Below are 144,179 nucleotides of genomic sequence, written 5' to 3' on the forward strand. Positions count from 1 at the left end.
GACAGCAGAAACCCCCCAAATGTGACACCATTTTGGAAACTACACCCCTTCAGGAATGTAACAAGCGATACAGTGAGTACTTACACCTCACAGGTTTTTTGAACAGTGGGCCGTAAAAGTGAAAAATTAGATTTTTTGCACTATATTGATAGTGTTACCCCAAATGTTTCATTTTCACATGGGTAATAGGGCAAAAGGCCCCTAAAATTTGTATTGCAATTTCGTCTGAGAAAGAAAATTCTCCACAGATGGATGTAAAGTGCTCTGCGGGCACACTGCAATGCTCAGAATAGAAGGAATGCCATTGGGCTTTTGGAGTGAAAAGTTTGTTGGAATTTAAGTCGGGGGCCATGTGTATTTACAAAGCCCCCATTGTGCAAGAACAGCAGTAACCCCACACACCCCTCTAGGAATGTAACAAGGGTTATAGTGAGTACTTACACCGCACGTTTTTTGAACAGTGGGCTATAAAAGTGAAAGAATTGATTTTTAACACTGAATTGCTGAGATTAACCCAAAAATGTTTGCTTCACAAGTAGTGAGAGAAAAAAAAACTTCACAACATTTGTAGCCCTATTACTCCAGAATTAAGAAATACCCCCATATAAGGTGGAAAAGCACTATGCGGGTGCAAAATGTTCTGACAAAATCTAAAAAAAAAAAAAACCCTGGCAAGTGACCACAATTTTTAAACTACACCCCTCAAGGAAGGAAGGAAGGTGTGTACAGTGAGTACTTACACCTCACAGGTTTTTTTGAACTGTGGGCCATAAATTGAAAAATTAGATTTTCTTTTTTTACACTAAAATGCTGGCATTACCCAATTTTTTACATTTTCACAAGGGGTAATGGGAGAAATTGGGTTGCAAATTTTGGAGGGATTTTTCTCCTTACTATGGAAATACATCCACATATGGGGTAACGTGCTGGACGGGCACACAACAAGGCTCAGAAGTCATAGATGGCTGTTTGCATTTGAGGACTATGGCATATCAGCAGCTGACGGTTACATACATTCAGAGGAAAATACAAAAATGAAACATTTGCAAAAATTTGGAAGACAATGTACTCTGGACTGGTACATTGGAGTCAAATTCTGGGGAATTAAAATCAGGGGAAAGGATTTTTTTTTCTGGGATCGTCCCTTCTTTCCAGAGTGGGGGACCTCACCTGGAAAGTGTTGGCCGGGGACAATCTGGGGAACCGGAGTTCCAGAGGTGCTTTGACCCGCTCCTTGGCGGTCACCAAAAATGTGGACCTTTAGAACTTCCTCTTGAAACTCCAGATAAAGGAAAGAAGGTGGAAGTGGGAAGTGGTGTCACTTCCACCTTCTTTCTTTTATCTGCATGTTACACCGATGCTTTCGGTGTGGGAGGCCGCAGCAGCTCAACCTTTGTTTTGATGTGCCTCTGTAAGTGTTGTGCCTGAAATTCCACAACCTGTCTAGATGAGCACGTTTCCACCCTCCAAGAATTTTCCATTTTATGCTTGGTGATCCCACACAAGGAAGCGTGTTTTGTCTATTTCTCCTTCTTGAAACTCCAGGAATGTCTCTGTGTTGCCAGCATGCTGGGACAGTACGAAAGAGTTATACATGGCAACCTGCACCATGTAGACCGCAACTTTTTTGTACCATGCCAGTGTTTTGTGCATGGCATTATATGGCTTGAGGACTTGATCAGAAAGATCAACTCCACCCATATACCGGTTGTAGTTCATAATACAATCGGGCTTGAGGACCGGTACCTGGCACATAGACAGGGGTTCTGTCGTTCCCATGAATTGTGGACAGCATAAGGACATCCCTCTTGTCCTTATACCGTACCAGCAACATGTTTTCATGGGAAAGGGCACGGGACTCACCCCGGGGGATAGGAGTCTGCAGAAGATAGGAAGGAAGGCCTCTTTGATTCTTCCGGACTGTCCCACTAGCGAGCCTGGATCTGGCGGCGAGGGATGTGAAGAGAGGGATACTAGTGTACAAGTTATCCACATAAAGGTGGTAACCTTTATCTAGCAATGGGTGCAAAGGCCCCCCAAAATTTTTACCGCTAACACCCAGAGTGGGGGGACATTTTGGGGGTTCAAAACGGGAATCTTGTCCGTCATACACTATAAACTTGCAAGTGTTCCCTGAGGTACTCTCACAAAGTTTATACATCTTCCTGCCATACCGCGCTCACTTGGTTTGGATGTATTGCCCGAAGCTGAATCCCCCCTTAAAGCTGATGAGAGACTCATCAATAGTGACCTCCCTCCCAGGGACATAGGCCTCCCAAAATTTGGCATCGATGTGATTGATAACCAGCCTGATTTTATACAGGCGGTCATACGCGGGATCAGTTCGGGGGGGGGGGGGGGGACATGCAGCATTATCAGCATAATGCAAACATTTCCGAATGGCCTTGAACCGGGGACAGGTTATGGCCATACTGCAGAGCGGGGTTTAGTAGAGGACGTCCCCACTCCATTACTGCCTGACCTTTGTTTTTTTAACTATGCCCATATGCAGCACAAGGCATATGTGCTGCACTGATTGGGAACCAGCCACCGGGCCTAGATAAAAAGGAGCCCGGGTTTGCGGTGACAAACTGTTGGGCGTACAGGTTCGTCTGGTCAACCACCAGATTGACAAAGTTGGCACTGAAAAAAAACTATAATAGTCCATTTCAGTGAACCTGATGATGTCAATCTTGATTCCTGAGTCGCCAACAAACTGGGGAACCATGGACTTGTGGTCCGCTGGCAGAGACCAGACAAGTTCACCGGTACCAGGCACCAGTAAACTTGGCTAGGGGGCTTGATTAGTATGAGGGCCAGGGGGACTCATACCAGCATGGAGAGCAGGGTCAGGAGCAGAGGATGATTGCGGCCTCACATGGCGGCATCTCCGACATCTTGGTAGCTCATCATCAGAAGATGATGAGGATGCGGAAGAAATAAGGAATTTGGGGTCTTCCTCGTCCTCTGTGGCGCTTTCAGTTTCGGAGGCAAGTATGGCATATGCCTCCTCCGCTGAAAACGCCCTGCGGGCCATTTCCCTACTCTGTTGGGGATGGGGGTGTGTGCATGTGTGTGGGGAAAAATGTATTTGTGTATGTGCTGTGTCTGGTGTGTTGCGAGGCTACCTCCCTAACTCGCCCTAACCCACCCTAACCTAACTAAACCCGCCCTAACAGAAAAAATATAAACTAAAAAGGGAAAAAACTTCTAGCGCAAAAAAAAAAGTCCTGCGCCCAAAAAAGTGTTTACCTAATCAGTGGTGTGTGCACTGATTAGCGCTTGGTGGCGTCAGGGAACGCAAAAGTAAGTGGGGGGTCCGGCCACTCAGCCCAGAACAGTGGCTGGTGGCACGTACAGACCCCCACACAAAATACTCGAAAAATAAAATAAAAAACTCTTAACCATGAAAAAATGCACCCGCCTGAACAAAAAAATAAATAAAAAAATAATGCTGATCAGTGATAAATAATCAGTAATAAATAATAATAAATCACTAACAGCGGTGTGGCAGGCCGCACACAGATGTACGGTCCGTCCACACAGCCCAGACCTGCTGCTGGTGGCACAGACCCCCTATAGGTGCAAAACAATAGAAAAAGCAGCTATAACCCGAAAAGGCGCCTGCACCACAAAAAAAAAAAAAAAACGCTGATCAGTATTACGGGACTGATCAGCGGCGGATGGGCTTTAGCTAATGGTGGCGGACCGCTCTTTTATAGCTAAGAGGGCCCGGACACATGTTTATCAATAAAAATAAAAAAAAGGTCTGCGCCCAAAAAGAAAAACACTGGCGCAGACCGCAGCAACCCAGTAGGGCCGGGGTTAAGCAGCAAAAGGTTCTGTGGACCCGTGGACACCTACAGTATGGTACACTAAAAAAACACAAAAAAAAAAAAACACTAAAAAAAAAAAAAAAAAGCAACATGCTCCTGCTCGCCTCCTTCCTCCTCACTTCGACCGCTCAATCACAGCTGTTCGGGGGACGGGGGATGGGGGGGGGGAGGGTGGCCCCACCCGGCGAGTGGCAGGGAACGGAATCGCAGCAATCGCTGGTTTGAATTGATCGGCGATTTGCGGCGATCACCTATATGGGAGGTCCTCAGGACCCCCCTCGGCAATGTGCCGGGATGCCTGCTGAATCATTTGAGCAGGCATCCCGGTCCGGTCCCCGCCCAGCGAGCAGTGGGGACCGGAAATGTTTAGGGTGTACAGGTTTGCCCTGAGTCCTTAAGAATTGGGGATGCAGGGCTTATGCATACGTCCTGAATCCCCAAGAGGTTAAGGCCACTAATGTAATAGTATCCTTGTAACCACTATCATTTACAGTGAGTAATATTTTCCTTTTCATCCTTAATACCTTACATTGTGGTATTACTTGGTCATTATATGATTATTTTATAAGTATTATACATGTGTATTTACATTATGGGCCACATTATTTGGAGATGGAACTAAAGAAAAATATATGGATAAGGGGAAAAATGCTGCCTTATTTTGCACACCACATAATATTATATATTGTAGAACAGGACCCTTGTCAGCACAGGAATGCTCGGACCTGACACCCATAATGTGGTGGTGCACCATCTTGTCAGGTGTTAGGTCTGAGCATTCCTAGATGAACAGTTTCCTGGAAAGTGGATTGGTTGTCCTGGGCCAGTTGAATGGCCCCCAAGGTCTCCCGATCTGACCCCCTTAGACTTTTATCTTTGGGGTCATCTGAAGGCAATTGTCTATGCTGTGAAGATACGAGATGTGCAGCACCTGAAACTACGGATACTGGAAGCCTGTGCTAGCACTTCTCCTGCGGTGTTGCTATCAGTGTGTGAAGAGTGGGAGAAGAGAGTTGCATTGACAATCCAACACAATGGGCAGCACATTGAACACATTTTATAAGTGGTCATAAACTTGTAAATAACTCATGAAAGAATAAAGTTACGTTAAAACCAAGCACATCATTGTTTTTCTTGTGAAATTCCTGATAAGTTTGATGTGTCACATGACCCTCTTCCTATTGAAAAAAAAAGTTGGATTCAAAATGGCTGACTTCAAAATGGCCACCATGGTCACCACCCATCTTGAAAAGTTTCCCCCCCTCACATATACTAATGTGCCGCAAACAGGAAGTTAATATCACCAACCATTCCCATTTTATTAAGGTGTATCCATATAAATGGCCTACACTGTATTTAGCCTTATCCAGTCATGTTGTCACAATTCACCATCTAATGTTGCCTTTGCACAATGGCTTCTCCAGCTTTCAAATTGTAAGGAGGCAGACTGGGGGCCAGGAAAAAAGTAGGGAGACGGCAATTTTAACAACGCTTCATGAAGGATCCACGTGGAAAAAAACTGAAATGTCACTTATTTTCTTAGAAGTTTTCAAAGCTGTCACCGCATGCTGTTTGGCTGTTTGAGTAATTGTTGTGGCTTCTGCACCAAAAACCATGCAGTCTATGTGAACGTGCCTTTAAAGGGTTTGTCCAATAATATTAAGATAACCCGTATCCACAGTATAGGGAATAACAAGCATATAGGTTGGAGTCTCACTGCTGGAACCCCTGCCAACCCTGAGGATGTAGAGACAGTTGTCCCTGGAGTGAACAGTGTGTACCACACCTTCACTGCCACGCCCACTCACATAGACTTGCATTGAGGGGCGTGGTCGACCCCCCAGTGCACACAGCACTCAGAACGCTAGCCAGTGGAGTACCCCTTTAATGAGGAGGGAATATCGCTTAAAACTGCTGCTTTAGCCTATAAAACAAACTGTGAACCTCCAGATGTTGCAAAAATAAAATTCCCAGCATGCCCGGACAGCCAACAGCTGTACAGGCATGCTTGGAGTTGAAGTTTTGCAACTCCCAGCATGTCTAATTTCCCTGTCCCACACACAATAAGATAGTCCACCAGCACTACATAGGCCCTGCACAGGCTCTGCAGACCATTTAAGTGACTACATACAGTTACATCAGGCGACTCGCAGGTGACGTCTTTTCTAACCGATCTTTTGTCTTCTTCACCTGGCCCAGACCGTCATGACAATTCCTTCCAGATACAACTCGTCTCCACATGAGGAGGGAATATCGCTTAAAACTGCTGCCTTAGCCTATAAAGCAAACTGTGGACCTCCAGATGTTGCAAAAATTAAATTACAAGCATGCCCGGACAGCCAACAACTGTCACAAACGGTATCTCCACTATTCCAATGACTAGGCAGTGAAAGGAGAGTCAACAACCAAGTTATGGTTTAACGGAGGCTTTACTGAGTTAAGACAGGCGTTATTATCTTCACAGCTAGGCCAGAATCCAAGAGAGGTGGCCAGGAACACAGAAGGACCTCACAGCTTGCTGGGACCAATTAGACTTGTAATAGACTTTAGATAATTGACTTGAGGATTGACTAGACTGTAGATAGTAGTGACAGGAGACATAGACTTGACTTACTGTAATCACTGTAGGTACTGGACACTAGGTACTGGACCAGGTACTGGCCACTAGCACTGAGATCTCTGGTGTTTGCTGGTCTCAGTAAAGTGATGGAAGAAGAGAGCGAATTGTAATGGCCGCCCCCTTATATACCGGGGGGCTGAGCCAAAGCCCATTGGTCAAGCTGTGGGACATGTGTTAAGCTAATGCCCTCTGGGTAGCATGTGATAACATAAACATAACATGTGACACTTCACAGGTCCTTTAGAAAACCTCTCACAGGTACTTTATACTAACTATACATTAATACACTGACTACAATACTATTACAATAAATTACAGTACACTAACAGCAGGGGAGACACTACAAGAGAGCCCCAGGTCACTGAGGGACTCAACCTGACAGGCCCTAAGTGTAGTGCAGGACCATGTCCTGAACTGGGACATCACACACAGAACCTGCCAGACAAACATTTTAGGCTCTTTTATAGCACCTATAGCACTCCAAACAGCAATAATTACCCCCTTTAGTGTTGCACACAGTACAGTGGGTAGGTATGTGGGTTGTGGAAAAGTAGGTAGGTCCCCCACAATAAGTTCCCTGAGTAGGTAGGTGCCATCTGTAGATAGCTGCCCCCTGTAGGCAGTAACATCTCGCTATAGGTAGGGGGTTACTTCCTGTAGGTAGCTCTATCTGTAGATAGTAGCCCCATGTATATAGATGCAGTCCTTAGTATATAGTAGCAGCAGCCCCCCATTTAGGCAGTAGGCAGCAGCAGCCTCTATTAGGAAGTAGTTGTAGCAGTCCCATTTAGGTGTTAATAATAATAATAGTAGTAGTAGTAGTAGTAGCCTCCTTTAGGTATCCATAGCCTTCTTTAGGTATTCATAGTAGCCCTCTTTTGGTATTCAAGGTAGCCCCCTTTAGGTATTCATAGTACCCCCATTTAGGTAGGAATAGTAGCCCCCTTTAGGTAGGAATAGTAGCCTCTTTAGGTAGGAATAGTAGCCTCGTAGCCCCCTTTAGGTAGTAATAGTAGCCTAGTAGCCCCCTTTAGGTAGGAATAGTAACTCCCTTTAGGTATGAATAGTAGCCCCTTTCAGGTAGCAATAGCAGCCTAGTAGTCCCCTTTAGGTAGGAATAGTAGCTTAGTAGCCCCCTTAAGGTAGGAATAGTAGCTTAGTAGTCCCCTTTAGGTAGAAATATTAGCCTAGTAGTCCCCTTTAGGTAGGGATAGTAGCTTAATAGAATAAATTTATACATTTATTTTAAAAAAAAATCAAAACATATGCACCTGGCTCCAGCCTGGCGTTTCCTCTCTTCTTCTCTTCCCCTCCGGTCTGAGCTCCGACGCATGATGACGTCGCTCATGTGCCGAGGCACAGAGTGCAGAGGAAGGATGCTTGTGGCCTCTTGTTGGCTGCCTGCAAATTGCGGGTGGCCACAAGAGTGATTGACAGGGCGGGGAGCCAATGGCTCTTCGCTCTGTCAATCAGACGAGCGCCAGATTTAACTATAGGAGCGTCTGTAAGATGCTCTTATAGTTAAATAAGTCCTGGACCAGCCGGTTGGCCTTGCGCTCGGCACTGTCCCCGGTCAAAAGCCTGATGGATAGTCTGGCACCAATTTCAGTTGGGGGGGCACATGGGGGACCCAGCTTGATGTAGGGGGGGCGTGGCTCCCTCTAGCTCCTCCTTGATCACAACACTACCTTTGCATGCTCTTGCTGCAACTTAAAGGGCCATTGTGCACTTCTAATGTGACAGGTTGTAAGGACTGGGCAGAGGTAGTGACATCACTCAGGGGGTGGGGCTTGAGCTCAAAGACTAGATCCAGCCAAGCTTCCTGACACAGCAGAAGATGATGTATTGACTTGGAGATATGAAGGAGCGGAGAAGCTGAGAAGCTGGAGACAAAACTACACTTAAAGGGGTACTCCGCCCCCAGACATCTTATCCCCCTATGCAAAGGATAGGGGATAAGATGTCAGATCGCCGGGACCCCCTGGATCTACCATGCAGCACCCACCTGTAGCGGCTTCCGGAACCGCTGGAGGTCCTCAGGCTGAGTCCATCTCGACCACCGGGACGGAAGATCGTGATTTCATGACTCCGCCCTGAGTGACGTCACACCCCACCCCTCAATGCAAGTCTATGGGAGGGGGCGTGACAGATGTCATTACAAATTAGAATTGGTGGTGCAAAAAATAAGCCATCATATGGATTTTTAGGTGCAAAATTGAAAGGGTTATGATTTTTAAAAGGTAAAGGGTTATTTACATTTTAAAAAGTAAAGAGGAAAAACAAAAGTGCAAAAATTAAAAAACCCTACGTCCTTAAGGGGTTAAAGGAAAGTTCCATCTTTTAATAAAACATTTCAATTAATATGTAAGTAACCAAATAAATAACTTTAAATATTTTGTTTCACAATTTGGTTCTGATTTCATGTTGTGTTCTCTTTGTTATCTAACTGATATGCTTTTTTATTCTTGCTCCACAGGTTTAGCTCCATTCTACACTTGACCTGTCACCTAAGAGTATAGTTCTAACTGTGTAACTGTATCTGAGCTCCCACAGTGCACTGCTACCTGGAAACATGAATCTAGCTGAGTTCTTAATTTTTTTTCTTTTTTTTCTTTATTAATTTTTTAACATACAATAAATAAACAATATAAATCCTTACACATTCATAATGGCCCCTCCTTATTTCTGGGAGGTTCTCATTATCCCAAAGTGGGGTACACCATATACTGCTCCGTATCTCTGTTATTTACTTCATATTTTCCCACACCTTCCCTAACAGCTCCCTCACTGTATTTCCATCTTTGCTATCCCTCTTTAACCTCTTAAGGACATAGGACGTTCTCTAACATCCCCACTACCTGGGCTTTAATGCCCAAGGACGTTAGAGAACGTCCTGTTGTATTTCCGGTCTCTGCCGCTCGCCGGGCAGAGATCGGAAGCGGATGCCTGCTGAAATGCTTCAGCAGGCATCCAGGGCAAACGCCGAGGGGGGCCATGTAGGCCCCCCATGTCGGCGATCGCCGCAAATCACAAGGGAAATCGCCCTTGCGATCTGCGGCGATACCGGGCTGATCTGGTCTCTGGGACCCGACCGCCCGGTAGTTTTGCATGATCCCGGCTGTCACAGACAGCCAGGAACATGCTGAAGGCTAGGAGCGAGGTGGCAAGCCTTCCTCGTAAAGCGACATGCATTGCTGTAATGGGACCCTGTATGCTACATCTCCCAGCATGCCCAGCCAACCCTTGGCATCTGAGCATGCTGGGAGTTGCAGTTTTGCAACATCTGGAGGTCCACAGTTTGGAGACCACTGTGCCCTTCCAGATGTTGCAAAACTACACATCCTCAGCATGCCCTTACTGTCCAGGCATGCTGGGAGTTGTAGTTCTGTAACATCTGGCCCTTCAGATGTTGCAGAACTACAACTCCCAGCATGCCTGGACAGTTTTGGCATACTATGAGTTGTAGTTTTGCAGCATCTGGAAGGGCACAGATTGGGAACCACTGTATTAGTGGTCTGCAAACTGTAGTCCTCCAGATGTTGCAAAACTACAACTCCAAGCATGCTGGGAGTTGTAGTTCGGTAACATCTGGCTCTAAAGATGTTGCCGAACTACTACTTCCAGCATGCCTGAGGATGTTTGGGAGTTGTGGTTTTGCAACAACTAAAGGCACACTGGTTGGGAAACATTGTCTGTTTCCTAACTCAGTGTTTTCCCAACCCGTGTGCCTCCAGCTGTTGCAAAACTATAACTACCAGCATGCACTGATAGACTGTGCATGCTGGGAGTTGTAGTTTTGCAACAGCTGGAGGTCCCCCCCCCCCCCTGTGAATGTATAGGATACATTAACATGGGCAGGGGCTTACAGTGAGTATCAGGCTGCAAGTTTGCGATGCAGCAAATTTTGCGCTGCAGCTCAAACTCGTAGCGGGAAACTCGCTGTAATTGCCCGCCCGTGTGACTGTAACCTAAAAACACTACACTACACTACACTAACACAAAATAAAAAACACTACATATACACATACCCCTACACAGCCCCCCTCCCATCCCCAATAATAATGAAAAACGTCTGGTACGCCACTGTTTCCAAAATGGAGCCTCCAGCTGTTGCAAAACAACAACTCCCAGTATTGCCGGACAGCCGTTGACTGTCCAAGCATGCTGGGAGTTTTGCAACAGCTGGAGGCACCCTGTTTGGGAATCACTGGCGTAGAATACCCCTATGTCCACCCCTATGCAAATCCCTAATTCAGGCCTCAAATGCACCTGGCGCTCTCACTTTGGAGCCCTGTCGAATTTCAAGGCAACAGTTTAGGGTCACATATGGGGTATCACCGTACTCGGGAGAAATTGTGTTACAAATTTTGGGGGGCTTTTTCTCCTTTCACCCCTTATGAAAAGGTGAAGTTGGGGTCTACAACAGCATGTTAGTGTAAAAAAATAAATTTTTTTCACTAACACGCTGGTGTTGCCCTATACTGTTCATTTTGACAAGAGGTAAAAGGGAAAAAAGCCCCCCAAAATTTGTATTGCAACTTCTCCCGACTACAGAGATACCACATATGTGGGTGCAAAGTGCTCTGGGGGCGCACAACAAGGCCCAGAAGGGAGAGTGCACCATGTACATTTGAGGTGATTTGCACAGGGGTGGCTGATTGTTACAGCGGTTTTGTCAAACGCAAAAAAAAAAAAAAAAAAAACACATGTGACCCCATTTTGGAAACTACACCCCTCACGGAATGTAATGAGGGGTGCAGTGAGAATTTACACCCCACTGGTGTCTGACAGATCTTTGGAACAGTGGGCTGTGCAAATTAAAAATGTTGTACAGCCCACTGTTCCAAAGATCTGACAGACACCAGTGGGGGGGGGGGGGGGGGGGGGGGTGAATGCTCACTGTACCCCTTGTTACGTTCCTCAAGAGGTCTAGTTTCCAAAATGGTATGCCATGTGGGGGTTATTTTGCTGTCCTGGCACCATAGGGGCTTCCTAAATGCAACATGCCCCCCGAGCAAAATTTGCTCTCCAAAAGCCAAATATGACTCCTTCTTTTCTGATCATTGTAGTTTGCCCCTAGTGCACTTAAGGTCCACTTATGGGGTACCTTCATACTCAGAAGAGATGGGGTTACAAATTTTGGGGGGTCTTTTCTGCTATTAACCCTTGCAAAAATGTGAAATTTGGGGGGAAACAGACATTTTAGTGAAAAAAAATATATATTTTTTTTACATAGGAAAAGTCGTGAAACACCTGTGGGGTATTAAGGTTCACTTTACCCCTTGTTACGTTCCCCAAGGGGTCTAGTTTCCAAAATGGTATGCCATGTGGGGATTTTTTGGTGTTCTGGTACCATAGGGGCTTCCTAAATGCAACATGCCACCCAAAAATCATTTCAGAAAAACGTACTCTCCAAAATCCCCTTGTCGCTCCTTCGCTTTTGAGCCCTCTACTGCGCCCGCCGAACACTTTACATAGACATATGAGGTATGTGCTTACTCGAGAGAAATTGGGCTACAAATATAAGTATACATTTTCTCCTTATACCCCTTGTAAAAATAAAAAAAATTGGGTCTACAAGAACATGCGAGTTTAAAAAATGAAGATTGTGAATTTTCTCCTTCACTTTGCTGCTAATTCTGTGAAACACCTAAAGGGTTAAAGCGCTGACTGAATGTCATTTTGAATACTTTGGGGGGTGCAGTTTTTATAATGGGGTCATTTGTGGGTTATTTCTAATATGAAGACCCTTCAAATCCACTTCAGACCTGAACTGGTCCCTGAAAAATAATGAGTTGGAAAATTTTGTGAAAAATTGGAAAATTGCTGCTGAACTTTGAAGCCCTCTGGTGTCTTCCAAAAGTAAAATCATGTCAATTTTTTGATGCAAACATAAATTAGACATATTGTATATGTGAATAAAAATGTTTTTTATTTTGAATATCCATTTTCCTTACAAGCAGAGAGCTTCAAAGTTAGAAAAATGCAAAATTTTCTATTTTTTCATCAAATTTTGGAATTTTTCACTAAGAAACGATGCAAGTATCAACAAAATTTTACCAATAACATAAAGTAGAATATGTCACGAAAAAATATTCTCGGAATCAGAATGATAGGTAAAAGCATCCCAGAGTTATTAATGTTTAAAGTGACAGTGATCAGATGTTCAAAAAACGCTCCGATCCTAAGGTGTAAAATGGCCTGGTCCTTAAGGGGTTAACCTACCACTCTCCAATAATTCCCATATTGAGCCGCTCTTCAGAAAGCTGTTAATGAATGCTGTTCTTGAATAACAAGTGTTAGTTGTGCTGCTATAAAGTAATGAAAAAAATTTGGAATGCCCAACCCCCCTTTTTCTAGAGGGAGATACAGGTACTGGGATTTCACCCTAACCCTTTTCTGACCCCAAATGAGGCCAGCTGAGTTCTTAATTTATGTTTATGTTAAAAGTTAGTAAAGCGATCAATATACACTGATAGAGATAAGCAAACCTCCTGGATTTGCTGCAATTTGGATTTGATGGACAGTGGTGAAGATAGAGTTGGTGTCCCCGGTGGCTGTAGAAATGGTGTCATCCCCTGCAAGTATTTTTTTTCTTCTCCCAAATAACACAGAGTGAGCATCGGCTGTGTTAAAGGTTTGTGGATTCTTATGCATGTTTGCTTAGTATACTTATGGGGCTGTACAGAAAATCTATACACACAAACAGATAGTATATACACATACAGAAACAGTCAGTATTAATCACAACCCTTAAAGCGTACCAGTCATAGTGCAAAAAAAAAGAAAAAAAGTGATATGTGCATATGATTTTTATGTGTCTCGGACCTATATATCCAGAGATATTAGCATTTATCTGCAGGTGAGTTACTTTTTCATTGTGCAGGCTGGAGGGGGCGTGTCAGTCTGTCTCCCTCACAGGAGCAAGCCTGGGCAGGCAGCCAATCAGTACTCTCTACTCTGTAACCCTTCCCTCTCTGGTTTTATGCTGTGTCATGTGTAAGAGGAAGATACTTGGAGCTTGCCTGCAGTAATCAGAAGACATTATGGTGAATTCATAACAGGATAAAATGTATAAATATAAGAATAGATCTTTATAAAATTTATGCAAGGATTGTTTTAGATAAAAGTACAGCATTTTTATGGATACATGTTCTATCTGATTTATCTTCTCCTAGTAAAGCTGGATGCTAATCAGCATAGCTGTCACTATGTATGTCATTCATCTTGAATGTCTGTCTTTGTCATTCAGGAGTCCGAGAAAGCATTGACTATTTCAGCATGCTGGGAGTTGTAGTTTAGTAGCAACTGAAGCTGCAATATTTGTAAATAACTGTGTTAGAGCAGTGTTGTCTCCAGCTGTTTTAAAACTACAGCTCCCAGCATGTCCACACATCCTTTATCTGTAGTTTTGCATACACAATAGAAATCTCCTATACTGGATACCGGTATGCTTTACGGCCGGTATCCAGTATGCTGTAAAATCTAGACTAGTCTGTCTGGCTAAAAGACAGGTGACCCCTAGTGGTGGCTATTTTGAGCTTGAATTTCAGGTGAAAATTAAAAAAAATTTTAACAGGTGTATATTGTGAAATGTCATATTATAATGAGTCCTGCAATATATGAAATGTTTTTAACTATGTCAGTGCCTCTTTAAGGGAAAACCTCCTAAGGGGAAGCCCTTACTAAAGACCACCTACCCACTACAATATATATTTTATTCAACTCCTTGGAGTTGCTAAGACTTATAATAAAGCATCATTAAAACCACAGTGATGCTCTAGTTTTTTAGTAGTTCCGGGATTTGCTTCTCTTACTAGTCAGTCCCTTACCTTACTTGTCACTGTAGAGAATTATTTGACTATGTCTAATTATACAATTAGTATAGCACATGTATGGCTTCCTCCACAGTTTTACTATTAAACCACACTAGTATCTAGAGCATCTTCCGCAAGTTAAAATCACTGTATAGCCTCCCCAATGTTTCGGCGATGTAGGCCTCATGTCTTTGACAGCAGTCTCTGCTTCTCTACATAGTTTGCATGGTGCTCTATGCTAAAGTGCCATGGAAACTAAATGCTCAGCAGCAAGACATATACTGTATGCCTTGCTGCTCAGTGAACATTCTCTGAGCAGGTGCAAAGCACTTGACCCTGTAAGTGTAAGGAGTGTAAGCATCATGCTATTACCTCCTTTGGGCCAGGCAGTAGAAAGTAATGCCAAAGAGCTTACTGTATAAGAGAAGGCATGATTGTTTTTGATAGAAGTCCCTGCTTCTTTTCGTAGTTTGTCTGGTACTCTATGAAAGAGTGCCATGGATACTACATAGTGAAAATTCAATGGATCAAAGCAGCCAGCCCAGCAGATGTAGACACATTTGAGCTAAGCAACCAGTAGGGATGAGCGAATCAAATCTGAGGAATCCGTATTCGTTATGAATTTCATGAAAAATTCGATTTGCAACAAATGCGAATATCACCACGATTCAATCGCACAAATCGCTTTATTAAACTCCAGTTAGTGCGGTTCAGGCTCCAGGGCATCTAAAATGGCAGATCCACATGTGGGGACATGGAGCAACGAATCCTGGGAAGGCGGAACAATTGTCGGCGGGATGACCCTGAATCACATGCAGCATATCAGCAGCCAGCCCTGTGATGTCACAGCTCTATATAATCGGCAGCCATCTTGCGGCCAGTCACATCAGTGTTCTATTACAGAGAGAGGGACAGACAGTAGTGTGTGTTGCACAGAAAAGCATTTTTACAGCAGCGATTCACCTCCCAGTCACATCAGTATTCTATTGCAGAGGGAGGGACAGAGAAAAGTGTGTTGCACAAAAAGGATTTTTAGAGCAGATATTAACCTCAAGCCCAAATCCAGCCTAGAGAGTGCAATTTTAGGTGTAGTACACAGCGACTATGTGCTGCAGCACTGGTGTCTACAACAACTGAAAAGCTAATAGTAGCATGCCAGTTAGGGTGAGCAGAGCACTAAAAGCGTATTGTCCTCTATTAAACCCTTAAGGACTCAGGGTTTTTCAGTTTTTGCACTTTCGTTTTTTCCTCCTTACCTTTTAAAAATCATAACCCTTTAAATTTTCCACCTAAAAATCCATATTATGGTTTATTTTTTGCGTCACCAATTCTACTTTGCAGTGACATTAGTCATTTTACACAAAAAATTCACGGTGAAACGGAAAAAAAAAATCATTGTGCGACAAAATCGAAGAAAAAACACCATTTTGTAACTTTTGGGGGCTTCCGTTTCTACGCACTGCATATTTCGGTAAAAATGACACCTTATCATTATTCTGTAGGTCCATACGGTTAAAATGATACCCTACTTATATAGGTTTGATTTTGTCGTACTTCTGGAAAAAAATCATGACTACATGCAGGAAAATTTATACGTTTAAAAATGTCATCTTCTGACCCCTATAACTTTTTTATTTTTCTACGTACAGGGCGGTATGGGTACTAATTTTTTGCGCCGTGATCTGAAGTTTTTATCGGTATGATTTTTGTTTTAATCGGACTTTTTGATCACTTTTTATTCATTTTTTAATGGTATAAAAAGTAAGGTTTAATTAATGATATATTTTTATAGCTCGAACATTTACGCACGCGGCGATACCACATATGTTTATTTATTTTTTCTATTTACACTGTTTTATTTTTTTTTATGGGAAAAGGGGGGTGATTCAAACTTTTATTAGGGAAGGGTTAAATGACCTTTCTTAACACTTTTTTTTTACTTTTTTTTTTGCAGTGTTATAGGTCCCATAGTCCCATAGTTGCAAAACTACAACTCCCAGCATGCCAACACAGCAAACAGCTGTCAAGGCATGGTGGGAGTTGTAGTTTTGCAAAATCTGGAGGGCGACAGTTTAGAGACCACTCACAGACTCCTGGACACGCGGCGTCATACTCACCTCCACCGCCGCCGTGATCACAGCCTCCGCCGGGTAAGTGACCGCCGCTGCCGCCGCCGCTACTACACGGTTCCCCCCGCTGTGCCCGGACACCGATGGGTGGGCATAGCGGGGGGAACCGAACTTTAATCCCCCCGCCCCCAGTCTGCTATTGGTCGGCCGCTCCGCCGATCAATAGCAGGGATAGGAGGGGTGGCAACCCTGCCACCTCACTCCTATCTCAAGTTTGCTGTCTTAGCATGCTGAGATTTGTAGTTTTGCAACATCTGGAGGGCCACAGTTTAGAGACCACTGTCAGTGATCTCCAGCCTGAACCCCTCTAAATCTTGCAAAACTACAACTCCTAGCATTCAGGAACAGCAAATGGCTCGGCATGCTGGGAGTTGTACTTGCGTGCCTCCAGTTGTTGCATGACTATTTCTCCCAGCATTCCCTTTGGCAATCAGTACATGCTGAGAGTTGTAGTTCTGCAACAGCTGGAGGCACACTGGTTGGGAAATACCGAGTTAGGTAATAGGTTCTATTACCTAACTCAGTATTTTCCAACCAGTGTGCCTCCAGCTGTTGCAAAACTACAACTCCCAGCATGCACGTTCTGTCAGTGCATGCTGGGAGTTGTAGTTTTGCCCCCTCCCATGTGAATGTACAGGTTACATTCACACTGGCGGCGGATTACAGTGAGTTCCCTGCTTCAAGATTGAGCTGCAGCAGCCGCAGCTCAAACTCCTAGCGGGAGACTCCGTGTAATCCGCCGTCAGTGTGAATGTAACCTAAAAACACTACACTAACACAAAATAAAGAGTAAAACACTACATATACACACGTACACTGCCCCCCCCCACCACCACCCCTTCCCCCCCAATAAAAATGAAAAACGTATCCTACAGCAGTGTTTCCAAAACGGAGCCTCCAGCTGTTGCAAAACAAAAACTCCCAGCATTTCCAGACAGCCAATGACTGTCCAAGCATGCTGGGAGTTTAGCAACAGCTGGAGGCACCCTGTTTGAGAATCACTGGTGTAGAATACCCCTATGTCCACCCCTATGCAAATCCCTAATTTAGGCCTCAAATGCGCATGGCGCTCTCACTTTGGAGCCCTGTCGTATTTCAAGGCAACAGTTTAGGGCCACATATGGGGTATCGCCGTACTCGGGAGAAATTGCCTAACAAATTTTGGGGGGCTTTTTCTCCTTTTACCCCTTATGAAAAGGTAAAGTTGGGGTCTACACCAGCATGTTAGTGTAAAAAAAAACATTTTTGTACACTAACATACTGGTGTTGCCCCATACTTTAAAATTTCACAAGCGGTAAAAGAAAAAAAGCCTCCAAAATTTGTAACGCAATTTCTCCTGAGGACGGAGATACCCCATATGTGGGCGCAAAGTGTTCTGGGGACGCACAACAAGGCTCAGAAGGGAGAGTGCACCATGTAAATTTGAGGTCTAAATTGGTGATTTGCACAGGGGTGGCTGATTTTACAGCGGTTCTGACATAAGTGCAAAACAATAAATACCCACATGTGACCCCATTTTGGAAACTACACCCCTCACGGAATGTAACAAGGGGTACAGTGAGCATTTACACCCCACAGGTGTCTGACAGATCTTTTAAACAGGGGTCTGTGAAAATGAAAAATAACATTTTTAATTTGCACAGCCCACTGTTCCAAAGATCCGTCAAATGCCAGTGGGGTGTAAGTTCTCCCTGCACCCCTTATTACCTTCCGTGAGGGGTGTAGTTTTAAAAATGGGGTCACATGTGGGGGGGGGGTCCACTGTTCTGGCACCACGGGGGGGCTTTGGAAATGCACATGGCCAAATTCTCTCTCCAAAAGCTCAATGATGCTCCTTCTCTTCTGAGCATTGTAGTTCGCCCCCAGTGCACTTCACGTCCACTTGTTGGGTATTTCCATACTCAGAAGAGATGGGGTTACAAATTTTGGGGGGTATTTTCTGCTATTATCCCTTGTAAAAATGTAAAATTTGGGGGAAAACAAGCATTTTAGTGTAAAAATATATATATTTTTTTACATATGCAAAAGTCGTGAAACACCTGTGGGGTATTAAGGTTCACTTTACCCCTTGTTACGTTCCCCAAGGGGTCTAGTTTCCAAAATGGTATGCCATGTGTTTTTTTTTTTCTGTCCTGGCACCATAGGTGCTTCCTAAATGCGGCATGCCTCCAGAGCAAAATTTGCTTCCAAAAAGCCAAATGTGACTCCTTCTCTTCTGAGACCTGTAGTGCGCCAGCAGAGCACTTTTCATCCCCATATTGGGCGTTTTCTGAATCGGGAGAAATTGGGCTTCAAATTTTGGGGGGTATTTTCTGCTATTACATTTTTTAAAAATGTAAAATTTTTACTAAACCAAGCATTTTTGGTAAAAAAAAATTTTTTTTTTTTACATATGCAAAAGTCGTGAAACACCTGTGGGGTATTAAGGTTCACTTTATCCCTTGTTACGTTCCTCAAGGAGTCTAGTTTCCAAAATGGTATGCCATGTCGTTTTTTTTTGCTGTCCTGGCACCATAGGGGCTTCCTAAATGCGACATGCCCCCCGAGCAAAATTTGCTCTCAAAAAGCCAAATATGACTCCTTCTCTTCTGAGCATTGTAGTTCGCCCGTAATGCACTTCATGTCAACTTATGGGGTACCTCCATACTCAGAAGAGATGGGGTTACAAATTTTGGGGGGTATTTTCTGCTATTAACCCTTGCAAAAATGTGAAATTTGGGGGGAAACACACATTTTAGTGAAATTTTTTTTTTTTTTTTACATATGCAAAAGTCATGAAACACCTGTGGGGTATTAAGGCTCACTTAATTCCTTGTTACGTTCCTCAAGGGGTCTAGTTTCCAAAATGGTATGCCATTTTTTTTTTTGCTGTTTTGGCACCATAGGGGCTTCCTAAATGCAACATGCCCCCAAAAAACCATTTCAGAAAAACGTACTCTCCAAAATCCCCTTGTCGCTCCTTCGCTTCTGAGCCCTCTACTGCGCCCGCCGAACAATTTACATAGACATATGAGGTATGTGCTTACTCGAGAGAAATTGGGCTACAAATTCAAGTATAAATTTTATCCTTTTACCCCTTGTAAAAATAAAAAAATTGGGTCTACAAGAACATACAAGTGTAAAAAATGAAGATTTTGAATTTTCTCCTTCACTTTGCTGCTTTTCCTGTGAAACACCTAAAGGGTTAAAACACTTACTGAATGTCATTTTGAATACTTTGGGGGGTGCAGTTTTTGTAATGGGGTCATTTATGGGGTATTTCTAATATGAAGACCCTTCAAATCCACTTCAAACCTGAACTGGTCCCTGAAAAATAGCGAGTTTGAAAATTTTGTGAAAATTGTAAAATTGCTGCTGAATTTTGAAGCCCTCTGGTGTCTTCCAAAAGTAAAAACACGTCAATTTTATGATGAAAATATAAAGTAGACATATTGTATATGTGAATCCAAAAAAAATAAATATTTGGAATATCCATTTTCCTTACAAACAGAGAGCTTCAAAGTTAGAAAAATGCTAAATTTTCAATTTTTTCATCAAATTTTGGGATTTTTCACCAAGAAAGGATGCAAGTTACCACAAAAATTTACCACTATGTTAAAGTAGAATATGTCACAAAAAAACAATCTCGGAATCAGATAGATAAGTAAAAGCATTCCAGAGTTATTAATGTTTAAAGTGACAGTGGTCAGATGTGCAAAAAAGGGCTGCGTCCTAGAGGTGAAAATGGGCTGTGTCCTTAAGGGGTTAAGTAACCTTTGCGTACATCTAAGTGGTGTACCATTTTGTTCCTGTTAAAGTCTTAAAGTCTTTTGTTCCTGTTAAAGTCTTACTGTGAAAGGCCAGCCAAAAGTACACACCCGCTGGTGTTGTAGACAAATACTGTTTTAAGCTTAGTGGAGCGTATTTTACTCCCCTCATATACGCACTAAGTATGTCAGGCAGAGAAGTGCCAGGACATGCACAGAGGAGTGGCAGAAGCCTAAATTAATCAGGAAGAGGTTGCAGCAGACTAGGGGTGAGTGGCAGCAGGAGTCGCAGTGAGAGGCCTGAGCTCCCGGTATCAGCTAGCGGTCGTGTCTCGACCAGCAACCCACCTGCTGTCATCGATTAATTAACACAGTCATCCACTTCATCACAAGAGACATCTGACACACCCAGTCAACAGTTCCTCAGACACAACCCTCAGTTGGCATGGCCGGGAGCAGTCCCTGTCCTCCCATTGCCTCTGTCCTATGCTGTTCCTTCCCCCGCAGAAGTATCTTATGCTGTGGGTTCACCTCCACTCTTTTGTGAGGATGATCTACATGAGGACAGTCAGCAACCACTGCCTAGCCAAGAAGTGGAGGAGATATCCGCTGCTTTCTCCACTAGGCGGGCACGTAGTGATGAGGAGAGGAGAGTGGAAGGTGGTGTTGCGAACGTCCAGGCTCCTGAAGCAGACACTGTTGAGGAACTTGAAGAGGACATCAGTGACGTGCAGACACAATTCGATAGTGATGAAGCTGATTGCACTTGGGAGCCAGGTGCAGAAGGGGCTTCATCATCATCAGGAGAAGAGGGTTTCAGGTTGCCCGTGAGGCAGCAGCTGAGCCTGCAAGGTGGTAGCATGGTTGCCAGTCAGCATGGTGGCAGAAGTGGAAAGTCTGGAGCCAAACGTGCCCGGGGGAGACCACCTGCTTCACGGCAGCCTTCCTTCCAGTAACAGTCAATCAGTGCGGACTTTTGGTGGGAGAATCAGCTACTCGGCGGTGTTGCAGCTTTTCTTCAAACATCCAGAGGATGTTAACATTGCCACATGCAAGAGGTGTCGGCAGAAGGTGAAGCGTGGCCAGGGTCCCAATGTTAGAACCACGGCCCTGCGTCAACATATGCAGCGTCACCATAAAGCGGCCTGGGAGAACCGTGGCTCTGATGTGGTGGTCCAGACTGCTGCATCACCTAGTGGCACGCCACTCCCTGTTTCAGCCAGCCAAGGCTCCTCCACCTCAGCCGAAGGGAGCTGTGTGTCATACCGATCTTCTGTCGCTCCAGATGCTCCTGCTCCTCCAACTTCGAGTCAGTCATTCCGCCAGCAATCTATCGGGGAAGCCATGTCCAAGAGACAACAGTATGTGCCCACTCATCCAACGACGCAGAAGCTGAATGTGTTCCTGTCCAAGTTGCTGGTGCTGCAGTCCCTCCCTTTTCAAGTGGTGAACTCTGCAACTTTCAGAGAACTGATGGCTTGTGCCGAGCCGAGGTGAAGAGTCCCAAGCCGTCATTTCTTTGTGAAGAAGACAGTACCAGCCCTGCACAATTTTGTGGAACAGAAGGTGGGCCAGTCCTTGAATCTGTCGGTGTGTAACAAAGTGCACAGCAGCGCTGACGTGTGGAGCTGTAACTACAGTCAAGGACAATACATGTCCTTTATGGCCCACTGGGTGAATGTGGTTCCTGCAAAAAACAAATAACGTAGCACACCACTTGCGGTGAATAAGGATATTGGGATGAACAACATCATTCCACTTCTCCATTTCCTACAACACGTGTTGGAAACAATGGCTGGTCAGGGCACTGGAGACATGGCGCCTACATCTCAGGGCCCTTTGGGGGCTGAACTGAAGGAGGGGGGGGAGGGGCACAGTGGAGCACAGTTTAGGTTTCACGAGATGGGTGGTTTTTCTAGTCATCTAATAGGAGAGGAGGAGAAGGAACAGGCAGAGGAGCTAGAGGGTTATGAGGAAGGCGAGAGAGAGGACCCAGAAACACCGTGGCAGTATGCAGTGGAGATGGAGGCAGGGAGTCCCTCTGAGTCACTTGCACAAATGGCACGATGCATGCTCACTTGCTTGCGTAGTGACCCCTGAAATGTCACCATTCGGCAGCGGGATGACTTCTGGCTCTCCACCTCCCACTGAGAGGGAGATCAAACTGACCTACTACAGAGAGATCCTATGTAGTCAGTTGGCCGATGCCTTTCTGCGCCATTGTCCATCCTCTCGCAGGTCTGACTCGGGGGGCTCTCTGCGCTCACCTTCCACTGCCATTGCTGCTGGGGAGGGGTGGCAGGAGCAGTACCAGCTCAATCAGCAGCAGCCTGAGTCTTCAGTCGCTGATGGGTAGCTTTCTTCACCCACATATTGATGCAACTCATCAGCAGCAGATAGACCTGGAGCAGGACTTGAACCAGCAGGTGGTGGCATACCTTAACATGACCATGCCAACACACCTTGAAGATCTGCTGGACTTCTGAGCAGCCAAACTTGATTTGTGGCCGCAACTAGCAGAGTTTGCCCTGGAAATGCTGCCCTGCCCGACCAGTAGTGTGCCATCAGAGCAGGTGTTTAGTGCGGCGGGGGTCATAGTAACCCCAAGGAGAACTCGTCTGTTCACGAAAAATGTGGAGAGACTGACCTTTGTGAAGATGAATCAGGCATGGATAAGCCAGGATTTCGACCCACCTATGCCTCATGCATGAGTAGATTGACCATGGTGCCACACCAACACTTCACAAATATAAATAGTGCAAAACATATTTAAGGTGCTGCTCCCCAGTTACAGACATTCCTCTGCATCAGACCACAAGTAAGTATTGAGGATATGCATTAGCTAAAACTTAACGTTTCTTAGGATAAAATATATGCACCACAATGTTTTTTTAAAATCAAACAAAAGGAAAGGTGTGAAAAAAACACCATGTGCCACCTACACCACCAAGTATTGATGTGATGCAAAGACATCTAAAATGTGGAAGGGAACAACATATGGTCCATTGTAACCGGTGGGTTAAAAACTTTTCTTGTAAGGCCCTACTTTGGCATTATTAATTCCCTTATTGGCAAGTGTTACTCACCCTAAAAAGGGTGGCCCCACACAGGAACCTCTCCCTATTTCCACCTACAAACACTGCCATTTCACATGGTTTTTAGGTGGAAATAGGGAGTGGGGCCACCCTTTTTAGAACGAGTAACACTTGCCAAGAAGAGAATTAATAATGCGAGAGTAGGGCCTTACAGGGGAATGTTTTTACCCCCACCGGTTACAATGAACCATAAGTTGTTCCCTTCCACCTTTTAGAGGTCTTTGCATCACATCAGTACTTGGTGGTGTAGGTGGCACATGGTGTTTTTTTGCACACCTTTCCTTTTGTTTGATTACATTTAAAAAAATACTTACTTGTGCACACTAACACTTTTACAAAAGAGACCATTTTCTTCTGCCTACCTGCCTCAGCTACTGTTCTGATCCTGCCACCTGCCTGATGCCACACATCTGTTGCCAAGTTGTCCTTTTTTTACCCACCTTCGTCACCGGGTACTGGTATTGCCACCCACTATATCAGCGGGTCACTTTCAGGACTACTGATGCTGCTGATGCCACCTTCAGGCTGTCTCTTACTGCCACCATATGTTCTCCTCATGCTGCTGCCACCTCCAGACTGTCTCATTCTGCAGTTATATGGTCTCCTCATGCTTCCGCCACCTCCAGGCTGTGTCATTTAGCCACTATATGGTCTCCTCATGCTGCCGCCAACTTCAGGCTGTGTCATTCAGCCACTATATGGTCTGCTCTTGCTGCCGCCACCTCCAAGCTGTGTCACTGTACCGCCATGTGGTCTCATCATGCTGCTGGCACATTAATTAAAACTTTTTAGGTTCATCTATTTAAAATCTTCAATTTAAATGTTAATAAATATCTTTAATCTTTTCAATTGTGAGGCCCTATGGTCTTGTCAGGCTGTTGCGACCTCCAGGCCGGGTCATTTAGCCACTATATGGTCTCCTCATGCTGCCGCCACCTCCACGCTGTGTCATTAAGCCACTATATAGTCTCCTCATGCTTCCGCCACCTCCATGCTGTGTCATTCAGCCACTATATGGTCTCCTCATGCTGCTGCCAACTACAGGCTGTGTCATTTATCCACTCTATGGTCTCCTCATATGTGTCATTCCTCATGTCATTCAGCTACTATATGGTGTCCTCATGCTGCCGCCAACTCCAGGCTGTGTCTTTCAGCCACTATATGGTCTCCTCATGCTTCTGCCAACTCCAGGCTTTGTCATTCAGCCACTATATGGTCTCCTCATGCTGCTGCCAACTCCAGGCTGTGTCATTCAGCCACTATTTGGTTTGCTCTTGCTGCCGCCAACTCCAGGCTGTGTCATTTAGCCACTATATGGTCTTCTCATGCTGACGCTAACTACAGGATGTGTCAATGTACCGCCATGTGGTGTCCTCATGCTACTGGCACATTAAATAAAACTTTTTAGATTCATTAATTTGAAAACTTCAATTTAAATGTTAAAAAATATCTTTCATTTTTTTACATTTTGAGGCCATATGGTCTTGTCAGGCTGTTGCCACCTCCAGGCTGGTTTATTCAGCCACTATATGTTCTCTTTATGCTGCCGCCACCTCCACGCTGTGTCATTCAGCCACTATATGGTCTCCTCATACTGATGCCACCTCCAGGCTCTGTCATTGTGCCGCTATGCGACAGTGATTCTAATAGCGACGCCTCTAATCTGCATGTCATACTGAATAACAGTATTATTTCACTAACCCAGCAAGGCAAAGTGTTCTACACCCCTATTGAGGCTTTCTATAGGCCAGAAATAGCCATTTTTAATACAGATTCACCATAGCCATTTTTATTATAAATTCCGACTGAACAGAATTTTTTTAGAACATTCGGGGAATCGTCCGAATCAAATTTTTCAAAATTTGCTAATCTCCAGCAGCCAGGTATACAGTGCATGCCTCACTACTCAAGAAGTACACTTCTGTCTTTGACAAGAGTTTCGGCTCTTGTACTTGAGTTGACTGACACAAATCACCCAAAAAAATTGGATTTAGTTATTTCTTTTTTTTCTTTTTTATAAAATTCGATCTGAATTCGATTCAATTCAAAATGATTTTCTAATTAATAGTTGTTGAATGGTAAAGCAATTGTTTTACATACACATGACCCCTTGATTTGAATGAACACTGTGAAAAGCTTAATTTTGCAGGTGATGAAACTACATTGATTCATTTAAACCTTTCTTTTTTTCCAGCTCATCAGGCTCCAGAAAGTTAAACAGATTTGTCAATTGCTTCTATTTAAAAATCTTAATCCCCCCAGTGCTTATCAGATGCTGTATAATACAGAGGAAGTTGAGTTGTTCTTTTCAGTCTGACCACAGTACTCTCTGCTGACACCTCTTTCTGTGTCAGGAACTGTCCAGAGTACAAGAAAATCTCCAAAGCAAACCTCTACTGCTCTGGACAGTTTCAGAGAGCACTGTGGTCAGACAGAAAGGAAATTAAAAAAAGGAAGGATTTAGATGTTTAAATAGAATTAATCTACAAATCTGTTTCACTTTCTGACACCAGTTGATTTGGAAAAAAATATTCCACTGGAGTACCACTTTAAGCTTAACATCTTGCAGGTGAATGAGTATTTTGCTTTGATTCTACACTTTGAACATGGCAACACAGGCAAGAGTTTTCATAAAGCCTATGGGATGAAAAGAAGGGTTGTCCAGCACTCGATATGCAAGTAAAAATCAATGCTTGCTTTATTGATAATATTCGGACAGGGATAAAAAAAAACAGAGATAACGACTGACGCGTTTCGCACCTAGGTGCTTAATCGTAGAGTCTACAATTAAGCACCTAGGTGCGAAACGCGTCAGACGTTATCTCTGTTTTTTGATCCCTGTCCAAAGATTATCAATAAAGCAAACATTGATTTTTACCTGCATATCCCGAGTGCTGGACAACCCTTCTTTTCTTCTAATTGTGCATCTAGCCGAGGGCGGGACCGGCATGTCATTGCACAGGTGATGCAGTGAGATTCGGAGGAGGTGAGCAGTGTATGCCTACATAAGCCTGTGGGATGCTATTAAAATGTTCTAAACACATAGGACCTTTCTTTATGCCTGTGTATAGAAGACACTTTGACATTCATCATTTAAGACTTGTATGCCATAGTCCAAGTTGTCTACAGTATACAAAGGGAAAAGCAAAAATCCTGCACTGTTCACATGACAAGGATATTCTGTTATGCAATCTATGTCCTTACCTTAAATGAGTACACTGTCCACTAAATGAATATATGGTTGTTTGTTCTTCATGCCTGGTGTTAGAATATACTAGATATAAAATTCTTATGTCTTTGTGTGCTGAACATTATTATACGTTATATCAACATTTTTAGTAGCTCTTAATCTGGAAACATGACTTAATTTTAAGAAGAAAACATTCCAAGACACTATTTAAGCAATTGTTAGCTGATCACTCAATTGTATATCTTCTCTGAATTTCACAGTGAGTAGATATGTTAGGGTTCATTGAGTAGATTTGAATAATTACTAATTATTACTAATAATTATCTACCATTACTTACTTCCTCCTAGCTAAGTTTCAGATTGATGCACAGAAGAAAGCACATGATGACAGATCATCGAAAGCCTCCACATAGATTATATCCTCTCACTTGTGGTTGTTTCTAAAAACCCACTAAACTGCAGAGTCATTACAGATTTGTAAAATATATTTAATAAACTATACATTTTGCTGTTCAGAAAAGTCAATTCTAAACTGAATAAGTTATCTTGGGGTATTCTGAGCTAACTGAAAAGGGTTGCCTGATAGACCTCATTTATTGTCTCACCATGCTGGCCAACTTGCACTAAAGTCAACTGACAACCATACATTTCAATGACAATTGTAAACTTCTTCATTTTCCCTGATTTGGTAACTTCAACATGCTTTAAAGGGGTACTCCAATGCTCAGCGTTTGGAACAAAATGTTCCGAACACTTAGAGCCAGCGTTGGGAGTTTGTGACGTCATAGCCACGCCCATCACGACGTCACGCTCCACCCCCTCAATGCAAGTCTATGGGAGGGGGCGTGACAGCTGTCACGCCCCCACCCATAGACTTTCATTGAGGGGGTGGGGCATGGCATCATGAGCAGGCAGGCCGATGATGCCACAAGCTCCCCGTGCCGGCTCTAAGCATTCAGAACATTTTGTTCCAAAACTGAGCAGAGAAATACCCCTTTAAGGGCCCCTATGGTCTATTAAGTACCTACACTAAATCCTACCAAGAAAGTTCCTAAATCCTACCAAGAAACTTTTTGGGTAATGTCATGTGGCTCATGTTACAGGTCTCTGTGGCTTTCAACTATCAAGACAGAAAGACATTACTATGAAAACAGTGGCCCTCATTTACTATTCTAAACCCGACTTGTTTTGTTGGGTTTTTTTTGGCGCATCTTTGTCTGCGACATGTCGCAGACATCGTGCGCCAGTCTACGACACGATGCGACATTTTTTCCCAACGGACCCGATGTGGATTCTCCCAAACCCGAAAAAGGGATGTAACCTGACATTTCTGAGCTTTCCCACGTATTTATAAAGGTTTCCAACCCGAATTTGTTGAATTGTTGTGGATTTTTTCCCGACAACTCAGAGGAGTTGGAAACCAAAACCAACAAAACCCACGTGCGACAAACAGGATGCGACATAATAATAAATACCAGGGGAAAAAAGCAGTCGGGTAAGAAAGCAACATAGACTTACAACCCGATTTTCTAAGTAAATGAGGGCCAGTCACTTCCTTCTAATGTAGAGAATAGAGTGCTATCATTAGATGGCCTTCTCTGTTCCATGCTTCCATGCTTTGATCATAGATATCAATGCACGTCTTGAAACATAAACATGTGAGTGGGTTTACATCTATCTTCCACGTTAGAGAACTGATTGGCACCCCTGCAATAGGTATGCAAGAGGTTTGTTTACCCACCAGGTTTTTATTTGTGCTGTATTGTTTGCGGTAAAATGAAAGATGTCATTACAAAGTACAATTAGTCACACACAAAACAAGTCCTCATATGGGTCTGTGGTGGAAAAATAAAAGAGTAATGTCTCATAAAATGCGAGGAGTAAAAAAGAAAATGCTAAAAAGTAAACTTGTTGTGTCCTAAGGGCAGTATGCTGTGCCCTTCAGGGGTTAATAAATATGTCCATTGTCAAAGTATTTTTTTGTAATAAACACTGTCTATGCAGCCTAACAAGAAAGTACAATGTAAAATTACCAAAAAAAAGCACACAAGGGCATTGTAGAAATAGGATTTTCTGCCCACTTGTTTAGCGTAGGTGACCACAGGCCACAATGGAAAGGATATGACAACAGCCCTACATAAATGTCACACATCATTCGTGATATATTCACCGTGTCAGGAAACTATTTTTAATTTAACATTATATGTTTATATTTATCCATATTTATGGTGAACATTCTACCCAGAGGGGAAACATGCTACCAGAGATGGGTACATCAGAGCGTGTTGTGTAGTGTCTGGCATTTTGTTGCAGTAGGTGGATGGAAACACTGATCTCATTTACATTTTACGCCTTTCAATTAAATGTTTCAATAGTTGCTCCACAGTTTCAACAAAATGTATATGAAGGATTTCATGTTCATTTCTAAAAATGGCTTAGTAGCAATAGATCACTGTATAAAACGGATGTGCAGTCCATACATTTTTCTACAGTTCTAGAGTATTTATGCTGCACATTTGTTATAAAACAGATACTCCGGAGAGCTGAACTTATCAGACACTTAACTCCATGGGCTAGGAGACGAGTGTCTGACTACGAGGGGTCAGACCGCTGGGACTATCCTTGGTACATTCCAACCTCCAACTTCTAGGATGAGCGCAAGTGACAACCTGCTCAACCAATCATTGGCTGCTTTGATGTCAAGCCTCAGTCAGTGATTGGCTAAGAGGTCCATCACTTGTGCACATCCAGTAAGGTGGGGGCCAGAGCACTCAGAAGACGGGCAAGTAGCTGACACCCCATTGATTATTCTGTATCCTGTGGATAGGAGATAAGTGTCTGATAAGTTCAGTTCCCCAGAGCACATCTTTAATATAAGTTTCATAATGTTAGGCTGATTGATTGTAGTATATTCAGAAGATGCATATGAGATTGATAGAAAGTCTTTAGTGGTGGAAATCATATATAACATTTTGTATGATGGTGTTTTGAGCTGCAGAAGTTCTAAAGAAGATGGGTTTTCTGTTGCTTCAAGTATAGAATAGAATAACCCTTTAAAGTGGTACTCCAGATGAATAAAAATGTTTTCAAATCAACTGGTGTCAGAAAGTTACACAGATTTGAAAATTACTTCTATTTAAAACTTATCATCTGCTGCATGCTCCACAGGAAGTTGTGTAGTTCTTTCCAGTCTGACTACAGTGCTCTCTGCTGCCACCTCTGTCCATGTCAGGAACTGTTTAGAGCAACAGATGTTTAGATGTTTTTTCATGCAGCTTTCTCTGACCTGTTTTCCCTTATTGAAGTCTTCAGAGAAAGGGGCTTGGGTAGGCTAAAGACTGTGCTAGAAAGACAAAGCTCATTTCTGCTTTATATGAAGAGTCTATAAGATTGCATTCGCTACAAGGTTAAATCCTTTTTTTTTATAACAATATTCAATTCATGAATTCTATTAAGAGATTTCTATAGCTTAAGTATATTCTACATATTATGTTCTGCTCATTTGTTCACTGTGTGGGTCACCAGTGCACACCGTGGAAAGGATGTGACAGCCCATATACATTTTCGACACTGCAGAGGAAATAAGAGAGGAAAAAACTATTACTTACACAATGTAAATATACTTATAGAGAGGTCAAAATAATCACAATGTCATATCAAACAACAAGAAAACTGTTGTACTCTAATCAGAGTGATAAGCTGGGAGTACTCCCCGTGAGCAACCATAAAGGATGCCATGTGGTTCCCTGGAACAGGGGCTCAGTGGAGGTTTTACAGCAGGGAATTAAGAAATATGTTAAAGAAAATGGTTGGTAATTCTGGGGAGTCTGAGTGAAGCACACAAACACAGTGGTAATGAAAGAGGAGGACAAAAAATTGTTGTAAAGGTGGATATTGCCTTTAAAGGGGTACGCCCCCTCCCGTAGGCTTGCATTGAGGGGCGGAGCGTGATGTCACACGGGGCGGGGACGTGACGTCACACGCCGCCGGCCCTGAGGTCGATCGTAATCAGTCCCGGAGCGAACACACTCCGGGGACTGATTACAAACGGCTGCCGCGTGCACGATCCTTTGGATAGGGGATAAGATGTGAAGCACCGGAGAACCCCTTTAACTAACTATCTATCCTGCTATTCTGTCTTCAACCAAGGTGTTTAGGGCAGTTGCTATGCAACTGTTTCACAGCTTGTCTGTTGCATTGGATCAGCCATTTTGAATGCCAGTCTTGGATTGCTAGAATTGACTTCCTATTGGATAGTCTCTCTTTAAAAATCCATGGCCTTTACAGTTCTGTTCTGATTATAGCATAGGATTTGAGAGTGTGAACCAAGTATGCCCTGAATCGTTTTAGTCCTTGATCTAATCTAGTTCCTAGTTCTTCAGTTTGTTCTTAGTTTTGCTTTTTTTTTATATTTTGAGATTGCAGCTTTTTCTTTGTTCTGTTGTAAGGTTCTGTCTTCAGTCTTCAGCTCAACCTTACTTTGTTTTTGGGTCCTTGTGCCTGTTTGTTGCTTTTATTATGGAGAATTAGTGGAGGCCTTCCATAGGGACATTGCAGGCAGCATGGCTTAGTATATAAGGTGTCAGTTTAGTGTTCAGGGAAAGATTAGGGCGAGCTATTTGGGGGTCAGTCCTTGTATTTTACCATTTGTCAGCTATTCTATTTCTGAATATCATTATTATCATTCATCATCTCTTCTCTCATCTCCGGATACAATCATCTATTGATAAGGTCTTTCAACTATGATCGCCGCGTCTAAAGGGGTATTCCAGGAAAAAACTTTTTTTTTATATATCAACTGGCTCCAGAAAGTTAAACAGATTTGTAAATTACTTCTATTAAAAAATCTTAATCCTTTCAATAATTATCAGCTGCTGAAGTTGAGTTGCTGTTTTCTGTCTGGCAACAGTGCTCTCTGCTGACATCTCTGCTTGTCTCGGGAACTGCACAGAGTAGAAGAGGTTTGCTATGGGGATTTGCTTCTAAACTGGGCGGTTCCCGAGACACGTGTCATCAGAGAGCACTTAGACAGAAAAGAACAACTCAACTTCAGCAGCTCGATAAATACGGTGTATATATAGATGTTTTTCTTACTATTGCCTGCTTGTCTTACTATTCAGATCTAATAGGTCCTAGGAGTATCTAAGTATGGAAGCCACAACAGATGGCCCGTTTTACAGCTCTGAACTGTAACTTGCCTAATCATCTTGAAATTAATGAAGCATATAAACAATAAAGAATTACAATATTTTATATTTATGTCATATTTTCTCTTGTGTTGAGTGCATACACAAATCAAGGTGACGGTAGTGCCTGTTTCCATGCCCTTTGTTCACAAGAAATAACGTAACATTCACAAAAGAACACTTCCTGGAATGATGGTGAGCGAAAGGCCCATTGCAGCATTGCTGGCTCCTAGCTGAGCTGTCTTGGCTGATTTCTTCAGTAACTGACATAAAATTGTTTCTCATGATGACTCTATGTAATGGATTCCTGTTACACACATATGTTGGTAATAAGGAGATGTTATTACTCCATTGTTACTTATGAGGATGTTGGATGGTGTACAGATCTGCATGACGGAGTACAGACATGACTTATCTGTCCTGGGAACAATCAAACATAATTCTTAACATATGAATATTCAATGACATTTCTTGTTCACCGTTCATTTATACTCTCTTCAAATCGTTCCATGGAGCTTCCCAGGAGGGTCCAAAGCTATTTTTATTTGATTAATACAAAAAGATACAAAAAGTATCTTGGACCTCCCACCTCTAATCTTTGACTTTAGAACAAATTTCCTATGGAAACAATGTATAATGAGTTGAGTTCCTATGCTCAATAAATGTGGAACTCTTCTTAGGCATACTATAGGATCCAAGTGGCACTATCATGGTTTAGCAAAGATGTATGAAAACATTTGCCAAAGAATAGCCTAAATAAGATAACTAGTAGTTCCCTTGGTAGTTAAAAGATTGTACAGTGGTCCCTCAACATACGATGATAATCCGTTCCAAATGAACCATCGTTTGTTGAAACCATCGTATGTTGAGGGATCCGTGCAATGTAAAGTATAGGACAGTGGTCTTCAACCTGCGGACCTCCAGATGTTGCAAAGCTACAACACCCAGCATGCCCGGACAGCCAACGGCTGTCCGGGCATGCTGGGAGTTGTAGTTTTGCAACATCTGGAGGTCTGCAGGTTGAATACCACTGGTATAGGAAGTTGTACTCACCTGTCCCCGCCGCTCCGGACCGTCACCGCTGCCCTGGATGTCGCCCTCCATCGCTATCGCCGCATCCCCAGGTGTCCCCGACACTCCGGCAAGGCCTCTGCTTCCCCTGGCATCCTCGCTCTTCGTCGCCGCCATCATGTCGCTACGCACGCCACTCCTATTGGATGACGGGACGGCGTGCGCAGCGACGTGATGACGACGATGGAGAGCACCGACGAAGCAGGGGATCCCGAAGAGGACGCGCCGGAGCCCCGAGGACAGGTAAGTGATCGTCAGCATCGTATGTTGATGCTGCCTTCAACATGTGATGGCCTCTGAGAGGCCATCGTATGTTGAAATGATCGTATGTCGCGGCCATGTATTTAACCTTGTAGTCTATTGAAAAATAAATATTTTTACAAATAGTTATAAATACTGTTCTTGCATCCTTTCAGAGTTATGGGTTTTATCTCTTTCCCTTGCTGACAGCAATTGTCTAGGTTACTGTCCACTAGTCCTGCTCTCTTTAACAGTGGTCAGAGTGATGTCATTCACCCTCCCGGCTGCTATGAGTGCAGGAAAGTGAATCTGTATGCTTACTTTACTAAGTCTTGCAGCTATGATACCTTTAAATGGCTAACAAAAATAAATCAAATGTTGTTACATGGTCCTGAATATTATATCAGAGCTTATGTCCCGAGCCTGTGTAAGGAAGGTAAGTGCTAGTTAGGAGATTGAAGTAAAGTGAGTCAGTGTAACAGTTTGTTTATGTATCTTATTGTATGTTTGTAAGTGTTTGTGTGTATGTATATATGTATGCGACCAACCTACTCATCACAAAGCCAAACAAAGAAGCTGTACTGAGCCTGCAACAGCACAGCAAGGCAAAGAGACAGTTAAGAACACCCCCTCTAGGGCAGGGTCAGACATATGCACAGCGAATTTCACACTGTGCAAAATTGGCTGCACAGCGGGAAAAATGCTGTATATTCTCCTATGAGCAGACACACAGGGCTACCTTGTGGCAGTCCTGTGTGTGCAGCAGGGGCGGATCCAGAGTCTACTCTCGGGAGGGGCACTATTAGAGTATTTTGTGTTGGCAGACAGAAAATAAGATTACGGAACTTACAATATTATTAAATGTATCATGCAGTCCTAACCTTGTTTAAGACTCTTATGCCGTGCTCACATGTCAGAATAATAATCAAATATACCAATTGCCACAGAATGGGAAAGTGCTAAAGAAGTTTTTACCATTTAAAACTACAGCTCCCAGTATGACCTAAGCAGTGGTAAGGGGATGCTGGGAGTTGTTGTTTTACCCATCATAACTGCAGAACTTCTTCAGTGACTACAGCTCTGATGGGAAATAGTGAGGAGAATATACGATGATATCAGTGACTAAAGGTGACGTCTTCTCTATAGTGAGGAGAATACACGATGATATCAGTGATTACAGGTGAAGTCTTCTCTATAGTGAGGAGAATACATGATGATATCAGTGACCACAGGTGACGTCTTCTCTATAGTGAGGAGAATACACGATGATATCAGTGACTACAGGTGACGTCTTCTCTATAGTGAGGAGAATATACTATAATATCAGTGATTACAGGTGACGTCTTCTCTATAGTGAAGAGAATTACAGGTGACGTCTTCTTTATAGTGAGGAGAATACACAACAATATCAGTGATTACAGGTGACGTCTTCTCTATAGTGAGGAGTAGACATGTTGATATCAGTGATTACAGGTGACGTCTTCTCTATAGTGAGGAGAATACACGATGATATCAGGGATTACAGGTGACGTCTTCTCTATAGTCTTTCCTTATCTAATTCAGATGTACATACCTCCAGGATTTGTTCCAGCTAAATCTTCTCTCTGCAGAACTTGATGCCCAAATGGCTCCTCACTATGTCATCACATCACAAAACAATAATTATTATAATACTGCCAAACACTGTATTCTTTGAATATAATACTGGCACACACCCTCTGAATATAATTCTGACACACTGTACCCCCTGAATATACAACACACTGTACCCTCTGAATATAATACCGTCATACACTGTACCCTCTAAATATAATACTATCACACACTGTACCCTCTAAATATAATACTATCATACACTGTACCCATTGAATCTAATACTACCACACACTGTGCCCTCTAAATCTAATACTACCACACACTGCATTCTCTGAATATAACTTGCTGCGCAGTGCACCCTCTGAGTAACATACCGTAATGTATTGTGGCCCCTAAAAAATGTACGACCCTCATATATAATGCCCCCATCATGTGTCCCGCACATATAATACCCCCTGTGGTGTGCCCCTCACATATAATGCCCCCTGTGCTGTGCCCCTCACATATAATGCCCCCATCAGGCGTCCCGCACATATAATGCCCCCTGTGGTGTATCCCTCACATATAATGCCCCCTGTGCTGTTCCCCTCACACATATAATGCCCCCATCATGCGCCCCTCACATATAATGCCCCATCATGCGCCCCTCACATATAATGCCCCCTATGCTGTGCCCTTCAGGAGGCATTATATGTGAGTGGGACAGCACAGGGGGCATTATATGTTTGGGGCACATGACAGGAGCATTATATGTGAGGGGCACAGCACAGGGGGCATTATATGTGAGGGGCGCATGATGGGGGCATTATATGTGAAGGGCACAGCACAGGGGGCATTATATATGAGGGGCTCATGATAGGGGCATTATATGTGAGGGGCAAAGAATGGGGGCATTATATGTGAAGGGCACAGCACAGGGGGCATTATATGTGAGGGGCACATGACAAGAGCATTATATGTGAGGGGCACAGCACAGAGGGCATTATATGTGAGGGGCGCATGATGGGGCATTATGTGAGGGGCACAGCACAGGGGGCAATATATGTGAGGGGCACAGCACAGGGGGCATTATATGTGTGGGGCACAGCACAGGGGGGCATTATATGATATAATGCCCCCTGTGCTGTGCCCCTCACATATAACCTCACATATAAGGCCCCCTGTGCTGTGCCACACATATAAATTATATGTGTGCGGCACAGCACAGGGGGCATTATATGTGAGGGGCACAGCACAGGGGGTATTATATGTGTGGGGCACAGAACAGGGGGCATCATATAATGCCCCCCTGTTCTGTGCCCCACACATATAATGCCCCCTGTGCTGTGCCCCTCACATATAATGCCCCCTGTGCTGTGCCACACATATATTATTATATAATCATATAATGCCCCCCTGTCCTGTGCCCCTCACATATAATGCCCCCTGTGCTGGGCCCCTCACATATAATGCCCCCTGTGCTGTACCACACATATAATTTATATGTGTGGCACAGCACAGGGGGCATTTTATGTTAGGGGCACAGCACAGGGGGCATTATATGTGAGGGGTGCATGATGGGGGCATTATATATGAGGGGCGCATGATGGGGCATTATATGTGAGGGGCACAGCACAGGGGGCATTATATGTGTGGGGCACAGCACAGGGGGCAATATATGTGAGGGGCACAGCACAGGGGGCAATATATGTGAGGGGCACAGGGGGCATTATATGTGTGGGGCACAGAACAGGGGGGCATTATATGATATAATGCCCCCTGTTCTGTGCCCCACACATATAATGCCCCCTGTGCTGTGCCACACATATAAATTATATGTGTGGGGGACAGCACAGGGGGCATTATATGTGAAGGGCACAGCACAGGGGGCATTATATGTGTGGGGCATAGAACAGGGGGCATCATATAATGCCCCCCTGTCCTGTGCCCCTCACATATAATGCACCCTGTGCTGTGCCCCTCACATATAATGACCCCTGTGCTGTGCCACACATATAATTTATATGTGTGGCACAGCACAGGGGGCATTATATGTGAGGGGCACAGCACAGGGGGCATTATATGTGAGGGGCACAGCACAGGGGGCATTATATGTGAGGGGCACCGTTGCCACGTTGCCCCCCCCCCCTGGATCCACCACTGGTGTGCAGTGAGGTTTGGAGGCGGGTCCAAACCTAACTGCACAAACAGAACTGCCGCGGGTAGTCCTGTGTGCCTGCTCATAGAAGAATATGCAGCATATTTCTCGCTGTGCAGCAAATTTTGCGCAGCATGAAATAGGCTGCGTATATGCAATGTGTGACCCTTCACTTAGAGTTAATTCACACATACAGTATCCTGTGTACATTTGATGCTTAGGATTTGAAGCAGTAGATTTTATTCTGCAGATTATAATGTAAACTAAATGACTGAACACAGCTTCAAATCTGCGGCCTCATATACCACGCATCAAATATGCGCAGCATACTGTATCTGTGAATAAACCCTTAAGGTAGGGTCAAATGTACAGTATTCACAGCGTATTTTGCTGCAAATTTTCTGCTTAGGATTTTCCTACCCATTGAAGTCATTTAGAATTGTCATGACTGTCGCAGCACAATAAATTAATGACATCAAACAAGCTTTGCTGTTTTGCCCATATAAAGAATTATGGAATTTAAAGTTAAAGGGGTGTTTCTGTATCCCCCAAAAATTCATACAATGCTGGGGCTGTTAAAAAAAGAAAGAAAAAGAAAAAACACAATACTTACTCCTGGTCCCACATAGCTCAGGCTGAAGCTCCCGTTGAGGCTCCTTCTGGACCTGCCTGCTCAGCAAAATACTAGCCAAAATGAGACACCACTGCAGCCAGTGATTGGTTGGGCATGCAGGTCCTGCTCTGACATCTTTGAAACAGGCAGAAGAGACACTGTGAGGGACCGAAAGGAGTCACAGCAGGATTTCTTGCAAGACTTACAGGGGACCAGAGGTAGGTTAGTACAGCTTTTTTTCTGCAGCTCCAGCCTTATATGAAGTTTTTGAGGACACCAGAAAACTTTTTTAACAAAAATCCCACATAGTTGCATTGACCAAAAAATTAAAACACAACAGATAGAGCTACAATAAGGCATATATTGCTGGTTATGTCCTAAATGCCAAATTTGTTCCAGTTGTTTAGAAGTTAAACTGTACTGTGTTGTAACAGCATGGTCACTAAAAGTAATTCAATTAGAATGTGCTTAACTTCCCTGAAATCCCCTTGAGGAGTCCGTGGGGGTTTTTGCTCTGAGGTGATATTATTTTCTCTGTTAGAGAAGTAGATTTTACTAGATTGTTTAGTCCACATAATCAATGAATATTGGTAAAAAAATTCTGCTACTGAAAATCTGTTCCATATATGTACATGTGGATTTCACATGAATTTACGCGTGAGTGGGTCAGTCACTTAAATATGTGCAATTTATCTGCCCAGTGTGCCACTCTATGGTACTTATTTTCTTTGCATAGTCAAGTCCATATCACATTTTTATTATATAACTTTATTAAAAAATGGCACAGGCAGATCAGAGAGGGATCGAGAATGGTACAGGGGGATCAAAGGGGGGGGGGGATTTATATGACCAAGTGTGTATTGGGGGGAATTAAAATGGCACAGGGGGGATCAGAGGGGGGATTGGGAATTGAGGTGGCCATTATGATTCCCCTGTGCCATTTTAATTACCCCCCCACCCCCGCCCAGAGGTATTTCATTGTCACCCCCCCATGTGCCATTTTATTTACCAGCCACCTCTGAAGTGCTGTGTTCCAACACAAAAGGCTAGGTGGCCGATGTTCCCCCACAATTGCAACAGATGTTCCCTTACAATTGGGTTAGATGGCAGATGTTCCCCCACAATTGGATTAGGCAGCAGATGTTCCCTTACAATTGGGTTAGGTGGCAGACGTTCCCTCACATTAGGAGGCAGATGTTCCCCCACATTAGGCGGCAGATGTTCCCCCACATTAGGTAGGCAGATGTTCCCCCACATTAGGAGGCAGATGTTCCTCCAAAATAGGTTAGGCAGCAGATGTTCCCCCACATTAGGAGGGAGATGTTACCCCACATTAGGAGGTAGCTGTTCCCTCACATTAGTAAGCAGATGTTGCCCCCACATTAAGTTGGCAGACATTCCCCACATTAGGTGGCAGATATTCCCCCTCATTAGGCGGCAGATGTTCCACCACCCCCATTAGGAGGCAGCTGTTCCCCCACATTATGCAGCAGATGTTCCCCCACATTAGGTGGCAGCTGTCCCCCCACATTAGGTGGCAGATGTTCCCCCACATTAGGCAGCAGCTGTTCCCCCACATTAGGAGGCAGATGTTCCCCCACATTAGGAGGCAGATGTTTCCCCACATCAGATAAGCAGATGTTCCCCTCATTAGGCCACAGATGTTCCACCCCCCCATTAGGAGGCAGCTGTTCCCCCACATTAGGCAGATGTTCCCCCACATTAGGCAGCAGCTGCCCCCCCACATTAGGTGGCAGATGCTCCCCCACATTAGGCAGCAGCAGTTCCCCCTCATTAGGATGCAGATGTTCCCCCACATCAGGTAGGCAGATGTTCCCCCACATTAGGTGGCAGCTGTTCCCCCACATTAGGTAAGCAGATGTTCCCCCACATTAGCTAGGCACCCCCACCGACCCCCCCGGCCCACCCCACATACCTCCTGCCAATCTTCTTTCTTCTTCCCCGTCGGCTTCTTTCCTCTTCCTTTGCGCTCCGGCATCTGATGACGTCACACATGCGCCGGAGTGCAGAGGAAGTTCCGGCCTCTCGTGAGTGATTGACAGGGAGAGTCAATCACTCACCTGATGTATGCAGAAGCAGGAACTGGCTGTACCCCCCTGACGGCAGCCCCCTGGCGGCAGCTGGTGGCTTCGCAGCAGCATGAGAGTGCCGCCCGTAAAAAGTGTCGCCTGGGACCATGGCCCCATCGGGACCCATGGTAGGGCCTGCCCCGGTCCCACCCCCAACCCTGGGTCTAATAGCCTGAACTAATACTATAAATTGAACTAATGCCATCATAGGTCCTTGAGGCTAGAACTCCACTGAGTTTTTGTTGTGGCACCTTTTGTAGGGTACAAAACACCAGACAAAAATTAATGAAAAACTGCCACTGATTTTCCCGGCGTTTGGTATTTTTTTCTGGCGTTTTTTCCTTTGTGTGGAAATTGCATTTTTGGCCCCTTTGGCAGTTTTTCTGCAGGAATTTTTTTTTGAATTTTGTAGGGTACCAAAAAAAAAAAAATGAATAGATGATGCAGTAGGGATTGGGAGAATTTTTAGGAAACAAATGTTGTTATTTTTTAAACAACATTTTTTTTTTTTTTTGAATCAGGAAATGATTAATGCGAGAGGGCATGGATGTAAAACTGTAGCCGGCAATATTAAAAAGTCAAAGGGGTCCAAGTGATTTTAAAACTGAAATATTTTTTTCTATTTTTTTAGTTACATTTTTTATTAATAATATATTTCCTGCCTCTTAATATTTTGCTTTCTAAACAATACAGTGTAATATCCTTTCTACACTATATGTCCGTACATTATTGAGGTACTACTACTACTCCTAGCATGGAACAGAGTCCGTTCAAAGTTGGAAGCAGTAGTACCTGCATTAAAGGACAGATGACACAAGGTCTCACTCTCGAGACACATTGCCATCGGAAGTTATAATCCAGAGAAGAAGGCAGCACCTTCCGCATCCTTGTACTGTACTGTACTCTGGCTGGCCAGTGATGTGAACAGAACTTCACATAGCTGATCTTTATTTTCCATTGAGAGTTGTGATTGGCCGGCACTGTCTGGCCAATCACACATCTCAGCGGCACACAATTCATCAGTTTCAAAATCAGAGTACCTGTCATGATCTTGTTGAATTTTATAATCCTCCCAGTTCACTGCCCCCATCATGATAAACAGCTCTCTGCCTTTATTTTTGCTATTGTTTTGTTTTCTACCTTGATATTGCTCTGTATTTTCTGCTCAGTCTCAGACTCAGATTTACAGATTGGGAAGGGGCATAACCCAACAGGCGTAACATCATGTGAATCCATACAGGGGAGAACTTCCTCCCTCACTCTGCTACACACAGCCCAGAGCATTTCAGTGTGTGAGATGAGCTATGATTGGCTAAGGCTTCACATACCCCCTCAGCATTTCCTGATTTGGGACTTTTTCCTGGCCAGCAGGAGTCCAAGGTCTGTGCATGAGATGGGGGGGGGGGGGGTATGTGCTCTGGACAAGTAGGGAGACACCTAGTGGCAGCTTATTTAAACACAAATAAAACATAGAAAACATCTTTTTTTTTATTTTATTTTTTTAACTAAGTACATTAGAAAGACTTTTTATTTACTATAAGGAGTGCAATAGCAAAAATTTGTTTTAATGAGTGTCCCATTTAAAGAAAATCCCCTGGTAGACTTCTGTCTTAGTCCTGGCTGATGGTGCTTGGGGGTAACTGGTAACAGCAATGGCTCACAATTCCTTTTACAGAAGATCACTCTTAACAATTCCAAGGCATAATTTTTACACTCAGGTTCAGGCAGGCTTAGGTAAGGCTAGAGCAGGGTTTGTCCAGTGTGTGTGTGTTTCTTCCTTAGGATTGCAGAGCTGCTTCTCTCTTTTAATCTAACACTTCATAATAGTCTGGATTCTCTTCAGTGCAGGTTCTGATTGTGTTTTAGTCCTTTGTTTTTCACTTATAGCAGAGCTCAGAGTCAGGAGGGTCATATGTGATTGTCTTACAGTGTAATTCAAAAGGCAGGAAAACTCATCTGCTTGTCTCACTTATGCATGATCGCTTGTTACTAGTATAACTTGTACTGCAATTTGGTGCTTTAACTGCTGTAAAGTTCTTGGCTGGATAGCCATGTTGCATTAGGCCTAACCAGAAGCCGACTTAAGTCCTAGGATAAAGCTATGGGGTACACCTGACCCTCACAGGATTAGATATCCCTTGCTTCTAACCTCCTGCAAACAAATTTAGGACTTTCCAGACAGTTTCCTGTACTTTCTCTTCCTCTCAATAGAGAAGCTGGATAAGGGTAAACATGCCTCCTATTCTGGTGGGTTTCTACAATGTGTGTGTTAACTCTTTCACAGCTTTCAGACTTGCTTGTTACGTTCTCTAGCTAAATCACAGTATCATTAAACAGATTGCAAACAACACAAAACCATGCAGATGTTAAAGGAACATACAACCGCACGGATCCCCATTTGGACACTGCACGGGCTATCAGGAATAGGAGGATAACAGTGATATCTGTGATGGGTAATGTATTAATAGAATGGTCTATAGCAGTGGTAATTTTGTTGACTAATTGTATTTTGTCATAGTTTAAGTCAACAACACTTTTTCAGTGGCGGTAAACTGGATTAAAAAGAGGTATTACCTTTTATTACCAATTCCGTAGATACCCGTTGTATTCTCCTGCATTGCTAATAGCCAGTTTTGCATAATTGAAGCAGGACCCCGCATGCTGGGTATGCTGCGTACTGATTCTATTGCACAAAGCCGGCTATTTGAAATGGATGCTGTAACAAATTTACCTGAGCTGGCCTTAGCTGTGGTGCCAGCGCTGAATCCTTCAAGCAGCAGGGCATTTAAAGGGGCGTTTGTTTTGCTCAGACACCCATGATTGTGATTCTTCCCATCACTAGCAATCTCTGTCGGTGCCGGTGTTCCTGCCCTGACTTTTGCCTTTCACATGACCTCAAACATGACCTCTGCCTGCTGATTTGTATCTGACCCTAATTTCCTGGCTTGACCCTTGATGGTTCTGTGTTCTGATTCTGACTTTGTACTGCGCTGTCCTCATAATTTTGACCCTCTGGTTTGTCTTTGTTTTCTCTTCTGGTTATTCTGATTTGGTTCATGTCCTGTCTGTATGTTACTGACCTGGCTACTTTCACCCTCCTTATTATGCCCCCTGCATTTGGGGTTGGGGAGAAAATAGGCCTGCACTGTTCCCAATCTATTGTGACAGATACAGTTTAATTTTACAATGCAGAAAGTCTGCTTTGTTAGTTATTAGCAAATATTTTCATGTTAGGATAATACAATGAGAATTAGGGTTTTCCAGAGATGGTTTCGGTGGTTAACTACATTTTTAAATAATTTAAAAACAAAAGTAGAATTTCGTTGGTGATTCCCCTACAGTAGATACTTCTTTAAAATATGAGATCACTAGGAATATGAATACACAATATGCATCAAAAAGATTTCAATGATCAGGGTGCACAAAGCAAAGCAGGTAAAAATAGTCCCACTCAAGAATGAAAAGCAACATAATCCAATATGGCTGCCTGTCTCTTATCATTTATTTTCTTTGCAACTAAAGCCTTTTCTAAAACTATGCTTTGCTTAAAACTATTCAGTCTAGACTGAAGGCTTCAAGAAGGTCCTATTACCCCTGCAGCTTCTTACTTAAAGGGGTGCTCCAGGGAATTTAAGAAAAATAAAAATGCCCCAAAGTTACCACAATACCTGTTCTGTGTTCCCTGTAGTGCTCCATGTGGTTTTGCCAGCTCATGTGGCCCCTGTTGTCTCCTGAATATTCTTTTTTCTTGCTTGCAGCCCAGACTACAACTCCCAGCAGTCAGTGCGGCTCTGTGTAATGGCTGCAAGCCAATTGCTCTTGCTATTTGTGTGCATGATGTGTTGTTGTACACACACTGTACATGTCTTTTCTTTCAAACTATCCTCCCCCCCCCCCCTCCCAGCAATAAATCATGATATTCTCTGAATGGCAGCAGACAGTGATAAGATCTACAGCAGTAAAAGAGCAGCATTATGTGCTGAGGAGACTGGACTGCCAGTAAAATCCTCATACAGGGAGAGGGAAGGGGGAGGGGCAGGGGCGGATCCAGAGTCGAGTCTCGGGAGGGGCCCTATTAGAGTATTTTGTGTTGGCGGACAGAAAATAAGATGTTGCTTACGGAACTTACAATATTATTAAATGTATCATACAGTCCTAACCTTGTTTAAGACTCTTAGGCCGTGCTCATATGTCAGAATAATAATCAAATATACCAATTGCCACAGAATGGGAAAGTGCTAAAGAGGTTTTTACCATTTTAAAACTACAGCTTCCAGTATGACCTAAGCAGTGGTAAGGGGATGCTGGGAGTTGTTGTTTCACCCATCATTACTGCAGAACTTACAAGTGACTCCAGCTCTGATAGGACACAGTAAGGAGAATACAGAATGATATCAGTGACTACAGGTGACGTCTTCTCTATAGTCTGTCCTTATCTAATTCAGATGTACATACCGCCAGGACTTGTTCCAGCTAAATTTTCTCTCAGCAGAACTTGACGCCCAGATGGTTTCTATGTCAGCGGTTTCTGATCCTCTATATGAAAACAATAATTATTATAATACTGCCAAACACTGTATTGTTCTAATACAATACCGCCACACACCCTCTGAATATAATTCTGACACACTGTACCTCCTGAATATTCAACACACTGTACCCTCTGAATATAATACCGCCACACACCATACCCTCTGAATATAATACTGGCACACACCCTCTGAATATAATTCTGACACACGGTACCTCCTGAATATACAACACACTGTACCCTCTGAATATAATACCGCCACACACCATACCCTCTGAATATAATGCTACCACACACTGTGCCCTCTAAATATAATGCTATAACACACTGTGCTCTCTGAATATACTACCACACACTGTGCCCTCTAAATTTAATACTACCAAACACTGCACTCTCTGAATATAATACTATCACACACTGCACTCTCTGAATATAATACTACCACACACCGTACCCTCTGTATATAATACTATCACACACTGCACCCTCTGAATAGAATACTACCACACACTGTGCTCTCTAAATTTAATACTACCACACACTGCACTCTCTGAATATAACTTGCTGTGCACCCTCTGAATAAAATACCCAAATGTTTTGTGGGCCATAAAAAATGTACCACCCAAGAAATTCCTCATAATATACACTATACTTCTGAAATACAAAACACTCTGTGCCTTCACATATAGTAATAATGCCCCATCGTGTGCCCCTACATATAATAATTATGACCCGTCCTGTTCCCCCCACATAATAATAATGCCCTGTGCCCCTAACATATATTGCCCCCTGTGCTGTGCCCTTCACATATAATGCCCCTGTTCTTTGCCCCTCACATATAATGCCCCCATCATGCGCCCCTCATATATAATGCCCCCATCATGTGCCCCTCACATATAATGCCCGTGCTGTGCCCTTCACATATAATGCCCCCGTTTTTTGCCCCTCACATATAATGCCCCCATCATGCGCCCCTCACATATAATGCCCCGTGCTGTGCCCTTCACATAAAATGCCCCCGTTTTTTGCCCTTCACATACAATACCCCCATCATGCGCCCCTCACATATAATGCCCCCTGTGCTGTGCCCCTCACATATAATGCCCCCTGTGCTGTGCCCCTCACATATAATGCCCCCATCCTGTCCCCTCAGGGGGCATTATATGTGAGGGGCACAGCACAGGGGGCATTTTATGTTTGGGGCACATGACAGGAGCATTATTTGTGAGGGGCACAGCACAGTGGGCATTATATGTGAGGGGCGCATGACGGGGGCATTATATGTGAAGGGCACATGATGGGGGCATTATATATGAGGGGCGCATGAGGGGGGCATTATATATGAGTGGTGCATGATGGGGGCATTATATGTGATGGGCACAGCACAGTGGGCATTATATGTGAGGGGCACAGCACAGGGGACATTATATGTGTGGGGCAAAGCACGGGGCATTATATGTTTGGGGCACAGCACAGGTGGCATTATATGTGTGGAGCACAGCACAGGGGGCATTATATGAAATAATGCCTTCTGAGCTGTGCTCCTCACATATAATGCCCCCAGTCCAGCCCCACAGGGGGGCATTATACGTAAGGGGCACAATATATGTGAGGAGCACAGCACAGGGGGGCATTATATGTGAGGGACACATGACAGGGATCAGTGCTCTTAACATATAATGCCCCCTGTCATAGGCCGCTCACATTAATTTCTCCTTTCCTGTGCCACATAATTGCCACCTGACCCCAGTGTCATATAGTTGACTCTTTTAAACAGAAAAAAAAATGTGCACTTAGATTTTGTTCCCCCGCCGAAAATCTTCTTCTTACTTGCAGCGTCACACAGGCAGCTCAGTGTGCACTGCAGACGAGCCGAGCGACGAGCCGCGGGGACGGGATCTTCCGGCGCCGGCGCGATAATGTGATGTCATCGCGCCGGCCTGTCAGCACTTGGTCCCTGCAGCCGCGCCGAGCCGGCAAAAAAGTAAATAAACAGTGTGAGGGAGCGGGAGCTGACAGCTCCCGCTCCACTATGCTATTTTAGTAGTATTATACGGGGGGCAGAAATCTCGAAATTGCCCCGTTGCATGCCCCCCCCCCCCCCCCCCGGATCCGCCACTGGGGAGGGGAGATGTGGCTGTGAAGCCAGAAATCATGTTGTGTTTGTCTTCCAGGAGGGTGGGGGCTAGTCTCATTGAGGGGTTTGCAAAAAGACAAGGAGGATCTGATAATTACATCTTTCTCTCACTCCCTGCATGTAAGTGACAGCTGAAAGAGGAAAACTGCTCTATATAGCTAATGAATGATATTTAGACAAATACATAGGTTGGTGAGGGGGAAAAGATGGGCTACGGGTTTAGTTCCCCAGAGTACCCCTTTAAGCTGCAGTGTTTTCTTGTTTGCAAAAGAACTGTAAAGAATTGCTTAATCATAACTCACTGACACTATAATCCTCTAGTGCAGTGCCCATGAGCCCATTGTCTTCACCCTCCTACAATAGGCAGTAGTGGTCATCCTCGATAGGTAAATATCAGGTATGAATATATCCCCTTGACCTGATTCCAAATAAGGGTCATGTATAGATGGATGATAACAATGACTAGGCAGTTAAAGGCGGTTGTTGGAATATTTTTATTTTGCTATTGTCCCTACCTGCCTAAAAAAAATTAGAAACATTTCCACTTGCCTTTCGATGCTCCCTTGTACCTCTGGTATTGGGGCGCCTGTCTGTGGTCAGTGACTCCGCCTTCCCCCAAGCTGCAGAGCATAGCATCTTCAGCTGGGAAAGTCCAAAAAGAGAAATTTCTGGTGGATGCACTATGAAAAGATCCTTATTAGGAAAGTGGGTGCAAGTCCCAAGGCTTGACAAAGGCAGATAAATCCAAATAGAAAGCAAGACGGCACTCCAGTATTGGTGTCCAAACGTGGGTAGTAGTTTATTGATCTCGATACATACAGAAACAGATGCGACGTTTCGACCTAACAACAAGGTCTTAATCAAGCAACCAGAGCTACAAGGGAACTGTCATGACCGGCTGGGGGGACAGGGAGAGTGAGCCCTAAGCTGTCCCTATACACTCTCCCTGCCTACTTGCCCATCCACCCTAAACATTGGATCGACAATCGAGCTGGGTCCCTCTCTGCGCTAAAGTGCAGTGGATGTAAAAACAAATAATAATATACATAATCGGTCACAGGCCAGAAGCAGAATGGGAAAACAAACAGACAAACAGATATACCAGACAGAAAATAAACTCACAAACAGGGCAGAATATAGTATATTAAACAGTTCATAAACCGGAATCCAGATAAACAGCAGAAATGATAAAATGAACTAGACTAGGTATGCAACAAGTATACAGCAGAATCCAAGGGAAGGAGCTTGGCCAGAAATTACGTTGGACGCTGGCTTGCTTGCGCTCTCGCCTGCTCCCACGAGACCCAGCTGTTCTGAACCGGATCCATCTCCCTTCCTCAGCCCCCATGATAACTCGTCGCTTGGAGCCGTTCAGAGTTCCCAGAAGACCCTGCTGCGATCCCGCTCTGACTACTCGCGAGACCCTGCCATGAACCTGTCGCTTCGAGTTCCCCAGAGCTGTATTGCTGCAACTGCCCGAAATGCTAGGGGGAGAAGTGCATCCGATTTTTGAGAGTGTTCTGACTGCGGCGGGAGCCATGACAGCCTCCTGGAAGCCCTGTTACCTAGAGAGAAGTCATGCAAGTGAGAGTGTATCCTTTACGGAAGCAGGAGCAGGTACAAGGGGTAGCATATCTGATATCAGGGAGGAAGCCTTGGTCTGGTGTGTGCCCCCACATATGGAATAATGTATTTCTGAATATAGTACTGTAGATGCCCATCAGTTTACTGTTGGAACTCTTGGAGCGAGAAATACTACTGCTTACTAGAAGCAGGGGAGCATTACGGGATGGCAGCGGTGGCAGCTAAAAGAAGGGCTAAAGCCCTGGCTAAAGCACTTGCCATTCAGGAGGTTGAAATGGCTGAAGAAGCATGTGGGGGCCAGCAGGAGGGGAATGATGAAGCCCTGAATGGAAGTCTAGAGTGCTCTGCAGTATCCGGGCAGCAATATGGGGCATCTATGTCTTTTACCTTAGACACAGGAAACACAAGTGATCTTGAAATAAACCAACAGTTGGCTGCTCACCCTGAGGTGCAGATAGAGTCCAATAATTCTGCACAGTTAACAGTTAATCGCTTGAACCTATAAGCTACATAGCGGGTGGAGATAATATTCTGAATGCCTCAGTAAATAATGGTGCTTCTAGACTTGCAGATATGGCAAATGTAAAGAGGGACTCGACAACCAGCACTATGTGGGACCAGGAACCTACTCTAAGGGATATTTTTTCTGCTACAACTGGCTTATCTACTCAAGTAAGTCACTTCCAACAAGATATATCTCTGTTGCGAAATGACTTTCAAAAAATTTACGAGAGTGTTGCAAGCAGAACAGCAGCTAAATTTGACTGAGGATAAATTGACAGAGTGTATTAAACAGATTTTCAAAACTACTAAGGAGAGTGAAAAAGACAATATTGAAAACCGCTTAAGGCGGAATAATATCAGTTTTTTTGGATTCCTGGAGAAAGGCCCCAATGTTGCCGAGTTTATCCAAAAAATGGATTATTACCCAGTTTGGCCAAGAATTCTTGTCAACTGTTTTCGCTATAGAACGGTTACACCGGGTCCCATCAAAACCATTTCCACTGGGCTGCCCTCTGCGGCCGATCCTAGCCAGGGTATTGCATTACAGGGATAAGGAGGCAATTATTTGTAAAACCCGGGAATATCGAGAATTACAATTTAATGGGTCTCGCATATCACTATTCTTAGACTATTTTATAGAGGTCAAAAAGCTTAGAACTGAGTTTAAGGATGTCAAAAAGATACTTCGGCAGTTATCCCTAATATATGCTATGCTCTATCCTGCCTGATTAAGAATAATGGTGTTTGCGTCTACATATTTTTTTGACAATGCAGAGGAAGCCAGTGAGTTGCTGGATCAGTGGCGTAGCTATAGAGGTCTCAGCCTTCGCTAGGGAGGCCATAATTTTTTCCTGAAGCGGACAATACCTGGGCAGGGACAGCGCAGCTGCACCTTTACGTCCCCCTATGCACCCCTGCCGACGTGTCAGAGAGTATAGAGAAGGAGGGGCAGAGCACGCAAGAATGCTGTCCAGGAAGTCCTGTCACTTCCTCTTCTATTGCATTGTGTGCAGCGCAGCCTTGTGAAGATTCCTGAAAGCGCTACCACGGCCCGCCCGTCGCACCCACCCTGTATGATTACAATTATTGACATTAAACCCCATTGCACAATGTAAATGTACGGCGCTCTAGTGTGTCATTTCATGCGCAGCGCCGTACATTTACCGTGCCACTATGGAGTGAGCGCAGCAGGAGCTGCGCTCACTTCATAGCAGATGAGTTTTAGAGGTGACTCGCTGATGTCTGCCATTAACCCTATAGATGGTGTGATCAATATGGCTGCTGGAGGTCCCTTACCAGCCGCCGGCATCTAGTATAGCCTATCTACCTGTACAGCTAGGCTGTACAAGACGATCGCAGATAGTACTGATCAGGCTATGGTATTACATAGTACTGAACAGTACTATGCTTCCATGTTAGAGTATAAGAGTTCCCTATGGGGACTTAAAAGTAAATATAACATAAATTGTAAAAAAAAAAAATTTATAATAACACCCCCCTTTCCCCAATAAAAATATAAATCCCCTCTTTTCCCATTTAAATAAAAAAAAAATAACTATTTGGTATCCAGTGGCATAGGGTTGCAGTTGCGACCGGGCCCTTTAGCCTGGTCGCAACTGCCTTAGGGTACATTCACACGAGCGAATCCCCAACGTATTTAATGCTGTGGATATGCCGCTGAAGGACCGCAGCATGGTGCCTTTACATGTGCCTGCTCAGAGCGGCAATACGCCGATATGAGCAGACACACTGAAGCGATGTGAGAGTTGCCACGCATGCACTGTGTACTCGCACACATCGCAGCTGCTCCCCCTGCTCCATGAGCTAGGCTGATGTGCGAGTATACTGCTCATGAGCACGGCGACTTGCACATTGCAGTGTGTCTGCTCTTAGCGGTGGATTGCTGCGCCGAGCAGGCACATGGAAAGGTACCATGCAGCGGTCCTTCCACAGCGGATCCGCAGCGTAAAATACGCTGTGGACCCGCTCGTGTGAACGTACCCTTAGGACGCTAAAGAACGGCGTAAAAACTGAATCCCCAGCCACTGGCAGGGGATTCGGATCAGAGGTGCCCCCCCAAGAAGGTAAAATGAGTGGCGATGCGTACCATGTATGCATCGCCACTCAGTACTGAACATTAGCAGGGAACATGAATCCCTGCTCCTGTACTTTACACAGGCGGTTGCTCTGCTTACCTAGCGCATTGCAATGATGTCATCACGCAAAGCATGGAGACGTCCAGAGGAGGTCCTGGTGTTATCCTTGGAGCAGAGGTAAGGTGTGTGGGATTTTTTATTTAAGGAGGGGAAGAGAGATAGATAGAGAGAGGATTGAGGGATTGCCTGCTTGTCTACACTATATATATCTACCTGCCCTTCCTCATATAGTCTATGGTCTATATACCGGGCTGTCTACAGTACATACTTACCTGCCCCATATACCTGCCTGTCTACAGTATATACATACCTGCCCTATATACCTACCTGCACTATATATATCTACCCTATATACCTACCTACTTGCCTACACTATGTACCTGCCTACCTTTCTGCCTACCTTTCTGCACTAACTACCAGGCAGCCATTACCTACCTACCGGATGGCATTACCTACTCATCAGGAAGGATTACCTAATATCTATTCCCTACCTATCTATTTGGATCATCTACCTAATGAGGGAGGGGGATTACCTATCTACCTCACTACTGTGGAAGGGCTTATCTACCTTCCTACTGGGGGATTCCCCTTCCTACTTACTGGGGGCATCTAATTTATTGGGGAAAATGATTTACCCAGTTTCACTCAATTCCACTAACCTCCCCCCAACACACTAACCTACTCCTTTATGCTATGCAGGGCACCAAGGGATGCATTATTTGGGGCACTGAGCCTAACATGTTTTTCTTGCAGATCCTGTGGTGCGAAGTCATGGTTGGAAGAAGTCTTCATGGTGGTCTGAGCAAGACAAAAAAAAATAGAACCACTCCACAAAGACAAAGAGGCCCCCATTTGAGTCCCTGTATGTACAGTCATGGCTGTAGATGTTAGCACCCCTGAAATATTTTAAGAAAATGAAGTATTTCTCACAGAAAAGGATTGCAGTAACACATGTTTTGCTTAACACATGGTTATTCCCTTTGTGTGTAATGGAACTAAAAAAAATAATGTCACACCAAACTTCAAAAATGGGCTGGACAAAATTATTGCCACCCTTTCAAAATTGTGGAAAAACAAGATTGTTTCAAGCATTTGATGCTCCTTTGAACTCACATGGGGAAAGTAACAGGTTTGGGCAATATAAAAATCACACCTGAAAGCAGATAAAAAGGAGAAAAGTTCACTTAGTCTTTGCATTGTCTATCTGTGTGTGCCACACTAAGCATGGACAACAGAAAGAGGAGAAGAGAACTGTCTGAGGACTTGAGAACCACAATAGTGGAAAAATATCAACAATCTTAAAGTTACAAGTCAATCTCCAGAGATCTTGATGTTCCTTTGTCCACAGTGCACAACATTATCAAGAAGTTTGCAACCAAAGACACTGTAACTAATCTCCCTGGGCGTGGACGGAAGAGAAAAATTGCTAAAAGGTGTCAACGCAGGATAGTCTGGATGGTGGATAAGCCAAACAATGGTGGATAAGCCAAACAAGTTCCAAAGATATTCAAGCTGTCCTGCAGGCTCAGGGAGCATCAGTGTCAGTGCGAACTATCAACTATCGACATTTAAATTAAATGAAGCACTATGGTAGAAGACCCTGGAGGACCCCACTGCTGACACAGAGATATAAAAAAGCAAGACAACATTTTGCCAAAATGAACTTGAGTAAGCCAAAATCATTCTGGGAAAACATCTTGTGGACAGATGAGACCAAGATAGAGCTTTTTGAAAAAACACGATTCTACTGTTTACCGAAAACGGAATGAGGCCTACGAAGAAAAGAACAAAGTACCTACAGTGAAGTATGGTGGAGGTTCAATGATGATTTGGGGTTGTTTTGCCTCTGGCACTGAGTGCCCTGAATGTGTGCAAGGCATCATGAAATCTGAGGATTACCAACAGATTTTAGGTCGCACTGTACAGCCCAGTGTCAGAAATTTGGGTTTGCCTCCGAGATCTTGGGTCTTCCAGCAGGACAATGACCCCAAACATACTTCAAAAAGCACCCAGAAATGAAATGAAACAAAGCGCTGGAGAGTTCTGAAGTGGCCAGCAATGAGTCCAGATCTAAATCCCATTGAACACCTGTGGAGAGATCTTAAAATTGCTGTTGGGAAAAGGGGCCCTTCCAATAAGCAAGTTTGCAAATGAAGAGTGGTCCAACATTCCGGCTGAGAGGTCTAAGAAGCTTATTGATGGTTACAGGAAGCGACTGATTTCAGTTATCTTTTTCAAAGGGTATGCAACCAAATATTATGTTAATGGAGTATTCCAGTGGAAAACTTTTTTTTTAATCAACTGGTGCCAGAAAGTTAAACAGATTTGTAAATTACTTCTATTAAAAAATCTTAATCCTTCCAGTACATATTAGCTGCTGAATACCACAGAGGAAATTCTTTAAATTTTGGAACAAAGTGCTTAATGCTGACATCATGACCCCAGTGCTCTCTGCTGACATCTCTGTCCATTTTAGGAACTGTCCAGAGCAGCATTCATGGGGATTTTCTCCTACTCTGGACAGTTCTTAAAATGGACAGCGGTGTCATTAGAGAGCACTGTGGTCATGATGTCAGCAGAGAGCTCTGTGTTCCAAAAAGAAAATAATTTCCTCTGTAGTATTCAGCAGCTAATAAGTACTGGAAGGATTCATATTTTTAATAGAAGTAATTTACAAATCTGTTTAACTTTTTGGCCCCAGTTGATTAAAAAAGAAAAAGTTTTCCACCGGAGTACCCCTTTAATGGTGCCATTAATGGTATGTGTATAGTAGTTTTATTCAGTATCAGTATGGTAGTATTATCCCGTCACTATATGGTGGCCATAATGTGGTGGAATTATTTGTATAGCAGTGATATTGGTCTCTGTATAGTGGTCTTTATTTAATAACAGTATTATGGTATTAGTCACTGCAGTACTAATATGTCATCCTGGTGTGGCAGTATTATGTGCGCCCTTGGTGAGCGATGATGCACACACTGTATACGTCACCATTCTCTTACTTTCATAGGCTGGGGGAAGGCACAATGTTCTGCCTTGCCCCAGATGCTTCCAATCTACGCTACATCAGTGATTGGGGGCACCAAAAACACTGCAGAGTAGACGCCACTTGTGAGTCACTGATCAGTGCTGCAGTTGCTGATATCTTTGTGTGGCCAATGTCGGGGAAGAGGGTCGTTCTTGGTCAGAGGAGTGGGTCGTCTGGACATGGGGGGCCCAGGGAAATTTTTTGCATTGGGGCCCTATGGTTTCTAGCTACGCCCCTGGGCTGGACATTAATGTAAATCGTATTTCCCCTAATATGTCTTGATTATGCTTTTTGAAGAGATGGAGAGGTGATGAGAGGGTAAAGGAAAAATAGGGAAGGATAATAGGATAAAGGGGTACCCTATTATCCTTCCCTATTTTTCCTTTACCCTCTCATCAGCTTTCCATCTCTTCAAAAAGCATAATCAAGACATATGAGGACAAATACGATTTTTCTGGGTTGAACATATTAAAACAAATTTTTTTTCTGATTAAAGAATTTTATAAATGTTAACTCTGTAAGTTTGACATTAATAAGTATATTAGATGGGAGCAGGAGAGGCAGGTAATGGGTCAACTAACTAGGTACCTGTGTAATTAGTTTTTCTTTTCTTAGGGTCATGTAGTTCAAAAGATACCTTCCATTCTCCCTTATGAGAGTTCACGGTTAGGGGTGGACGGGTGAGTTAAGGTGAGATTTTGGAGAATAACAAGTTGTGGTCAGTAGGAATGAGTGAATCGAATCTGACAAATTCATTACGAATTTCAGGAAAAATTTGATTCGTAACGAATGCGAATATCACCACGATTGGATCACGCGAATCATTTCATTAAACTCCAATTGGTGTTGTCCAGGCTCCAGGGGCCGGGCATCTAAAATGGCAGATCCACATGTGAGGACATGGGGTAAGGAATTCTGGGAAGGCGGGAAGGCAAGGCGGGTAGGCGGGATGATCCTGAATCACATGCAGCATGCAGCCTATCAGCAGCCAGCCACCCCTATGATGTTACAGCCCTATATATTCCACAGCCATCTTGCGGCCAGTCACATCAGTTTTCTATTACAGGGAGAGAGAGGGATAGGCAGCAGTGTGTGTTGCACAGAAAAGCATTTTTACAGCAGCAATTCACCTCCCAGTCACATCAGCGTTCTATTGCAGAGAGGGACAGAGAGCAGTGTGTTGCACAGAAAAGCTTTTTTACAGCAGCGATTCACCTCAAGCCCAAATCCAGCCTAGAAGCACTGATAGGGAAGGGAGTGAGATTGAGAGAGCACAATTTTGGGTGAAGTACACAGCGACTGTGTGCTGCAGCAATGGTGTGTACAACAACTGAAAAACAAATAGTAGCCAGCCAGTTAGGATGAGCAGAGCACTAAAAGCATATTGTCCTCTATTAAGTGTAACCTGTGCGTACATCTAAGTGGTGTACCATTTTGTTCCTGTTAAAGTCTTAAGGGCCTAGATGCTGTGAAAGGCCAGACAAAAGTACACACCTGCTGGTGTTGTAGACAAAAACTGTTTTCGGCGTAGTGCAGCGCATTGTCCTCCCCTCATATACGCACTAATTATGTCAGGCAGAGAAGTGCCAGTATGTGCACAGAGGAGTAGCAGAGGCTAAACTCATCAGGCAGAGGTCGCAGCAGACTAGGGACCAGTGGCAGCAGGAGTTGCAGCGAGAGGCCTGTGCTCCCGGTATCAGCTAGCGGTCGTGTCTCGACCAGCAACCCATCTGCCATCATCAATTGGTTAACATGGTCATCCACTTCATCATAAGTGACATCTGACACCCCCAGTCAACAGTCTGTGGGCTCCTCAGACATAACCCTCAGTTGGCATGGCCCAGGAGCAGTCCCTGTCCTCCCATTGCCTCTGTCCTATGCTGTTCAAAGCCCTCCCCCACCCCTGACAGAAGTATCTTATGCTGTGGGTTCAGCTCCACTATTTAGTGAGGACGAGCTACTAGAGGACAGTCAGCAGCTACTGCCCAGCCAAGAAGTGAAGGAGACATCCGCCGCTAGGTGGGCAAGTAGTGATGAGGAGAGTGGCATGGGAGGTGGTGTTGCGAGGGTTCAGGCTCCTAAAGCAGAAACTGTTGAGGAACCCGAGGAGGAGATCAGTGACATGCAGACACAACTCGATGATGATGAAGCCGATCGCACTTGGGAGCCGAATGCAGAAGGGGCTTCATCATAATCAGGAGAAGAGAGTTGCAGGTTGCCCGTGAGGTAGCAGCTGAGCCAGCAAAGTGGTAGCATGGTTGGCAGTCAGCATGGTGGCAGAAGTGGAAAGTCTGTAGCCAAACATGCCCGGGGTAGACCATCTGCTTCATGGCAGCCTACCTTCCCGGGAGGTAGTGGAAAAGGGGTTCCTGGAGTTGGTGGCAGTAGCAGTCAATCAGTGCAGACTGTTGGTGGGAAAATCAGCTACTCGGCGGTGTGGCAGTTTTTCATCAAGCTGCGCCACCATAAAGCGGCCTTGGAGAACCGTTGCTCTGATGTGGTGGTCCAGTCAGCTGTATCACCCAGTGGCATGCCGCTCCCTGTTTCAGCCAGCCAAGGCTCCACCACCTCAGCCGAAGGGAGCTGTGTGTCATACCGATCTTCTGTCACTCCAGATGCTCCTGCTCCTCCTTCTTTGAGTCAGTCATACTGCCAGCAATCCATCGGCGAAGCCATGTCCAAGAGACAACAGTATGCGCCCACTCATCCAATGGCGAATAAACTGAATGTGCTCCTGTCCACGTTGCTGTTGCTGCAGTCCCTCCCTTTTCACGTGGTGCACTCTGCACCTTTCAGAGAACTAATGGCTTGTGATGAGCCAAGGTGAAGAGTCCCAAGCCGTAATTTCTTAGCAAAAAAGGCAGTACCAGTCCTGCACAATTTTGTGGAAAAGAAGGTGGGCCAGTCCTTGAGCCTGTCAGTGTGTGCCAAAGTGCATGGCAGCGCCGACATGTGGAGCTGGAACTACGGTCAGGGACAATACATGTCCTTTACAGCCCACTGGGTGAATGTGGTTCCTGCACAGCCACAACAGCAACTTGGACCAACGGCCTCCGCATCTACTCTCTCAGGCCATTGGTCCTGTGATAGTGTTCGACTCTGCCTCCTCATCCTCCACCCTGTCCTCAGCCTCCGCTGCACAGACAAGTCTCAGTGCCCCTCCAGCATACCATGTGTTCAGGGCACAGCGGTGTCACGCTGTTCTTCACATGGTTTGCCTTGGCTAACAAAGTCACACAGGGGAGTAACATATATAGTTCATAAGGTTGAAAAAAGAACAGAGATCATCAAGTTCAACCTATATCCCTAATGAGTCCCCACTGAGTTGAGCCAGAGGAAGGCAAAAAACCCTCATACTAGAGGTAACAATTCCTTCCAACTCCATATATGGCAGTCAGAATAAATCCCTGGATCAATGTTCTGTCCCTATAAATCTTGTATACATAACCAGCGATGTTGTTATTCTCTAAAAATGCATCTAGACCCCTTTTGAATTATTTTACAGAGTTCCCCATGACCACGTCCTCTGGCAGAGAGTTCCATAGTCTCACTGCTTTTACAGTAAAGAACCCTGTCTGTGCTGGTGTCCAAACCAGGAAATGTAGAGGATGCCCCCTTGTTATAGATACAGTCCTGGGTATAAATAGATCATGGGAGAGATCTCTGTACGGTTCCCTGATATATTTATACATATTTATTAGGTCACCCCTAAGCCTTCTTTTTTTCTAAACTAAATAACCCTAATTCTGATAATCTTTCTTTGTACTGTAGCCCTCGCATTCCCCATATTACCCTGGTTGCCCGTCTTTGAACCCTCTCAAGCTCCACTATATCTTTCTTGTACACTGGTGCACAGTACTGTACACAGTATTTTATGTGTGGTCTGACTAGTGATTTGTACAGCGGTAGAATTATTTCCTTGTCGTGGGCATCTATGCCCCAATTGATGCACCCCATGATTTTATTTGCCTTGGCAGCAGCTGCTCGACACTGGTCACTACAGCTAAATTTACTGTTAACTAAGACCCCTAAGTCCTTTTCTACATCAGTCATCCCAAGTGTTCTCCCATTTAATACATAATCCCAGCCTGGATTTTTCCTACCCATGTGTATTACCTTACATTTATCAGTGTTGACCCTCATCTGCCACTTCCCAGCCCAAACCTCCAACCTATCCAGATCCATTTGTAATATTGCACTGTCCTCTATAGTGTTTACCGCTTTACAGAGTTTAGTATCATCTGTAAAGATTGTTACTAGAGATGAGTGAACTTTTCAAAAAGTTCGATTCCGCCGATTATCCAAATATTGTTCAAAAAGTTAGTTTCAGGTTGAATAAATTTGCAAAGAAACTGTTCTAAAAATGGCTATTTCTGGCCTACAGAGAGCCCAATAGGGGTGTAGAACACTTTGCCTTACTGTAATACGCATAGGGAGTGTGCTGGGTTAGTGAAATCATACTGTTATTCATTATGACATGCAGATTACAGGCATTGCCATTAGAATCACTGCTTCAAAGCATCTATGTGGCAGCAGGGAGAGCATAAGGTGTTAAAATTGAAGAGGATGAAGAGATCTTTTATGTCATATTTAATGTAATTTCATGTGAAAATTAAATGAAAATTACCCATTCTCGTGAACATCGAGCTGGCCGTCCTCCACCAGGCAAGATACCACCTGTTCCAAACCCTGCCTTTCAGTTCCCCCCTGATTATGAAAGTACGAATGTTTCATTTAATCAGTTATGGTTCATTGCTATTGCTCCAACATGTTTCATTGGATTCTTGTGATAATTCCACAGGTAATATGACGTTGACAGCCAAAGGGCCTCAGTCTTGAAAAAATTAAGATTAAAAGATGAATGTTGAAATCTCTATTGAAGATGTACATTAGCTAGTGCTACCATCCAAAAATTTAAGGCCCAAGCTCAGCAGCATACGTAAGCCAAGTAGTTCCTGAAAGACACAGCCAGGAAAAGGCATCAGCAGTACACAAGAGGATTTCATTACCCCTAAGATTAAAAGATCAATGTTGAAATCTCAATTAAGCATGTATGTAAGCTAGTGCTAAACATCCAAAAATTTAAGGCCCGAGCCCAGAAGCATCATTAAGCCAAGTAGTTCCTGAAACACACAGTCAGGAGCAGGCATCAGCAGTACACCAGAGGGTTTTATAAACCATAAGATTGAAAGATCAATGTGGAAATTTCCATTAAGCATGTATTTAGCTAGTGATAAACATACAACAATTTAAGGCCCAAGCCCAGACGCATCAGTAAGTCAAGTAGTTCCTGAAAGACACAGGAGCAGTCAGGAGCAATGTTGAAATTTCTATTAAGCATGTATTTAGCTGGTGCTAAACATCCAAAAATGTAAGGCCCAAGCCCAGAAGCATCAATAAGCCAAGTAGTTCCTGAAACACACAGTCAGGAGCAGGCATCAGCAGTACACCAGAGGGTTTAATAACCCCTAAGATTGAAAGATCAATGTTGAAATTTCTATTAAGCATGCATTTAGCTCGTGCTAAACATCCAAAAATGTAAGGCCCAAGCCCAGAAGCATCAATAAGCCAAGTAGTTCCTGAAACACACAGTCAGGAGCAGGCATCAGCAGTACACCCAAGGGTTTCATAACCCCTTACATTGAAAGATCAATGTTGAAATTTCTATTAAGCATGTATTTAGCTCGTGCTAAACATCCAAAAATGTAAGGCCCAAGCCCAGAAGCATCAATAAGCCAAGTAGTTACTGAAACACACAGTCAGGAGCAGGCATCAGCAGTACACCCAAGGGTTTCATAACCCCTTACATTGAAAGATCAATGTTGAAATTTCTATTAAGCATGTATTTAGCTCGTGCTAAACATCCAAAAATGTAAGGTCCAAGCCCAGAAGCATCAATAAGCCAAGTAGTTCCTGAAACACACAGTCAGGAGCAGGCATCAGCAGTACACCAGAGGGTTTCATAACCCCTAAGATTGAAAGATCAATGTGGAAATTTCTATTAAGCATGCATTTAGCTAGTGCTAACATCCAAAAATTTAAGGCCCAAGCCCAGAAGCATCAGTAAGCCAAGAAATTCCTAAAAGACACAGGAGCAGGCATCAGCAGTACCCAAGAGGGTTTCATAACCCCTTACATTGAAAGATCAAGCTTGAAATCTCAATTAAGCATTTATGTTAGCTAGTGCAACCATAACATATTTGGAGTTAATATCCCAGTCCCAGCAGCATCAGAAAACGATATATTGGCTGAATGACACAGCTTGGAGGTGGGGAAAGCACATATAGTGTCTGAATGGTACAGCCTGAAGGTGGCTGAAGTATGAGGAGATCATATAGTGGCTGAATGACACAGCGTGGAGGTGTTGGGAGCATGAGGAGACCATATAGTGGCCAAATGGCACAGCCAGGAGTTGGCAGCAGCATGAGTAGACACTAGGCCTTCACAATCCCTAAGAGTAAAAGATGAATTCAGAAATGTAAACTGAAGATTTTGGGTAGCTAGTGCTACCATAACAAAATTTTTATTCCCAGACCCAGGCCGAGCAGCAGTATCAGTAAACCATATATTGCCTGAATGACACAGCCTGGAGTTGGCAGAAGCATGAGGAGACCATTGAAATGTATGATTTTTAAATAGAAATTTAAGATTTTGAAATTTAAATTAAGAATTTTGAAATTGAACTTTTAACTCCCAAGTTTTAGTGTGGGTATAAAGGACCAGATCTAACAAGGAGTCACATGTCATATGGCAGCGCAATGACAGAGCCTGGAGGTGGCATCAATAGGAGGAGACCATATAGTGGCTGAATGGCACAGCCTGGAGTTGGCTGAAGCATGAGGAGACCATATAGTGTCTGAATGGCACAGCCTGGAGTTGGTGGCAGATAAGGAGACAATAGGGCTTCACAATCTCTAAGAATAATAGATTAATTTAGAAATTTCCATTGAAGATGTATGGTACCTAGTGCTACCATAAACATATATAGGTAATGTTCTAGGCCCAGCAGCATCACTAAATCACTAAACCATGCAGTTGCTGAATGACACAGACAGGAGCAGGCAGCAACATGAGTACACAAGAGGGGTTTACAACACCTAACATTAAAAGATGAATGTTGAAATCTCTGTTGAAGATGCATGTTAGCTAGGGCTACCATCCAAAAATGTAAGGCTCAAGCCCAGCAGCATTTCTAAACCATGTAGTTGCTGAATGACACAGACAGGAGCAGTCAGCAGCAGGAGTGCACAAGAGGGTTTCATTACCCCTAAGACTGAAAGATCAATGTTGAAATCTCAATTAAGCATGTATGTAAGCTAGTGTTAACATCCAAAGAAATTTAGGCACAGGCCCAGCAGCATTACTAAACCATATAGTTGTTGAAACACACAGCCTAGATCAGGCAGCAGCAGAAGTGAACAAAAGGGCTTAATAATCCCTAACATTAAAAGGTGAATATTGAAATCTCTATAGAAGGTGTATGTTAGCTAGTGCTAACATAAAAAGAAGTTAGAACAGGCCCAGCAGCATCAGTAAGCCAAGTAGTTCCTGAAACACACAGCCTGGATCAGGAAGCAGGATGCAAACTAAGAGGGCTTCACAAACCCTAACATTAAAAGATCAATGTTGAAATCTTTATTGAGCATGTATGTTTGCTATTGCTACCATAAAAAAATATAGGTAATATCCAAGACAGTCCCAGCAGCATCCGAAAACAATATATTGGCTGAATGAGGTGGGGAAAGCATAAGAAGCCCATATAGTGGCTGAATGGCACAGCCTGGAGGTGGCATCAGGGTCCTGAAAGTGACCCTAATGCAAGGAACTTCTGAAACTGGGGACCAGCACCTTAATTATGTTTTGCAGTATCCATGGCAGCACAATGAGAGAGCCTGGAGGTGGTAGGATCAGCATGAAGAGACCATAGAGCAGCACAATTATAGAGCCTGGAGGTGGCAGCATCAGCATGAGGAGACCATAGAGCAGCACAATTAGAGAGCCTGGAGGTGGCAGCATCAGCATGAGGAGACCATATGGTGGCACAATGACAGAACGTAGTAGCGGTAGCATCAGCATGAGGAGACCATATGGTGGAACAATGAGAGAGCATGGAGGTGGTAGCATTAGCATGAAGAGACCATAGAACAGCACCATGAGAGAGCCTGGCGGTGACAGCATCAGCATGAGAAGACCATAGAGCAGCACAATGAGAGAGCCTGGAGGTGGCAGCATCAACATGAGCAGACCATATGGCGACACAATGACAGAGCCTGGAGGTGGTAGCATCAGCATGAGGAGACCATATGGTGGAACAATGACCGAGCGTGGAGGTGGTAGCATTAGCATGAGGAGACCATAGAGCAGCAGAATGAGAGAGGTGGCAGCATCAGCATGAGGAGACTATATTGCAGCACAATGACAGAGCCTGAAGGTGGTGAAAATAGCATGAGGAGACCAAAGAGCAGCACAATGACAGAGCCTGGAGGCGGCAGCAGCAGCATGAGGGCCATGCCAACTTAGGGTTGAGTGTGATGAACCCACCAACTGATGACTGGGGGTGTCGGATGTCACTTGAGATGAAGTGGATGACAGAGTGAATCGATCAATAACGGCTGCTGGGTTGCTGGTCACGACACGACTGCTAGCTGACACGTCGCAGACCTCTCGCTGGGACTCCAGCCCTACTCTGCTGTGACCTCTGCCTGCACCTGATGAATTTAGGTCTCTGCCACTCCTCTGTGCACGTCCTGGCAATACTCTTCCTGACATACTTATTGCGTATATGAGGGGAGTACAATACACTTCACTATGCTTAAAACAGTATTTGTCTAGAACAGCAGCAGGTGAGTACTATTATCTGTCCTTTCACAGTATCTAAGCCCTTGACAGATTAACAAGTACAAAATAGTACACTACTTAGATGTAGGTATGCGGTATGCACTGCTTAAAAACTCTGTATTTTTGTAAAACATCAGCCGGTGAGTACTTTAGCTTGGACTTTCACAGTATGTAGGCTCTTGACAGATTAACAGGTACAAAATGGTACAATACTTAGATGTACCTATGCGGTATGCACTTATGAGGGCAGAAAAATGCGCTACAATTCACCTAAAAACTCTGTATTTTTTTTAAAGACCAGCAGGTGATTAGTTTTGACTGTCCTTTCACATTATGTAGGCCCTTGACAGATTAACAGGTACACTACTTTGATGTACGTAAGTGGTATGCACTGACGAGAGCAGAAAAATTCTCTACAGTACACTTAAAAAAGTATTTTCATAAAACAACAGCCAGTGATTACTTTTCCCTGGCCTTTCACTGTATTTAGGCTTGTTACAGATTAACAGGTACAAAAAAGTGCACTACTTAGATGTAGGTATGTGGTATGCACATTTGAGGGCAAAAAAATGCGCTACAGTACACTTGGAAAACGTATTTTCATAAAACAACAGCCAGTGAGTACTTTTGCCTGGACTTTCCCAGTATCTAGACTTGTTACAGATTTACAGATACAAAATAGTAGACTGCTTTGATGTAGGTATGTGGTATGCACGTATGAGGGCAGAAAAATGCACTACAGTCTGAAAAAAACATATTTTTGCACAACAGCAGCAGTACACAACAGTGCAGCACCACAAAAAAAATGTGTCTTAAACCCAAAATTGCACTCTGTCACAGAGTATTAAGAATGGTGTGAACTGCTGATTATTATACTGTCTACAGAATAGTAAAAACAGCAGATGATTTCTTGTGAAAAATCATTCCTGCCTCCTGTGATACGGTTCATGAAGTTAAGGCAGCTTGTTGATATGTATGAGGCAACGAAAAGCTTTCTGTCCCTCTCTGATAAAATGCTGGCGTAAAAATCCTTTTCAGTGAGAACAAGCACTGCTCTCTGTCCACAACGCTGATGTGACGAGCACTTGGAAGTAGAACGCTGTGCTATGAACAATTCAGCGTGTCTGTGTAACACACAGAGACATGCAGTCCGTCCTATCCCTCTGAAGTATATGGCATGAAATGGACATCCGCAAAATGGCTGCCGATTATATAGGGCTGTGACATCACAGGAGTGACTGAATGCTGATATGCTGCATCCTGCGTGTGATTCAGGGTCATCCCGCCTACCTCCCTTCCCGCCTTGCCTTCCCGCCTTCCCAGCATCCCCTGCCCCATGTACTGACATGTGGATCCGCCATTTTAGGTGTGCTGGAGCCTGGGACGCTGTAAAATGGAGTTTAACGAAGCGATAGAATCGTGGCGATATTCGCATTCGTTGCAAATCGAATATTTCCTGAAATTTGTAATGAATTTGGGTTCGTCTGCTTCGATTCGTTCATCTCTAATTGCTACTTTACTATTCAACCCCTCTACAAGGTCATTAATGAATACAGGGTGGGACATTCCTAGAAGTTTCCTGGAAAGTGGATTGATCATTGTGGGCCAGTTGAATGGCACCCAAGGCTTTGTAAATAACTCATGAAAGAATAAAGTTACGTTAAAACCAGCACATCATTGTTTTTTTTGTGAAATTCCCAATAAGTTTGATGTGTCACATTCTATTGAAAAAACTAAAGTTGGATTGAAAATGGCCGACTTGAAAATGGCCGCCATGGTCACCACCCATCTTGAAAAGTTTCCCCCCTCACATATACTAATGTGCCACAAATGGTCCACCCTGTATATATTAAATAGAACTGGACCCAAGACTGACCCCTGTGGTACCCCACTAGTAACAGTCACCCAATCAGAATAAGTACCATTAATAACCACCCTCTGTTTCCTATCACTGATCCAGTTACTTACCCACTTACACACATTCTCCCCCAGCCCCATCCTTCTCATTTTATGTACCAACTTTTTATGTGGCACTGTATCAAATGCTTTGGAAAAATCCAGATATACGACATCCAGCGATTCCCTCTGGTTCAGTCTGGAGCTCACCTCCTCATAAAAGCTGATCAGGTTAGTTTGACGGGACCGATCCCTCATAAAGCCATGCTGACATTGAGTCATACATTTATTTTTATCAAGATACTCCAAAATAGCATCCCTTAGGAAATCCTTAAATAATTTACATACAACCGAGGTTAAACTAACAGGTCTATAATTCCCAGGGTCACCTTTTGACCCCTTTTTAAATTTTGGCACCACATTTGCCATGCGCCAGTCCTGGGGAACAGTCCGTCACTATAGAGTCCTTGAATATAAAAAATAGGGGTCTGTCTATTACATTATATATATATATATATATATATATATATATCAACTGGTTCCAGAAAGTTAAACAGATTAGTAAATTACTTTAATTAAAAAATCTTAATCCTTTCAGTACTTATGAGCTGCTGAAATTGAGTTGTTCTTTTCTGTCTAAGTGCTCTCTGATGACACCTGTCTCAGGAACTGTCCAGGGTAGAAGTAAATCCCCATAGCAAACCTCTTCTACTCTGTGCAGTTCACGAGACATGCAGAGGTGTCAGCAGAGAGCACTGCTGCCAGACAGAAAAGAACTCAACTTCAACAGCTGAAAATTATTGTAAGGATTAAGATTTTTTAATAGAAGTAATTTACAAATCAGTTTAACTTTCTGGAGCCAGTTGATATATATACAAAAAAGTATTTTTCTGGAATACCCCTTTAACCTCTTAAGAACGAAGGACGGACCGGTACATCCTGAGTCCTTTCCCTTTCTATAACGCGGGGCCACGACGTAGTGGGTTGGGCCCGGCCATTGGCTGGGACCCGTGGCTAATAGCGCGCGTCAATGATCGCGGTGCCGCACACTATTAACCCATTAGACGTGGTGTTCAAATTTGAACGTCACATCTAAAGTGAAAGTAAATCACTGCCGGTTAGCTCAGGGGGCTGTTCGGGATGTTCGTGGCGAAATAGTGGCATCCCGAACAGCTCTGGGACATGAGGAGGGTCTCCTACCTTGCCTCCTGGTGTCCGATCACCGAATGACTGCTCAGTGCCTGAGATCCTGGCATGAGCAGTCAAGCAGCAGAATCATTAATCACTGGTTTCCTATGAGAAAGCAGTGATCAATGTAAAAGATCAGTGTGTGCAGTGTTATAGGTCCCTATGGGAGCTATAACATTGCAAAAAAAAAAGTGGAAAAAAAGTGAAAGATCATCTAACCCCTTCCCTCATAAAAGTTTGAATCACCTCCCTTTTCCCATTAAAAAAAAAAAACAAGTGTAAATAAAAATAAACACATGTGGTATCGCAGCGTGCGGAAATATCCTAATTATAAAAATATATCGTTGGAGTACGCGCAAAAAAATTCCAAAGTCCAAAATAGTGTATTTTTGGTCACTTTTTACATCATGAAAAAATGAATAAAAAGCGACCAAAAAGTCCGATCAATGCAAAACCGCTAAAAGCCTTCATACTGCCCCATATGCGGAAAAATAAAAAAGTTATAGGGGTCAGAAGATGACAATTTTAAATGTATAAATTTTCCTGCATGTAGTTATGATTTTTTTCATAAGTACGACAAAATCAAACCTATAAAAGTAGGGTATCATTTTAATCGTATGGACCTACAGAATAAAGAGTGTGCCATTTTTACCGAAAAATGGACGGCATAGAAACAGAAGCCCCCAAAAGTTCCAAAATTTTGGTGCAAAATTGAAAGAGTTATGAATTTTTAAAAGCAAGGAGGAAAAAATGAAAGTGCAAAAGCGGAAAAAACCCTGGTCCTTAAGGGGTTAATTCCTTTAGAACACGGGGATGATCTGGACATGGGCCATCTGGACCTGGTGATTTGTCTGTTTTGATTTTTTGTAGGAGGCACTGTACTTCTTCATGGGTTAGACAGGTGACCTGTACTGGGGAGTTTACCTTATCTTGCTGTATTTCTCCTGGCATTTCATTTTCCTCTGTGAATACAGTGGAGAAGAATTTGTTTAATATATTTGTTTTTTTCTGATCCCCGTTTATAATTTCTTCTTTATAGTTTTTTAAAGGGCCAACACTTTCATTTTTAACCTTTTTGCTATTTATATAGTTAAAGAACATTTTGGGGTTAGTTTTACTCTCTTTGGCAATGAGTCTTTCTGTCTCTATTTTTGCTTTTTAATGCTTCTTCACTGTCGACCTGTTTTAGTAGTTTAAATGCTTTATTTTTGTAATTTATTGCTCCCTTAACATTTTTATTCATCCATAATGGGAGGAACTGCTAAAAGCCATTCATCAAGAAATAGAATCATGGCTTACTCCACGAAAACTGGAAATGGGAACTTTGGTGACCGACAACAGGAAGAAGATCTTGTCAGCGCCATGACTAGGAAACCTGAGACATGCGCCCTGCATGGCACACGTGTTCAATCTGGTTGTCAAGTGGTTCCTGAAGTGTTCCCCCATCTGCAAGATATCCTAAGAATGGGAAGGAAACTTTGCATTCACTTCAGCCACTCGTATTTCGCAAAGCACACCCTCCTTGAGCTGCAGCGTCAGACTGGCATCAACCAACATAGTCGCCAGGATTACAAGATGAACAACGTCATTCCACTGCTTCATCTACTACAACACTTGTTGGAAACAATGGCTGGTCATCTCACAGCCACATGAGCCCTGTGGGGGCTGAACTGCAGGATTAGGAGGGGGAGGCGCACAGTGCAGCACAGCTTAGGTTTTGCGAGATGGGCAGTTTTTCTAGTCATCTGACAGGAGAGGAGGAGCAGGAGCAGCTTGAGGAGCTAGAGGGTTAAGAGGAAGGCAAGACAGAGGACCCAGACACACCGTAGCAGTAGGCAGTGGAGATGGAGGCAGGGAGTCCCTCCGAGTCACTTGCACAAATGGCATGATGCATGCTCACTTGCGTAGTGACCGCCGAATTGTCACCATTCAGCAGGGGGACGACTTCTGGCTCTCCACCTTATTGGACCATCGCTACCGTCACTAAATTACGTACTACATAGACATCCCACGTAGTCAGTCAGCCGATGCCTATCTGTGCCATCGTCCATGCTTTCGCAGGTCTGACTCGGGGGGGGGGGGGGGCCTCTGCGCTCATCTTCCACTGCCATGGCGGCTGGGAAGGGGTGGCGTGGCAGGAGCAGTACCAGCTCAATCAACAGCATCCTGAGTCTACAGTAACTGATGAGTAGCTTTCTTCACCTGCATAGTGAAGCAAATCATCAGCAGCAGGTAGACCTGGAGCAGGTCCTGAACCAGCAGATGATGGCATACCTTGACATGACCATGCCAACACACCTTGAAGATCTGCTGGACTTATGGGCAGCCAAACTTGAATTGTGGCTGCAGTTAGCAGAGTTTGCCCTGGAAAAGCTGTCCTGCCCAGCCAGTAGTGTGCCATCAAAGCGGGTTTTTAGTGCGGCGAAGGTCATAGTAACCCCAAGGAGAACTCGCCGTCCACAAAAAATTTGGAGGGACTGACATTTGTGAAGATGAATAAGGCATGGATAAGCCAGGATTTCCTCCCACCAATGCCTAATGCATTAGAGTAGATTGACCATGGTGCCACACCAACACTTCTCAAATATGGATAGTGCTAAACATATTTAAGGTGCTGCTCCCCAGTAACAGACATTCCTCGGCATCAGACCACAAGTAAGTATTGAGGATATGCATTAGCTAAAACTTTACTTTTCTTAGGATAAAATATATGTACCCAAAATTTCTTTTAAATCTAACAAAAGAAAGGTGTGCAAAAAACACCATGTGCCACCTACACCACCAAATATTGATGTGATGCAAAGACCTCTAAAAGGTGGAAGGGAGTAACGTATGGTCCATTGTTACCGGCCAGGGTAAAAATTTCCCCTGTAAGGCCCCACTCTCACATTATTAATTACTAAAAAGGGTGGCCCCACACAGGAACCTCTTCCTATTTCCTCCCACAAACACTGCCATTTCCGATGGTTTTTAGGTGGAAATAGAGAGTTTCCTGTGTAGGGCTGCCCTTTTTAGGGTGCGTAACACTTGCCAAGGAGGGAATTAATGGGGCGAGAGTAGGGCCTTACAGGGGAAGTTTTTACCCCCAATATAACCTACACTCTTCCACTGAAATGTTAAACCAATAGAAATGGCAACAAAAACCACCTATGGTACTACTCCTACAATTGTCACCATGAAATAATCACCAATAATACAAAATTCATGAAAAAATTAGTATAAACTTTTATTAGATAAACAATTACAAACTTATGGACAGACAACCCCACCCCTAAAAAACATATACCCCAGAATAGCACTAGTGACCTGGTCCTGATTGTCAAGATGGTAAATATAAGGAACACTGCATTAGTTATGTTAATGAATCCCTCTGATTATCAGTACGGTAGTGTATACCTCAGTACAAAATCACCGCTAATACAAAAATGATAAATATCCATAAAACACTACCTGTAGTAGGCATGTTCCCACAGGCCATCCAGGGACACAGTGCACCCTCAACGGACATCGTTTCGTGGGTCTCCCCACTTCGTCAGGAGATTCATCAGGAGAAGTGTTTACCCCCACCTGCTACAATGGACAATATGTTGTTCTTTTCCACCTTTTCAAGGAAAGTGTTACTTGTCTTAAAAAGGGCAGCCCCACACAGGAACCAATCCCTATTTCCACCTAAAAACCCTGGGAAATGGCAGTGTTTGTAGGTGGAAATAGGGAGAGCTTCCTGTGTGGGGCTGCCCATTTTAGGGTGAGTAACACTTGCCAAGAAGGGAATTAATAATGTGAGAGTAAGGCCTTACAGGGAAAGTTTTTACCCCCACCAGTTACAATGGACCATACGTTGTTCTGTTCCACCTGTTAGAGGTCTTTGCATCACATCAATACTTGGTGGTGTAGGTTGCACATTATGTTTTTTTGCACACCTTTCTTTTTGTTTTATTTAAAAAAATTTGGGGTCCATATATTTTATCCTAAGCATATTATTAAAAATTAAGTTTTACGTAATGCATATCCTCAATACTTATTTGTTCACACTAACACTTTTACAAAAGAGACCATTTTCTTTTGCTCACCTGCCTCAGCTACTATTCTGATCCTGCACCCGCCTGATGCCACACATCTCATGCCAAGTTCTCCTTTTATCACGCACCTTTGTCACCGGGTACTGGTATTGCCACCCACCGCACCAGTCTGTCACCAGGTCATTTTCAGGACTCCTGATGCTGCTGCTGCCACCTCCAGGCTGTGTCATTCAGCCACTATATGTTCTCCTCATGCTGCCGCCACCTCCAGGCTGTGTCATCCAGCCACCATATGTTCTCCTCATTCTGCCGCAAACTCCAGGCTGTGTCATTCAGCCACTATGTGGTCTCCTCATACTGCCGCCAACTCCAGGCTATGTTATTCAGCCACTATATGTTCTCCTCATGCTGCCGCAAACTCCAGGCTATGTTATTCAGCCACTATATGTTCTCCTCATGCTGCCGCAAACTCCAGGCATGTCCGCCTCTGAAACTGCTCAGTGTGAACCGGTCTCGGGGAAGACCCATTCACACTGATGTTAAAGTTCACCGTGTGTAATTCCAAACCGCGGGAATTACGTAGTTTGAACGTACCTTTAAGGTTTAAATATTATGTATTGGCATTTTTACCTATTTGGTTATTGATGAATCACTTGTTTAGGTATATTCATACTATGACATTTATTGACTTTATATACTTTTTAAATATTTGTTTCAGTGTCCACTCGCTTCATTTCTTCTGGTTCTTTGCATCACTTTCTTGAAATAGTTTTTAAGGTATCCATTAAATGAATAATAAAGGATTTACATTCTCTATTCTATTCTTGACCCTATTACTTGTCCAGCATGACGTTATGCTGAATTTTAGCAATGGATTTTTACTGGTGGAACAGACATCTGTCAACAAAATAAACATGTTTCTTCTATGGGAAAAATTCTGCAGCAGAATTCCACAGTAGTAAATAAGACCTGTATGTCTATTAAAAATCAGTTGCGTTTGCTTTTTCCTGGCCAGAACCAGAATTTTCTGCAGCAGAATGTCCATAGCAAGGATGTGTCCACACAGTGTAATGTCCCTGTGGAATTCTCCTGGAATATTCCGCATGGACATTTCACTGCAGCATAGTCACATTGATTTCAATGGGATTCTGCTGCACTGTGCACACAATGGTATTTCTGCAGCAGATGTTTCTGCTGGGAAATACCGATTACACCATCTACAAAAAGAATAGACATATCTATTCTTTTTGTGGATTTTGCTTGGAAATGCATGGCCGTCTGTGAGACAGCGCATTTGCAAACAGTCCTAGTGCCTGATGAATTCTTCTAATGTGCGGAATGTCTGCACCTGTTTTCCGTGTGGACATTCTGCACATTTTACGTGAGCATGGCCCCAGTTCATCTGAAAACATTTGTTTCCCACTGGAGTATCCCTTTAAGGTGGGCCTTACTATGCTGCAGTGGTTCCCAACCTTTTTAAGCTCAAGGCACCCCTTGGGGAAAAATTTTTTTGCGGAGCAGCCCTACCAAATAACTTTTGACGCACAACAAAAAATTGCTAAAAGGAAGCAATACACAACACCTATACATCTGTTATGTGCATTACAATGCTGCTATATGCAAGACTCACTGATGATGTCTTCTCTGATCGGAGTTGTTCACTTTTACCTTTTCTTCTCCATCTGGCCCTGGTCATCACGACAGTTTCTTACAGCCACAACTTTTTACCGCAGAACCTGCAAAACAAACATATACTAGGCTCCACACTTTTCCAGCATCATCCTCCCCTTTTCCCCACAAATGTCTCCAGCCCCAACCCCCCCCCCCCCCACATACACAAATGCCTCCAGCCTCTCCCACAAACACACAGACAATGCCTCTAGCCTCACACACACGCAGACAATGCCACCAGCCCCTCAAAGCCTTCAACCTCTCTCCCACACACGCAATACCTCCAGCCTGCCCACGAATGCCTCCAACCTCTCTCTCACACACACACACACAATGTCAACAGCATCACGCCAAATGCTTCCAACCTCTCTTCCACAAACACACACAATACTTCCAGCCCCCCTAAAATGCCTCCAGTATCTCTGTCTCTCTCACTCTCTCACACACACACAATGCCTCCAGCCTCTTCCACACACACAGACAATGCCTCCAGCCTCAAACAACCACACAATGCCTTCAGCATCCCCCTAAATGCCTCCAACCTCTCTCCCACACACACAATACCTCCAGCATCCCCCCAAATGCCTCCAACCTCTCTCTCCCACACACAAAATACCTCCAGCCTCCCTCCAAATGCCTCCAACTTCTATCCCACACACACAATGCCTTCAGCAGTGGCGTAGCTATAGAGGTCGCAAGGGTCGCAACTGCGACCGGGCCTCACGGCCAGGGGGGCCCGCTGTGGAGATGTGTGTAAGGGAAGGGTGGGGGGCTGCGGAGATCTGTGTGAGGAGACCGAGTCACCGAGGAGGGGGTTGGCAGGGGAGATGTGTGTGAGGAGATAGGGGACAGGGGAAGGAGAAGGTGAGCTGTGGAGATGTGTAAGGGAAGGGTGGGGGGCTGCGGCAATCTGTGTGAGGAGACCGAGGAGAGGGGGTGGAAGGGGAGATGTGGGTGAGGAGATAGGGGACGGGGTGGAGGGGATGAGGGACAGCACGGCTTGGAACATTCCTGGACAGTCCATTAATATTGAGGATTCTTAACATTTTACAGTAAAGTGAAATTTTACATACAAATATATTGTACAGGACATTGTTGCTGCAAACCAGAGGACAGTGTAAGCTGAGATACTAGCTGGGGGAAAGCACCTGAGGTGTAGCTGGAACCAGTGGATCCACATCCCTGTAGCTCAGTGGTCTTCATCCTGCGAACCTCCAGATGTTGCAAAACTACTGTCCGGGCATGCTGGGAGTTGTAGTTTTGCAACATCTGGAGGTCTGCAGTTTGGAGATTACTGCTGTAGCTCATGGTTCTGTATAAGTACAAGGTTCTGCATAAGGACTTTGCAGAACAATTTTATGTTCTCATGGGCCAGCACAGAGAATCCTCATTTATTACATGGAGGCACAGTCTCTTAATAATCTCTCTCTGAGGCCGAGCAGAAAGACGACTTTGGCCCTTACCTCATCTATGCTGCGCTCCTGTGTTTTCCTAACAGGGTGCCTACAGCTGTTTCACAATTACAACTCTCAGCATGCCCTGACAGCTATTGGCTGTGAGGGCATCCTGGGAGTTGTAGTTGAGAAACTAGAGGCAGAATCTTAGGAAAACACTTAGGGCATAATAATAGTTTAGCATAATAATAGTTTAGCATACCATTTGGCCACAGAATCATCTGAACAACCCCCCCCCCCTTGATAAATCCTGTTTGGTAGATTTTATTCATTTTCCCCAAGTAAAATTAGACCTCAGATTAGACTTACCCGTACAGGACATGTACAGTCCCGGAGCATCAGCGTGGCAATAAATAAACAGTTCATATGTAGTACCCAATAGGGCAATCACTCACAGATCCATGGATATTCCATTTCTGTTTCTTTTATTTCTTTAAAACCTAGTATAATAAACTTTCTTAAATAGTAGATACAGACACGGCATGCTGCAGTCTTTGCCTCTGACTCTCCCAGCCATGTACGTAATGGCATTTTGGGAGTGGAACCCCCTAGTTATGCATGACTAAGGGGGTCCACCCCCCGAAACACCGTTACGTCCATGGCTGGGAGAGTCAGAGGCAAAGACTGCAGCATGCCGTGTCTGTATCTACTATTTAAGAAAGTTTGTTATACTAGGTTTTAAAGAAATAAAAGAAACAGAAATGGAATATCCATGGATCTGTGAGTGATTGCCCTATTGGGTACTACATATGAAATGTTTATTTTTGTGCTACTTCCCCACATATTTACATTTGAACATTGATGCCTTTGAAGAGTTAAGGGAAGCTCCAAAAACGGATTGAAAGTCTATGCTAGAAGTTGCAGGTTGTCCTGATTGTTGTCATATGCACTTATATTCAGAAGGTGCAGTGTGTGGCAGTATTATAATCAGGGGTACAGTGTGTGGCAGTATTATATTCAGGGTACAGTGTGGGGCAGTATTATATTCAGGGGTACAGTGTGTGGCAGTATTATAATCAGGGGTACAGTGTGTGGCAGTATTATATTCAGGGGGTACAGTATGTGGCAGTATTATATTCAGGGTACAGTGTGTGGCAGTATTATATTCAGGGTACAGTGTGTGCCAGTATTATATTCAGGGGTACAGTGTGTGCCAGTATTATATTCAGGGGGTACAGTATGTGGCAGTATTATATTCAGGGTACAGTGTGTGGCAGTATTATATTCAAAAGTTACAGTGTGTGGCAGTATTACTTTTAGGGAACACAGTATGGCAGAGTTATATTCAGAAGGTACAGTATTTGGCAGAATTATTATAATTATTATCTTTATATAAAGGATGAGGATCGGCTGACAAAGTGAGGAGCCAATGATGTCCGGGTGTCAGACTCTGCAGAGGACGATGTAGCTGGAAGAAGACCTGGTGCCTCGACCAACAGAGAAGATGTCACTCAGGTCAGTGATATCATTGTGTATTCTCCTGACTGTCCCATCAGCTCTAGTCACTTGTAAGTTCTGTGGGGATGATAGTTGACACTCTACCCCAATCAATGGCTCTCCAGCTGTTGCAAAACTACAACTTCCATAATTCCTGAGGCTCTCCCGACATGATGGGAGTTGTAGCTTTGCAACAGCTGGAGAACCACTTGAACCAAGGTGATTGGTGGAGGTCCCAGCAGTTGGACTCCCACCAAAAAAATGGACTGCTTATTCTAAAATGCCTGGGCCTGTTTTTGTCTAAGCCCAACCCTGGGGTGGGGGCCCAGGGCAATTTTTCGCTCCGGGGCCCTGTGGTTTCAAGCTACGCCCCTAGCCTTCAGCATCCCCTAAATATCTCCAACCATTCTCCAACACACACAAAATACCTCCAGCCTCCCTCCAAATGCCTCCAACCTCTATCCCACAGACACAATACCTCCAGTATCCCCACAAATGCCTCCAACCTTTCTCTCTCTCACTCTCTCTCTCTCTCACACACACACAATGCCTCAATGCCTCCAGCCTCTCTCACACACACAAATACCTCCAACCTCTTCTAAATGCCTCCAGCCTCTCCCACACACACAGGCAATGCCTCCAGCCACACACAATGCCCCCAGCATCCCCGCAAATGCCTTCAACCTCTCCCCCGCACACAATACCTCCAGCATCCCCCCAAATGTCTCCAGCCCCTCTCCCACACACACACATACCTGCAATCTCTTTCAAATGCCTCCAGCCTTTTACCCACCCCTATTGCCTCCAGACTTCCATCCACCCACCACTATTGCCTCCATACTCCCCTATTGCCTTCAGACTTCCAGCCACCCACTACTATTGCCTCTAGCCATCCAACCACGCACACCTTTTGCCTTCAGCCTCCCACCCATTCGCTTCAGCCACCGACCCACATTGCTTTCAGCCACTCACATTGCCTCCCACCCACCCACATTGCCTACCACGTTTCTTCCAGCCACCCACATTGCTTCCTGCCTCCCAGAACTATTGCCCTCATTCACACCCCCCCTGCCACTGCTTCCATTCACCCCCATCCACGGCTTTCATTCAACTTCCATTCACCCCTGCTTCCATTCAGCTCCCACCCACCCCTGCCACTGCTTGCATTCACCCCCCATCCACTCCTGCCACTGCTTACATTCACCCCATCCACTCCTGCCACTGCTTACATTCACCCACCAGCTATCCACCCACCCACCCCTGCTTCCATTCACCTCCAACCAACGCTACTGCTTCCATCCACCCCTGCCACTGCTTACATTCACCCCCTCCACGCCTGCCACTGCTTACATTCACCCCCCCCATCCACTCCTGTCACTGCTTCCATTCACCCACCCCTGCTACTGCTTCCATTCACCTCCCATAAACACACCCACCACTGCCACTGCCTCCATTCACCCCCCAGGCACCCACCCCTGCTTTCATTTTCCACCACAGCCACCGCTGCTTCCATGCCACCCATCCCTGCTTCCATTCACCCCCAAGAAACCCACCCACCCCTGCCACTGCTTATATTCTACTCCCACCCACACCTGCCACTACTTCTTCACCCTCACCCACCCCTGCCACTGCTTCCATTCACCCCCACCCACCCCTGCCACTGCTTCCATTCACCCCAATCCCTGCCACTGCTTCCATTCACTCCCCAGCCCCCCCTGCTTCCATTCACCCACCCTAACCACTGCTTCCATTCAACTCCCACCCACCTCTGCCACTGCTTAAACCCTCCATCCAGTTACCCATCCCTGCTTCTATTCACCCCCACCCCCGCTATTGCTTCAATTCACCCTCCACCCCCTGCTACTGCTTCTATTAACCCCCAACCCCCCTTGCTACTGCTTTCATTCACCCCCCTGCTACTGCTTCCATTCACCCCCTGCTACTGCTTCCATTAACCCCCCCCCCGCTACTGCTACCATTCAACCCCAGTCACTGCTTCCATTCACCCACCCCTGCCACTGTTTGCATTCAACCACCTACCTCTGCTTCCATTCATCCCCCCACCCACATGTGCTTCAATTTATCCTCTTACCCACCTCTGCTTTCATTCACCCCACTTTTGCTTCCATTCACCCCCAACCCACCCTGCTTCCATTCACCCCCCCACCCACCCTGCTTCTATTCACACCCCCCACCCACCCTGCTTCCATTCACCCCACCCCCACCCACCCTGCTTCCATTCACCCCACCCCCACCCACCCTGCTTCCATTCACCCCCCCACACCCTGCTTCCATTCATGCTTCCATTCACCCCCCCCACGCTGCTTCCATTCACCCCCCCCACGCTGCTTCCATTCACCCCCCCACGCTGCCTCCATTCACCCCCCCCACACACCCCTCTTCCATTCACCCCCCACCCACCCCTCTTCCATTCACCCCCCCACGCTGCTTACATTCACCCCCCCCCCACGCTGCCTCCATTCACCCCCCCACCCACCCCTCTTCCATTCTCCCCCCCCACCCACCCCTCTTCCATTCACCCCCCCCCCCCACCCACCCCTCTTCCATTCAGCCCCCCCACCCACCCCTCTTCCATTCACCCCCCCACCCACCCTGCTTCCATTCACCCCCCCACCCACCCTGCTTCCATTCACCCCCCCACCCACCCTGCTTCCATTCACCCCCCACCCTGCTTCCATTCACCCCCCCCACCCCTACTTCCATTCAACCCCCCAACTCTGCACCCATTCACCCCTTACCCCCTTTTCCATTCACTCCCCACCCTGCCCCCTGCCCCCTGCTCCTGCCTCCATTTATCATCCATGAACGCCCGCTATTTCCATTGAATCTCTCCAACACCAGTATTACCTGTGAGCGGTCAGCTCTCTGAAGATATGCACCCTGCATTGAAGGCTGCCGCCACTTCTTCATTTCCCTGGGAAGTGTCCAACGTCATCGCTGCAGTGACATGGACGCTTCCCATCCAGCATCTGTATACCAGGTCTTCTCTGGCGGAAGCGTTCAGAATTTAATTCTGACGCTTCCGCCAAGGAGGGAAATTCTATTTTATTTTCATTTTGCCCACCGGAGTCTGCGGCACCCTGGTTGGGAGTCACCAGTTTCGGGGCACCCCGGTTGGGAATCACTGTTCTAAGGGCATGTCCACACTGTTGAAACACTTCTGAAATTTAACTTGTGTCGATTTGTAAAATTCTGCATGGAATTGGAGCTGGATTGGTGCGGAATTGGGGCTATGTTCACACGGGATAAAATGTGCAGAATGTCCGCACAGAAAACATGTGCAGACATTCCACTCATTTGAAGAATCCAGCATATTAGGAAATAGCATAAAAAAAATATCTATTGGTTGTCTATTATTCTATTAATAATGTGCTCCTAAAGTTTTAAAATGTACTAGTGTGTATTTTTGTATTTGTATAGGTCTAGGCTTTATTAACAATTGATTATGCAATAGACTCAGCACGTGGTACAGCAGCTTTCTCTGCACATGCAAACGCTGACCTCACCGGACCAACCTCTTTCAAGTCTGAAATCATCAGTGGAATTTCCAGTTCCCAGTGAAGATGTTTACTTTCCTATCCCAGCTTATTGCCTAATGTATAAATCTACTAGACATTGTATCACACACATTTGGAATCTCCAGAGTTGGAATGTTTTGTCTTTTCAATTGAAATATTGTCCCACACATTGAGTCCATTGTACCTATGGAGCAAGCACACAGAGTATGGAACCAGACTGGCTCAAAATAACTTTTAATTTCTTTTATGTTTCCTCTTTTGTTTCCAGCACAATAATTATCAGCTCAGAGTACAGAATTTATTAGTTATCTAAAATAAACATTGAAGTTTTATGATTTATGAATGCATCTTTTTTTTAAGTTGATCCTATGTTTCATTATCTTTAGTTAAAAGAATGCTTTTGAATGCATTATAACAGGCTTGTATGTCCATCACATATGGCAGTGTTTCACAGCCTCCAGCTGTTGCAATTCTACAACTCCCATCATGCTCAGACAGCAAAAGACTATTCGGGCATGCTGGGAGTTGTAGTTTTGCACCCTGGTTGGGAAACACTGCCATGTGGGGATGCTTACTAGATCCGGGTGCTCTATTCTTTTCAAGAAATTCCTGAGATTTCGTCCTTCTCCGTGTTCTTTGTTAAATAAATTCCCACTATTGAACACCTATTTTCTTTTTTTTAACTATATAGGTCCAAATCTCTGTTTTAATTATGTTTTCTTATGTTTTTGCATACACCAGTGTATATGATTAGCAATAGCCACTGACATACACTGTGGAAATTTACACTAATAGCATAGGGCACCACACAAACTGCAAAGGGGAGCAGTAAGTATCAATAGTGAGCTCCTGTACAGTAATTGGCAATACCCTATGGCATTGGCAAAAGGAGGCAAGTCCTGATGCCAGGCATCACCACTTATACTCCTATACTATCTGCACCCTTCCCCTTTAACCAATCTGTACCTGGGGGGGACAGAGGTGATAAGAGCCAGAGGAGGCCACCACTGGGTTTCTAACCACCTAAATGCAATTATTGTTATTGACCACGGCACATAGAGTGTCAAACAGCTGGGCCAATGTGTATTCAGCAAGCTCCCACTCCACACCACCTTTCCCACATCATGACAAACGTGTACATGGAAAGGGTTAAACAGGATGTCCAAGATTAGAAAAAAAAAACAGTGCCACATTTGACTAGAGGATGGACATGATACTGCACCTTAACCCCATTCACTTCAATTGAGCTGACCTAGAATGGCAGGCACAACCCATGGGCATGTGTGGCACTGTTTCTAGAACAAAGACATATAACATATAACCTAATAAAGCCCCTTTACCTAGACAAAAAAAAAATGCAAATGTGGTGGCGGGTGAGGGTAATGTGCAGTTAACCTTTTCGTGATGCCAGGGCGTAGTTAACCTATACACCACCCAAGGTTGAGCCAGCTTCTCCTGGGCCAGGCATGGGGCAATTAGCACTCCTATGCAATGTTATGGAAAAATGTACTTTACTAAGGCAGTATAGATGATAAAATCCATTACAGCTCAGATTGGTATAAAGATAGGTGCAGGGTGAACCTTGGAAGCCTATCAGCTTGCTGGGACTTATAGTTGATTGTGCTGTATATGACTGACTTGCTGTATGGCAACCCACGCTTGACTTTAGTGACTTGTATGACTGATTTGACTGACTTGACTGACTTGAATTGAATTAAATTTCCAGGATTTTAGTGCTTTCCGCTAGGCTTGACATTCACCTGGGTAATGGCGTTATTCTTTAGCAGATGCATGGTTGCAGGATTAGACTTGAGGCCTCCTCAGAACACCTCACAGACTCACTTCAGACTGTACTTCAGCGTTAACTGGACTCTGAACTCCTACCACACTTTATGAGGGGAAGATTTAGAGCATTCCAATTGGGCAGAGATGTCACATGGTTCACCTCATACACACACCCCTAAAAACAGGGTTTCTAGGCTTTAGCAGGCTTAAAGCAACAGTTACACAGAAAATGATTATAAATTAACCATAGCATAACAATAGTTATTAGTTATAGAGTCCTGAGTAGTGTGAGCCCAAGACAGACACTGAAGGCAACATTTGCCACACAGGATGGGCAGTAAGCCATATTCTGTACTGGGTCACCACACAAATCCAAAATATTGCAAAAAAAGACAATAAAAATAACAAAACAAAAAACAACAACACTTAAATCAGATCCAATTCATGATGTTCATACTTATGTCATGCACTCTCAATCAGCAACATTGCACATATAACAGTTCCAGCCATAGTGCTTTAAAGCGGTACTCTGTTGCTAGACATATTGGGGGAGATTTATCAAAACCTGTGTAGAGGAAGAGTGGGGCAGTTGCCCATAGCAACCAATCAGATTGCTTCTTTCATTTTTCAAAGGCATCTTTAAAAATGAAAGAAGCGAGCTGATTTGTTGCTATGGGCAACTGCACCACTCTTCCTCTACACAGGTTTTGATAAATCTCCCCCATTATCCTTACTTATCTTCTGGTTTATGGAACCAATAGTGGTTGATGTAATCTGTGTTATGTGCTTTATCAAATGTATCTAAGATTATTGTGGTGTTTATTCACCATATTGGATTTATCTACTTTGTTCTTTTTTTCTATCATTTATGTTTAGTGGTACCCCTCGTTTTATGGGCTCGTATTAAAAGTTATATTTTAAATAATTCTATTTTTCTGTGATTAGACATATTATCCCCTATCCAAAGAATAGGGGATAAGATGTCTGAACGCAGGGGTCCGACCGCTCAGACCCCCGTGATTTCTGTGCAGACCTCCATTATGTTCAGAACGCTGGGTTTGGGTGGCCGTGGAACATAGCGTAAGGGTACAATCACACATACCACACATAGGAATAATATAGCAAACACATGAACAATGCACACCAGCTCTCACCCTCACTAATGTTCCTCTTGCACCGATAGCTTGGTGTCCCGGCCACTAATCCACATGCATATTATTTCTAAAAGGAATTATTTGGCAAAAGGAAACTTCAGTAAAACTTCAGTTCATTGAACCTCTTAAAAAACATGTAGATCTGTGGACATAAGAACTATTATCCGACACGTTTTGGTCAATGCAGAACCTTTACGCTAGGTTTCCAGACAGATTTTTTCTGGATTTTTTTTGTAAAACTACCACTGCAGTTTTTGAGCTAAAGTCAGAAGTGGATCCAGTTGGAAGGAGAAGTATGAGTTATTCCTTTATATTTCCCATTCCGTTTTAATGGCTTTAGCTCAAAAACAGCAGCGGCAGTTTTACAAAAAATATCAGAAAACATCTGTGTGGAAACCTAGCCTTCCAAAAGCATTTTTTAAATTAAAAAAGCAATTTGATTGGTTGCTATGGGCAACATAGAATTCCAACAACCATAACATTTTTATTTTATCATTGGCATAGGCATTTGAGGACTTGCCTTTTTTTAAATGGCATTATTAGGGCCCGTGTCATTTATTGACTCATTTTTTTTAGTTCCATTTTGAGTACATAAATGATTTATTTATTGACTTTTATTAAAAATTTTGGAGGCATGCTTTTTAATTGTTGCTTCAGTCATTACAATTGCAGAGGTACTAAATATTTTTATAAGTTAGCCAATTTTTCTAAATAACCTTGGTACATCTGTTTAAAAAAAAAAAAAAAAAACACCCCGATGAACCAAACCAACCGGAGATTGCCAATGCAATGCTTTAGCTCTCATAGATCTGCATTGAGGGGGCGTGTTAGCTGCCAATTTATGTGGTGGTAGAAAACACCCCATTTAGGAGAGCCCCCTCCCCTGTTTTTCAACACGTAAACATACAAAGAAGCATGTCAATGGAACAGGCACAATAACAGATCTAAAATAACAAGCAGAAGCGAGAGAGCTCCTCCATCACAAAAACACACAATTTGGGGTATCCGTACCTCAAAATGGCAACATAGGTACATAGGTCACATTAATTGACTAAGGCACTCCGGTATCTAGTTAGACATGGGGTGGACTGAATAAGAGGCAGGAATATATGCAGTACTGAAAAACAGGTACAGGTAAAAAAAAAAAGAATAGACAGAATGCAGGAGAAGGGAGAAGAAAGGATAAGAAGATTATGTACTTCAGTTGTTCTCTACTACACAGTACACTGCCTTATAGATTGGATGAAATGGCGTTTAAGCCTTCATGCGTTTTCTAGGAATTGTTTGTACAGTTCTTACTATGGAATATCTGATTTTGTTTGTATATGTGCTCTCTGGATGGCAAAGTGCTGTTGCATGTGTTGATAATAAATTATTATTATCCAACAAAGGCCTATTTATTTCCATTCTACCTTTGTTAACTAGTGGAATATAAAAAAAAAAAAAAAAAAAAAAGTCCTGCTCCATTATAAATCCATGCACAAAAGGGGTGTAAGAGCAAATCCACATGTTGCATAACTTAATATTAGGTGTGGTAACATGAAGGATCAAAAGATAAGTCAGAGTTGGAAATTCCACTGATAAATTTAGATTTCAATGAAGCTGCAGGAAGAAACATAGATGACCAAAGGAATAACTAGCTAAGCTTAATGTGACTGGAAGAACAATCTTTATGATTGAAAGAGACTGCAGGGTATATAGGAGTGCACTGCGAAAGGGCCTGAAGACATGGAATGTATGGTGAAAACTCATGCAGGATGTCATTCTACATCACACTACAATGTGCGGAAACATGGGATAGGAAACCATAAAAGTCTTGAAAGTAGTATGACCCAACTAGGATCAAAAACAGCACCAAAAGTGTAATATATGCTTCATGTTCCTCTTTTCTATATGTGTCTATCTATATATCTATCTATCTTTATCCTTGCAGATGAAAATCATAAAATGTTGCAGTATCTTGTAATACCTTTTTTATTGGACTAACAGCATTTTGTAGAGAAGATTTCCGTATTCCTCCCTTTATCAAGTCCAAAGCAAATCTAAGCTCACAAGCAGAAGACACAGGTTACATCTCACAAATATGCAGGGGTTAAGACAATAGAGGTGGAGAATTTACACTAAGATGGGCCATATCTTTATCCTTAAATTTTAAGCACCAATATTTGTAATCCCTAGGCTATGCTTTCTGTCTAACTATATATACAAAGAAAAGACAGTACTCCAAATCACTTCCAAAACAATTGGGGCTTTAGGAGGAATTTATCAATGGTGGGGAAGGCAAATAATTGTTCTACATCTTTAAAGGGGTACTCTGCCCCTAGACATCTTACCCCTATCCAAAGGAGAGGGGATAAGATATCAGATCGCAGGGGTCCCGCCGCTGGGAACCCATGTGACCTCTCCTGCAGCACCCTGTGTCATCTGCTGCACAGAGCGAACTTCACTCTGTGCCTGATGACTGGCGATACAGGGACCGGAGTATTGTGATGTCACTGCCCCTCCCCTTCCTGATGTAATGCCCCGCCCCCTCAATACAAGTCTATGGGAGTGGGCATGACGGCCACCACACCCCCTTCCATAGACTTGCATTGAGGGGGTGGGGCGTGAAGTCCTGAGGGGGCGGGCCGTGACTTCACAATACTCCGGCCCCTGTATCACCCGTCATCCGGCATGAAGCGAGATTCGCTTCGTGCAGCAGATGACATGGGGTGCTAGAGGAGAGATCCCTTTGGATAAGGGAAAAGATGTCTAGGGGCATAGTAACCCCTTTAATTTGTGTGGTGGTAATGTATATGTGCAACACATTTATTACATGGGGGCATACAATCTGAAAACATAGTACACATTTTTTTGAAATTCTTCTTCAGTACAACACTTTTTAAACATGCTGTCCACAGCCTGTTTTGTAGGCCAGGTCTGGATTGGTGTACCTTTGCAAAAAAATTAGGGCTTTGTGACAAATTGCACATCATGAATTCATGACCAATGCAAAAAGTTCAGCAGACTACAGAATGGCTACACAATTTTAGAAAAAGCTTTTACAGCAAAAGTAACAATGAAACGTCTCTAAACAGCAACTGAGACAAATCGTGCGATAAATCAACACCACAAAATCAGGGGGAAACCAATGATAAATTCCCCTTTCTAATCTCAAATGTACAACATCCCACCCAGTGCCTAAAGAAGCCTACAATATAGAGAGCTCAGACATCACACATTTGAGAAATAACATTCTTTTCACCTATTTTGAGTTGCTGCTTATAACATTTTATGCACCAAGCTTTTTAAAGGGGTACTCCCACCCTAGACATCTTATCCCCTATCCAAAGGATAGGGGATAATATATCTGACTGCGGGGGTCCCACCGCTTGGGACCCCCTCAATGTTGCATGTGGCACCCACCTGTTTCTTGTCCGTAAGCGCTGGAGGGTCTCGGTCGCGACCACTGGAATGGAAGTCCGTGATGTCAGGACTCCGCCCCTGTGTGACATCACGCCCCGTCCCCTCAATGCAAGTCTATGGGAGGGGGCGTGACGGCAGACATCTCCTTTGGATAGGGGATTAGATGTCTAGGGTGGGAGTACCCCTTTAAACTCTGGAGTCTACAATCCTTGAAAATGCCATAGACACATCTTCTACTAATACTCAAAAATCTTTGCTTACTAGCACCAACAAAGTCAAGGTCACTCATATTGAAATATATATTTTTTTTACTTTTACCATCAACTGTGCCTTTTGATACTAATTCCATAAAGTGGTACTCTGTTGGAAAACTATTTTTTACAAACAGATTTGTGAATTACTTTATTACTTTTTACTTTATCAGCTGCTGCATTCTACAGAGGATGTTGCATTGTTCTTTTCTGTCTGACCAGAGTGCTCTCTGCTGACACCCCTGTCCATGTGAGGAACTGTCCAGAGTAGGAGCAAATCCCCATAGCAAACCTATCCTGCTCAAGACAGTTCTCAACATGCACAGAGGTGTCAGCATAGAGCACTGTGGTCAGACAGAAAGGATATTCAAAAAGAAAAGAACTTCCTCTGGAGCATACAGCAGCTGATAAATACTAAGATTAATATTTTAAAATAGAAATAATTTACAATTCTGTTTAACTTTCTGGCACCAGTTGATTTGAAGAAAACAAAATAATAAAAACAAACAAAAAAAAAAAAGTTTTCCACCGGAGTGCGCAGATATCTCACATCACTTGCAGAAAATATCCTCTAAAAAGAATCAGTGTGAAATGAATGAATGTGACATGTTGAGATCTGTACTGCAGCAGGTGAAAAATAATGTAATGTGCAAGTATGTCAGTCACAGAGTGCTTTATATGACTATAAAATCTATGTATTATAACCGTAAGCATAATAAATTATCACTGTCAGATTTGCATGCTGTTCATGATTTAAAAAAAAGTTTTGTTTTGCATACGTCACTGCAATCCTTTCTTGGCAGTGGAAAATGAGCTGGGATTTCCCTGAAGTGGGCTGATGCTGATAGGCGGCAGGAAGTAGGAGGTCTATAAATACTGCACAGCAGACGTGTGAGAGCACAATACTCAGAATGAACTGCAGCGTGCAGGCACAACTTCCAGAGTCAGGCTCAGTCCTACTTCAGCCAATATGGGACTTTGTCAGATCGAAAGAACATCTGGTTAGTTCACCTCTCTATCCAGTTATTTTCTCGTTCACAGTCTACATGTTCTTCTGTCTTCCCTACCTAGCACTGGATGCTCTGTGCCACCAAATACCTGCTTTGAAGAAATACCAAGTACAGCCAAAGTCCAGACCTACCTTGGCTATGGTGCTTTACTGCCTGGCACACACCGTGTACAGCCATTTGGTATATATATGTCCACTGTCTGTTGCTTACTGGTACTGGAGACCCGTGTGTTTTCCAGCTGTGGCACCAGACTTTCACCGATTTATACTGGACATCATTGCCTGTCTACTTCTATTTGACTTCCAGTATTTTGCTTGGCATCTGCTGCATCACAAGATTCCCTGGCTGTATAAGACATTTCACAAGATGCATCATAAGTACACTGCTACTTTTGTGTTGGCTACACAATATTCCAGTGCGTGGGAGATGCTGTCTCTTGGATTCTTTGCAAATGTCAGTCCCATCTTGCTGAATTGCCATCCAATGACTGAAATGGCCATCTTCATCATCCATATCTACCTGTCTGTCGAAGATCATTGTGGCTATGACTTGCCATGGTCTACACACAGGTTAATACCATTCGGCATATGTGGTGGACCAAGTCATCATGATCTCCACCATGAAAAGTTTGTGTCCAATTATGCTCCTTATTTCACCCACTGGGACAAGTTGTTTAATACACTAGCACAGAAGAAAACTAAGAAGCCTTAAAAAATATGCAACTACCGCCAAGACTGAACAAATGGTCAGAACTTGACCCTCACCTGCATTTCAGGACTAAGTGAGTAGATGCATCATAAGCTCTATCTGTGATTGTGTCTTCAGTGATGAATTGTCAGCAAGTGGTGCAAGAACAATGCCATGTACTATCTCCCTGCTTCTTGGCCATCAAGAACCATGAACAGTATGATGAACGTCACTTTCATCACATGTACTTGCATCATACTTTACATTACCTGTGCAACAAAGAACTGTGAATAGAGGAAAAAAGAGTTTTAGTCATAACCTGAGTATTTATTTATTTATAGTACGTTGATGTGCAGTTTAATGCATAAATTCATTGTACAATTATTTATTATATAATTATAAATATTTATAAATATTATATGTATGTAAGATGTGTTATAGATCTTTTTTTATAACTGTAAAGTAAAAATGATGATACTAATTCTATAAAGCTATTAGTTTGGTTTACTATAACCACATAGTAAGAACATTGGGTTAAAGAATGTGCTTACGACGGGAAAAAGTAGGTGTTAATAGACTGTGCACGTGTCATAATGACTGAATATGCAATCGTAGAGAACTGAATTTGTTCATTGCTGCTTTTTATTGCATCGTAACAGCTGACAAAACCACAGGATGACATTGAAAAAAGAGCAGTGTAAAATGGCAAACTCTACTCTGCTACAGTACATCTGTTTATAATGAAAGCTAAAGAGGGTTATTCTATTTATTGATGTAAAGGCTCTGGAAAGTGTTAACAGAAGGATATTAGGAAAGTGTTATTAAAAGAATATTGGGAAAGTGTTTTTAGAAGGATACTAGTAAAGTGTTAAGAAACTGGTGAAATATATTTGAATACGATACATTGAAAGAAAAAGAAGGTTTCTGCAACATGAATAATAATTTGCTGGAAAAATTATTTTCTTGAATGGGAAAAATGTGTAGATTCATTGATGACAATTTGCACTGAACACAGCTGGCTGTGTTATCTTTTATAAATATTTTGTAATAGTGTTGTAAATTATAAATGTTTTTTTTTATTACAACGTATACATGTTATATATTTGTACAATTATGGATCAAAAATTATTAAACACATTTTTTTTTTAAATGAATATTATTGTCTTTACTATTTGGCTGGATGCACTGTCCACAGTGTTCGGGCATGTGAATGTATAAAATAGATGATACATTAAAGTGTAGCACAAGCAGGGCTCAGTATACTAAGGACAAGCAGGGCTCTGTACACTGAGGACAAGCAGGGCTCTGTACACTGAGGACAAGCAGGGCTCTGTATGTACACTGAGGACAAGCAGGGCTCTGTACACTGAGGAGAAGCAGGGCTCTGTACACTGAGGACAAGGAGGGCTCTGTACACTGAGGACAAGCAGGGCTCTGTGCACTGAGGACAAGCAGGGCTCTGTATGTACACTAAGGACAAGCAGGGCTCTGTACACTGAGGATAAGCAGGGCTCTGTACACTGAGAACAAGCAGGGCTCTGTGCACTGAGGACAAGCAGGGCTCTGTACACTGAGGACAAGCAGGGCTCTGTACACTGAGGACAAGCAGGGCTCTGTACACTGAGGACAAGCATGGCTCTGTATGTACACTGAGGACAAGCAGGGCTCGGTACACTGAGGACAAGCGGGACTCTGTACAATGAGGACAAGCAGGGCTTTGCGCACTGAGGACAAGCAGGGCTCTGTATGTACACTGAGGACAAGCAGGGCTCTGTACACTGAGGACAAGCAGGGCTCTGTACACTAAGGACAAAAAGGGCTCTGTACACTGAGGACAAGCAGGGCTCTGTGCACTCAGGACAAGCAGGGCTCTGTACACTGAGGACAAGCAGGGCTCTGTACACTGAGGACAAGCAGGGTTCTGTGCAGTGAGGACAAGCAGAGTTCTGTATGTACACTGAGGACAAGCAGGGCTCTATACACTGAGGACAAGCAGGGTTCTGTACACTGAGGACAAGCAGGGCTCTGTACACTGATGACAAGCAGGGCTCTGTGCAGTGAGGACAAGCAGGGCTCTGTATGTACACTGAGGACAAGCAGGGCTCTGTACACTGAGGACAAGCAGGGCTCTGTACACTGAGGACAAAAATGGCTCTGTACACTGAGGACAAGCAGGGCTCTGTGCACTCAGGACAAGCAGGGCTCTGTGCACTGAGAACAAGCAGGGCTCTGTATACTAAGGACAAGCAGGGCTCTGTGAACTGAGGACAAGCAGGGCTCTGTACACTGACAAGCAGGGCTCTGTATACTAAGGACAAGCAGGGCTCTGTGCACTGAGGACAAGAAGGGCTCTGTATACTAAGGACAAACAGGGCTCTGTATACAAAGGGCAAGCAGGGCTCTGTGCACTGAGGACAAGCTATGCTCTGTGCACTGAGGATAAGCAGTGCTCTGTATACTAAGGACAAGCAGGGCTGTATACTAAGGACAAGCAGGGCTCCGCACTAAGGACAAGTAGGGCTCTGTATACTTAGGACAAGCAGGGTTCTTTGCACTGAGGACAAGCAGGGCTCTGTGCAGTGAGACTCTGTGACATGCTCCCAGCTCACACAGCAGGATGATTGACAAGCGAGGAGCCTGCACAGAGCCCTGCTTGTCCTACCCACACCTCCTGCATTCGGTCCCCTCACAGGCAATTGCTGAAGTGACCGTCTGCAAATCAATAAGCTGGGTGGGCACTTGTGACACAGTACAGGCTATGAAGGGGGTGCATATAAAATTGTGGGGGCATGTTCAGCGCTGCTTGTATTGAGACCATATATATGTAATTATATGGCTGCTGCCACCCTTACATCCTTTAACCCCTACTGACTGCATTAAAGGGGTACTACACTGCCCCAGGATCTGAAACATTTAGTTCCAAATGCTGGGTGCGGGGTTTGTGATGTCACGACCATGTTCCTTGTGACATCACACCATGCATCCTCAATGCAAGTCTATGCGGCATCCAGGACTCATGGTCTCTGCTGTCATCTATGTATCCATTGCAGGTCCCCAGGTCCACAGAGCTGTTCTCCGCTGTCTTGTTGGTGCTGTGCAACAAGTGGAAGCAGAAGATATTGCCACACAGTATTGTGAAGAAGGCCCTGGGACCACACAGCACTGTAAACTCTGGCAGACACGGGGACAACACAGCACTGGTAGCGAAGACTGACAAGGCTGTGGAGAAAAACTCCACTGCCATATGGTATGATGTAGTAGGAGTTAAAGGGCTACTCCGCTGCTCAACGTTTGGAACAAACTGTTCCGAATGCTGGAACTTGTGACTTCATTGCCCCACCCCTCATGACGCCCCCCCTCAATCCAAGTCTATGGGTGGGGGCGTGACAGCAGTTACACCCCCTCCCATAGACTTGCATTGAGGGGGTGGGGTGTGACATCATGAGGGGGTGGGCCGTGATATCACGAGGGGGCGGCGCTGGCTCCAGCATTCGGAACAGTTTGTTCAAAACGCTGAGCAGTGGAATACCCCTTTAATGCAGTTAGTAGGGGTTAATTAATAAGAGGGTGGAGCAGCTGCCATGTGTACATGCATATGGACTCAATACAGGCAGCGCGGAACACCGCCCTCTCACAATTTTACATTCGCTCCTCTCCTCACAGCCTGCACACAGCACACAATGTAATGAAGTGCCCACCCATCTGATGGATTTGCAGACTGAAATCAGATGAAAATAAAAATTCCTATACTCCCATATCTCAAAAATAGGTACCGTATATACTCGAGTATAAGCCGAGTTTTCCAGTCCGATTTTTCATGCTGAAAATGCCCCCCTCGGCTTATACTCGAGTGAAAAAAAAAAAAGGAGCGCTTAAGACATACCGGTGGGAGAGGGGTGCGGGGGGGCATCCATCTACACTGCTGGGATGTCCGCATTCCGGTGGGAAGGGTGAGCCGGTCTGGGCCGTCCATCTTCATCGGGAGGCCCTCTTCTCCGCACCGGGTCGTCCCCGCTCTAGTGACACTGTATTGACGCCGCCATGCATGGACGTCCATGCGCAGCAGAAATGTGACGTCAGGGGCGTCCCTGCGCACGGACGTCTGCTGTGCACAGACATCCCTGCGTGTCATCATCAATACAGCGTCACTAGTCCGGGGACTGCCCACAGCGGAGAAGAGGGCCTCCCGGTGAAGATGGATGGCCCGGACCGGCTCACCCTCCCTACCGGAATGCGGACGGTCCTTGTAGTGAAGATGGACGGCCCGGCTCAACCTCCCCACCCTCCCCAGACAGTCCCTGCAGCTACTAGAGCATCAACTGGGGAGGTGAGGAGACAACGAAAGTGGGGTCTGGATGATGACAGGGGGATATGGATAGGGGGTGATATGGACAGGAGGGGGGCTGGATGATGACAGAGGAGGGGGATGATGGATGATGACAGAGGAGGGGGATGATGGATGATGACGGGGAGGGGGGATGATGACGGGGGATGATGTATTTCCCACCCTAGGCTTATACTTGAGTCAATAAGTTTTCCTAGGTTTTTGGGGTGAAATTAGGGGCCTCAGCTTATATTCGGGTCAGCTTATACTCTAAGATATACGGTATGTGGTAAGACTTCCCTAACCTCTCTGCACATACGGGTCAAAACTGAGCCAACCGGAGTCACCGTTTGACTCCGGTCGGGTCATTAAAGTAAATGGAATCACGGGCTGATCCGGCCGGGGTACGGGAGCGCCCGGTTTGCCCCTCCCCTCGCCGGATCCGGCACCCGTATGTACAAAACGTGGTGTGAATGCACCCTTACTGTGAGATGAAAATAACCCTTTAAACTAGGGACCACAGCCATACTTCCCAAATTTTGCTGAGAGCAAAGAGGAACAAGCCACGCCCCTTATCCACACAGCCACACCCCTAGGGAGTGGAGTCTAAGGTGCCGCTGGTTTTCACCACAGCCCGCCGCAAAGTGGATGGACTTGCTGCGGCAGGCAGAACCCATGTCGCTACCCCTGATACAACTCCTCCACACAGGCTGCCGTGGTGAAGCGTGGCATAGAAAGGAAAGGCAAACTCGTAGTCGGGGACAGGCAGGAAGGTCAGGACAGGCAGCACTGGAGCGTGGTCAGAAAACTTAGCAAGGTGGTCAGGTACACAGTATGGCAGAACACAAATATGGAACGCTTTCTCTAAGACTGTGGGGCATAAACTTCCGACAGGGTTTAAAGGAAGTGCAGACATAAATAGGGGCAGGAAACAATGAGGACCAATTAGTAGTGTACTGGCCCTTTAACCCCTTAACGACGAAGGACGTATATTTACGTCCTCCGCCGGCACCCGCGATATGCCGCGGGGTCACGCGGTGTCCCCGCGTCATATCGGGTCGGTCCTGGCGGCTATCAACGGCCGGGACCAGCGGCTAATACAGGACATCACCGATCGCGGTGATGCCCTGTGTTAACCCTTCAGACACGGCGATCAAAGCTGACCGCCGCGTCTGAAGTGAAAGTAATCCGGCTGAAATCGCGGCATCCCGAACAGCTTACAGGACACTGGGAGGGCCTTTACCTGCCTCCTCGGTGTCCGATCGACGAATGACTGCTCCGTGCCTGAGATCCAGACAGGAGCAGTCAAGCGCCGATAACACTGATCACAGGCGTGTTAATACACGCCAGTGATCAGCATAAGAGATCAGTGTGCACAGTGTTATAGGTCCCTATGGGACCTATAACACTGCAAAAAAAAAAAGTAAAATATAAAGTGTTAATAAAGGTAATTTAACCCCTTCCCTAATAAAAGTTTTAATCACCCCCCTTTTCCCATAAAAAAATAAAACAGTGTAAATAAAAATAAACATATATGGTATAGCCGCATGCGTAAATGTCCGAACTATAAAAATATATAGTTAATTAAACCGCACGGTCAATGGCGTACGCTCCAAAAAATTTGTTGCACAATGATTTTTTTTTCTGTTTCGCCGTGAATTTTTGGGTAAAATGACTAATGCCACTGCAAAGTAGAATTGGTGATGCAAAGAATAAGCCATAATATGGATTTTTAGGAGAAAATATAAAGGGTTATGATTTTTAAAAGGTAAGGAGGAAAAAACGAAAGTGCAAAAACTGAAAAACCCTGCGTCCTTAACCCCTTAAGGACCCGGGGTTTTTCCATTTTTGCATTTTCGTTTTTTCCTCCTTACCTTTAAAAAATCAAAACTCTTTCAATCTTTCACCTAAAAATCCATCTGATGGCTTATTTTTTGCGTCACCAATTCTACTTTGTAATGACGTCAGTCATTTTACCCAAAAATCTACGGCAAAACGGAAAAAAAAATCAATGTGAGACAAAAGTGGAAAAAAAAACGCCATTTTGTAAACTTTAGGGGCTTCCGTTTCTGCACAGTACATTTTGCGGTAAAAATTACACCTTCTTTTTATTCTGTAGGTCCATACGGTTAAAATGATTTTGTCGTACTTCTGGAAAAAATCAAAACTACATGCAGAAAAATTTATACGTTTAAAATTGTCATCTTCTGATCTGAAGTTTTTAGCGGTACCATTTTTGCATTGATAGGACTTATTGATCGGGACTTGATAGGACTTTTTATTCATTTTTTTCATGATATAAAAAGTTACCAAAAATGCACTATTTTGGACTTTGGATTTTTTTTGCGCGCACGCAATTGACCATGCGGTTTAATTAATTATATATTTTTATAATTCGGACATTTCCGTACACGGTGATACCACATATGTTTATTTTTATTTACACAGTTTTTTTTATGGGAAAAGGGGAGGGGTTAAATGATCTTTATTCACTTTTTTTCACCTTTTTTTTTTTGCAGTGTTATAGGTCCCATAGGGACCTATAACACTGCACACACTGATCTTTCACATTGATCACTGGTTTCTCATAAGAAACCAGTGATCGATGATTCTGCCGCTTGACTGCTCATGCCTGGATCTCAGGCACTGAGCAGTCATTCGGCGATCGGACAGCAAGGAGGCAGGTAGGGACCCTCCAGCTGTCCTGTAAGCTGTTCGGGATGCTGCGATTTCACCGCGGCTATCCCGAACAGCTCCCTGAGCTAACCGGCATGGTTTCACTTTCATTTTAGACGCAGCGTTCAACTAAAGGGTTAATAGCACGCGCGCTATTAACCATGGGTCCCGGCCATTGTTAGAGGCCGGGCCCGACCCGCTATGATGTGTGGCCCCGCGTTATAGATCGGTAGTGGACTCAGGGCGTACAGGTACGCCCTGGGTCCTTAACAGGTTAAGGGGTTAAATTTCAGAGAGCTTCAGGCAGGAAGGACAGAGGAGTCACGGGGAAGGTAACGGGCAGTGGGCTGGGTGCTAATGCATCGTGGGATGCGAATCGCTGTGCAGACCGCGCCAGACAGCAGAGAAGGAGTGCGCCCATACGACGCTACTCCTAACACTGCTATACTCACAGACTGAAAACCCCCATCATAACCACTACAGACCATATAAGTGATTACATACAGTTATGTCAGGTGGATGACAACAACCACCATCATTACCCCTACAGACTATATAAGAGATTACATACAGTTAAATCAGGTGACTGACAACAGCCCAATCATCACCACTACAGACTATATAAGTGATTACGTACAGTTACATCTGCTGACGTCTTCTCTGATCAGTCGTTCACTTTCCTTTTTCTTCTACATCTCAGACCGCCATGGTGATTTCTTCCGGCTAGAACTCATTTCTGGACAAACATGGCAGTGGAAAAAACATATAGTCCCTGCACTCAGCAAAAGACCCCCACATTAGGTAGGCAGCAGATGTTCCCCACATTAGGTAGACAGCAGAAGACCCCTACATTATGTAGGCAGCAGATGCCCTCCACATTAGGTTGGCAGCAGATGTCCACATTAGGTTGAAAGCAGATGTCCCCCCTATAGTAGGCGGCAGTTTCCTCACATAGTAGGTGGCAGTTGTCCCACTAATAGTAGGTGGCAGTTGCCCCCCATAGTAGGCGGAAGTTGTCCCCCCCCATAGTAGGCAGAAGTTGTCCCCCCCATAGTAGGCGGCAGTTGTCCCCCCCATAGTAGGTGGCAGTTGTCCCCCCCATAGTAGGCGGCAGTTGCCCCCCCATAGTAGGTGGCAGTTGTCCCACTAATAGTAGGTGGCATTTGCCCCCCATAGTAGGCGGAAGTTGTCCCCCCCATAGTAGGCTGCAGTTGTCCCCCCCATAGTAGGCAGCGTTGTCCCCACATAGTAGGCTGCAGTTGTCCCCCCATAGTAGGCGGCAGTTGCCCCCCCATAGTAGGTGGTAGTACCCACATAGTAGGTGGCAGTACCCCCATAGTAGGCGGCAGTTTCCCCATAGTAGACGGCACTATCCCCATAGTAGATGGCACTACCCCCATAGTAGGCGGAAGTTTCCCCACAGTAGGCAGCAGAATCACCCCATATTAGGCAGCAGATTCCTCACATAGTAGGCAGCAGATTCCCCCCGTTGTAGGTAGAAGATTCCCACCATAGTAGGCAGCAGTTTCCCCCCTAGTAGACAGCAGTTCCCCCTAGTAGGCAGCAGCATTTCTCCATTGAAGCATCAGCAGTTCCCCCATAGTAGGCAACAGCAGTTCCCCCATAGTAAACAGCAGCAGTTTCCCCCATATTAGGCAGCAGTGTCCCCCATATTAGCCAGCAGCAGTCCCTCCACCTCTCTCTCTTCCCGCCTACTTACCTCTTGTGGCTCTTCTGTTCTCTTTCTCTGTTGGCTCCTGCGGCTCAGTGCAGCCTCTTCTTTCCTTTTCCTCTGCACTCCGTTTTTTGATGATGTCACTCATGCGCTGGAGCTGCCGGAGTGCAGAGGAATAACTCAGCCTCTTGTTTTTGCTGGCTTACTGTAGCCATGGGCACAAGACTGACTAACAATGGGAGGAGCCAATGGCTCTTTACCCTGTCAAACTTCCCACCGAGCATCACATTCAACTGTAGATGCCTCATTAGGCAGTTAAATGCTGGACATGTGAGGGCTATTCCGGGATGGCAGGACATCACCCCAAAAGAATGTCCCGCCTGATCCGGGATGGTTGGGAGCTATAACCCCAGCTACAGGGCTTTTCATGTTCCTTCTTTGCCTACATGGATTTCATCTCAGTGTCCTCTGGCTACATCTCACACCAGGCTTACTAATAAAAATGAAGTGTGTGTGAATAGGAATTGCTAGGACTGATGTGAGAGATACACTCTGTGTACAGCTGACATTACGCACACATCAGGGGAGTAACTATAGTGAGTGCAGAGTGTACAGCTGCACTCGGGCTCAGGACCCTGAGGCAGAGGCGTAACTTGTAGCTTCTGGGCCCCAATGCAAAATCTGCAACATGGCCAGATGTGCAATTTATAATATTGGTCTCTTATGGGGCAGACTGGCCTTAAAGCGTACCTGTCAGATCTCACAAAAAAAAAAAAAAACTGCTCTGTTACTCAGTATCTCATCCTGATCATGTACGTATAATTTTTGTCTCAATCACCCATAATTCACTAAAATATTGCATATTAACACTGCTCACTGTCTTTTCCATCTTGTCAAAGGGAGGGGGCGTGTCCATCTCTTGCCTGCACTGTGATGACTCCTCCCCCTCCCTCACTCTGCTGACTCACTGCTCTCTGGAGCCTGGCAGCCCTGCTCTGTAACCCTTTCATCTCTGGATTTATGATGTACACACACACACACACTCACAATGATTGTTGGAGACTGCCTGTACTCTACCACCAAAGACAATATGGTGAGTGTATAACTTAGATCTTCCTATGTCATTCATGTGTATCATCCTTTGCCAGTCCTGTAATTCTGGGATTGGAGGTACAGTATTTGGATAACTCTTTTTTTTGCAGCAGTGTTGCCTTCAGCTGTGTGCCTACAGCTTTTGCAAAACTACAACTCCCAGCATACCCAGACATCCTTTGACTATCCAAGCGTGCTTGGAGTTGTAGTTCTGCAACAACTGGAAGCACATGTTTGGTAAAGCTCTGTGTTACAGCAGTGTTGCTGCAGGCTGTGTTCCTCCTGCAGTCTTACCAATCAGCCATCTCGTGTCCATGACCCTTGGACACACTCATGCTGCTGTAGGTCTCATCAGTGTCCCAGGAGGTATGAGGCCCCTAGTGGTGGGATTTTCAAAGGCGTTTTCTTTATGTGACAATGTGACATTTAAAAAAAAAAAATAAGTACATCGGAAAAATGATAGTTTTGTCAAGATGTACAACATATAAAAAGTTTTTTTTTATATCTGACAGTGTCCATTTAAGGCTTCCTTAGGCACCAGGGCCTCAGTGTGACTCCTACCTTTGCACCCCCTATAGTTATGCCCAGGGGCATTACTAAGGCCCACACAAGTCAACATACTGTACTGTGACTTCATTGTGTATTTTCCCTGCACTGTGACATCACTGTTTATATTATCCCTGCACTGTAACATCACTGTGGGTATTATTGCTGTACTGTGACATCACTGTGGTTATTATCCCTGTACTGTGTAACCTGCCAGCCATGTGGTAATCCTCTGTTCTGCACTCTCAGGTCTATTCTCTGACCCCAGCATGCCTATATTTCTGTCTGGGATCACATGGGGGGAGTAGCTAAACAGGCAAGCTGAGATTGCGGAGTGTATGGCAGTGTTTCCCAAGCAGGGTGTCTACAGATGTTGCAAAACTACAACTCCTAGCATGACCAGACAGCCAAAGGCTGTCTGAGCATGCTAAAAGTTGTAGTTTTGCAACAGATGGAGGCACACTGGTTAGAAAACACTGACATACAGGGCACTTGTCCTTTGATTCAGGGCACATATCCCAAATATTTTAACCTAGTGATGCCCCTGGTTACACCTCTGACCTGAGGGGCCCATTAGGTCTTTATTTCTTATATAAGAAGTCCAGTACTATAAATGAAGTATTGTAGTTGGAGGCCCTGTTACAGATTTTTTACATGCGGCCCTCTTCTTCAATACATCTTGCTTATAATTATGCACATTAGACGAGGCATGCATATTGCTTCAGCAGGGAAGGGAGACAAATGTCTGTCAAACACAAAAGAATCAAATATCTTAGAATCCATTCCAAACTAATGAATGCCGGACTTATAACATTTGTATCATTTAAGTATTTGTTATACAATTGTCATTATCAACCTTCCCACAAGGGCCCTGTGAGTGGAGCTGCATAATTATTATTATTATTATTATTATTGTTAATTTAACATGATATGCATTTTTAATAAATCATATTCTATCATAATATATTTGAAGCACGGTTTATTCATATACATCATGTATTGGTTTATCTGATATTTGCCTAGAGGTTTATGGTTATTTCTTTTTCTACATATTCAATTAACACCTAAAGTAAACTGTAAACTGTAATTCATAAAATAAAAATATATTTACTATTCTCATGAGCGAACTTTTAAAAAAGTTTGATTTGGCCGATTTGCCGAATTTTCAGAAAAAATTGTTTCGGACCAAATTTATTCATGGTGAATCACTATTAAAAACGGCTATTTCTGGCCTACAGAGAGCCTCAATAGGGGTGAAAAGCATTTTTCCTTGTCCTAACACTCATAGTGAGTGTGCTGTGTTAGTGAAATAATACTGTTATTCAATATGACAAGCAGATTACAGGCATCACTATTAGAATCACTGCTGCAGAGTGTCGATGTGGCAGCAGGGAGACCATATGGTGTTAAAATTGAAGAGAATAAAGAGATTTTTTATGTATTTTTTCTTTAATTTAATTTGAATTTATTGACATTTTTTGAGTACCCATTCTGGTGAGCATCAAGCTGGCAGTCTCCCACCAGGAAAGATACCACCTGTTCCAGCCCCTGCCTCTCAGCGCCACCCTGACTATGCAAATGCGAAATATTCATTTAATCAGTTATGGTTCATTGTTATCGCTCCAAGGTGTTTCATTGGAGTCTTGTGATATTTCCACAGGTAATATTACATAGACGACCATAAGTCTTAAAAAAGATTACATCAATTTTTTTTTATTAAGATGAATTATTTATATTAGATTCCCAATTTGATGTCCTGGTGTTTACTTTGAACTAATACTGTATGACCTCATGGTCACATGGCACAATGACAGAGCCTGGAGGAGGCCTCAGTATGCGGAGACCATCTAGTGGCTAAATGGCACAGCCTGGAGGTGGTGAAGCATGAAGACACCATACAATGGTTGAATGGCGGAGCCTGGAAGTGGTGAAGCATGAGAAGACCTTATAGTGGCTGAATGGCACAGCCTGGAGTTGTCTGAAGCATGAGGAGACCATATAGTAGCTGAATGGCACAGCCTGGAGGTGGCTGAAACATGAGAAGACCATATAGTGGCTGAATGGCACAGCCTTGAGTTGGCTGAAGCATGAAGAGACCATTTAGTGACAGAATGGCACAGCCTGGAGGTGGCTGAAGCATGAGGAGACCATATAGTGGCTTAATGGCACAGCCTGGAGTTGGATGAAGCATGAAGAGACCATATAGTGTGTGAATGGCACAGCTTGTAGGTGGCTGAAGCATGAGGAGACCATATAGTGGCTGAATGGCCCAGCCTTGAGTTGGCTGCAGCATGAGGAGACCATATAGTGGCTGAATGGCACAGCCTGGAGTTTGCTGAAGCATGAGGAGACCATATAGTGTCTGAATGGCACAGCCTGGAGGTGGTGAAGCATGAGGAGACCATATAGTGGCATAATGGCACAGCCTGTAGTTGGCTGAAGCATGAGGAGACCATATAGTGTCTGAATGGCACAGCCTGGAGGTGGCTGAAGCATGAGGAGACCATATAGTGGCTGAATGGAACATCCCGGAGTTGGCTGAAACATGGGGAGACAATATAGTGGCTGAATGAGACACTATAGTGCTCTGCCCTGAGCCATCGCTCCTCCCCCTATGCCTACGGGTGTTCTTTTCCTCGGTTTTTGTCTGGAGTTTAGTCTGGAGGTGGCAGCAGTATCAGGAGTCCTGAAAATGTTTCTTCCCGTTGTCAGTCACCATGGTTCCCATTTCCAGTTTTCATGGAGTAAGCCATGCTCCGATTTCTTACAAATGACTTTTAGCAGTTCTAACAAATTACTTTTAGCAGTTCCTACCCTGTGTGACTCCGTTCGCCAAGGCAAACCATGTGAAGAACAGCGTGACACCGCTGTGCCCTGCACACATGGTATGCTGAAGGGGCACTGAGACTTGTCTGGGCAGTGGAGGCTGAGGACACGGTGGACGATGAGGAGGCGGAGTCGCACACTGTCACAGGACCACCTGAGAGCATGGAGGAGGAAGCGGCATGACCTGTCCAAGTTGGTGTTGTGACACGTTTGACTCCAGAATTTCCACTTCTGCCACAATGCTGACTGCCAACCATGCTACCACCTTGCTGGCTCAGCTGCTGCCTCACGGGCAACCTGCAACCCTCTTCTCCTTATGATGATGAAGCCCCTTCTGCACCCGGCTCCCAATTGCGAGCGGCTTCATCATCATCAACAAGTGTCTGCACGTCACTGATGACCTCCTCAGGTTCCTCAACAGTGTGTGCTTCACGACCCTGAACGATGGCAACACCACCTTCCACGTCACTTTTGTCATCCCTAATTGCCCGCCTAGCGGAGGAAGCGGCGGATGTCTCCTCCACTTCTTGGCTGGGCAGTAGCTGCTGACTGTCCTCTAGTAGATTATCCTAAGTGAATAGTGGAGCTAAAACCACAGCATAAGATACTTCTGTAGGGGAAGGAACAGCATAGGACAGAGGAAATGGGAGGACCGGTCTGCTCCCAGGACATGCCAACTGAGGGTCTGAGGAACCCGCCGACTGTTGACTGGGGATATCAGATATCACTTCTAATGAAGTGGATGACCGTGTTAACCAATCGATGATGGAACATGGGTTGCTGGTCGAGCCACGACCGCTAGCTGATACCAGGAGCTCAGGCCTCTCTCTGTGACTCCTGCTGCCACTCGCCCCTAGACTTTTGTGACCTCTGCCTGATGAATTTAGGTCTCTGCCACTCCTCTGTGCACGTCCTGGCACTTCTCTGCCTGACATACTTAGTGCGTATATGAGGAGAGTACAATACACTTCACTATGCTTAAAACAGTATTTGTCTAAAACAGCAGCAGGTGTGTACTTTTGGCTGTCCTTTCACAGTATGTAGGCCCTTGACAGATTAACATGTACAAAATAGTACACTACATAGATGTAGGGATGTGGTATGCACTTATGAGAGCAGATTAATGCGCTACAGTACGCTTAAAAACATATTTTAGTAAAACATCAGCCGGTGATTACTCTTCCCTGGCCTTTCACAGTATCTAGGCCCTTGAGAGTTTAACAGGAACAAAATAGTACACTACTTAGATGTAGGTAAGTGGTATGCACTCATGAGGGCAGAAAAATGCGCTACAGTATGCTTAAAAAACTTATTTTAGTAAAACACCAGCCGGTGATTACTTTTCCCTGGCCCTTCACAGTATCTAGGCCCTTGAGAGTTTAACAGAAACAAAATAGTACACTACTTAGATGTAGGTATGTTGTATGCACTTATGAGGGCAGAAAAATGCGCTATAGTATGCTTAAAACGTATTAGCGTAAAACACCAGCCGGTGATTACTTTTGCCCGGACTTTCACAGTATTTTAGCCCTTGACAGATTAACAGTTAGAAAATAGTACACTACTTAGATGTAGGTATGTGGTATGCACTTATGAGGGCAGATAAATGCGCTACAGTATGATTAAAAAAACATATTTTTGCACAACACCAGCAGTACACAATAGTGCTGGAGCACTAAGAAGCTGAGTACTAAGCACAAAATTGTAACTCTGTCAAAGACTATTAGGAATGTACTGCTGGGTATTATACCGTCTACTTACTAGTATAACCAGCAGATGATTTGTTATGGAACAAATTATTCCTGCCTCCTCCGCTAAGGTTTATGAAGTTGAGGCAGCTTGTTGAAATGTATGAGGCAACACACAGCTCTCTGGAACTCTATGTAATATAATGCTGTAGAAAAGGACTGTAAGGTGCTGCTCTCTGTCCACCAGAACGCTGATATGACTAGGAGGTGAAACACTGCTGGAAAAAGCTTTTGTGTGTAACAAACACACACATAGGCTGTCCGTCCTATATCTCTGCAGTGTAATGAATGAAGTGACTGGCCGCAATATAGCTGCCGATTATATAGGGCTGTGACATCATAGGGGTGACTGGCTGCTGATAGGCTGCATCCTGCATGTGATTCAGGGTCATCCCGCCTACCCGCCTTGCCTTCCCGCCTTCCCAGAGTTCCTTGACCCATGTCCTCACATGTGGATCCGCCATTTTAGATGCCCTGGAGCCTGGATCGCACTAAATGGAGTTTAATGAAGCGATTCGCGCAATAAAATCGCGGCGATATTCAAATTAATTGCAAATCAAATTTTTCATGAAATTCGTAACTATTTACGATTCATCAGCTTCGATTCGCTCATCTCTAATGGTAACCAACCAGATTGCTTATTTTAGTTTTCACAGGTCTCTTAAAAAATGAAAGAAGCAATTCTATGGGCAACTGCACCACTCTTCCTTTGCACAGTTTTTGATATATCTCCCCCAGTATCTATATCCCTTGGGGGTGTAATGGGTTGACATGTTTGTGTCATTCTTTGTACTGCTTTTGCATTTGTTATATGTTTTTTTATGTCTTCTTTGCTATATATTAGGGATGCACCGATATATCGGCGGCCGATACATATCGGCCGAAAATAGCTGTTTCGGGGAAATGCCGAAACAACAAAAAATGTGCCGATAATGACACACCTCCCCTGCCCGCCCACAGCACAAGTTGCAAACACTGCCAGTGGACATAAGGGTGTCCGCCGGTCACTCACCATTCCCCGGCGTCCTCCCGCGATCCTCCTTCGGTCCTTCGCTTCTCCGCCTCTATGGTCATACGCACAGGACGTCACTGACGTCCCGTGCGTACAACCATAGAGATGCAGGAGGACCGCAGGATCGTCGCAGGTGAACGCACGCTGGCCGGGGCCTGGTAAGTGACCGTGTCATCTTGTTCAGTGTTACGGTCACCGCTCCCCCGGTCCCGGCACCTACTGCTATGGTCCATAGGCCATAGGCCATAGCAGTAGATGTGACCCCGGGCCGGAGGAGCGGTGACCGGATCACTGTGGGGGCAGCAGTACAGACATACAGCCTCCAGCCATACACTGTATATGGCTGGAAGCAGTATGTCTGTGGGGTGGGGGGAAGCTGCCTACTATTGTGGGGGAACTGCTGACCTAATGTGGGGGAGAGCTGCCTACAAATGTGGGGGGAGCTGCCTAATATTGTTGGGGGGCAGCTGCCTACAAATGGGGGGGGGGAGCTGCCTAATATTGTTGGGGGGGAGCTGCCTAATATTGTTGGGGGGGAGCTGCCTAATATTTTGGGGGGAGCTGCCTACAAATGGGGGGGAGCTGCCTAATATTGTGGGGGGAGCTGCCTAATATTGTGGGGGGGGAGCTGCCTAATATTGTAGGGGGAGCTGCCTAATATTGTTGGGGGGAGCTGCCTAATATTGTTGGGGGGGGGAGCTGCTTAATATTGTGGGGGGAGCTGCCTAATATTGTTGGGGGGAGCTGCCTAATATTTTTTGGGGAGCTGTCTAATATTGTGGGGGAACTGCCTACTATTGTGGGGGAACTGCTGACCTAATGTGGGGGGGAGCTGCCTAATATTGTTGGGGGGAGCTGCCTAATATTGTGGGAGAAATGCTGACCTAATGTGGGGGAGCTGCCTACTATTGTGGGGGAGCTGCCTACTATTGTGGGGGAGCTGCCTACTATTGTGGGGGAGCTGCCTATTAATGTGGGGGAGCTGCCTATTAATGTGGGGGAGCTGCCTATTAATGTGGGGGAACTCCCGACCTAATGTGGGGGAGCTGGCAATCTAATGTGGGGGAATCTAATGAGCGGAGCGCTGCATTTTACCAGAAGACGGGGAGAAGTCATTTTCGGTTTCGGTATCGGTTTCGGCCGGACATTTTTTTTTATTTCGGTTTCGTTTCGGTTCTGAAATTTCCATTTCGGTGCACCTCTACTATATATCAATAAAGATTGTTTATCTTTTAGATCATAATTTGCCCTTCTCCTCAAAAGCAGGTAAGAGATTTTTTCAAATTCTTGACACATTCAAAGAAATCCAAAAAGTTTGAATTCATGATTGAGTCCTAGTGGAGCAAGTGAGTGTAAATTAAAGATCCACCTGCTCTCCGCTCATGACATTTGGGCTAAAAAATCACCTCCTCTCCAATGAGGTGTTATTAGTTCGATTCCAAAGAAGGAGGTACCATTTAATGTTGATCCATGTTTATCTGCAAAGTGTTTGGATAATGGATGCCCCTCAAATTTTCTTTTTATATTGTAGATGTGTTCATTCATTCTTTTAGATAATATTCGGCATGTGTGGCCGACATATCATTTATTACAGGGGCATTTTATGCAGTATATAATTCCTTTGGATTTTCAATGTATGTATGTAATGTTTAATTTCTTGTTGATCCTGTGAATGGAATGTGTATACTGGGATTTTATTATTCATTATGGTGCATGCCCTGCATTGTCGGCACGGACAAAATCCAGGTTTTAAAGAGACATTTGTTATATTAGGTTTGATATATTGTACAGTTGGGGCATTATATGTCTGATGAATTTTGTCTTTAATTGCTCTGCCTCTTCTTCATACTTATCCTTCTTAGTACAATTTCTTTTCGCCCTCAAAAATTGCCTACGAGGGACATTATCCAACCACCGAGGGAGGTGGCAGCTGTTTTTATGGATATAACTGTTGCTGTCAGTTGGTTTTCGGAAAGTGCATGTAGTGATATTGTTATTCATAATCGTGATGCTAAGATCTAAAAAAATTAACATGGGTGGTACTAAACTCTGCTGTAAATTGTAAATAAAACTAATTTTTATTAATATTTTCTAAAAACAGTTGGAGTGCTTGTTCACCCCTATCCCATATAAAAATGACATTGCCGAATAAATCTATACCAGAGGACCAGACCCGCACCGAGGTTTGCCACTAGGGAAGATGGCATTATTCTCCCAGTGACCAACATATAGATTTGAATAACTGGGTGCGAATCTCGTCCCCATTGCTGTTCCCCATGTCTGTAAGTAAAAATCATCATGATATTTAAAATAATTATGCGTTAAAATAAATGTAATGGCATTTGCGATAAAATTAAACTGATCCTCAGACATGTTGCCATGTAATTTAAAAAATATTCAGCCGCTTCCCGTCCTTTGCCATGTTCAATAATCGTGTACAGTGACGTCACATCTAGAGTCCCAATGATATAATGTTCCTTCCATTGTACCGTTGCTAAAATCTTTAAAATATGCGTAGTATCCTTTAAATAGGCAGGTAATTTCTCTGCACACGGTTGTAAGTGTGTATCCACATATCTTGAAAGGTTTGCAGTTAAACAATCTACCCCCGACACAATAGGTCTGCCGGGGGGGATTGGAAATGGATTTGTGAACTTTTGGTATATAGTAAAAAAAAAACAGGTATCCCAGGATTTCTTGAGAAAATATAATCACTTTCGTGTTTATTTAAAATACCTTTATCTCTACCCAAAGTGACTAAAGTGTATAGTGCTTTCTTAAATGTTTCGGTGGGATCCATTTTCATAAGCCTATAAGTCTTGTCATCACTGAGTAGCCTAAGGGATTCCTTGTGGTACTCTTCTGAAGACAATACAACTATACTGCCCCCTTTGTCCGCAGGGCGTATAGTCAGACTATTATTTTCCTGTAGTTTCTTTATAGCATTCCTTTCTTCCTGAGAAAAATGTTGAGGTTATAATTTTTGAATATTTTTTAATTTCCGTAGATCCTTTGCAACCATATGCTCAAAAGTATGAAATGCCTCTGAATGTTCATTAACCCCTTAAGGAAGCAGGACGTAAATGTACGTCCTGGTGAGGTGGTACTTAACGCACCAGGACGTACATTTACGTCCTAAGCATAACCGCAGGCATCGGAGCGATGCCCGTGTCATGCGCGGCTGATCCCGGCTGCTGATCGCAGCCAGGGACCCGCCGGCAATGGCCGACGCCCGCGATCTCGCGGGCGTCCGCCATTAACCCCTCAGGTGCCGGGATCAATACAGATCCCGGCATCTGCGGCAGTTCGCGATTAAAATGAACGATCGGATCGCCCGCAGCGCTGCTGCGGGGATCCAATCATTCATAACGCCGCACGGAGGTCCCCTCTCCTTCCTCCGTGCGGCTCCCGGCGTCTCCTGCTCTGGTCTGTGATCGAGCAGACCAGAGCAGGAGATGACCGATAATACTGATCTGTTCTATGTCCTATACATAGAACAGATCAGTATTAGCAATCATGGTATTGCTATGAATAGTCCCCTATGGGGACTATTCAAGTGTAAAAAAAAATCCCCTCCCCCAATAAAAAAGTAAAACGTCCGTTTTTTCCTATTTTACCCCCAAAAAGCGTAAAAAACATTTTTTATAGACATATTTGGTATCGCCGCGTGCGTAAATGTCCGAACTATTAAAATAAAATGTTAATGATCCCGTACGGTGAACGGCGTGAACGAAAAAAAAAAAAAAAGTCCAAAATTCCTACTTTTTTTAATACATTTTATTAAAAAAAATTATAAAAAATGTATTAAAAGTTTTTTATATGAAAATGTGGTATCAAAAAAAAGTACAGATCATGGCGCAAAAAATGAGCCCCCATACCGCCGCTTATACGGAAAAATAAAAAAGTTATAGGTCATCAAAATAAAGGGATTATAAACGTACTAATTTGGTTAAAAAGTTTGTGATTTTTTTTAAGCGCAACAATAATATAAAAGTATATAATAATGGGTATCATTTTAATCGTATTGACCCTCAGAATAAAGAACACATGTCATTTTTACCAGAAATTGTACGGCGTGAAAACAAAACCTTCCAAAATTAGCAAAATTGCGTTTTTCGTTTTAATTTCCCCACAAAAATAGTGTTTTTTGGTTGCGCCATACATTTTATGATATAATGAGTGATGTCATTACAAAGGACAACTGGTCGCGCAAAAAACAAGCCCTCATACTAGTCTGTGGATGAAAATATAAAAGAGTTATGATTTTTAGAAGGCGAGGAGGAAAAAATGAAAACGTAAAAATTAAATTGTCTGAGTCCTTAAGGCCAAAATGGTCTGAGTCCTTAAGGGGTTAATCGGATAAAATTTGGATTTATTTTTTAGTGATGTGTGTTGCACTGCGTTATTTATGGCTAGAGATATCCTATTCTGATTTTGATTTACTATCGGATTTTTTTAGGAAGAATTTTTTGAGGGTTAAGTTACGCATGAATTTTTTGATTCCTATATATGCCTCAAATTTATTAAGAGGATTAGTGGGGGCGAATTTTAAACCTTTTTGTAATAATTGTGTTTCTTCATTAGTCAGAACGTATGAACTTAAATTATAATTTTTTTGATCAGAAGTTAAGTCAGTTTGTAAATTTATTTTTGATCTTTTCTTGGGTTCGTTTCCCTCCCCTTTTTCCTCTTTTGTTTATTTTACTTCCCGTTTTCGAAAAAAAATCCTGGTTTATGGTTCTTCTCCTTTCGATTAGTTGTTTATTTCTGTCCACTTTTTGTCTATTAGTAACAGAATTTCTCCTTTTTTCAATCTTTTTTTGGGGATGTACCTTACTCTCAGAAGGTGCATTTCTTAATCGTGGAGGAGTTTTTTGTGCCATTCTTTCCTGCCGGGGAGAGTGTATGGCTAGCGTAGAAAAACTATTTTCTATTGGTATTGTAATAGATGTGGAAATTATTTCTAGGTCTTCCTGTTCTTGGCTGTTCGTAGCTGGATTCGGTACATTAGTCCTTACAATAATCACATTAGGTGTAATTGGTAAACTTCTAGTGATAGTGGGAGGAGTGTCATTTATTGAAAACTTAGAACCGTTGCAATCTGCTTCTCTACTGATGTCTAAATCCTGATCCATAGTCAGTTGTGTACTGATCTCATCTAGTGTTTCCATATCGGCCAAATCCCTCTCACTATCCTCAGTATTTTCAATGTCCATTGATACGTTAGGAACAGAATCCCTGGCAAATTTCCGTTCTTTCTTTTTGATGATTTCTCCTTCCTTTTGATTGATTCTATATTTAATGCTTGTTGCCAATTGTTTGATTTCTGGACAATCTTTGAATGGTTGTATACTTTTAAACAAATCTGAAATGGCATTCTTAATGTTCAGAAGATTAATCTTTCTCTTTTCAATAATGAACATCACGACCTGCCTCGAGAAACCATGGAATAGGGAATCCCATTCATCCAGAGTATCGGGATCACCTAGATCCCCTGATAAAGCTTTTTGTTTAAACTTTTTTTTTTAAATTACATAGCAATATGTCTGAGGATCAGGTTAATTTTATTGGAAATGCCATTACATTTATTTTAACGCATAATAATTTTAAATATCATGATGATTTTTACTTACAGACATGGGGAACAGCGATGGGTACCAGATTCACACCCAGTTATTCAAATCTATATGTTGGCCACTGGGAGAATAATGCCATGTTCCCTTGTGGCAAACAGGGTGCGGGTCTGGTCCTCTGGTATAGATTTATCGACAATGTCATTTTTATATGGGATAGGGGTGAACAAGCACTCCAACTGTTTTTAGAAAATATTAATAAAAATGAGTTTTATTTACAATTTACAGCAGAGTTTAGTACCACCCATGTTCATTTTTTAGATCTTAGCATCATGATTATGAATAACAATATCACTACATGCACTTTCCGAAAACCAACTGACAGCAACAGTTATATCCATAAAAACAGCTGCCACCTCCCTCGGTGGTTGGATAATGTCCCCCGTAGCCAATTTTTGAGGGCAAAAAGAAATTGCACTAAGAAGGATAAGTATGAAGAAGAGGCAGAGCAATTAAAGACAAAATTCATCAGACGGGGCTATAATGAAAAAGTATTAATGGATACAAAGGAAAGTGTGGGACGAATTGATCGGGGATCACTGTTGGAAGATAAGACAAACAACAAAAAGGAATATTTGCAAGAAACTGACAATCATATTACAGTACCTATCATTACTACTTACTCCACACAAAGTCACCTATTCACAAAAATAGTTAAAAAGCATTGGGACATTCTCCAGGGTGATAGAGTGATTGGAGGAATACTTACAGCAAAACCCACTTTTATTTTTTTTTAAAGTGGAAACTTAGGATACAAAATTGCCCCAACTGTACAATATACCAAACCTAATACAGTGGTCCCTCAACATACAATGGTAATTCGTTCCAAACGATCCATCGTTTGTCGAATCCATCGTATGTTGAGGGATCCGTGCAATGTAAAGTATAGGAAGCTGTACTCACCTGTCCCCGTCGCTCCGGACCAGGTCCTCACCGCTCCCGATGCTGTCCCAGGGGCTCCTGATGCTGTCCCGCTGCTCCAGTGTTTTCTTCGCGATCCTCCGGCTTCTTCCGCATCTTCTGCAGGGTCCGCTGGTGACGTTATTACGCTGCTGCGCCGGCGTGGCGTGCGTAGTGACGTAATAACGACACCAGAAAGCAAGGCCCGGACCCTGGAGAAGATGCGCAAGACACCGGAGGATCGCAAAGTGGACCCGGAGCAGTGGGAATAGGTAAGCGAACCTGCCAGGGATGCTTAAACTGCTATCCGACAGCAGCTTAAGCATTTTGCGCTGTCGGATAGCAGTTAATGCGATGGCCCCGACATATAAAAGCATCGTATGTCGATGCTGACATCGACATGCGTTGGCCTCTGAGAGGCCATCATATGTCGATTTTATCATATGTCGGGGCCATCGTAGGTCGGGGGGTTACTGTATAACAAATGTCTCTTTAAAACCTGGATTTTTTCCCTGCCGACAATGCAGGGCATGCACCATAATGACTAATAAAATCCCAGTATACACATTCCATTCACAGGATCAACAAGAAATTAAAATTAAACAGCATATACATTGTAAATCCAAAGGAATTATATACTGCATAAAATGCCCCTGTAACAAATTATATGTCGGCCGCACATGCCGAATATTATCTAAAAGAATAAATGAACACATCTACAATATAAAAAGAAAATTTGAGGGGCATCCATTATCCAAACACTTTGCAGATAAACATGGATCAACATTAAATGGTACCTCCTTCTTCGGAATCAAACTAATAACACCTCATTGAAGAGGAGGTGATTTTTTAGCCCAAATGTCACGAGCGGAGAGCAGGTGAATCTTTAATTTAAACTCACTTGCTCCACTAGGACTCAATCATGAATTCGAACTTTTTGGATTTCTTTGAATGTATCAGGAATTTGAAGAAATCTCTTACCTGCTTTTGAGGAGATATAAGGATGACAGGGGAAGGAAGACGCATCCCAGACAAAGGTAGCCGACAGCTTACCGGAACGCGTTGGATATCTTTTTGTCCCGAACGAGCCTTAGTAGTGACGTCACTCACCAGTTCCAACTGCATCCGATCCCTTCAAGCGGCAAGTGAGGTAGAGACGCCACCGGCCAGGGCTGTTCTCCCTCTAAACCGCAAACAACTTCTACTCAGCAGGATCTGAATACGAATTCACTTGAACGCAAGGACATTCACCTCCACCGCTCAAAAAAAACAGGTACCCTTTCAATAAGTACAGTGTACCTGACTGGCAGGAAATAGTTGTATCATCACCGGAGCATATTCTAACACACGTATACCATTTTTCCAGTGTATCGGATATCAGCGAGTCTGATAGTCCGGAATTTTTACCACACCAGGACCTGTCAGTTTCCTCCTCACAAGAGGTGATTACTCTTTGCGTTTTACAGCAGCAATAGTGGCATAATACCACAGTTATACAACTCACACCATTTATTGATTTATCTTTTTTTTGTAATTCACACATAGCAGTAATTACCCGATCAAGTCTAAGGTTACACTCACATTCATATGACTACTTCAATAAATTCATATATGTAGGCAAAATTTTTTGGTTATTTTGTTCATTTTTTGGACACTAACACACGTTTTCCTATAGCAAGCGCCCGATTACTAATATATTTGTATTTTCTGTATTAGTTAATTATTTGGCTAGTACCGGGTGGTGAGTAGGGATCCACCCATAATCTTGGGCAGATGCTAAATAAATTCCCTCTAGTAGCGCTTGTGTATATTTAAAAGTTTTATATATTATTCACATTAAAAAATAATTTATTTTATACATATATATATCCCCAAACTTTCACTCATAAGTGCATACAGTCAATAAAGACAATGATGTCCATTTTTATCTTTTTAAAAGAAATTAGTTTAATAATTGTTTATCCTTAATAGTACAAATATATAACATTTATACATTGTAATATTGTTTTAAAATAATTTACAACACATTACTAGTACAAAATATATGATACACTTCTCCTGAAATCTAAGATAACACAGCCAGCTGCGTTCAGTGCAAAGTTTAGTCAGTAAAATCTTTACATTTTTCTCATTCAAGAAAATAGTTTTTCCAGCAAATTATTATTTCTATTTTAAAAAACATCTATTCCTTTCTATCTATCGTATCAAAATGTTTTACCAGTTTCGTAACACTTTTCTAAAATCCTTCTGATAACACTTTCCAGACCCTTTACATAAATAAAATAGAATAAACATCTTCAGCTTTCAACATAATACAAATGTTGAGTTTGCCATGTCACACAACTCTTTGTGATATCATCCTCTGGTTTTGTCCAGATGCAAAAAACAGAAGTAAGGGCAAATTCAGCTCTGTACCTTTAATACTGGCAGTTCTCACCGAACGTGCACAGTCTACTAACACCTACTTTACCCTTTATCAGCACATTCTTTAACCCAGTGTTCTTACTATGTGGTCACATCTTACCAATACATTGCAGTTATTTAACAAAATGATAAAAACTTACAGAAATAGAAGATATATATATATATATATATATATATATATATATCATTATTCTTATGAAACAAATTATTCTGAAATCAATGTCAAACCAATGTACTATGAAAAAAAATACTCAGGTGAAAATTTTAACTCCTCTTTTCTCTATAGATACAGTGGTTTGTTGCATAGACATTGTATAGGTGTGGTCCAAGTACATATGATTTAGTGAAGTTCATAATACTGTCCATGGTTAGGCACGGGCAAAAAGCAAAGTACAGTTTATGACCATTTAGCCTTATTGGACAAGATACACCACTTGCTGACCATTCATCACTGAAGACACAATCACAGATAGAACACATGGTGCATCTGCCGACTTAGTCCTGAAATGCAGGTGAGGGTCAAGTTCTGACCATTTGTTCAGTCTTGGAGGTAGTTGCATGGTTTTTAAGGCTTTTTAGTTGTTTTCTGTGCTAGTGTATTAAACAGCTTGTCCCAGTGGGTGAAATAAGGAGCATAATTGGACACAAACTTTTCATGGTGGAGATCATGATGACTTGGTCCACCACATATGCCGAATGGTATTAACCTGTGTGTAGACCATGGCAAGTCATAGCCACAATGATCTTCGACAGACAGGTAGATATGGATGATGAAGATGGCCATTTCAGTCATTGGATGGCAATTCAGCAAGATGGGACTAACATTTGCAAAGAATCCAAGAGACAGCATCTCCCACGCACTGGAATATTGGGTTGCCAACACAAAAGTAGCAGTGTACTTATGATGCATCTTGTGAAATGTCTTATACAGCCAGGGAATCTTGTGATGCAGCAGATGCCAAGCAAAATACTGGAAGTCAAATAGAAGTAGACAGGCAATGATGTCCAGTATAATTCGGTGCAGCTTTGGGGCCACAAGTGGCAAATACACAGGTCTCCAGCACAAGTAAGCAACAGACAGTGGAAATATATATACCAAATGGCTGTACACGGTGTGTGCCAGGCAGTAAAGCACCATAGCCAAGGTAGGTCTGGACTTTGGCTGTACTTGGTATTTCTTCAAAGCAGGTATTTGGTGGCACAGAGCATCCAGTGCTAGGTAGGGGAGACAGAAGAACATGTAGACTGTGAACGAGAAGATAACTGGATAGAGAGGTGATCTAACCAGATGTTCTTTCGATCTAACAAAGTCCCATATTGGCTGAAGTAGCACTGAGCCTGACTCTGTCTTTTCCCCCCAGGAGGAGAAGTCTGGAAGTTGTGCCTGAACGCTGCAGTTCATTCTGAGTATTGTGCTCTCACATGTGTGCTGTACAGAATTTATAGACCTCCTACTTCCTATCGCGTATCAGCTTCAGCCAATTCAGGGAAATCCTGATTCACTTTCCATTTCCAATGAAGGAATGCAGTGATGTCTCAAAAGCAAAACATTTTTTTTCTATTCATGAGCATGCCAATCTGTTAATACGCACAAAGTAATATAATATGCCCTGGAACTGGCATCATCCATGCTACATTATTTGGCAGTGCGATAGACTGGAAGTAAGATATGAGGTTATTGTGTGGTGGTGGGAGATGGGAGGCTGGGGGCATTGTGGTTAGCATTGAAGACACATTTGTCACTAACATTCAGGGGTCATTGCGGCTGACACTGGGGGGGGGGGAGCATACTGTGACAGACAATATGCAGTCATTAAATCAATGATTGACATAAACTTCCCACTTCTACTTTAAAATTAGATCCTAAACCAACTGAGGTGACTATTGTAAGGAAGGATAACCCTTTCACTGTAAATTGTTAGGAATATGAAATGTTACACAATAGGGTGGAAAGAGTAATTTGGACTTTGTAGGTGGTAGTAGGCAAAGGTGTTTGGCAAAGCACCTAAGGCAGTGGTCTCAAACTGTGCCCCCCCCCCCCCCAGATGTTGCAAAAATTCAACTCCCAGCATGCCAGGCATGCTGGGAGATGAAGTTTAGCAACATCTAGGGGGCCACATTTGAGACCAGTGATCAAAGGTGCCTTGTCAAACAACATTGCCTACTGCCACCTACAAAGTCCAAATTACTCTTTCCACACTCTTTCAACCATAAGGGAAAATGGTATGGGTGCATTCACACAACAGGTCTGTTCATAAAGCAACCGTATCCATTTTTTAAAATTATAAATCCATACTGAACTGTGGTGTCCCAGTGCCGCATCTTATACGGTACCTATGTATATGTGGGTCCCCATAGCCAGAGTCCCTAGGACGTAGGGATCCCCGTTGTGTAGCATACCCCTTGTCGCCTCTATTCCAACTAATAGTCCAGTAATTTATGTAAGGTTGATGTAAATATAGTAATATAAATGTAAATAAACAGTTAATTACCTGTTCCATAGCGTTGCAGGATCTGCGGGTCACGTGACTAGGTAAACTCTATGGTTTTCTGCTTAAGGACCTTTGGAGGCCCTGTGACGTATGCAATCCCATTACCCTATGTAATGGTGAATGACAGATGTTCGGACCAATCAGATTCACCCCGCCCCCTGCCCATATAAGGGAGCGGCAGCCATGTTTTCTTTCTCTTGTTCCTAGGCTGTCAAAAGAGAAGGATCTGTGCAGCAACTAACGCAGTGAGTTAGGCCCGAGCCTTGCGGCAATGGCTGAGTAATTCAGAATAGAGAGTGTATCAATCCCCAGACACTCTGCAGCATCACCGGACCTAATATAACCCCTAAATCCGGATGGATCTGCAAATATCTACCCTAAATTCAGAGACTTTCTAAATAGCTGAAGGTCCGCAACAACTGTCAGTCACTGAGCAATATAAGGACTGTTTGTATGAGACTGTTACTGTGCCTTGGATGTATCGCAAGCACTTAAGTAAAGTTATTCAAGTTCAAGTTCAATCTCCTTGTGGACCTTCAGTCATTTTATGCACCTATCGTTACTGGGTAGGGTGGCGATAGACCAGAGCATTACATCAGCATACCAGCCCTCAGCCTGGCATCACAAACTATAGGGTTAACATAGTGAACTTTATTAATGTACTGTGCGCATGGGCTGCACACACGGTGCTGTGTGGAGGAAGTGCGCATGTAAAGTAAGGGGGAGGCGAACAGTACAGCGGAGCTACAAGTTAGCGCGGGACATCCCGGCGCACGTGATCCAGTGACCCCGCCCACCAAAGCTCCCGGTGCCGTGGCCTAGTGCCAGAAACCAACAAAGAGAGACAGCTCAGCGTGGGAAAAGGCGCAGAGTGCGACAACGGGCTGGAAGCTGTGAGGAACCTGAACAGCAAGGGGGCGATGCTCCAGTGGCCCCAACAATGGGGTCTCCACCCCAAGCCAGAAGAATGTTGCCGCCTTCACCAACGCTCTCGACCTTACAAGGACGTGCTCTGCCTGTGATGCCAGCAAGACCTCCAGCACAGGCGGAACAGGACCCAACTAGTCCACCTTCAGTCTCTCCCTATCTGTTGGGAGCCCCAGTTGCTGCACCTGTCTTCTTGGGTAATCCTGTGTTTCCCACCCACAATGGTGACCCTTTCACATTAAGAAAAATTCTACAACCTCTTTGCATTTTATGCACTTCCCCCTCATCAACAGGTACAGCTGCTTCTGGGACAACACCAGGGACCCGCCTTGGAAGAACTTCGCACCTGGCCAGCGGCTGATAAGGCCAGAGTGGGACAGATTTTTTAAGGACTTTCTCAAGTGTTTGACTCTCATTCTCCCTCAGAGGTACGCCTCCGACTCTATGAACGACGCCAGAAGCCAGGTGAGATCCTCCGAGCATATGCAGTGGCTTTGCAGAGCGCATTAGAGGCGGTACAGAAGTTGGACGGCATCTCGCCCGATCAGGGCAATTGAGTACTGATGGACCGTTTTATAGAAGGGGCGCTAAACAAATGGGACAAGGCCCAACTTAGGATGCTGGCTGTGCAAAAATGGCTTTCCCAGCTTTTAAGAGACTCGCGGTTAAAATAATAGAGTCTGGACCTCAGACAGAGGAGATTAGTGTCCCCACTGCTGAAACTCCAGGGCCCGCGCCCCAGCCGCCTGTCTCTTCTCAATCTACCCCACCAACACCTTCTTCTAGTCCTTGGACAGCTGACTTACAAGACATTAAACAGGACATTGAACAGTTAGCCAAGGCCTTTAAAGAAATGGCAGTACTGCCAAGTCCTTCTAGATCTGCAACACCACCACCTAAGAAGGCTGACCCTCGCCCTGTTACTCCATCTAGTATCCCTCCTATGAGACCACCTGGAAGTGGGAGACCCCTCTGTAGCTATTGTAACAAGAATGGACACTGGAAGAGCCAATGCTGGGCTTTAAACGGGCGTCCCCTGGGGTCGAGAACCGCACCCCAGGAGTAGAGGTTGAAGGTCCAGAACCAATCAGCGACAAGAAGGGACTGTCTATGTATGTAGCTTCTAGTCCTTATGTACAGGTGATGATTGAAGGTGTCCGGTTACAAGCTCTGATAGATACGGGGTATCAGGTATCCACTATTCCACAGGGGGTTTTCTATAAGTACTGGGGCCTGGAAAGGTTGTGTGACCCTCAGGAAGCGGAGATAAGAGTAATTGCAGGGAACGGGAAACCAGTACCCAGGCATGGTTACTGGGAGCCCACGGTGCAGGTGGGAAAACATGTGCTAGGAAGATAGGGGGTGATTGTCACAAATGTTAGGGAGGAGGGGGCAGCTGATTTCATTTTAGGCATGAATGTTATGAGGCACTGTTTTGATGATATTGTCTGTGCACTGCATGCATCTCTCCCTCACCTGTCACTCCCTCCCAGGCCGGCGTGCTGCACAACACCACCTCAAAATCCTCCAAGCAGAACAGAAGTTCGTAAATCATCAAGGAGAAATCTGTCGAGTAAGGATTCAAGATATCCGAGCCGTTAGTCTACAGCCACAGAAAGAGACAGTTATTTGGTGCCGTGCCCAACCCGGGGTGAAAAATCAAGTTTACCAAGCGCTCTTGTAACCCCTTCTACTGGAAGATTGTCCCTTGATGCGAGCTGCTAGAAGCCTGGTAACCATACGGAATGGGAAGGTCTCAGTGAGACTTATTAATCTCTCTCAAGTTGCAGTCCAACTACCCAAGTATACCCCAGTGGCTACTCTACACCATCTAGACGTCCGAGATGTAGTCTCGAAGTCACAGGTGGTCCAACGAGGACCTGACCAGAATCCTGCGGAACCTTGGTGGAGCCAACTACAGATAGGAGACAAAGATACCCCCAAGGAACAGGGGGAAGGAGTCATCCAGGTGGCTAAGAAACAATAAAAAGCTTTCAGCAAATTCCCCACCGACTTTGGTAGGACCACCATAATCAAACATAGGATTCTCACCGGAGACAATCCACCCATTAAAGAGAGACATCATCCTGTGGCTCCTGGGATGTATCAGACTATTAAAAAATGCTCGTGGAGATGAAAGAGGCCGATGTCATCCAGGAAAGCCAGAGTCCGTGGGCTGCACCTTTGGTCCTGGTGAAGAAAAAACATGGAACTTTCCGCTTTTGCTTGGATTACCGGAAATTGAACAACATAACTCATAAGGATGCCTATCCTCTCCCACGCATCTAAGAATCCTTGACTGTGTTGGGGTCTGCCGCCTACTTTTCCACACTGGATCTGACGAGCTGCTACTGGCAGATGCCAATGGCAGAAGAGGACAGAGAGAAGACCGCATTTGTGACCCCTATGGGTCTCTTCGAGTTTAAAAGTATGCCCTTTGGACTATGCAATGCACCAGCTACTTTCCAACGCCTAATGGAGCGATGCTTGGGACACCTTAACTTCCAGAGTGTTTTATTGTACTTAGATGACATCATAGTCTACTCTCGAACATATCAGGAACACCTGGATAACCTGAAAGAAGTTTTCCAAGTGCACTATCTAGAACATGTCATCAGTGCTCAAGGAGTCCAGCCTGATCCAGACATAGTGAGTGCTGTGAAAAAGTGGCCTACACCCAGGACGGTGCGAGACGTCCGAAGTTTCCTGGGGTTTGCTGGATATTACCGGCGTTTCATCCCCCTTTTTGCTCAAATTGCTGGACCCTTGACCGAATTACTGAGAGGGACTGCCCGGGATAATTATAATTTGAGGCTTCCCATCCAGTGGGCCGAAGAACAAGAAGATGCCTTCCGAGCCCTGAAGTATCTCCTCACGGAACCCCCCATATTGGCATATCCTGACTACAGCCTGCCATTCCATTCATACACAGATGCTAGCTTTGAAGGTCTGGGGGCGGTCTTGTCTCAAGTGCAAGATGGCAAGGAGAGGGTGATTGCCTATGCCAGCCGGCATCTTCGAGGTGCTGAGAAGAATTATGCTAACTATAGCTCCTTCAAGCTGGAGTTCCTGGCTCTGGTTTGGGCTATTACTGAGAAGTTTAAAGACTATCTGTCTGCTACTCCCTTCACGGTCTACACTGACAACAACCCCTTGGCCCATTTGAACACTGCTAAGTTGAGAGCTCTTGAACAGCGTTGGGCCTCTCGGTTGGCCAACTATGATTTCAACATCAAGTACCGCAGCGGAAAAACCTATGTTAATGTGGATGTACTTTCTCACATGGCCCCGGGAGAAGCACCTCCTACTGAAGATGTGTGGGAAGATGTAGAAATGCCTCCCTTCTACCGAAGGTAAGTGAGCCAGAATGCTCTAACTGCCAAGGCGGGTGACGGACCTGAATCTCCCAAAGTCTCTGAAGATCTGTCCACCTGGAAGACACTGCAGGATGAAAGCAGAGTTATCGGGGACCTCCTCGACTATTGCCTCCATATGAAAGTGCCTACTTGGGTGCGCAAGGCCCATGGAGACTTTGAATTGAAACGGCTATGGCGACAGAGAAATCGCCTGTTCTTGCACAAGGGTTTGGTCTACCGAAATTCCCTGGACCCAGTCTCTGGAGACCACATACACCAGATTGTGGTTCCCAGGAGGGATGCAGCCATGGTTCTGAATGCCTATCATGATCAGTCCGGACACTTCGGGGTCCATAAGATAGAGATCACCATCAGAAGGAGATTTTACTGGATTGGGATGCAGGAAGACATCGAGAAATGGTGTGCCGAGTACTCCGTGTGCAACATGATAAAGAACCCCAGGAGGGACGCAAGAGTCCCTTTGCATCCCATCTGTACTGAAAGACCGAATCAAATTGTTGCCTTGGACCATGTGAAGCTGGCCCCCCACTCGATCTGGCTATTGTCATGCTCTAACTATGTTGGATCATTATTCCAAGTGGGTGGTCGTGGTCCCCGTCAAGGATCTTACCATCAAGACTGCTGCTCAACTCTTCTATCGACATTGGATCCAACCTTTGGGTTGTCCCGAATCTGTCCTCACGGATCGGGGAACCGCCTTTGAAGCCCAGTTGTTCCAGGAACTTTGCCGGTTGCATGATTGCAAGAAGCTCCGGACAACGGCATAACATCCCCAAGGGAATGGGCTCTGCAAAAGGATCAATCAAGTGTTCATCCAGATGCTCAGAGCAGCCTCTGTCTCGAAGCACGAAGAGTGGCCTCAGCTGTTGCCTGAACTCCTGGAAATTTACAACAACACTGTTCACTGCTCTACGGGGTATACGCCCTTTTTCTTGATGATGGACCGACACGGCCAATTGCCAAAGGATCGAAACTTCGGGCTACACGCACCTTTCAACAATTCTCCTCAGGCTTCCCAAGGGTGGGTGTCAGAACATCGACGAAGAATTGAGGAAGCCAAGGACATCGTTGAGAAGAAAATGGGTGAAGTTCATGAACGCCAGCAGAAAGACTATAATCGACATGCTTCGCCTTAGCCCTTGCAGCTGAGAGATAAAGTGTGGCTCAGAAAATTTCCTAGAACCCATAAATTGGACTCCCTGAGGGAAACGGAGCCATACACCATTACTGCGATCCCCTATCCTGAAACGGATGTGTACGAGGTACAAAAAGACGGGTTCGAGCCACAGGTGGTTCACCGGAATAGGATAAAAGTGTGCCTGAAAGAAGATATGCTTGGCCCATCTCCTCCTATCCCTTCCGATCCTCCTGCTACTTCTACTCCTCCACCACCACCAAGGCCAATGAGAGAATATGTGCCGGGAGAGGGAATTCATCCCACTATGGACGTTCCTTTGTTCCCATCTCAGCAGCCCACCATGTATTGTATTGCGGCATACTGTTCCCAGCTCCATCCAGTCAGCCGACACTGGTCACACCAACCAGTCAGTTGCCATTAGCTGTTGCCCCCTCTCAACCACCTTTGGTTGCTACACCGAACATCAGCCCTGCTCCAGTAACTGCTCCAGATATTGAGGCCACTACTAAATCTGTCTTAAGAGAATCCCTCAGTTCAACCGAAGATGTTGCTTCCGTTTACAGCCCTCCAGCTGGTCCCTCGGGGACTGAAGTTCTTGAAGAATCCTCAAGTGAAGGAACTCCTGATGACTCGGAGGTGGTGTTGCGGCAATCTCAAAGAACTACACAGGGCAAACTACCCATAAGGTACCAGGACTCACATTTAGTACCTGCACACATAGTACCTTTGATAACCCACTTCAATGCTCTGCCAATCACTTTTCAGTACCCTAGATTACTCACTTAATGGTACTCACTCAAATTCCTCTAGCACATACATCAAAATAAATATCTCACTTAAGAAAACACTTAGGAATTGTAGCACATTGATACCCAATTCCTGCCACTGATAGGTACACTTCTTCTTTTCTCCTTTCATTGCGTGTGTGAGATGCTCTGCCTGGCCAGTAGGTGCTCTAGCTAATACAAAAATAAACACGTAATTCTAAGACTAACCTAGTAGGTTGTTTTGAAAGTGCTCTAGGGATAAGTAGCGTGTAGTCGATAGACCCTAGCAGCCACCCTTACTGTGACCTAGCTTCCGGCTAGCCAGTATACCTTTCGTGTACTAACTAACAGGTAACTTATTGTTGGCAAATAGAATGTGTGAGATAATACGAATGCCTAGTCAGCTTGAAGCTAACTGTATAGAAAGTTGTACTAATGTCTAGTTAGCCTTATGTATAGTAGTATGTGCTAATGTTCAGTTTAGCCTCATAAAAATGTATAGAGTGCTAATACAATGTCTTAGGAGCTAGCAACTACGTGTCAGATAACTGCCTAATTGTCTAGTAAGCTTCAAAATGTATAATAAGTTTGATAAAGTTGTATAGGAAGCTAGAAACTAAAGGATAGATAGCTTCTTTAAAATGTCTAGATAGCATTAAATGTCTAGATAGTATTAAAATGTCTAGATAGATTTCTAATTGCCTAATCCAGACACTAGGAAAGGTATCAAAAGAATGTAAATGTGTATAGTCTATTTAGGATGTATAGCAAAAGTACAGATCATCCTGTTCTATAGCATCCTGTTCTAGTCCTAGTCCCTCTGTCTCAGGGGACAGATGTCGAGGCCGACTTATCTTAAGTAAGGGGGTTTGTGGTGTCCTGGTACTGCATCTTATACAGTACCTATGTATATGTGGGTCCCCATAGCCAGAGTCCCTAGGACGTAGGGATCCCTGTTGTGTAACATACCCCTTGTCGCCTCTATTACAACTAATAGTCCCAGGGCCACCATCAGGGGGGTACAGCCCATACACCTGTATGGGGCCCGGAGCTTCAGGGAGGCCCAGACGTCCCTGGACCTTTTTTTTTTTAATTGGCCTGTCAGTGAGTGACTGCGACTGTCACTCAATGACCACTGGGCGCCCCCAGGACTATGACTGGGACTCATAGTCCGGGGGGCCCGCACATTTCTTTTAAAATTACCTTTTATTAGGGCGCGGGCCCCTTAAGATACAGGTCAGGGGCCGGACAGGTCAGGGGCTGATTGGAGTAGAGACGTCCCGTGCCTCGTGCAGGCACGCATGTGATGTCTACTTCAGTCACCTGACCTGTCCCTGCCTACGTCCCCACGCGATCTCCAGCATCCAGTGACGAGACTAGGAGCAGCAGCCTCATGCCGCATCCGATCCCCGGCAGGGTAAGTAAACTGGCGCGGGGGTGGGGGCCCGGGGCGTGGAGGGGGCATATGGTGGTTAGGGGACCTACAAGGGTGATGAGAGGTGCAATGGAGGGGTGTTATGGGGGTCATAAGAGGTGCAAGGGTGATAAGAGGTGTGGGGGGTGGTGGCGTTATGGGGGACATAAGAGGTGCGGGGGGTGTTATGGGGGGCATAAGAGGTGCAAGGGTGATAAGAGGTGCGGGGGGTGTTATGGGGTCATAAGAGGTGCAGGGGGTTATTGGGGTCATAAAAGGTGCAGGGGTGATAAGAGGTGCGGGGATGATGGTGTTATGGGGGCATAAGAGGTGCAGGGGGGTGTTATGGGGGGCATAAGAGGTGCAGGGGGTCATGGGGGTGATAAGAGGTGCAGGGGGGTGTTATGGGGGGCATAAGAGGTGCAGGGGGGTGTTATTGGGATGATAAGAGGTGCAGGGGGTTATGGGGGTGATAAGAGGTGCAGGGGGGTGTTATGGGGGTGATAAGAGGTGCAGGGGGGTGTTATGGGGGTCATTATAGATGCAGGGGGTGTTATGGGGGTCATAAGAGGTGCAGGGGGTGTTATGGGGGTCATAAGAGGTGCAGGGGGTGTTATGTTGGTCATAAGAGGTGCAGGGGGTGTTATGGGGGTCATAAGAGGTGCAGGGGGTGTTATGGGGGTCATAAGAGGTGCAAGGGTGATAAGAGGTGCGGGGGGGGGTGTTATGGGGGTCATAAGAGGTGCAGGGGGTGTTATGGGGGTCATAAGAGGTGCAGGGGGGTTGAGAGGTGCAGGGGGTTATGGGGGTGATGAGGTGCAAGGGGGTTATGGGGGTGATGAGAGGTGCAGGGGGTTATGGGGATGATGAGAGGTGCTGGGGGGTTATGGGGGTGATGAGAGGTGCAAGGGGGTTATGGGGATGATAAAAGGTGCTGGGGGGTGATGAGAGGTGCAGGGGGGGGGTTATGGGGGTGATAAGAGGTGCAGGGGGTTATGGGGGTGATGAGGAGAGGTGCAGGGGGGTTATGGGGGTGATGAGGAGAGGTGCAGGGGGGTGTTATGGGGGTGATGAGAGGTGCAGAGGTGTTATGGGGGTGATGAGAGGTGCAGGGGTGTTATGGGGATGATGAGAGGTGCTGGGGGGTGATGAGAGGTGCCGTGGGGGGGGGAGTTGGGGGGTGATGAGAGGTGCAGGGGGGTTATGGAGATGATAAAAGGTGCTGTGGGGTGATGAGAGGTGCAGGGGGTTATGGGGGTGATAAAAGGTGCTGGGGGGTGATGAGAGGTGCAGGGGGGGTCATGGGGGTGATAAGAGGTGCAGGGGGGGTTATGGGGGTGATAAGAGGTGCAGGGGGGTTATGGGGGTGATGAAGAGAGGTGCAAGGGGTTATGGGGGTGATGAGAGGTGCAGGGGGTTATGGGGGGTAATGAGGAGAGGTGCAGGGGGATTATGGGGGTGATGAGAGGTGCAGGGGGGGTTATGGAGGGTGATGAGGAGAGGTGCCCCCCGGGGGAGAGGTGCTGGGGGGGTTATAATAGTGATCAGGAGAGATGCGGGGGGGGGGGGGTTATAGTAGTGATGAGGAGAGGTTTGGTGGAGGGTTATGGGGGTGATGAGGAGTGATGAGGACACAGAGGATAAGTGGGAGTCTATATGTATATATGATGTGTATGCATGTGTGGCAGCATTACATTCAGTGGATACAGTGTGTGGCAGTATTATATTCTGTGGATACAGTGGTGAGCAGCATATTCAGGGTACAGTGTGTGGCAGGATTATATTTAGTGGGTACAGTGTATAGCAGTATTATATTCAGGATACAGTGTGGGGTAGGATTATATGTAGTAGGTACAGTGTGTGGAAGTATTATATTCAGGGTACAGTGTATAGCAGTATTATATTTAGGGTACCGTGTGGGGCAGTATTTTACATAGGGTACACTTTCTGGCAAGGTTATAATGATTACTGTCTTCATGCAGAGGATGAGGATCAGCTGACAGTGAGGAGCCAATGATGTCTGGATGTCCAACTCTGCAGAGAAGATGGAGCTGGAGGAAGACCTGGTCTCTGGACCTGATGAAGAAAAAAAGATAACAGAGAAGATGTCACTCAGGTCACTGATATCATTGTGTGTCCTCCTGAATGTCCCATCAGAGCTGGAGTCACTTGTAAGTTCTGCAGTGATGATGGGTAGAACTGTGTCCAATCTGTGTCTCTCCAGCTGTTACAAAACTACAAATCCCATTGCCAGAGGCTCTCCAGACATGATGGGAGTTTTAGCTTTCCAACAGCTGGAGAACCACTTCAACCGAGGTGATTCGTGGGGGTCTCAGCAGTTAGACCCCCACCAAAAAAATTGCCCTGGGGGGGGCAGGGGGATGGGTAGGTAGCCCCGAGGTAATTTTTTGCATCGGGGCCCTGTGGTTTCTAGCTACATCTATGGGGGCAACTATTAACAGAGGGGCCTACCACAAATATGGGGGCAACTATTAACAGAGGGGCCTACCCAAACTATATGGAGCCCCTATATAGTTTGGGTAGGCCCCTCTGTTAATAGTTGCTTCCATATAATTTGGGTAGGCCCCTCTGTTAATAGTTAATAGGGTATGGCATGCCCCCCTTCCAGCCGTGCAGGAGATAGCGGGGAGTCCTGTCATCTATTACTTATCCCCTATAGGGGGATAAGTTATTTTTTACCAGACAACTCCTTTAATAGCACAGTGTTATTCAACACCGCACTCTGCTCTAATCTAATTAGAAATATATAATTATAAAATAATATTGGGGGCAGGCCACGGGGGGGGGGGGGGGGGGGGGGGGCATTGAGCTGTGTGAGGGGCCCCGAAATTTCTGATGGCAGCCCTGAATAGTCCAGTAATTTATGTAAGGCTGATGTAAATATAGTAATATAAATGTAAATAAACAGTCAATTACTTGTTCCATAGCGTTGCAGGACCTGCGGGTCACGTGACTAGGTAAACTCTATGGTATTCTGCTTAAGGACCTTTGGAGGCCCTGTGACGTATGCAATCCCATTACCCTGTGTAATGGTGAATGACAGATGTTCGGACCAATCGGATTCACCCCGCCCCCTGCCCATATAAGGGAGCTGCAGCCATGTTTTCTTTCTCTTGTTCCTGGGCTGTCAAACGAGAAGGATCTGCGCAGCAACTAATGCAGTGAGTTCGGCCCGAGCCTTGCGGCAATGGCTGAGTAATTCAGAATAGAGAGTGTATCAATCCCCAGACACTCTGCAGCATCACCGGATTTAATATAACCCCTAAATCCGGATGGATTTGCAAATATCTACCCTAAATTCAGAGACTTTCTAAATAGCTCAAGGTCCGCAACAACTGTCAGTCAATGAGCGATATAAGGACTGTTTGCATGAGACTGTTACTGTGCCTTGGATGTATCGCAAGCATTTAAGTAAAGTTGTTCAAGTTCAAGTTCAATCTCCTTGTGGACCTTCAGTCATTTTATGCACCTATCGTTACTGGGAAGGGCGGCGATAGGCTGGAGCATTACCTCAGCATGCCAGCCCTCAGCCTGGCGTCACGAACTATAGGGTTAACATTAACCCCTCATATACCGATACTATACCACCACTACCATACACCCCCCAAGGACTACCACAGAACCATATCTGTAGCCTTAGCCATAGACAAACCCTACAAAAAAAAAGTCCATCCAGTTTTGTACGATTTGGCACTGTTGCGGTTCATTCTGGCTTTTCCTTAAAGGACAATGTAGGTAAACAAAATGTTCGCCAAACTGTGTCTCAAGATGCTCAATAATTCTTATATAGAGGTAAATATAGTTAACTGGCTTTCTTTTGTCCAAATCACAAACGCGTTTTCGGAGGAAACCTCCTTCATCAGCTACAAGGACATGAATGAGCTCACATCATAGAAAATCCACATGTATATATACACTCACTGATGGAAAGCGAGAGAATATAAGGTCTCCCAAATAGAAAATTCTAAAAAGAATGACCAAGTAGGGAACTTCTAAAACATAACTTTTAATGTGCTTCTTAAAAGTACAAAAAATATTAAGGTGATATCAAAAATATAAAATAGTATATCGCCGTCATCATTATACATGTTAAAAAATGTAATAACATGACGGCACAGTTCTCTTGCATGTATTATTAAACTTCAATGGAAATCATCACATTTCTTCTCATTCTCCTTCTCCTCTACGGTACTGTATGCAAGATGACCTCCAGTCCATATAGTTAAGAGAAAGCATTATTAATTAACATTATTAATCACAGTTCCCATTTGATGAAGAAAAAAACCTGCGATATTAGCCTCATGGATAGAAGGTCAACTCAGTATTTTACTTCTCAGGTCTCTACGATATATTAAGTCTCCATCTTCATTATTGTTTGCACCGAAAACATATTCTAATCCAGGGCAATATTGTCAGTGACACATTCACCAATATTACTGCTTTATTCAAAAATTCATATATTCAAGGATGTTTCTCGTATTATTGCATGAATATATTGTTACCAACTCAAAAATTCACATATTCAAAGATGTTTCTCGTATTATTGATATATACATATATTGTTGCTGACTAATATCCATAGACTTCTCTTCTTACTACATAGATGTATCAGTGCTGACTAATATATGTGTACTTCAGTGACCACAGCAGCATAGAGGCAGATAACGGTGTATGGTATTAGGAATATTAGTCCATTTCATTGCACTGATGTTTAATCTGGTACCGTTATACTCATACTATAGCAAGTAAATAGCTACAGTCCAAGAGAGTGTGCAGTCTACTTATACTTCCAGTGCTCGCAGTACTAATTGAGGTACCGTATTTATCAGGGTATACCACGCACCGGCCTATAACACGCACCCTCATTTTACCAAGGATATTTGGGTAAAAAAGTTTTTTTACCCAAATATCCTTGGTAAAATGAGGGTACGTGTGTGTGCATGTGTATACCCCGATACACTGTTTCTGACCCCGCAGAAGCCCACAGGAAAGGCAGGGGGAGAGAGGCCATCGCTGCCCGCTTCTCTCCCCCTGCCTTTCCTGGGGTCTAGAGCCATGCTGCGCCGCTTCTCTCCCCCTGGCTATCGGCGCCACTGCCCCATTGCCGGTGCTGCTGCCCCATTGCCTCCCCCATCCCCGGTTTTATAATTACGGTACCTGTTGCTGGGTTCGGGTCCGCGCTGCTTCTGGCTCCGGTGTGGTGTCTCCTGTGTCGTTGCTATGTGCTGCGAGGCGAAATGACGAGTGACGTCTTCAACGCAACGTCACTCCTCATTGCGCAGCGCATAGCAATGACGCAGGAGATGCCACACCGGAGCCAGATGCAGCGCGGTCCCGACCCCGGCAACAGGTACTGTAATTATAAAACCGGGGATGGGGGAGGCAATGGTGCAGCGGCGCCGGCAGTCTCTGGACCCCAGGATAGGCAGGGGCAGAGAATTGGGCAGCGGCGGCAGGTCTCTGGACCTGCAAAAGCCGCTGCAGTTCATTGATTTAAAGCGCCCGCTTTAAATAATTGAACTGCAGCGGCTTATCGGCGTATAACACGCTGATAGACTTTAGGCCAAAAATTTTAGCCTAAAAAATGTGTGTTATACGGCGATAAATACGGTAATGATGATTCAGTAACTATAGAGCCAACGTATATTCTGACTATGCTATCGGTTATATTAGTGTCTCAGCACCTAATCTTGTAGCAGATACATCCACATTAAACTCCATAGTCAGTCATTCATGTTCAATATGTTTCTCATTAGCAGGTCAACAATATGAAGCAAGATTTATATTGAATAGTCAGCAGTTGATAGATGTAGTGCACATTCGTTCATCTGCAATAGTCCAACACAATTCACACTCGCTAATTCACACTGTGAAACATACTTCACATCAACAGATAGGCAGTATTAACCTTAATTCCAAATGGCTAATCAGCATTATTAGGTTTATTTTACACTTGTAGGTCAGCAGTATTCTGTACAATTCACATTCGCTAATCCTCAATTTATAGTGTGCAATTCACACTAGCCCGTAAACAGTGTTCAGTATGGTTCTCACTGACTACTCTGCAATTCAGTAAAGCCCACACTTGCTAGTCACAAACTGAAGCACAATTCCCACTAGGCGTGTATGTCTCACCCTAAGACCGTCATCAGTGCGATAGTGAGTTTTCACATAGTTGCAGACCATTTCAATATAGTGGTCCCTCAACATACGATGGCAATCCGTTCCAAATGGACCATCGTTTGTTGAAACCATCGTATGTTGAGGGATCCGTGCAATGTTAAGTATAGGAAAGTGGTCTACAACCTGCGGACCTCTAAATGTTGCAAAACTACAACACCCAGCATGCCCGGACAGCCATTGGCTGTCCGGGCATGCTGGGAGTTGCAGTTTTACAACATCTGGAGGTCCACAGGTTGAAGAAGACTGGTATAGGAGGTAGTACTCCCGTGTCCCCGCAGCTCCAGACCATCACCGCTCGTCACCGCTCCCCTGGATGTCGCCTTCCATCGCTGTCGCCGAGTCCCCGGGGTGTCCCTGATGCTCTGGCAAGGCCTCTGCTTTCCCGGCATCCTTGCTCTCAGTCGCCGCCATCACGTTGCTACACACGCCGCTCCTATTGGATGACGGTACGGTGTGCGCAGCGGCGTGATGACGACGATGGGAGCGCCGACGATGCAGGGGATCCCGAAGAGAACGCGCCGGAGCCCCGAGGACAGGTAAGTGATCGTCAGCGGATCACACGGGGCACTATAAACGGCTATCCGGTGGCAGCTGAAGCAGTCTGCGCTGCTGGATAGCCGTTTATGCAATGGCCCCGACATACAAAAGCATCGTATGCTGATGCTGCCTTCAACATGCAATGGCCTCTGAGAGGCCATCGTATGTTGAAATGATCGTATGTTGGGGCCATCGTAGGTCGGGGGGTCACTGTATTTTCAAGAGTGTCATTAACAGCAATATTGCCCCAGATATTTCCATAAATTTTACTTGTGCTCTCCACAATATTTGCACCGCAATAGCACATAGCATGTGCCTACAATACGTGTTTATAACATTTGTTTGCTTATATGCCACTTATAAAGTTCTTATATTGAGATGTAATATTCATTTCATGCATTAGAACATCACAATTCCATAGTGTTTATATCTCTATGGACCCCCTTTTGAGATGGAGCCATCATACTGAAAGAGCTGAGAGGAGAAGCCGCAGATGACCTCACTGGAGAACATAAGCTAAGTGTGACCATAGCACATAGAGATATCAACACTATGGAATTGTGATGTTCTAATGCATGAAATGAATTAGAACATCAAATGTGAACTGTGATTAATAATATCTTTCTCTTAACTATATGGACTGGAGGTCATCTTACATACAGTACTGTAGAGGAGAAGGAGAATGAGAAGAAATGTGATGATTTCCATTGAAGTTTAATAATACATGCAAGAGAAATGTGCGGTCATGTTATTACATTTTGAGCGTGTATCTTGATGATGGCCATATACTATTTTATATTCAACTGGCCCACCACGACCAATCCACTTTCCAGGAAACTGTTCATCTAGGAATGCTCGGACCTTGCACGTTCCCTGAGTTTTTCCAGCAAGATGGTGACCACCACATTATGGGTGTCAGGTCCGAGCATTCCTAGATGAACAGTTTCCTGGAAAGGGGATTGGTCGTCGTGGGCCAGTTGAATGGCCCCCAGGGTCTCCCGATCTGACCCCCTTAGACTTTTATCTTTGGGGTCATCTGAAGGCAATTGTCTATGCTGTGAAGATACGAGATGTGCAGCACCTGAAACTACGGATACTGGAAGCCTGTGCTAGCATTTCTCCTGTGGTGTTGCTATCAGTGTGTGAAGAGTGGGAAAAGAGGGTTGCATTGACCATCCAACACAATGGGCAGCACATTGAACACATTTTATAAGTGGTCAGCAACTTGTAAATAACTCATGAAAGGATAAAGTTACGTTAAAAAGAAAGCACATCATTGTTTTTCTTCTCAACAGAAATATATAGAAAAAGACAGAGGAGACACAATGCGCATCTAAGCGTAGTAAAAAAATATATATAGATAATCTGAGTGTAAAAGAAAATAATTAAATTAAATGAAAAATGGATGTCGGCTCCAAGGAAGGGGGGGGGGGGGGGGAGCAGCCGTTTCCAGATTAGTGTTTTAGGTTGTTATGTTAGGTTTGCTCACCTTTCTGTGTTGTACCGTGGGCACAACACCAGTAGACGCTTGTTTCCCACTATTCTGGGGGACACAGATTGGAGGAGTGCAGCAGGCACTAGACCCGTTCTCACCGGCGGAGGACGGTCACTGGAATGGAAGAATATCGGTCCCGTGGTCCCGAGAAAAAAGAGAAGTGCTTCTGTGGGTGCTCACCTCCGTCACAGATATAGTCCGTCACAGGTATGTGGATGTTTCCGAGAACTTGGTAAAATAAAACCGCTTGGACACGGATGTATTTGGAAAATAAAAAGAAGGTTTATTCCTTCAGCATGCAATACAGCAACGCGTTTCGAGGGGCGGGGACCCCCTCTTCATCAGGCTCTCTCAGGCATATTCTGACCAATTTTTTTAGAGTTTTTTTTGCGCCGAGATCTGAAGTTTTTAGCGGTTCTGCATTGATAGGACTTATTGATTGCTTTTTATTCATTTTTTCATGATATAAAAAGTGACCAAAAATTCACTATTTTGGACTTTGGAATTTTTTTGCACGTACGACATTGACCGTGCGGTTTAATTAACAATATATTTTTATAAGTCGGACATTTACACACGCGGCGATACCAGATATGTTTATTTTATTTTTTTATTTACACTGTTTTTTTTTTATGGGAAAAGGGGGGTGATCCAAACTTTTATTAGGGAAGGGGTTAAATGATCTTTATTCACTTTTTTTTTTTGCAATGTTTTAGCTCCCATAGGGACCTATAACACTGCGCACACTGATCTTTTACATTGATCACTGGTTTCTCATAAGAAACCACTGATCGATGATTCTGCTGCTTGACTGCTCATGCCTGAATCTCAGGCACTGAGCAGTCATTCGGCGATCAGACAGCATGGAGGCAGGTAGGGACCCTCCGGCTGTCATGTAAGATGTTCGGGATGCCACGATTTCGCCGCGGTGATCCCAAAGGGTTAATAGCACGCGGCACCGCGATCAGTGCTGCGCGCTATTAGCCACGGGTTATAGAATGGGAGCGGACTCATGACATATTGGTACGTCATGGGTCCTTAAAGGGGTACTCCGCCCCTGGCAACTTATCCCCTCTCCAAAGGATAGGGGATAAGATGTTAGATCGCCACGGTCCCGCTGCTGGGGACCCCGGGGATCGCCGCTGCAGCACCCCGCCATCATTACTGCACAGAGCGAGTTCACTCTGTGCGTAATGACGGGGCGATACAGGGGCCGAAGCAGCATGACGTCATGGCTCCGCCCCTCATGACATCACGGCCCGTCCCCTTAATGCAAGTCTATGGCAGGGGGCGTGGCGACCGCCACGCCCCCTTCCCATAGACTTGTATTGACGGGGGCGGGCCGTGACGTCACGAGGGGCGAAGCCGTGACATAACGATGCTCCGGCCCCTGTATTGCCCGTCATTACGTGCAGAGCGATCTCGCTCTGCGCAGTAATGATAGCGGGGTGCTGCAGGAGCGATCCCCGGGATCCCCAGCAACGGGACCCCGGCGATCTGACATCTTATCCCCTATCCTTTGGATAGGGGATAAGATGTCTAGTGGCGCAATACACCTTTAAGAGGTTAATGGACTTTAGCTCCCCAGTGCCAACCACACTCATGCAGCCCCAGACAATGAATCTTCCACCACCATGCTTGACTGTAGCCAAGGCACACTTGTCTTTATACTTCTCAACTGGTTGCCGCCAGACTCGCTTGACATCATCTAAACTAAATAAAAATTGCCTTGATCTTATCAGACCTCAGCATGTGGTTCCAGTAAACCATGTCCTTGGGTATTTGTCTTCAGCAAACTGTTTGCAGGCGTCTTAAATCTTTAGACCAACATTGTCTGTTTCCTAACTCAGTGTTTCCCAACCCGTGTGCCTCCAGCTGTTGCAAAACTATAACTACCAGCATGCACTGAGAGACTGTGCATGCTGGGAGTTGTAGTTTTGCAAAAGCTGGAGGTCCCCCCCCCCCTGTGAATGTACAGGGTACTTACAGTGAGTATCAGGCTGCAAGTTTGCGATGCAACAAATTTTGCGCGGCAGCTCAAACTCGCAGCGGGAAACTCGCTGTAATCCCCCGCCCGTGTGACTGTACCCTAAAAACACTACACTACACTAAAACAAAATAAAATAAAAAGTAAAAAACACTACATATACACATACCCCTACACAGCCCCCTTCCCTCCCCAATAAAAATGAAAATCGTCTGGTATGCCACTGTTTCCAAAATGGAGCCTCCAGCTGTTGCAAAACAACAACTCCCAGTATTGTCGGACAGCCGTTGACTGACCAAGCATGCTGGGAGTTTTGCAACAGCTGGAGGCACACTGTTTGGGAATCACTGGCGTAGAATACCCCTATGTCCACCCCTATGCAAATCCCTAATTCAGGCCTCAAATGCACATGGCGCTCTCACTTCGGAACCCTGTCGTATTTCAAGGCAACAGTTTAGGGCCACATATGGGGTATCGCCGTACTCGGGAGAAATTGCCTAACAAATTTTGGGTGGCTTTTTCTCCTTTCACCCCTTATGAAAAGGTGAAGTTGGGGTCTACACCAGCATGTTAGTGTAAAAAAAATTTTTTTTTACACTAACATGCTGGTGTTGCCCTGTACTTTTCATTTTGACAAGAGGTAAAAGGGAAAAAAGCTCCCCAAAATTTGTAATGCAATTTCTCCCGACTACGGAGATACCCCATATGTCGGCACAAAGTGCTCTGGGGGCGCACAACAAGGCCCAGAAGGGAGAGTGCACCATGTACATTTGAGGTGATTTGCACAGGGGTGGCTGATTGTTACAGCGGTTTTGACAAATGCAAAAAAAAAAAAAAAAAAAACACATGTGACCCCATTTCGGAAACTACACCCCTCACGGAATGTAATGAGGGGTACAGTGAGAATTTACACCCCACTGGTGTATGACAGATCTTTGGAACAGTGGGCTGTGCAAATTAAAAATTTTGTACAGCCCACTGTTCCAAAGATCTGACAGACACCAGTGGGGGTAAATGCTCACTGTACCCCTTTTTACATTCCTCAAGGGGTCTAGTTTCCAAAATGGTATGCCATGTGGGGGTTATTTTGCTGTCCTGGCACCATAGGGGCTTCCTAAATGTGACATGCCCCCGGAGCAAAATTTGCTCTCAAAAAGCCAAATATGACTCCTTCTCTTCTGAGCATTGTAGTTCGCCCGTAGTGCACTTCAGGTCAACTTATGGGGTACCTCCATACTCAGAAGAGATGGGGTTACAAATTTTGGGGGGTATTTTCTGCTATTAACCCTTGCAAAAATGTGAAATTTGGGGGGAAACACACATCTTAGTGAACATTTTTTTTTCTTTTACATGCAAAAGTCTTGAAACACCTGTGGGGTATTAAGGCTCACTTAATTCCTTGTTACGTTCTTCAAGGGGTCTAGTTTCCAAAATGGTATGGCATGTTGTTGTTTTTTTTGCTGTTCTGGCACCATAGGGGCTTCCTAAATGCAACATGCCCCCCAAAAACCATTTCAGAAAAACGTACTCTCCAAAATCCCCTTGTCGCTCCTTCGCTTCGGAGCCCTCTACTGCGCCCGCCGAACACTTTACATAGACATATGAGAAATTGGGCTACAAATATAAGTATAAATTTTCTCCTTTTACCCCTTGTAAAAATTCAAAAATTGGGTTTACAAGAAAATGCGAGTGTAAAAAATGAAGATTGTGAATTTTCTCCTTCACTTTGCTGCTATTCCTGTGAAACACCTAAAGGGTTAAAACGCTGACTGAATGTCATTTTGAATACTTTAGGGGGTGCAGTTTTTATAATGGGGTCATTTATGGGGTATTTCTAATATGAAGACCCTTAAAATCCACTTCAAACCTGAACTGGTCCCTGAAAAATAGAAAATTTTGTGAAAAATTGGAAAATTGCTGCTGAATTTTGAAGCCCTCTAGTGTCTTCCAAAAGTAAAAACACGTAAATTTTATGATGCAAACATAAAGTAGACATATTGTGTATGTGATCCAAAAATATATATATTTTGAATATCCATTTTCCTTACAAGCAGAGAGCTTCAAAGTTAGAAAAATGCCAAATTTTAAAATTTTTCATAAAATTTTAGGATTTTTCACCAAGAAAGGATGCAAGTTACCACAAAATTTGACCACTATGTTAAAATAGAATATGTCACGAAAAAAAACAATCTCGGAATCAGACTGATAACTAAAAGCATTCCAGAGTTATTAATGTTTAAAGTGACAGTGGTCAGATGTTCAAAAAACGCTCTGGTCCTAAGGTGTAAAATGGCCTGGTCCTTAAAGGGTTAAAGACCAGGCCAATTTTATTTTTGCGTTTTAGTTTTTTTTCTCCTCGCCTTCTAAAATCCATAACTCTTTTATATTTCCATCTACAGACCTATATAAGGGCTTGTTTTTTGCGTGACCAATTGTACTTTGTAATTAAATCTCTCATTTTACCATAAAATGTACGGCGAACTCCCTCCAAAAAATTTTAGGGAGGAAATTTTAATGAAACCACAATTTTGCACATTTTGGAGGGTTTTGTTTTCACTCTGTACACCTTATGGTAAAAATGACATGTGTTCTTTATTCTGTGGGTCAATACGATTAAAATTATACCCATGGCTAGATACTTTTATATTTTTGTACTGCTTAAAAAAAAATCTAAAACTTTTTGTACAAAATCAATAATCTAAAATCACCCTATTTTGACCACCTATAACTTTTTGAATTTTCTGTATATATGGCGGTATGAGGGCTCATTTTTGCTCCGTCATCTGTCATTTTTAATCTATACCACTTTTGCATATATAAATCTTTTAGATAATTTTTTATTAATTTTTTTTAATAAAATGTGACAAAAAGCAGCATTTTTGGATGTTTTTTATTTTTTACGTTTACGCCATTCACCGTACAGGATCATTAACATTATATTTTGATACTTTGGAAATTTACGCGATACCAAATGTATTTTTTTTTTTAAAAATGCTTACGCTTTTTGGGGGTAAAATGCGAAAAAGGCCAATTTTAATTTTTATTGGGGAAGGGGATTTTCCACTTTTTTTTCACACTTTTTATGTCCCCATAATGGACTATCTATAGCAATCATTTGATTCCTAATACTGATCATCCATCCAAAGTACAGCACTGCCACAGATGCCGTGATCTGTATTGATCACGGCATCTGAGGGGTTAATGGCAGACATCCGCACGATCACGGATGTCGGCCATTACCGCAGGTCCCGTGTATGACGCGAGCACCGTTCCGGTGCTCGCGGTCATACACAGGGCGTAAATGTACATCCTGGTGCGCGAAGTCCCACCAAACCAGGACATACATTTACGTCCGTGGTCGTTAAGGAGTTAATGCTGTTCCCAGTAAAGATACTTGAGTACAATAAAACATCAATGGCTTTTGCTCTCCCTAGTTTCGCATTAGGGGAATTCTGCATTTTCAGGAAATTTACCCTTTGAATCTTAGATAACACTCTCTAAAGTGTGCAAACAAGACCTGCAGGGAATAATTTCATTATCTAAATGTACTTGTGATAACAAAAAAAAAAAGGGAGAATGTAAATCTTATCTAAAAAGTAATTTCCTTTTTTTCTCAATGGTAAATTCATGTATCTAAAGTGTCACTGTATTAAGCTGCACCACAATCTCATATCAGGGCTAATACTACTTTTTGTATGAGGCCACGTCCACAGAGCAGTATTTAGATCAGTAATGTCTATCAGTATTGGTAACTTAAACTAGACGTGGGACAAAAACTCTAAAAATGTGCATTTATTATATTTTTTTAAACATATATTATAGTTTTTCTCCCCCTGTGTTGGTTTCACTCCTGCTTTTGGCTTTACAAATACTGTTGTAAAATACTAACCAAAATGGTACCACGTCAGAAAATTCTGTCATGGCTCAAGGGAAAGTAAAAACCTTCACCCTAAACTGGCAGAATATAGTAGATGGCCTCTTGACTTACTTTTGCATTCATGTGTTCTCACTATTCAAATCATACAGACTATCAAATAACACTGAATACACACAAATTAAAATAATCCAAATCTTTATTAGAAAAACGCATATATCACAATAAAATCAGATAAAAAAAAACAGCAGCAGTCAGAAAAGAAAGGTACATAGTTATGGCCACAAAAATGTCACTCAAAGTATATTCCATAGACAGTATTTGTACAATTACACCAAACATACCCACAGCACTATCCTATAATAATAATAATAATTGTGGTCAAGTTAATATACGTATGATGGTTATGAAATACCTACTAACCATGCCCCTGAGGTATATCATACCCTGAGTTATATCATACTCAATACGCTGAAAACCTGGTAACTGTTACGCCGAGCGCTCCGGGTTCCCGCTCCTCCCCGGAGCGCTCGCTGCTCCCCCTCCGCTGCAGCGCTCCGGTCACGTCCTCTGACCCGGGGCGCTGCGATCCTGCTGTCAGCCGGGATGCGATTCGCGATGCGGGTAGCGCCCGCTCGCGATGCGCACCCCGGCTCCCCTACCTGACTCGCTCCCCGTCTGTTCTGTCCCGGCGCGCGCGGCCCCGCTCCCTAGGGCGCGCGCGCGCCGGGTCTCTGCGATTTAAAGGGCCACTGCGCCGCTGATTGGCGCAGTGGTTCCAATTAGGGTTATCACCTGTGCACTTCCCTTTATTACCTCACTTCCCTTGCACTCCCTTGCCGGATCTTGTTGCCTTAGTGCCAGTGAAAGCGTTCCTTGTGTGTCCCTTGCCAGTGTTTCCAGACCTTCTGCCGTTGCCCCTGACTACGATCCTTGCTGCCTGCCCCGACCTTCTGCTACGTCCGACCTTGCTTCTGCCTACTCCCTTGTACCGCGCCTATCTTCAGCAGCCAGAGAGGTGAGCCGTTGCTAGTGGATACGACCTGGTCACTACCGCCGCAGCAAGACCATCCCGCTTTGCGGCGGGCTCTGGTGAAAACCAGTAGTGGCTTAGAACCGGTCCACTAGCACGGTCCACGCCAATCCCTCTCTGGCACAGAGGGTCCACTACCTGCCAGCCGGCATCGTGACAGTAGATCCGGCCATGGATCCCGCTGAAGTTCCTCTGCCAGTTGTCGCTGACCTCACCACGGTGGTCGCCCAGCAGTCACAACAGATTGCGCAACAAGGCCAACAGCTGTCTCAACTGACCGTTATGCTACAACAGTTGCTACCACAGCTTCAGCAGTCATCTCCTCCGCCAGCTCCTGCACCTCCTCCGCAGCGAGTGGCCGCTCCTGGGATACGCTTATCCTTGCCGGATAAATTTGATGGGGACTCTAAGTTTTGCCGTGGCTTCCTTTCCCAATGTTCCCTGCATCTGGAGATGATGTCGGACCTGTTTCCCACTGAAAGGTCTAAGGTGGCTTTCGTAGTCAGTCTTCTGTCCGGAAAAGCCCTGTCATGGGCCACACCGCTCTGGGACCGCAATGACCCCGTCACTGCCTCTGTACACTCCTTCTTCTCGGAAATCCGAAGTGTCTTTGAGGAACCTGCCCGAGCCTCTTCTGCTGAGACTGCCCTGTTGAACCTGGTCCAGGGTAATTCTTCCGTTGGCGAGTATGCCGTACAATTCCGTACACTTGCTTCAGAATTGTCCTGGAATAATGAGGCCCTCTGCGCGACCTTCAAAAAAGGCCTATCCAGCAACATTAAAGATGTTCTGGCCGCACGAGAAATTCCTGCTAACCTACATGAACTTATTCACCTAGCCACTCGCATTGACATGCGTTTTTCTGAAAGGCGTCAGGAACTCCGTCAAGATATGGACTCTGTTCGCACGAGGCGTTTCGTCTCCTCGGCTCCTCTCTCCTCTGGTACCCTGCAATCTGTTCCTGTGTCTCCCGCCGTGGAGGCTATGCAGGTCGACCGGTCTCGCCTGACACCTCAAGAGAGGACACGACGCCGTATGGAGAACCTCTGCCTGTACTGTGCCAGTACCGAACACTTCCTGAGGGATTGTCCTATCCGTCCTCCCCGCCTGGAAAGACGTACGCTGACTCCGCACAAAGGTGAGACAGTCCTTGATGTCTACTCTGCTTCTCCACGTCTTACTGTGCCTGTGCGGATGTCTGCCTCTGCCTTCTCCTTCTCTACAGTGGCCTTCTTGGACTCTGGATCTGCAGGAAATTTTATTTTGGCCTCTCTCGTCAACAGGTTCAACATCCCAGTGACCAGTCTCGCCAGACCCCTCTACATCAATTGTGTAAATAATGAAAGATTGGACTGTGCCATACGTTTCCGCACGGAGCCCCTTCTTATGAGTATCGGATCTCATCATGAGAGGATTGAACTTTTGGTCCTCCCCAATTGCACCTCGGAGATTCTCCTTGGACTTCCCTGGCTTCAACTTCATTCCCCAACCCTGGATTGGTCCACTGGGGAGATCAAGAGTTGGGGGTCCTCTTGTTCCAAGAACTGTCTAAAACCGGTTCCCAGTAACCCTTGCCGTAACTCTGTGGTTCCTCCAGTAACCGGTCTCCCTAAGGCCTATATGAACTTCGCGGATGTTTTCTGCAAAAAACAAGCTGAGACTCTACCTCCTCACAGGCCTTATGATTGCCCTATCGACCTCCTCCCGGGTACTACTCCACCCCGGGGCAGAATTTATCCTCTCTCTGCCCCAGAGACTCTTGCCATGTCCGAATACGTCCAGGAGAATCTAAAAAAGGGCTTTATCCGTAAATCCTCCTCTCCTGCCGGAGCCGGATTTTTCTTTGTGTCCAAAAAAGATGGCTCCCTACGTCCTTGCATTGACTACCGCGGTCTTAATAAAATCACGGTTAAGAACCGCTACCCCTTACCCCTCATCTCTGAACTCTTTGATCGCCTCCAAGGTGCCCACATCTTCACTAAATTGGACTTAAGAGGCGCCTATAACCTCATCCGCATCAGAGAGGGGGACGAGTGGAAAACGGCATTTAACACCAGAGATGGACACTTTGAGTATCTGGTCATGCCCTTTGGACTGTGCAATGCCCCTGCCGTCTTCCAAGACTTTGTCAATGAAATTTTTCGTGATCTGTTATACTCCTGTGTTGTGGTATATCTGGACGATATCCTAATTTTTTCTGCCAATCTAGAAGAACACCGCCAGCATGTCCGTATGGTTCTTCAGAGACTTCGTGACAACCAACTCTATGCCAAGATTGAGAAATGTCTGTTTGAATGCCAATCTCTTCCTTTTCTAGGATATTTGGTCTCTGGCCAGGGACTACAGATGGATCCAGACAAACTCTCTGCCGTCTTAAATTGGCCACGCCCCTCCGGACTCCGTGCTATCCAACGCTTTTTGGGGTTCGCCAATTATTACAGGCAATTTATTCCACATTTTTCTACCATTGTGGCTCCTATCGTGGCTTTAACCAAGAAAAATGCTGATCCCAAGTCTTGGCCTCCTCAAGCAGAGGACTCCTTTAAACGACTCAAGTCTGCCTTTTCTTCGGCTCCCGTGCTCTCCAGACCTGACCCTTCCAAACCCTTCCTATTGGAGGTTGATGCCTCCTCAGTAGGAGCTGGAGCTGTTCTTCTACAAAAAAATTCTTCCGGGCATGCTGTCACTTGTGGTTTTTTCTCTAGGACCTTCTCTCCAGCGGAGAGGAACTACTACATCGGGGATCGAGAGCTTCTAGCCATTAAATTAGCACTTGAGGAATGGAGGCATCTGCTGGAGGGATCAAGATTTCCTGTTATTATCTACACCGACCACAAGAACCTCTCCTACCTCCAGTCGGCCCAACGGCTGAATCCTCGCCAGGCCCGGTGGTCTCTGTTCTTTGCCCGATTTAATTTTGAGATTCACTTTCGTCCTGCCGATAAGAACATTAGGGCCGATGCTCTCTCTCGTTCCTCGGATGCCTCAGAAGTTGATCTCCCTCCGCAACACATCATTCCACCTGACTGCCTGATCTCCACTTCTCCTGCCTCCATCAGGCAGACTCCTCCAGGAAAGACCTTTGTTTCTCCACGCCAACGCCTCGGAATCCTCAAATGGGGTCACTCCTCCCATCTCGCAGGTCATGCGGGCATCAAGAAATCTGTGCAACTCATCTCCCGCTTCTATTGGTGGCCGACTCTGGAGACGGATGTTGGGGACTTTGTGCGAGCCTGCACTATCTGTGCCCGGGATAAGACTCCTCGCCAGAAGCCCGCTGGTTTTCTTCATCCTCTGCCTGTCCCCGAACAGCCTTGGTCTCTGATTGGTATGGATTTTATTACTGATTTACCCCCTTCCCGTGGCAACACCGTTATTTGGGTGGTCGTTGATCGATTCTCCAAAATGGCACATTTCATCCCTCTTCCTGGTCTTCCTTCTGCGCCTCAGTTGGCTAAACAATTTTTTGTACACATTTTTCGTCTTCACGGGTTGCCTACGCAGATTGTCTCGGATAGAGGGGTCCAATTCGTGTCTAAATTCTGGAGAGCTCTCTGTAAACAACTCAAGATTAAATTAAATTTTTCCTCTGCATATCATCCCCAGTCCAATGGACAAGTAGAAAGAATTAACCAGATCCTGGGTGATTATTTGCGACATTTTGTTTCCTCCCGCCAGGATGACTGGGCAGATCTCCTTCCATGGGCCGAATTCTCGTATAACTTCAGGGTCTCTGAATCTTCCTCCAAATCCCCATTTTTCGTGGTGTACGGCCGTCACCCTCTTCCCCCCCTCCCTACCCCCTTGCCCTCTGGTCTGCCCGCTGTGGATGAAATTTCTCGTGACCTTTCCATTATATGGAGAGAGACCCAAAATTCTCTCTTACAGGCTTCTTCACGCATGAAGAGATTCGCGGATAAGAAAAGAAGAGCTCCCCCCGTTTTTTCCCCTGGAGACAAGGTATGGCTCTCCGCTAAATATGTCCGCTTCCGTGTCCCTAGCTACAAGTTGGGACCACGCTATCTTGGTCCTTTCAAAATTTTGTCTCAAATTAATCCTGTCTCTTATAAACTTCTTCTTCCTCCTTCTCTTCGTATCCCTAATGCCTTTCACGTCTCTCTTCTCAAACCACTCATCCTCAACCGTTTTTCTCCCAAATCTGTTCCTCCCACTCCTGTTTCCGGCTCCTCGGACGTCTTCTCGGTCAAGGAGATTTTGGCTGCCAAAAAGGTCAGAGGAAAAAATTTTTTTTTAGTAGACTGGGAGGGTTGTGGTCCTGAAGAGAGATCCTGGGAACCTGAGGACAACATCCTTGACAAAAGTCTGCTCCTCAGGTTCTCAGGCTCCAAGAAGAGGGGGAGACCCAAGGGGGGGGGTACTGTTACGCCGAGCGCTCCGGGTTCCCGCTCCTCCCCGGAGCGCTCGCTGCTCCCCCTCCGCTGCAGCGCTCCGGTCACGTCCTCTGACCCGGGGCGCTGCGATCCTGCTGTCAGCCGGGATGCGATTCGCGATGCGGGTAGCGCCCGCTCGCGATGCGCACCCCGGCTCCCCTACCTGACTCGCTCCCCGTCTGTTCTGTCCCGGCGCGCGCGGCCCCGCTCCCTAGGGCGCGCGCGCGCCGGGTCTCTGCGATTTAAAGGGCCACTGCGCCGCTGATTGGCGCAGTGGTTCCAATTAGGGTTATCACCTGTGCACTTCCCTTTATTACCTCACTTCCCTTGCACTCCCTTGCCGGATCTTGTTGCCTTAGTGCCAGTGAAAGCGTTCCTTGTGTGTCCCTTGCCAGTGTTTCCAGACCTTCTGCCGTTGCCCCTGACTACGATCCTTGCTGCCTGCCCCGACCTTCTGCTACGTCCGACCTTGCTTCTGCCTACTCCCTTGTACCGCGCCTATCTTCAGCAGCCAGAGAGGTGAGCCGTTGCTAGTGGATACGACCTGGTCACTACCGCCGCAGCAAGACCATCCCGCTTTGCGGCGGGCTCTGGTGAAAACCAGTAGTGGCTTAGAACCGGTCCACTAGCACGGTCCACGCCAATCCCTCTCTGGCACAGAGGGTCCACTACCTGCCAGCCGGCATCGTGACAGTAACTAAAACCTAGAGCCAGAGGTGTGCCCGGATGGCCGATTAAGGTAGCCTATAAAGAAGAGGGCTACCCCAGTGAGTGAAAGATAATGAAGAGAACCTAATTTAGGGGAGGGCGGGTGGGGGAAGCAGCACGGTGCTGAGGCAGACGCCCGGGAGTCAGGGCCTCTGCCTTAAATCACGCTCAGACTCCTCCCACAAATTAGGTCAGCTCTTCCAGCTAACCTTCACTTGTGGTCAAGTTAATATACTGTCACGATGCCGGCTGGCAGGTAGTGGACCCTCTGTGCCAGAGAGGGATTGGCGTGGACCGTGCTAGTGGACCGGTTCTAAGCCACTACTGGTTTTCACCAGAGCCCGCCGCAAAGCGGGATGGTCTTGCTGCGGCGGTAGTGACCAGGTCGTATCCACTAGCAACGGCTCACCTCTCTGGCTGCTGAAGATAGGCGCGGTACAAGGGAGTAGGCAGAAGCAAGGTCGGACGTAGCAGAAGGTCGGGGCAGGCAGCAAGGATCGTAGTCAGGGGCAACGGCAGAAGGTCTGGAAACACTGGCAAGGGACACACAAGGAACGCTTTCACTGGCACTAAGGCAACAAGATCCGGCAAGGGAGTGCAAGGGAAGTGAGGTAATATAGGGAGTGCACAGGTGATAACTCTAATTGGAACCACTGCGCCAATCAGCGGCGCAGTGGCCCTTTAAATCGCAGAGACCCGGCGCGCGCGCGCCCTAGGGAGCGGGGCCGCGCGCGCCGGGACAGAACAGACGGGGAGCGAGTCAGGTAGGAGAGCCGGGGTGCGCATCGCGAGCGGGCGCTACCCGCATCGCGAATCGCATCCCGGCTAGCAGCAGGATCGCAGCGCCCCGGGTCAGAGGACGTGACCGGGGCGCTGCAGCGGAGGAGGTGAAGCGAGCGCTCCGGGGAGGAGCGGGAACCCGGAGCGCTCGGCGTAACAGTACCCCCCCCCTTGGGTCTCCCCCTCTTCTTGGAGCCTGAGAACCTGAGGAGCAGACTTTTGTCAAGGATGTTGTCCTCAGGTTCCCAGGATCTCTCTTCAGGACCACAACCCTCCCAGTCTACTAAAAAAAAATTTTTTCCTCTGACCTTTTTGGCAGCCAAAATCTCCTTGACCGAGAAGACGTCCGAGGAGCCGGAAACAGGAGTGGGAGGAACAGATTTGGGAGAAAAACGGTTGAGGATGAGTGGTTTGAGAAGAGAGACGTGAAAGGCATTAGGGATACGAAGAGAAGGAGGAAGAAGAAGTTTATAAGAGACAGGATTAATTTGACACAGAATTTTGAAAGGACCAAGATAGCGTGGTCCCAACTTGTAGCTAGGGACACGGAAGCGGACATATTTAGCGGAGAGCCATACCTTGTCTCCAGGGGAAAAAACGGGGGGAGCTCTTCTTTTCTTATCCGCGAACCTCTTCATGCGTGAAGAAGCCTGTAAGAGAGAATTTTGGGTCTCTCTCCATATAATGGAAAGGTCACGAGAAATTTCATCCACAGCGGGCAGACCAGAGGGCAAGGGGGTAGGGAGGGGGGGAAGAGGGTGACGGCCGTACACCACGAAAAATGGGGATTTGGAGGAAGATTCAGAGACCCTGAAGTTATACGAGAATTCGGCCCATGGAAGGAGATCTGCCCAGTCATCCTGGCGGGAGGAAACAAAATGTCGCAAATAATCACCCAGGATCTGGTTAATTCTTTCTACTTGTCCATTGGACTGGGGATGATATGCAGAGGAAAAATTTAATTTAATCTTGAGTTGTTTACAGAGAGCTCTCCAGAATTTAGACACGAATTGGACCCCTCTATCCGAGACAATCTGCGTAGGCAACCCGTGAAGACGAAAAATGTGTACAAAAAATTGTTTAGCCAACTGAGGCGCAGAAGGAAGACCAGGAAGAGGAATGAAATGTGCCATTTTGGAGAATCGATCAACGACCACCCAAATAACGGTGTTGCCACGGGAAGGGGGTAAATCAGTAATAAAATCCATACCAATCAGAGACCAAGGCTGTTCGGGGACAGGCAGAGGATGAAGAAAACCAGCGGGCTTCTGGCGAGGAGTCTTATCCCGGGCACAGATAGTGCAGGCTCGCACAAAGTCCCCAACATCCGTCTCCAGAGTTGGCCACCAATAGAAGCGGGAGATGAGTTGCACAGATTTCTTGATGCCCGCATGACCTGCGAGATGGGAGGAGTGACCCCATTTGAGGATTCCGAGGCGTTGGCGTGGAGAAACAAAGGTCTTTCCTGGAGGAATCTGTCTGATGGAGGCAGGAGAAGTGGAGATCAGGCAGTCAGGTGGAATGATGTGTTGCGGAGGGAGATCAACTTCTGAGGCATCCGAGGAACGAGAGAGAGCATCGGCTCTAATGTTCTTATCGGCAGGACGAAAGTGAATCTCAAAATTAAATCGGGCAAAGAACAGAGACCACCGGGCCTGGCGAGGATTCAGCCGTTGGGCCGACTGGAGGTAGGAGAGGTTCTTGTGGTCGGTGTAGATAATAACAGGAAATCTTGATCCCTCCAGCAGATGCCTCCATTCCTCAAGTGCTAATTTAATGGCTAGAAGTTCTCGATCCCCGATGGAGTAGTTCCTTTCCGCTGGAGAGAAGGTCCTAGAGAAAAAACCACAAGTGACAGCATGCCCGGAAGGATTTTTTTGTAGAAGAACAGCTCCAGCTCCTACTGAGGAGGCATCAACCTCCAATAGGAAGGGTTTGGAAGGGTCAGGTCTGGAGAGCACGGGAGCCGAAGAAAAGGCAGACTTGAGTTGTTTAAAGGAGTCTTCTGCTTGAGGAGGCCAGGACTTGGGATCAGCATTTTTCTTGGTTAAAGCCACGATAGGAGCCACAATGGTAGAAAAATGTGGAATAAATTGCCTGTAATAATTGGCGAACCCCAAAAAGCGTTGGATAGCACGGAGTCCGGAGGGGCGTGGCCAATTTAAGACGGCAGAGAGTTTGTCTGGATCCATCTGTAGTCCCTGGCCAGAGACCAAATATCCTAGAAAAGGAAGAGATTGGCATTCAAACAGACATTTCTCAATTTTGGCATAGAGTTGGTTGTCACGAAGTCTCTGAAGAACCATACGGACATGCCGGCGGTGTTCCTCTAGATTGGCAGAAAAAATTAGGATATCGTCCAGATATACCACAACACAGGAGTATAATAGATCACGAAAAATTTCATTGACAAAGTCTTGGAAGACGGCAGGGGCATTGCACAGTCCAAAGGGCATGACCAGATACTCAAAGTGTCCATCTCTGGTGTTAAATGCCGTTTTCCACTCGTCCCCCTCTCTGATGCGGATGAGGTTATAGGCGCCTCTTAAGTCCAATTT

The 144,179-nt window shown here is 44.8% G+C and overlaps 2 protein-coding genes and 1 long non-coding RNA gene across 4 annotated transcripts; 1 reads left to right on the top strand and 2 right to left on the bottom strand.

Moving 5' to 3' along the window:
* Nucleotides 1-27,491: 27,491 nt before the first annotated feature.
* Nucleotides 27,492-71,774, bottom strand: LOC130282151 (uncharacterized). Of its 2 annotated transcripts, none has more exons than XR_008846259.1 (3): nucleotides 71,536-71,774; nucleotides 70,879-70,984; nucleotides 27,492-30,004 (listed from the first exon to the last, which is right to left on the bottom strand). It is a non-coding gene; the product is annotated as an uncharacterized LOC130282151 (long non-coding RNA). The 2 variants fall into 2 exon arrangements; XR_008846260.1 differs by lacking the exon at nucleotides 27,492-30,004 and adding an exon at nucleotides 66,164-66,191.
* Nucleotides 71,775-84,855: 13,081 nt separating this feature from the next.
* On the top strand, nucleotides 84,856-86,486 carry LOC130281795 (cholesterol 25-hydroxylase-like protein). Its single transcript, XM_056529423.1, has one exon. It carries the CDS (start codon nucleotides 84,856-84,858, stop codon nucleotides 85,663-85,665), a length of 810 nt encoding a protein of 269 aa, XP_056385398.1. The 3' UTR covers nucleotides 85,666-86,486.
* Nucleotides 86,487-110,035: 23,549 nt separating this feature from the next.
* LOC130283155 (cholesterol 25-hydroxylase-like protein) lies at nucleotides 110,036-111,899 on the bottom strand. The gene has a single exon (XM_056532349.1). It carries the CDS (start codon nucleotides 111,897-111,899, stop codon nucleotides 111,063-111,065), a length of 837 nt encoding a protein of 278 aa, XP_056388324.1. The 3' UTR covers nucleotides 110,036-111,062.
* Between the last annotated feature and the right edge of the window lie 32,280 nt (nucleotides 111,900-144,179).

Source organism: Hyla sarda, chromosome 7, assembly GCF_029499605.1.
Source record: "Hyla sarda isolate aHylSar1 chromosome 7, aHylSar1.hap1, whole genome shotgun sequence".
NCBI classification, from domain to species: domain Eukaryota; kingdom Metazoa; phylum Chordata; class Amphibia; order Anura; family Hylidae; genus Hyla; species Hyla sarda.

Bases quoted from the DNA above. Each gene is read 5' to 3' on its own strand.
- LOC130281795 (XM_056529423.1), top strand. From the start codon at position 84,856: ATGAACTGCAGCGTGCAGGCACAACTTCCAGAGTCAGGCTCAGTCCTA.
- LOC130283155 (XM_056532349.1), bottom strand. From the start codon at position 111,899: ATGAACTGCAGCGTTCAGGCACAACTTCCAGACTTCTCCTCCTGGGGG.